Source organism: Gigantopelta aegis, chromosome 10, assembly GCF_016097555.1.
Source record: "Gigantopelta aegis isolate Gae_Host chromosome 10, Gae_host_genome, whole genome shotgun sequence".
Classification (NCBI taxonomy): Eukaryota; Metazoa; Mollusca; class Gastropoda; order Neomphalida; family Peltospiridae; genus Gigantopelta; species Gigantopelta aegis.
This window is the reverse complement of record NC_054708.1, coordinates 61666054-61810232: the sequence shown is the minus strand read 5'-3', so window position 1 is coordinate 61810232 and position 144179 is coordinate 61666054. Positions and strand designations below refer to the sequence as shown.

General features: G+C 37.8%; 4 protein-coding genes across 5 annotated transcripts; 1 reads left to right on the top strand and 3 right to left on the bottom strand.

Moving 5' to 3' along the window:
- Positions 1-10749: 10749 nt before the first annotated feature.
- Positions 10750-11694, bottom strand: LOC121383735. The gene has a single exon (XM_041513832.1). The coding sequence runs from the start codon at positions 11692-11694 to the stop codon at positions 10750-10752; it is 945 nt and encodes a 314-aa protein (XP_041369766.1).
- Positions 11695-36052: 24358 nt separating this feature from the next.
- On the bottom strand, positions 36053-53355 carry LOC121384343 (tetratricopeptide repeat protein 1-like). 2 transcript variants are annotated; one of them, XM_041514697.1, is made up of 6 exons: positions 53133-53355; positions 50937-51537; positions 48059-48232; positions 47061-47246; positions 36992-37046; positions 36053-36561 (listed from the first exon to the last, which is right to left on the bottom strand). In XM_041514697.1, exons 2-6 carry the CDS (start codon positions 51489-51491, stop codon positions 36443-36445), a joined length of 1089 nt encoding a protein of 362 aa, XP_041370631.1. In that variant the 5' UTR covers positions 51492-51537; positions 53133-53355; the 3' UTR covers positions 36053-36442. The 2 variants fall into 2 exon arrangements, with proteins under 2 accessions (XP_041370631.1, XP_041370632.1); XM_041514698.1 differs by lacking the exon at positions 53133-53355 and adding an exon at positions 52936-53079.
- A 2748-nt stretch (positions 53356-56103) lies between these two features.
- LOC121384512 (U5 small nuclear ribonucleoprotein 200 kDa helicase-like) lies at positions 56104-112255 on the top strand. Its single transcript, XM_041514925.1, has 46 exons — positions 56104-56118; positions 61729-61803; positions 64862-65025; positions 65968-66139; positions 66852-67041; positions 67952-68010; positions 68711-68809; positions 69872-70021; positions 70345-70444; positions 72343-72560; positions 74235-74352; positions 74809-74864; positions 75382-75519; positions 75938-76093; positions 77059-77229; positions 77803-77861; positions 78350-78608; positions 79165-79314; positions 80255-80316; positions 80688-80868; positions 81327-81431; positions 81749-81851; positions 82106-82284; positions 82655-82807; positions 83536-83616; positions 84822-85012; positions 85478-85769; positions 86528-86598; positions 87114-87214; positions 89145-89318; positions 90140-90300; positions 91450-91548; positions 91955-92083; positions 94963-95154; positions 95472-95729; positions 96321-96523; positions 96917-96990; positions 97865-98089; positions 98913-98989; positions 99374-99461; positions 99931-100052; positions 100868-101011; positions 101586-101762; positions 102469-102629; positions 103907-103988; positions 110751-112255. Exons 2-46 carry the CDS (start codon positions 61759-61761, stop codon positions 110994-110996), a joined length of 6435 nt encoding a protein of 2144 aa, XP_041370859.1. The 5' UTR covers positions 56104-56118; positions 61729-61758; the 3' UTR covers positions 110997-112255.
- Positions 112256-116786: 4531 nt separating this feature from the next.
- On the bottom strand, positions 116787-142065 carry LOC121384554 (cytochrome P450 26A1-like). Its single transcript, XM_041514995.1, has 5 exons — positions 141251-142065; positions 120847-121081; positions 119956-120456; positions 119166-119588; positions 116787-118036 (listed from the first exon to the last, which is right to left on the bottom strand). Exons 1-5 carry the CDS (start codon positions 141274-141276, stop codon positions 117683-117685), a joined length of 1539 nt encoding a protein of 512 aa, XP_041370929.1. The 5' UTR covers positions 141277-142065; the 3' UTR covers positions 116787-117682.
- Between the last annotated feature and the right edge of the window lie 2114 nt (positions 142066-144179).

Sequence of the window (144179 nt, the reverse complement as noted above, 5' to 3'; positions counted from 1 at the left end):
AAGTGCTTCCATCTCTGGTCGGCGAGGATGGTTATGACACTCCGGTAGTCGTTGCCGAAAAGGGCCTTGACGATCCTGTGGATGGTGTGGCTATCCATCTCTCTAACCAGGACCGCTTGTCGGTAGACGCCTTCTCGGCGCTGAGTTAGTACCAATCCCGTCTTGCCGGCTGTAGATTTGATGGTTTGTAGCTCGTAAGCGCTTCCATCAGGCAGTTGTTTTAGCTCTGGTTTCACTAGTCCGCCGATCAGTGATGCTGGATCCGAGGTGTCCCCCTGCACGAACTTAAAGAAGCCGGACCTGATTTTCCTGATCTGAAATTTCCAGACGGCTTCCGAGTCGGAGGAGGACGGTATGGGTTTTGGAGGAGGCCGGGTTTTGGAGGAGGCCGGGTTTTGGAGGAGGCCGGGCCTTGTCAGGTTGGTCGCTCGGCTGAGTGACGGCCTTCCTCTTTCCAACGGCGGCTGATCGGGCCGGTGGCTTGACGACTGGCAGTACCGGGGATACCGGCCACGTAGTAGTCGGCGATGGAGGGCCTTTACGGGGCGTCTCACACACCGCGGTGTTGAGTTTGTCCCTCTCGGTGGTCGACGGTTCCGGCGTAGCTGGTTTCCTCGTCTCAGGCTGGGCTGGGGGCGGCGTCGCAGAAGGGACCGCCGCTGGCGGTTGAGCCGCCATTTTTGGTTAGCCCCCCCCCCTCTCCGTGCCGTTCCTGGCGCGCTTTTCCTCTTCCTCCATCTCCTCCTCTTCTGTACGATCGCGTCGCCGTACACCAGTCACGGAAGCATATGTTAGATTAGCCACTCACGCGGCCTGTCTCTCTTTTAAGCCCGTGACCCGGTGTACGTGACGCCATACTCAAGAAGTTTCCTGTAACTCAGTAAGAGTCCCCCCAGGTGGCGGGGGGGGGGGGGGGTAACTCGAGAGTACATGGCGAGTGCAGTGATTTGAAAACATTCGGGATTATGCCGAGGGTATACAAAATAATTCGGGTGAATTACGATATTTTTAGAATTTCTATGGTCCCGAATAACATAAAAGGCGAAGTGTAATTGGTCGATATTTAAATTGTTAACTTCTCAACTCCAAGCCAAGGGAGTCGTCCCTTTCCACTTCGGGTGTTACTCGGGTCCCAGTCATGCATACAAGACACACATCTGGACCTGCTCCCCCCCCCCCCCCCCCCCCCCCCCCAACCCCCATACCAGACCAAATAATCCTAATGTTAGGGGCGCCTATACAAATACCTCACCCCCACTGATGAAAAATAGAAATATAACCGGTCCAGACCAACCGATTACGGCTGTGCAGTTAATGCGCATCCTGACCGGTTTGTTTCTGGACGGTTCTTTGGGGGCAACCGTTAAAGGGAGTATTAATGAGGAGGATGTTAGATTAGCCACTCACGCGGCCTGTCTCTCTTTTAAACAACATCTTGGAGTCTCAATTAGCGAACCAAGTGTACTTCCTAACAATTTAACCTGGTACACTAATAGAATGACCAAACCGATTTCTGTCTCTACTCCTAGCTACCATAATGTGGATTAATAATTTTTCAATTAAGTAAAACTAGTATTGCTTCAAACCAATTATGGGAAACAAGAGAAACAAAATACCCACCCCCAGTAATAATAATATTAAAACTAATGTTTATACTCAAAATTTAACTAATAATAATAAAAAGATTGAATTATTTAAAGGCTTGGTCATTCTACAATGGAACGCTAGGGGCCTGAAATCCAATGGACATGGAGACGAGCTTAAACATTATATTAAAAATGCGAAACCAGTAACAGACATTATTTGTATACAAGAAACCTGGCTTGCTGATAATGATTTAAATAAAATTAAAAGGAAAAAATATTTTACTTCATTTAATATCCCAGGCTATTTTGTTTTTTTTTCCACAATACAAGTGGCACCTATAGGGGAGGAATAGCTACTTATGTAAGAAATGACCTGTCTTACTCCCGCATCCCTCTGAAGGTCACGCACACTAACATAGAGGTCATGGGTGTGACAGTGTATGGTCGATCGGAAAATATTTATGTGTATAACTTTTATATTCATCCAGGTAGCCTCCACTTTAACTTAACTTTAGAAAATTATTTAGAAACTATTTCAAAAGACCATAATAATAAAATGTTTATTATTGGAGATTTTAACTGCCGTAATACTCTTTGGGGCTCCAACAATACGTGTAAACAAGGGACTATCATGGAAAAATATATGGAGGAAATTCAAACTTCTTGTATCAGTGATGGTACCCCCACCTTCTATTCCGATTCCTATCACTGCTGGACCTGTCCAGATGGGATGGCTTCCAAGTGTGAGTGGCAGGTCATGAATGACTTTAATAGCGACCACTTCCCAATAATTACTCATTACAATCTGGATGGGGCATGGAGGGAACCAATTAAAGCAAAAGATAAATGGAATTTTACTAAAGCTGACTGGCCAGGTTTCTTTCATTTATGTTCTAAACAAAAATTAGACGACATTAAAGATAAAAATATTGATAATTTTAATTAAAAAAACTTACAGGTTGTATAATTAATATTGCTAATAAAACCATTCCAATTTCTAATTGTAAAGTTAAATATAACTCTGTACCTTGGTGGAATGATGAATTGGCTAATTTAACTAAACATAGAAATAAAATGAGGAAAATAAGGATAATTTTAATAATTTTAAAGAAAGTAAATATAAAGTAACTCAAGCAGTATTAAAAGCTAAAAAGGAATCTTGGACTAATTTTTGTTCAACACTCAACAATAAAAGTAATAGTAAGGATGTTTGGTCAAAGATTAAACGCATCCAGGGAAAGGCCCTACCTAAATCATCCTTTTTAAGTCATAATAAAATGTATACTAATAATCAATAGTACTAATAATTTTCCTAATAAATTTGTTAAAAATAAAGACCACATTGAAAATTCCTTTAAAATACCCCAATCATCTTTTTACTATCCAAGAAATGGTTGAGGCCTTTACCCATAGGAAGGGGATCTCCCCAGGCCCAGATAAATCTTCTCTTTTTTTTCTTTTTTAAAAAAAGCTTTTGACTCGTTTTTAGAGTGGCTTTAGAAAAAACCCACTCTACAACTGACCACTTATTTAGGCTTCAATCTGAAATTTCTAATGCTTTTAGTTTTGGTGAAAATGTGGTCGGTATTTTTGTTGACCTGGAAAAAGCCTACGACATGGTTTGGCGTCATGGACTGCTAATTAAAGTGTATAACATAGGTATCAGGGGACCCATGTTTACATTTATAGAGCGTTTTATAGCTAATAGAACTTTTTCTGTAAACGTAGCAGAATCCTTTTTTGACGTTCTGGTACTGGAAAATGGTATCCCACAGGGCTCAATTATAGCCCCAACACTTTTCAGTATTTTTATTAATGATCTAGCTACTGCTTTAACTAACTCGTCGAGAAAAGACACTAAGCTCAGCATAGGTCTTTTCGCCAATGATACAGCTTTTTGACGGTCTGGAAAGTGTTTTAAAAAAGTTAAAGAAGATATTCAAAAAGATATAGATAAACTTCAAAATTGGGCTGATACCTGGGGTGTTAAAATTTCCAAATCCAAAACAAATGCTATGTTGTTCACCGCTAATTTTAAACTTAGAACTCACAAATTAAATCTTAATCTTGATAACACCCCCATCCCCCAAGTCTCTACTGCTAAATTTTTGGGAATAACCTTTGACCAATCACTTTTCTTTATAAAACATATTACTGATGTAGTCAATATATGTAATAATTATATTAATTTAATTAGAGTTCTGTCTGCCACCACAGACAGACATACTCTTTTAATGATATTTGAGGCTCTTATAGTCTCCAGGCTCCAATATGGTGCTCAGGACTTCTGCTGTGCTTCCCCAACTCAGTTGGATAGATTAGAAACAGTCTATAATAAAGCGCTGAGGATCATAGCAAAGGTATTTCCTGGTACTCCAAATAACAGTCTGCGTGTTGAACTTAATATCCTCCCATTGAATGTTAGGCGCACCAAACAGTGTCTTAGACAATGGTTTAAAGCCAAAAATCTAACGCCTAAAAACCCAATTGCCGTGATGAAGCCAAATAATAATTATTATTTAGATATAAAATATTAACTCAGCTATTAACTTTAATAATAGAATGGATTCCAACTTAGAACTCTTGGATTTCAACTCTGATGTTACAACTGGTACTATGGAGTCACCTTGGTTAATTAAACCACCTAATATCTCATTTCTTTTAGGAAATGAGACACTTAAAACTGAATTTAACCCATTTAAAAACATTATTTTTAGAGCTTCCCTAAATGATCTATACCCTAAATATACACATAATTTTACAGATGGCTCCAAAGATCCTGTCTCTGGCAGAACAGGCATGGCATTTTATGCTATACCTGACCTGCCAACTAAACCCATCTCTTGTCAGGCCAGAGTTACCGATCATGTTTCTGTTTTCACCACAGAGCTGGTCGCTAGCTCTTCGGCCCTCAAGTGGATATTATCCAACACTAATAAATTTAACTCTCCCCAAAAATTCTTAATACTGTCAGACTGTCTGAGTTCTTTAAAAGCTCTTCAGAATCTTAAATTCAAGAGTTCTTACTTAATTAAACAAATTATCAACTTAATTAATTATATTAATAATAAAGGCTACTATATTGTATTAGAATGGGTTCCTGCTCATGTTGGCATCTCTGGCAACGAGCACGCTTATTTTTTTGCTAAAAAAGCATTGTTACATGACAAAATTGATATCAAAATTAAAGTTAATTTTTATGAAATTATGGCCATAGCGCATAGAAATTTAATTAACTTTTGGCAACAAGAGTGGGACAATAAAACAAGACTATGGCAATATTTAATCAAACCCAAAGTTAATTCTAAAAACCCCACTTATTTAGACCCTAAAACTTTAAAAAAAAAACTATTACTAGACTCCGTTTGGGAGTAGTCATGGACTTGAACGACAGCAAATATAGAATAAAAAAAGAGCCCTAGCTCTACATGTATGGCATGCAATAAACTTGATAATGTTAGACACTATTTATTTTATTGTAATAAATATAAAGAGGAGCGTATCACTCTAAAAAAAAGGTAATTACTGACTTGAATATTAAATTTAATCCTATAAGCCTTATTTAACCCACCCTTTAGATATAAACATTTATCTCGCCTTCATGTAAAATTCTTTAATCTCATTGGTTGTTTGCTGTTGGACAAATCCCTTATACTCCTGTGGGCGGAGCAAAATTCTCTTCTCCCGTCTGTAATTTCCAACAGTTTTTAGCCACCCCAGTTAATGCTAAAGCAATAATTAGATTATAAATAACATTGATAATCAATCAAGTATACATAATTAATTTTAATTTTACTATAAAATACACTATTTCAATACTTTTAAAAGCTGCAATGTTGAACTCGGCCACCTAATTACGGTCGTGGTGTTATTGTATTAATGCGCGATTAGCAACAGTTTTGTTTTTTTGTTTTTTATTTTTAATATTATAATTTTTTCACTACATACATTTCTGATTAAAAAAAAATGTGTTTTATTTTATTTATTGATATCTATTTCAGATAATTTCGTATTACAAACATTTGAAGTTAAAAACTCGTTTATCGATGGAACTATTTTTCGTCACTGGCAAGTGGTTTCGTTCGCGTCCGCGTGGTACGGCTCCGTTAATAAATTGTTAACAATTATTGTCTGGCGTTATTTTAATTATTTGGCTAGATGGTTTAACATGTCGGCAAGATAAATTCGTTGTAAAAGCATCTCTCGGGGTATATGGCTTTTTATGTACCCTCTGTGTGCTTTTTTAAAAGAACACACGGGGTACACAAAAAGCTATATACCCCGAGAGATGCTTCTACAACTTATAATAGTGGAGCAAGCTATAATGTCTTTTGTAGACAGTACTAAAATTATAATTTAATTTATTATCTTATTTAACATTTAAGATCCCCTGTTTCTCAAGGCAAATAATAGTTCTACTATGAGAGTAGTAGAGTTCTACTGTAGACAATGGGAGATCATATTATATACTGACTATACATACCAGTACTGCTACATCTAACTATATATATATATATATATATATATATATATATATATATATATATATATATATATACATACATATATACATATATATATATACATACATACATATACATACATATACATACACATATACATACATATATATATATATATATATATATATATATATATATATATATATATATATATATATATATATATATACACATACACATACACACATATATATCGGGTAGTTCGACCGAACCATTCGGTCAACATCGGACATTTCCGTAACATCAGTTAGAAAGATGAATTAAATACAAATTGAATGAATGAATGAATGAATGTTTAACGACACCCTAGCAAAAAAATACACATCGGCTATTGGGTGTCACAAATGGTAAGTATGTGAAAATATTATTTATATATATATATTTATGTAAAACCACAGTGTAAGGAGCTGTGGGTCAAAAGTATAATACAATACATAAAATCAAGGTAAGTATATTTTAAAACTTTGCATAGAAGTCAAAGTGTTTTAAAAAATTTATAATTAATTCTGGATGGAATTTAAAAGATTCCAAGACATTTCTGTTGCCAAATATATCATTTCTCGTCGGTTTGAGATGATCACACTCCACCAAAATGTGGCGCACAGTCAGTGTACACTGACAATGTTCACACTGAGGGGGAGGGTCCTTCTTTAAAATAAATGAATGCGTCAAATATGTATGGCCGATACGGGCACGGCACAAGACTACTTCATCCTTCCTGCATCGCCTGTAGGATGACTACCACTCTCCCAAGACTGCCTTGACAGAATGAAGCTTGTTCGCAACCGCACCGTCCCAATCGTCTTGCCAAGTCGAAAAGATATATTGATTAATATTAAATTTAAAATCACTGTAGGGGACACCAACATGGACACGGGGCAAGTTCAAAGCAGACTTGGCAGCAACATCTGCCTTTTCGTTACCCTTAATGCCAACATGGCTGGGTACCCAACAAAATATAACATCTTTATTGGCAATTGATAAAAAGACACTTTCGTATTACCATTCCAACTAACGAGTGCTCCAATTTCATGTACTTTAGAGCTTGGAGACACGAAAGTGAGTCTGTAAAAATAATATATTTGGATGCACATAAATCCTTAATCTGTTCCAGGGCTTTAATGATTGCTCAGGTTTCAGCAGTAAAGACTGATGCTGAATCGGGCAATCTCATGGAAATTATTGCGTCTGATGGAAAAACTGTAGCACAAGCCACATAATTCCCTTCCCGTGATTTGTCTGTGTAAATAGGAATGTAATCACTGTACCTCTCTTGGATTTCCATGAAATGTTGTTTATAAATAACTGCATCTGTGCGATCCTTTTTTAGATGCACACGATCGAATACAATTTTTGGTGGTTTGATAAATCAATGTTGGAAACTGATAAAAACTGCTTAATGCGAAGACCAAATGTTCGAATCGCATTCGGTTTCGCATCAAAGAACTTCATATATTTGTTATTAAACACCGTATTGTGTGCAGGATGTTTTGGCATTGATTTAATCTTTGAGGAATACTGCAGAGAAAGCTTTGCACGTCTAGCACCCAAACTAGGTTCGTATGCATCGACGTACAAGCTCTCCACAGGAGATGTTTTGAAAGCACCAAGACAAAGCCTAAGTCCCTGGTTGTGTATAGGATCTAGCATTTGCAAGTAAGACTTACGTGCTGACCCATACACAATGCACCCATAATCAAGTTTAGACCAAACTAAAGATCTATAAAGTCGGAGCATAACCTTTCGATCTGCTCCCCATTCAGTCTTGCCAATAACCTTTAAGATATTGAGGGCCTTTATGCCCCTCTTTTTCACATGCTGTAAATGAGGAACAAAAGATAGCCTCCTGTCAAAAATAACCCCCAGAAATTTGGTCTCCTCCACAACTGGAACCGGAGTTTTGTCCAGAAACAGCTGAGGGTCTAAATGGTGACCTCTTTTCTGGCAGATATGCATACAGACGGTTTTTGACTTTGAGAATCGAAATCCATTGTCAGTTGCCCATTGTTGAAGTTTATTCAAACAAAGCTGCAACTGACGTTCAATGATGCTCATACTGGACGACCTGTAGCAAATCTGAAAATTGTCGACATATAACGAGCTATCAACGCCAGGTTTTAAACACTGGGTGATGCTGTTAATTTTCACGGAAAATAAAGTTACTGACAGGATGCTACCTTGTGGCACACCCATCTCTTGGGAGTGGGAATCGGATAACGTAGATCCCATTCGTACCTTGAAATACCTATTCTGTAAGAAATTTGAGATAAAGTCAGGCATACGGCCTTTTAGGCCCATGGCATGGATGTCTTTCAAAATCCCATACTTCCACGTGGTATCATAAGCTTTCTCGATGTAAATAAAGACCGATACCAAATGCTGGTTATGGATAAAAGCATCCCTACAAAACGTTTCAAATCTAACAAGATGATCAACTGTGCTACGTCTAAGCCTGAATCCCACATTGCACGTTAGTAAGCAATTTGTGGGACTCGAGATACCAGACAAGTCTACGGTTGATCATTCTTTCCATGGTTTTACAAATGCAATTTGTCAAAGCAATAGGGCGATAACTGGTAGGATTTGTTGGATCCTTACCAGGCTTAGGAATAGGAATGACAATGGTTTTTCTCCAATCAGAAGGAAAGTCACCAGAAATCTAGATTTTGTTAAAGATATTTAACAGAACCATTAAGGATGATTCAGGTAAGTGTTTTAAGAGTTGATAATATATTTCATCTGGTCCTACTGAAGTATCATGGGCTCTACGTAGAGCGTCCTGCAACTCCTCAAAAGAGAATGAATGAATGAATGAATGAATGTTTAACGACACCCCAGCACGAAAAATACATCGGCTATTGGGTGTCAAACTATGGTAATGCAAATAAAGTGATGATCAACATCAATATAAAAATTCAAGGTTTAAACAAAAACAGTGTAAAGAACTGTGCCAAAAATACAAATACAAATATCACAGAATTTTACGGACACCGAATTTTACTTCTAAACTTCAATTTGTGCTGTATTGGCCATTCTCAAAGAGAATATTACACCCCTGCACCACGGTGAGGTTACAGCACGCGCAGGGGTCCTCAAAAGAGAAGTGCCTGTTGTATACTTCAGCATTTTCAGATGAAAAGTTAATAATTTGCTTTTCAGCTTTATTTCTGACTGATGTAAAAGCATCTGTACTGAAAGAAGAAGAAGAGTTATGAGAGAAATTGTCTGCCACGGCATTGGCAATGTCACGATGAGACGTCACATCCGTGTCATTGACAGACAAATGGTGAACTGTATTATTGGATTCGTTTCCCTTGATTTTACGTATCCTATTCCAGACAGATTTCACAGATGTTTGAGAACTCAACTTGGATGATTTCTTACTCTGTCTGATAGCTTTACGAGCCTTTGCACGAGAAATACGATAACTATTCAGGTTACCTGTCGAGAGTTCTGTTTCGCTATTTGATTGCATCTTTGCATGTTTCATTGAACCATGGTTTATTGAAACGCTTCGGTACTGCCGAAGTCGTAGGAATAGTTTCCTCTGCAATATCTTTCAAGATGGAGGTGAACAAAGACATGGGATCATCGGCACCAGTCAATTCAGTTTGTTGCAATCGAGTGCTGCATAGATGCCAAAATTTATCCCAGTTTGTCCCTGTCAACTTCCATCTCTGAACCCTTTCAAGTGATGGAGGCCCATCATTCTCCCAAATAATTGGAAAGTGGTCACTACCACAAGGGTCTGGACAAACTTTCCAGGAGAAATCAAGACAAAGTGACAGACTACAAAGGGATAAATCAATGGATGTGAAAGAACCACTTGCAGGATAAAAGTATGTATGACCGTTATCATTAAGTAATATTAAGTAATTTTTGAGAATTAAGTCTTCTAATTGTTTACCTCTAGTATTTATGTCATCGCATCCCCACAAATAGTGTGAGCATTAAAATCTCCCATGATAATAAAGGGAGTAGGGAGTTGATCAAGAAGACCTTGAGAGTCCCTGGTGTTAAAATTGTACATTGTGTAATTGTTTCGAGGGGGTAAATAAACTGAACAGAGAGTAATAGTTTTGAGCCGTGACCTTTACAGCCACAGTTTTTAAATTTGACTTTAATACGACTTCACTCTGGGGAATGTTTTCATTTACAATAATGGAAACGCCCCCAGACGCTCTATTTATCAGTTTCTTGACATTTATGGTAGAGATTAAATCCTCTGATGTTAATACTGTCAGTATCCTTCAGGAAGGTTTCCTGAAGACACACTGCAAGAGGATTATACTTTTGAATTAGAAGACTTAATTAATCAAAATTGGGCCTAAGCCCACGACAGTTCCACGGGATAACTTTATTTTCCATCGGGAGGAAGTATGGGTTTTATCTTTGGCTTTGCTGGTGGTCTTTGTGATCGGAAATGATCTGGAGATGAAATCTCCATATCATCATCACCGATATCAGCCAAAGTTTCGTAGATATTGCTGATCGGAACTGAACGTAGTTCAATCTTTTTCAGCCTACCAGACAGTATTTCTATGGCTTTCTTTGAAGATTTCTTTGTGTTATTGCCTGTCTTATGGAAACTAGTGATCGACCTATTTGGTGGATTTTAAAAATCCATTGACACTTGTGTTTCAATTTCCTTTTGCTGGGGTGTAATTTTTAGTTTTTGTGCTGCTTTTTGCACCTGTTTTTTGCGCCTTCTCAATATCGGACAGTTTCTTGTACTTGGCTTCATCACAATGCCAGGTGAGGTCTGTGTTGACTGCAATGCTTTTAGTGGCGACTTTGGCAGCAGCTGCAGCTGCAGTTGCATATGACTTGTCACCGACTGTAGGTGTTGCTGTCTCTACCAACCTCCTGGCATCTGTGAAGGACAGTTTATTTTGTACCTTCACCTGTTGAACTCTTTTTTCCAGCTTCCACCGCGGACACTCTCGCGAATATGCACAGTGGTTGCCTTTGCAGTTGAGACAAAGTATATCGTTCTTACAGGTCTTGCTGCCATGGTCAAACAGACCACAACGAGCACATGTAAGTTTTTCACGACATGTGTTCTGACCATGGCCAAACCTCTGGCATTTGAAGCAAACCAAGGGGTTTGGAATAATGGGTTCAACAGGAATATTAAGGTAACCAGCTTTGACAGATTGGGGAAGGGTGGGGACGTTAAAGGTGAGGATACAAGTATTCGTCCGTAACAAGTCATTGTTTCGACGAACCTTTATCCTCCTCACAGCAGTAACACCCTGAGAACTTAAATTTTGGCATATTTCTTCTTCACTAACACCTTCCAAATCTCTGCATCTGATAACTCCCTTTGACGAATTGAGGGAGGTATGCGCAGTCACCTTAATTGGTACATTACAAAAAACTGTCGATTTGAGGAGGCACGTAGAATGTCTTTCGGTTAAACATTCTACCAACAGCCCATTCTTGATTTTTTTTTTTACTGATTTTGGCTCACCAGCCAAGCCAACAGTTGCCTTTTGAATGGCAAACAGGGATAATTTGTTCAAGGCCCCATCATCAGTAGAACTGATGACAAGAAACCTTGGCCAATTTTGTGAAGAAATCATTTTGGATTTCTTCACAGTGTTCTTTGATTTCATGGACTCCTCGTCCGAAGACAAGAAGTCCGAAACTTCGGTGTGGACCCTTTTCAGGGTCCCATCAGAATTTGGAATTAAATTGTTTTTTTGTTAAATCCATATTTAATGAATAAAAGGTTCATCAACCATGCCCCCCACCCACCACCGAGTCCAACAAGGGAACATGGTGCTGCGGATAACCAGCAGACAGCCATACCAGGGATACATGCTTGATATACTTGGGCATTAAGAAAACAAAATCACCGAATTGACCCTAGCCACCGCCCCAAGAGCAACAAATACATATGATATATAAAACAATGTTTGCTCTTGACTAATGTAAACAAAACAAAGAGTGTAAGCTCTCGAGCTTGGCGTGACCAGCCGATTGATCAGGTCGGGCCTACCTGACCGCCCGTCTATTTGAACTCCGGGCCACAATACAAATTGTGTAATACATGTAAATGCACTGAAATCAAATAAATAAATGGCAAATTCTTAATCTATATTTACATGAATTTATTACTAAACAATTTGAATATTTCAACAATAAAAAAACGCAGCACTGTCCACTTTCCATAAATGTAGTCGTTTTCAAAGTAACGCTTTACGCTGAGGCCCGTTTGTGCAATAATTGTTTGATTGGTATCACGGTTCATCTAACATTAGCTGTACTTGAAAGATCATTACCGATAGTCGCTTAACAGCCAACATGACAAGTGTGGTGAGTGTCACGTGACAAGATGGTGGAAGGTTGAAGAAAATTAGCTCCGGTGTTTTAAATCTTTTTATCTCTTTCTGTGTGTGTTTAATACAATTATGGTGTAAATTAATTGTATATACGTGGTATCTGACAAGATATTCTCATGCCTCATGCCAGTAACGAAACAAGGGAATAAGAAGCAGAGGGAGAAGCAGAAAGAAAATAACGACGCGCCGAAGCAAACAAAGGACAACATGGCGCCAGCTTCTCAGACCAGCTCATCCAACACACAGTCGCAAGGTTTGTTTAATCTTCGTTGACTCTCTCACCAGAATATGGTAACCCAGCTTACCAAGTTCAGCCTGTGTTACAGGGACAAGCGTTACAACAGCACCCCCAGGACTAATCAGGTATTTCAGAAACTTAACGAAATATCGAATACACTTCTTGTCATCTCACAAAAGACAGACAAAATAGAAGGCATTGAGCAACGGTTACAAGCTATTGAACTTAATGTCAGTGATTTTAAAACTCATTTGCATGACAGTAACAAGAAAATATCGGAGTTAGAAACATCGATAAACTTTGTAAATGCTAGCTTTGAGGAAGCCCGTACGGAAAGAAAGAAAATGGCAGATGTTGTTGATATTATGAAGGAAGAGGTAAGCCAGGTTCGGAAAAGTTTTGACGATATGGGCAGCTTTCGCCATGACTGTGAAGAGTTGTATGAGAGTGTGTTAGACATTCAGACACGATCGATCAGAGACAATCTGATTTTTAATGGGATTGAAGAAAAAGACGACGAGGATACAGAGCAGGTGTTGCATAAATGTCTCAAGGATCAGATGAAACATGAAAATACTTTTCAGATTGATCGTGTGCACCGTCTCGGTAGGAAAACAACAAACCCAGCTAGGCCGTGACCCATTGTTGCCAAATTTGAACGATATAAAGACCGAGAAACCGTTAGAAGAAGCTCTAAAGTTTTGAAAGGGACTCATTTTGGCGTCAGTGAACAATTTCCTCGCGAGATCGTCGAACGCAGAAAGTGTTTGTGGCCTAAGTTTAGTGAGGCTAAACGAAGAGGACTCCGTGCGTCACTAGTGGCTGATAAACTTTTCATCGAAGGCAGGCGATAGTACCCATACAGTGAACCACGAGATGGACACAACATTTCGAACACTCGCAGCCCTCCACCTGTCAATCCTAACAATCCCAACAAGCGAGCTCGCAACTACTCCTCCCCGAGGGAACAGCGTGCCTAGGACAGCCAGGGGATCGACACTGGCGATGACCAAACTGCATCGAGTGAGGAATCAAAACTACGTCGTGACACAAATATGGTGAACATTTGTGACTGTGTAAATATTGTTTATTTAAATGTTTGTGGTTTAAAAACTAGATTGTATATACCAGAATTTTAAAACTTTATTAACCACTATGATATTTTATGTTTAGTTGAAACCAAACTCGATGATACTGATAATATATATATATATATATATATATATATATATATATATATATATATATATATATATATATATATATATACCTGGTTACACGGTATATACAAATAACAGAAAACTAAAATCATGTGTAAAATCCGGTGGTATATGCATAGCTGTTAGAAATAATTTAACTACGCATGTACATGTTCATCAAAATACATCTGAGTATGTATTATGGTTTGATATTAAACACACCATATTATCTAGAAATTCATCTAATATCATTATAGGTGTTGTATATATACCGCCTGAACGATCTCCTTATTTTAATAACGATACCTTTAATGTTTTACATGGTGAACTTATCTAATGAAAACAATAGTCTTCTCATTGGCGATTTTAATGCCAGAACGTAGTCACTCCCAGATTATGTAGTTTGTGACACTGAAACAAATAACACAGTAGAATTTTCAACTGAATTATCTGATTTTTTGAATGAACCCAACAACTTGTTTAACATAGGAATTTCCTTAGAAAGAAAAAATCAAGATAATTGTAGACCAAATAGTCATGGGTATAAACTTATTGAAGTTTGCAAAAATAATAATATGTCCATTGTTAATGGAAGAATTGGTGATGATAAATATACTGGTAAAACTACTTTTAAGGGAGCCAGTGTTGTTGATTATGCTATAGCCTCATGTGTATTAGAGAAAATTATAAACTTTAAAGTTCTTGATTTTGAATCATTATATTCGGACATTCACAGCCCACTAATTATTTCATTGGATGTTTCAATAACTGGCCAACAAGAAGACGATCTTGAAGAAACTGAACTAAAGTCACGAAAATGGAATAATCGTTTAGCTGAAAACTACAGTGAAAACGTAAACAGAGAAACTATCAGAACTATCATCTCGGACCTAGATCAGCTAAGTGAACACTTTTCAAAGGAACAGCTTAACGTCACAGTGGACACTATCGGTAATTTATTCAAGGATACGGCAGTGAACACCTTTGGCTACAAACGAAGTAGTATTAAAACCAAGCGCGGGAGTAACAAGGCATGGTTCGGCAATCAATGTAGATTACTTAGAAGAAAATACATGGAGTCCAGAACAGCTTACAAGAACTCGAACAAACAACGTCTTTTAAATGCCAGTAACGATACAAGAATGTAATATTAAAACATTTAAGAAGACATAACTGGAAAACAGAACAAAAACTCACAGATCTCAACCGTCACGATACGCGAGCTTTTTGGAAACCTTTAAAAGAAAAACAAAGTGACTGTAATTTGCCACCATCAGAAACACTTTATCAATACTTTAAAGAAGTAAACGGCAATGTTGACACAACTCTCGAACCAGACTTTATTAAAGATCTAGAAAGTAATTCTATCTTAGATAGCCCTATATTACAAGAAGAAATACTTACAGTTGTTAAAAAACTTAAGAATAACAAAGCTTAGGGTCTCGACAACATAATTAATGAATGTATTAAGCAAACTATTGACTGTATGATTCCTATATATGTCAGACTTTTTAATTTAGTATTTGAAAACGGTATCTTCCCTGACTCATGGTTAGTTGGTATAATTAAGCCAATTTATAAAAGTGGAGATAAAGATAATCCTGAAATTATAGACCTATTACACTACTCAATTGTCTTGGAAAACTGTTTACTGCCGTGTTAAATAATAGACTAAAAGTGTATCTAGAAACGAATGATATATTATCTGAAGTTCAAGCAGGATTCAGGAAAGATTATTCAACAAATGATCATGTCTTTACATTATATGGATTAATAGAACTGATGAAAGCACGGAAGAAAACACTTTTTTGTACTTTTATAGCTTTCAACAAAGCTTTTGATTCATTTTGGAGAATTGGACTTTGGGATAAATTACTTTAAAATGGTGTAAATGGTAAATGTTTTCAAGTAATTTATAATATGTACCAGAATATAAAATCTTGTGTTAGCGCACATAATTCTATGACAGATTATTTTCCCTGCTGTGTTGGTGTAAGACAAGGTGAAAATTTATCCCCTTTGTTATTTTCTTTGTTTCTTAATGATATTGAAGATACATTTAAAATGAATGACTGCCATGGTATAGGCATAGGCGAATTATTCAGTGATTCTTTAATCCATTCATCAATTGTTCTTTTTGTTTTACTCTATGCTGATGACACTGTACTCTTTGCAGATAATTACCAAGATATGCAAAACTCTCTGAATATATTTGATTCATATTGCACGAAATGGAAACTAACAGTAAATTGTAACAAGACAAAGGTCTTAATCTTTAGTGGGAACAAGAAAGATTACAAAAAGGTGATAACGTAGAAAGTTATAAATATCTTGGTATTATATTTCACAAATCAAATAGATTTACTAATGCAAGAAACATGTTATAGCACAACAGGCTATGTTCTTTATTCTACGACAAGGCAGATGTCATAATATTTCTATCCAGTGCCAACTAAAATTATTTGCCTGCATGGTTTTACCAGTCCTATTATATGGCAGCGAAATATGGGGTTTTGAAAATTTGTCATTAACTGAAAAATTATGTAACCAGTTTATAAAATTGTTATTACCTGTAAGAAAATCTACACCATTGTATATATTATATGGAGAACTTGGACGTTACCCGGTATATATTACCGTAAAAATAAGAATGATCATTTTCTGGTATCGACTAATTACTGGAAAACAGTCCAAGTTGTCATTATTGGTGTACACATTATTACTGAATGATGTTAATAATAACTTATATATGGTTATCTATATGGTTATCACAATGCAATGCTATTACTAGTGCTTCCATGTTGAAAACGTATATTAATACAAAGTTTACGGATCAATACTTACAATCATGGTATACTTATATTGATAACTCATCCAAAGCTTCAAATTATAAATTATTTTAAAATACTGTTGAATTTGAGAAATACATCACAATTATAGAGAGAAAACATTGGTGTCCATTATTACGCTTCAGATTATCAAACCATAATCTTCCAATTGAAACGGGCAAATGGAAAAATGTACCACTACAAAATAGAATATGTCCATTGTGTAATAATTACGATATCGGAGATGAGTTTCATTATATATTTACATGTTTGTTTTTTAAGAATGAAAGAAAGCGTTACTTACCATCTTTCTGTCAGTTTAAACCAAATATATATAAATTTTATAAATTATTCAACTCTAAGAAAGCTGGTGTCCTTAGAAAACTTTCTATATTTTGTAATCTAATTATGAATACTTTCAAATCCTCTGGCTGATATTCTATGTATTTTTGTGTATTTATGTACATTAATGTACACCCACCATCTTGTTAAAATTATATTGACTGCTGTATGTATATATATCCTCATATGCCGTATATGGTTTAACATGTCTGCAAGATAAATTCGTTGTAGAAGCAACTCTCGGGGTATATGGCTTTTTATGTACCCTCTGTGTGCTCTTTTACCCCCTCGCCTTCGGCTCGGGGTAAAAGAACACACAGAGGGTACATAAAAAGCCATATACCCCTCGTGATGCTTCTACAACTTATACTGTAAATAATTGTTCCATCTCCACAACAAATTAAAAAACCCAGTAATTGCATTTACTGCCATAATTATACAAACTGGAAAATGTGCAGAGGATCACAACTAACATGATAAATGTGACGTCACATTTGAGGAAACCACTTTTGCATTCAATGGCAGCACTTTACTATTTTGAAATTTTCTAGTAAATTTTACAGAGATTATGTGTAGAATCAATAAATATAAAGTTACTTATCACAAATAAATGCAAAAATATTAAAATATATCTCTTACACCTTGTTCAGGTTCCTAGCGACGGGGGGAGGGGGGGGGGTCACAGCCACAGTTACCCCATCTTATATGTTTTTAGTTTTAGAATAATGAAACTTTTCTGTGGTGCTGTCATCTCATAGTCATACATGTAGCTAGTGGCAATTTTTCTTGTGTCACTTGTCATTTGTACATGTAAACTAGTCACAAGGTGGCCACCTTGCCCCCCACCCCCCCCCCCCCCCCCCACTCCACCCTATGAAGTCATGGATGTTACCTTGAATTTTTTAATGGTGTTTATCTTTGCACTAAACTAGTAAAGTTTATGACTAATATTTAAGGTTTCTTTCAAAACAAACAAAACTGCTTTAAAGAAAACATATGGCCAAGAGGGGGGTTCATCCCCACCCCCTGAACCCCCCTTATGTGATGCACCTGGTAATGGTTTTCACTTTCTTCAAAGAAAAATAATAAATCCTAGCTCAAACTGTGCTTTTTCATCTTGTTTATCAATTATAATGACCGTTTTTCAAAACTTGTACAGTTGTATTTCACACATCTTCATAAATCAAGGCTAATATTCGTTCCTCGTATTCAGCCTTGATACATGTCGTCAAGAAATCGTGCCACAAAATGCTTAAATTTCATTGGATGCGATGAGATCTGATTGCAACGAATCGCAACGCTCCTTATAGATTCCCTTGTTATTGTAAACAAAGATAGCAGCGTCAGCGTCCGTGAAAACGTGTCGTGTTTGTCACGATATGTTAAAGGGACATACCCTAGTTTCAACCCATGAAAATTAACACTAAGTTTAGTTAATCTACAAACCTACAATACATTTGGATAAAGTTACAATTGAGTGAAACATGAGTCTGTGACTTTGAAATGGTGAAACACCCTCTAAAAATAGACTAAACGTCGACACCATAACTGTTACTTCTCAGACGCACGTGCGTTTTTAAAAATATGAGAAATGCATTTTGTGATATTAAAAACACCAGGATGTCCAAAAACACTTCGAATGTACGGAAATTGATAATCTAAACAGTGAAATCTAAGTAAAGTATGATTTAAGTTACCAAAAACGGTTATAACAGTCAAAAATATTGGTTAGTGTTTAAAAACTAGGGTATGTCCCTTTAAAAAAAAAGGTTTCGGCGGTTAATTTTTTATATTGCTTTCAAGATTGTCACATGTTACCGATGCTGTGATTGGTCAGCGATGTCATCATGTAAGGGACATAATCGGTGTTACAAATTTTCTTCCAATAGAGGGCGCTAGTAGTGGATATCAGTAATCTTGACTACATGTATCAAGGCTGAATACGAGGAACGAATATTAGCGTTGATTTATGAAGATGTATTTCACACGAATATGTCCGATACAAAAAACATGTACGTCCGACACCAAGCATGTTTATCTCTATTGTTTTAGTATGTGATTAAAACACAGCTTTTACATCTGATATACAGATAAACATCTACCCTATATGAATAGGACACAATATTTCTAATATGCCATCACACATCACAAAGAATTGGCCATAACCACGTGTGGGTGAAAAACTGCAGTTTGTGTGCATATGTCTGACACCATGCATATTTTCCCCTGTACACCTAAAGCGACATAAGGATGGAATAAAGTTTATATATAACAATGGTGCCCTAGTTGGTTCTTACAATGTATAACAATAAAAAGTTGTGGAGCTTTTCGTACATATATGTAATGCTTGGCTGGAGTGTCTGGAATGTACGTCCGACACACGGAATTGCCCATTTGATATTTGATGGATCACCAGTTCGAGGGAAATATAGCTATTAACATAGATGGGATGGACAATTTAGTTTGAGCGAAGGCTTATAGTCGACCCTGGACGTGTTCGACCCTTCAGCAGTTAATATAAAGGTTTACCGGACAAAAAACTCGGAACTTCGTTTTTGGTTCGAGCGTTGCGGTGTGATCGACCCTTCCGAGGTCGAGCCAACGAGATTCTGCTGTATATATACAGTAAAATCTCGTTGGCTCGACCTCGGAAGGGTCGAAAACACCGCAAAGCTCAAACCAAAAACGAAGTCCTGTGTTTTTTGTTCGGTAAACCCTTATATTAACTGATGATGGGTCGAATACGTCCAGAGTCGACTATAAGCCTTCGCTCGAACTAAATCGGTCCCGTCTGTGTTATTAGCTATATTTCCCTCGAACTGGTGATACATCAAATATCAAATGGAAAACCACCGAAAAGGACCAACAATTGCCGCGCTTGCGCAGTTGGTTATTACAACCTTTGGATTATAATAATTTAGGCGGAACGAGTTATAGATGGATTGGGGAATCGCGACAATAGTCAAGCAATCCTTTCTTTGCCATATCTGTCATGTTGTGTGTTCAGCTAGCAGCTATCGGTAAAAGTCTTTCAAGTACAGCCAATCTAATTAAAATTAGCTCCACTATTGCATGTAGACCTCACAGCAGCCCGTTGTATCTCATGTTCAGTTGACCTTTCATTCGACCAATCAAAACCTTACTTGCAAAATCATGCCAGTGATTTGATTTTTTTTTTTAAACATTCGGGATTATGCCGAGGGTATACGAAATGATTCGGGTGAATTACGAAGTATGCCGGAAACTAATTGCAATATAAAATTTTATATAAAATTCGTTTCAAGGCGAAAAAAAAAAACCGTGATGGTATAGCCATAAACTCTGTTTATACTAGTATACAATCCAGAATTTATTACTGCACTTTTCCCCCTGTTTTTCATTGTTGAAATAGACCAACAAGTTTGCCTATTGCATAAATAGTCTCGACCGATATTTTTAGAATTTGTATGCTCCCGAATAACGTTATAAAAGGCGAAGTGTAATTGGTCGATATTTAAATTGTTATTTATAGATGAAATGTCACCTGGACATGGGAGTCCATGCAATGCTGTTAGATCTACTGGTGAGACCAGACCAGTTTTCAATGAAACCAGGGGCGAGGTACTCAGCTGTCATCACTTCAGGAATCACACATTGAATTAATACCGCATCACACAATCGGAGTAATTTCTAATAAATCCTTTCACTCTGATATTTTCTTATATAACACATTGATGAAATTTTTAAGTTTGCAGTTACCAAAATAATATGATAACAGGTCGTTTCGCCCTTGTTACTAGTTCACCAGAGTCGTTTTGAACAGGGTTGATTCGTACCTCCAACCGAGTCGTTTCGCCCCATGTTTCGATTCGCACTAATTTTTATTTTGCTAATAAAGTACATTTAATGTACATAATATGTATCTAATGCTTTCGAGACGTTTCGCCCCCGTTACATATTCGGCCCCATAACCCTAGTCGTTTCGGCCCCGATTATTCTTGTTTTATAAATTAAATTATTCAGTCACTTGTGTTTCGTTATTAAATTTTATCGTAAGTATTGTAATTTCTTTCTCTCATTCTCTTTCTTTCTTCCTTTCTCTCTTTTTGTGATTATTACTTAAAAAAAATTAATTGAACATAATATCCGAGTGTTAAAGAATAAATAAGAGCCAACCAACCAAAACTGTATTTAGCTTTGATAATCCAAAAATGAAAATGAACTGATTTTCTTGTTTGTGTAAATATAATTTAATAAATTGCAATAAATTGTTTTGCGTTTGTTCTACTTAATTATATTTCCATATAGACCCTTCCCATAATACGGGCGCTTTACATGTGGCTAGAATTGGAACCACTGATCTTTGACGTCAGTAGGGGTTACATGTGTACACAAATTAAGTACGATCACAAAGAATGTTTTCCATGCAGAGCACTCACTCAGGGTTTGGAGTCAGTATCTGGATTAAAAATCCAATGCCTCGACTGGGATCCGAACCCAGTACCCACCAGCCTGGAGACCGATGGCTTAACAACTGCGCCACCGAGGCCGGTAGGTAAATTGAAAGAAGCATCATTATGACATGTTCTAGTTCAGTTCAGTTCAACTTTATTTTCGTGCTTATATCCCATTAAAGTTCAACCAAGCTATCCTGGGCACACATCTCAGTGTTCTAGCATTTAAAAGAAACAGCAAAAACACATATGGATGTATAATTCCTGAACTTAGTCTGAGTTGTTTGTGATGGCATAGTGGGTTAGGTAAGTTCTGTCTTGTATCACTCTCTACCGCTTGAATCGTTAGTGAAACAATGTTAAAACGTAATGTACAAACATGAAAGTCTAAACATACTAAACGTAAGTTTCGCTTCCTTATCACCATATCATTTATCAGTGATATTCTACATGAACGCGATGACGTACATGTTTATGTGTGTATGTGTGTGCGTGTCACGGTGTATAATATGTATGTAGGCCTATTGTATGTATGCGTGTGTGTGTGTGTGTGTGCGTGCGCGCGCGCGCAATGAATGTCATTCGACAAATTAATGTTACAAATTTGTATTTTATTTATATTATTACCGGTGTATGTGACCATCTAAAGTGTTACTATACCAATTACAGCATATATCTGTATACACGAACACTAGATCGCCGTATATTGCATTAGGGACTGAAACGGTTTGGGGCCGAACATGTACTGGGGCCGAAACATCCTGACACCTATCTAATTCAACTTTGTAACTGATATTACAAAAATATCCGATGTTTACCGAATGGTTCGGTAGAACCACCCGATGGGTCGAACACTATCTCGAGCACCGACAGGGTTCGTGCCAACGAGATTCAACTGTGTATATATACGTGTGTGTGTGCGTGCGTGACCCCCCCCCCCCCCCCCCACACACACACACACACACACACTTTTGGCACCTTCCTACGTCTGTGTTATATCCTTTGTTATAGGGTACTCACGAATTATCTGACTGGATTATACAGTTGTGTTTATATATTCAACGTATGCATTTACATACAAATGTTATACATTGTGAAAAATACATTTTTAAAATGTTACATGTCAGTATACACATGTACACAATTTAACAGTATTTGTCATGATGAATTTCAGTTGTATAATTCTGGAAATCTAGTTTGTTGTTGATGCTTTTTATTTTTGTTTATTCTTATTTGTGTGTGTGTGTGTGTGTGTGTGTGTGTGTTAAATTTAAGGATACCTTAAATTAGGTGCTGAATTTATTTCTTGCACAAAATAAAGCACTAAAACACGGTGTATTTGAAATGGGGGGGGGGGGGGGGGGCAGACTGTTAGCGAGATGGTTTGCGTGACGAATATTTGAGGACCTAAAAGGGTCTGAACATATAAGGGGTTGGGGATGGTTCTCCCGAGATTATTTTGAATTTTAAGTATTCAAATATAGAACAATAACTAGAAAAAGTGTGCGGATTGTGGAGGGGAGGGGGGAAGAGGCATGGCAACTGCACCCCACCCCCTTATTCTGCAGCCTCTGTTTCCACTTGGTGGGATTCAGTAAGTCAGTTGTAAGTGTCAGTGCAAAGTGATGAATCACGTTAGAAAACTGGATTCAACTAGATGTAACTGAACCCATGAACTAAACCACTTAACCATTTCAGTTCACTGGCTTCTTTACTAAATAATTTATGAGCTGTACTTATGTGACATGTTATCAAATTGGCTGGGCTGCGTGACATGCATAATGCTGTTATTTTATTCCTTAGTCTCGTTATCATCTGTGGCGGGACGTAGCCCAATGGTAAGACGCTCGCTCGATGTGGGATCGAACCCCGTCTGTGGGCCCATTGGGCTATTTCTCGCAAGCCAGTGCACCACATCTAGTATATCAAAGGCCGTGGTATATACTACCCTGTCTGTGGGATGGTGCATAAAGAGATCCCTTGCTGCTAATCAAAAAGAATAGCCCATAAAGTGGCAACAGCGGGCTTCCTCTCTCAATATCTGTGTGGTCCTTAACCATATGTCTGACGTCATATAACCGTAAATAAGATGTGTTGAGTGCGTCGTTAAATAAAACATTTCTTTCTTTCGTTATCATCTATAGTCCGTCCCACAGGGAACACCTTTTTTTTTCTTCATACTATGGAATTTACTAAAAGTTATTTATTTCTGAACCGATGGATTTCTAAATTACACACAAAAACAGTATTTTTTTTCTTATTTCAAAAACACGTTTACGTTTCTTCTTACATCAAACCAAACTGAAGTTATTTACAAAAAACATTTTTATAGAATGATAGGACGGACTATAGTGTAAGTGTTGGATATTCAGGTCCTGGTAGAGTTTGAGACTCGAGTGATAGAAAACCATATAGACCGTGGGCCAACTATAACCCCCCCCCCCCCCCCCCCCCCCCCCCGGGATTTTTCAAGATGAGTATATCTTTGAAGCCTATCCATAGACATATTCAAATCAGCTTGTCTGCAGGCAGTCTGTTTGTGGGTGTGCCTGTAGGGCATGTTTGAGTGTAGGCACCCTATTTATTTTTAACAGGCAAATTTCTGATCAAGGTGAATGTTCCACATAATTTTCAAAAATATTTGAAAATAATTCTGGACTATATCACTGCTTTTACTTTAAAGCTGGGTTACTGGTGAATGTATTCCACCAAAAAATAATACATTTTTGGCATCTGACTAAGCATAGTGAGTCAATGAATTTAAAATGTCCTGAGTATTACAAACATAGTATATGAAAAAACTGCATGGCAATGTTCAAGTTAACATCCAGACATATTTTGAACAAGTTTAAGACCAAATTATGAATGCTATTCATGCTAAATTACACGTTCATAACAACAAACCACAAAGCAATGCAATATATGTGGTATGGATATAGTACCGGGGGTATACTCACCAGCAAAAGTTACACAGTTCCCAATATACGCAATTCTCTATGTACATGTGTATATATACATACCGTACCTAAAACATTCTGATCCTTTTATTATTGTATTGTATTTAATATCTGAAGGCAGCATTACTTAAATATGGTGCAGTACATGCTGTCTAAACCATTTACATGGATATTTTGAATATTTTTATATTACACACAAGTCTTACAAACATAAAAAGTGAATTTACATACCATTCTAGGCAAGTCTGCATTACATATACAATGTATCTGTCTCACAACAGTTCATCTTACAATAGCTAGGTTTTTTGTTGCTTTTTGTAATATTTTAGAATTGCAGTTCTATTTATATTATGCTTAACTTAAGTTTTGGTGTATATATTTGATATCTACATAGAATATTGTCATCAGGCAAATATCTAGCACTATAAAAATCTAACTTTCATTCCCATTCTCAATCATTTTATGTGACCCAAATATGATATATGTGAAGTTTACAATTTTCTATTTCTACATCCTTCCTTTTATTCTAATAAGTAGATGTTAATAACAATTACAAAACAATATAATATGAGGTATGAATAATTATATACTTCTCAAAATAAGTTACTAGTATGCAATGCCAGAAATGTATTAATTTCTATGTATACACATACTTAGGATTGCCTGAAGCTTTTATTATTAAAAAAACAAATTGACCTGGATTTTTTCTATAACATATTGAGGCTTCATTATTCAAATATGGTTACGGTAAGTATATGGAGTTTATATACTATGTTCACAAATTATGAAGATGTCCCTCTGTTCTTAGTACCAACCAATTATAAGTACCTTTCCTCGGCATGTGTGTTAAAACATTTACAATTCATCTATCTCACAGAAGCTTGTACTATTTTTAAAAACATATTTGTATTTAAATTGTGCTTAATTTATGCTTAGGTTTATATAATTGACATCAGATATAGTCATCAGGCATATCTAGTACTTGACTTTCTTTCCTATTTCAGTCTTATCATCTGACTCAAATATAATGTTTATTATGTTCACAATATCTGTAATTTCTTATTTTGTCCTCTGGGCCTTTGCTCTTGTTCCTCCCTCAGTATGTCAACAGCTCTTGTTATCAGATCACAAACCATCCAATTCAGCTTCAGTATTTCTTTGGACATTTCTCAGCCATTTCTATGTGGTTGGGGAATACCCTGGACTTTGTGATATGACTAATACCATATGAGACCATGGCAATTTGCTCTCTTCCAATCTGCTCTATAGGTACAGCATATTTTCAGGGAATATCTACTGGATGGAAAGTTTGCAACTAATCCACAGTAGCATAATAACAGCATTCGTGGTTTGGCACTAAATTTCTCATGTGAAAGGGGTTCTTCCAAGCCACACTTGATCTAAGGTATGTCTACAAAGGTCTTAAGAGACTGGAAGACCATTTAAATGAAAAAAAGAAAACTCTGCCCTCAGCTTCTTGGGAAGAGGGTTCTATTTGTGAGACAAAGTACATGTTTCAAATGCAAACCATGTCTGAGGGTGTTGTAAAGTGCACAAGAAGATGCAGAAACAAAGATTATACTTCAGTGTCTGTACATTGCTGCCAGTTCACCATCCCAGATACGGACATTTGTATACACTCAATTTGGCAACAAGAGGCATCTTATAGATGTGCACAGCATCATTAAGGATACAGGGAAGACACCAACTAGCAATTCCAGCTGTGCTTGCCATTACTGGCTATGATACCAACAGTGCTTTTATGCAGAATGGAAAACTGGAGGTTTTGAATATTCTCGAGCAACTTCCTTGAAATGTTGTTAGCTCATGGAAGTTCAGCAAAAATTGATGTTCATATATTTAAGAAGCAGATCATTTCATATACCTTCTCTATTGGAGTGCAGGTGCGAATAACATACAAAAACATCATGACTTGAGAAATATCTGGAAATGTTTGTTGCCAAACCAAGGATGATAATATTGAACCACAGTAGAGTATAAATTAGCCTTCTCCACTCTACATGTATGTATTCACTGAGAATGCTCTAAGAATGCACATAAAGAGAACAAATTGCCAAGTTGTCATTTGGTATCAGTCATGCCAGGCATACCAGGCTATTCCCCAACCAAACTGTCATATGACTGAGAAATTTTAGAAGGCACACTAGAGATGAAATACAGGGCACAATATTTCACGAGAACCGCCGTTCTGTTCGCGTGTCGGTTACACAAAATTAAATTTACGCGAACCGCAAATTGGTTACGTCATGACCTGTAAACGTTCAGAAATTAAAACTTACAAACTTCACGATTACAGGATGTTTATTCATCCAGACATACTACTACTAGTACTAGTATTCCGACAAATGTTTTAGGCTGAATTTTAGATACTTGATGCGCAGCAAACCAGTAAACAACATTATTTTGCAACAGTTGTAACATGCGACCAGTCTAAACTTTTTAAAATGTTTTAAATAAATGTGCCCAGATCGCTATGGACGGCTAAATTATCTACTGCTATTTTATCTCTTAAAGGTATATATGTAGATATAATATTGGATTGGCTATAATTTTGCATATGTCAAAAACAGTTTTAACGTAAACAGGAATCTTTCTGGCAAAAACACTGAATGATTATGTATATATTTCAAAGGCGTAGCGCCCATTACGCACAGTACGCATGTGCGTAATGCAAAAACAAAATCCGGGAATAGGTCGAGGCTGTCTGTAATTGTTCTATAAAATATCCTCTTAAAATTGACTCGAAAAATATATTTGATTTTTTTTTTTTTAAATGCCTCCGAAAAGGCTCAGATTGCATCTACAGGCGTCCTGATTTTCAAAATTTTCACAGGGGGAGCCACACACACACACTCCGAATATCCCTGCTCGGTCACGCCTTTGGCGTGCCTAATGCTAAGAAACTTTCTGGCTACGCCCCTGTATTTTGTTTCAGTACTGGGGACTGATATTCAGTTCTTTTATAATATTGTTAACTTTAGTAAGCATTAGACATTTTTTTTTTTTTTTTAATGTTTTCTTTTGTATGTTTTAACTTTATGTTTCAGCTAAAAACTATATATTTAAAATATAATTTCAACGTAATTCTGAGGTAACCGATCAGGTAACCCACGGGTTTCGCAAATATAATTGACGTAACCGAACAATTGGTTACCTGGGTAAAAACCACGTGAACCGATTTCCGGTTCCCTCATATTTCGAAATAGAAACTAATTATATACACTTGAGCATAAGTTAAGCACAATGTAAATATAAAGGCAAATCTAAAAATATTACAAACACAGACTAGTATAAGATGAACTTCTGTGAAATAGATGACTTGTACATGTAATGCAAAAGAAATTATGGTAGGTACACAAAACTGATGCTTTAAATTTTTAACACTGGTGTTTAGTAAAGAGGGACATATTCATAATATTAATGCACATACATGTATACTCAACAAAATTAATTAAGGGCTAGTAAACTTTCTTATATTATAATATAATTCTTTGTTACTGTCATATTATTTTAGCATGTTTTGGTCATATATATGGCTTCTATACATTGTTTCAGTAAACTTTTACTGGTTATACATGAAAAAAACACTGGATATTTCACATACTTGCTGCCACAATATATTAAATACAATGCAATTTTTAATAGTAAAAGGTTCAAGCAGCCCAAAATATGTGTAAATATAGAAAATAGTGCATTTCAGGCATTGTTTAACTTTTGCCGATGAGTATATCATTATTCATACCACATCTTGCATTGTTATTTGGTTTGTTACTATTAACATCTAGTATAGGATAAATATCATTCATTTTGGCCTTATATCTGTTAAAAATTTATATGGATGACAAATTTATCACTATATTTAATTTTTCAATATAGTGTTTTTGGAACACAAAATGTGCAACGGTACCCCCATTCAAATGGCGATATTTTTTTAATCCACCAACATTTTTGCTGCAGACAAGCAGATATTAAATTCATATATAATGAGGTATCTAAAAATACTTGTCTCCAAAAATCCCGGGGGGGTTCGATATCTGGCCCATGGACTAATATCTATATTAATGAATATTTTACTGGTATGATTCAGTTATGTGAAGTTTTTGCAATGGGATGGATGAACAGTTTGTTTTGGACCAACCACCATCCCAAGTTGTTCCTACACGAGGTTTGATAGTCCTGTATGCATGTGTATGCAACATATGGTCCGGACACGGATTTACTGGTATGTGCAGTAAACCATGAAAAGTAGGTCACAGTGACCTAGTAACAGAACGTGATACACTGCCATCCCAAGTTGTTCCTACATGGAGGGAGGGAAACTCTATTAACGTGCCCATATCCTTACGGTTCAGGCCCGCCCGCCGTGGATTCATGTGCTGACATCGCCAGCCCACGACTCCACGGCCGGAGGGTTGTTCCTACATGTGAAGTTTGATGGTCTTGTAAGCATATGTATGCAAGATATGGTCCGGACAAGGATTTACTTTTATGTGCAGTAGACCGTGAAAAGTAGTTCAGTGACCTAGTAATAGTACGCGACACACAACCATCCCAAGTTGTTCCTACATGTTAGGTTTGATGATGCCTCGACCAGAAGCGGTCAGGCCCTTTATAAGGGCCCTATGGGCAACCTAGGGAGACACCACAGCATCGTAGAGGTCTAAAATTAACAAGCTACTCTCGATTCACTAATATCAAAACCTGTATTAGCTCGGCCATTTACCTTTCGACCGACCGTTCAAAATTGCGCCAAATTCCCTCAATCAAAATTGCGCACCCTTTTCTCTTTGGCATTTAACTGCTCCATTCAAATTCCATAGCACCACCACCACCCACCTGCTACCGATTTGATCGGGCTGCTGGTGCTCCCTTGCACCTGCCAGTGCAGGTGGTCCCTCCTCTCCCCTCCCCCCACCTTTCCTGTCATGGACGGAGGAGCCGGTCAAGGCCAGCTCTTGTGCCCACGACAGGCGTGCACTACAACAGCTTGTTCTGAATGTGCACGTAAAACCCTATCACATGACATGACATACGGTTTGATGATCCTGTAAGAATATGCTTACAAGATATGGTCCAGACAACAATTTACTGTTATGTGCAGTAGACCGTTAAAAGTAGGTCACAGTGACCTAGTAATAGTACGCGACACACCGCTATCCCTAGTTGTTCCTACTTTGAGGTTTGATGGTCCTGTATACATCTGTATGCAAGATATGGTCCAGACAAGAAAACGTTAACAGATGGACGGACGGACAACGCCATACCATAATACGACCCATAGATGGGCATATAAAAAGAAGTAAAAAAAGATTTTTATAAAATAATAATAAATAGAGATTCGAGAATACTACATGAGCGGTCATTAGATACCGTTCATCTTACAATGAATTGTTTAAAAACGTATTCAACAAGCGAAAGTAATGTACTTTGTAGCTTAAACTGTTACAAAGTGATTTTTGGAAAATCTACATTTTTTTTACAACTGTGGACAAAACAATATTGACTTTAACAAAGTCCAGATTTGTTTGATAGTTTTGAACTATTCCTCAGTGATTTTTTAATTGTTAAGTGATAGTAATGCAGTGTATTGTTTTAAGATTACCTATATATTTATTTTCTTTGAAAAAGGGAGGATGTCATATACCATTATCTGACTGGAAATAGGTCAATGTCTTTGAATAAACACTCATCACGTTTAAAGGCATTCAAGAAATTAGGCTTTTATTTGTAAATAAGTTGTTAATTCTAAGCAGCACAAATACATAATTTTCATTGTATATTTAGGAGATAAACATCATCTGACGTAAGATTGGAGGTAGTTTATCGTGCATTTAACACCGCTAAATGACATTTCAAACGCGTTCGGTTTGAAATGTCATTTAGCGCTGTTAAATGTACGATAAGCTACCTCCAATTTGACGTCAGATGTTTATCTCCATTCTGCCATGGCTAAAAACGTGTTCAGTGTTTCGGGTCTCCACGAGTACTCGGGCACGAGCCGAGTCTAGCAACTCAAGTCCGTTCACAGGACTCGAGTACCCGTGAAAAGAAGGGCACTCTCATTTAATTATATTTTGTACGTCATTTTGCCATATTATGCTTGCCGCCAATTACATAATATAACTATGAGACATGGAGGGAAAAGAAAAACCGAATGTCACAGTGTGGAATGCAATATAATGGGCCAGTGTATCAATGTCATGATTTGGCATCCATGTTCAGCGCTGGAATTAAGATCCATAATGTTATTTTATTTTATTCCTTAGTCACAGTATTATCTAGTGTCGGGTACTCGGGTCCGAGTCGAGTTTGACTATTTTCTGTCACGGTCAGCTGATGTTTTTGTCCTACAATTCGATCGTCTGCTACTGTTCTGTACATTCTGCATTAGGTCGACAACAGTCACGTTTTGGACCCTTGTTTTGGCTTCGTACACAATAAATAAAACATATACCAATGGTAATTTTTTGGTATAATATATTTAACAAAAGGTACTTTTTATTTCTTTCATCTTTTAAAACTTAAAGTTAAACTTACAGTCTCTGGTTACCATATTATAACATCATGTAAAAATATGAAATACAAGCTCAAATGCACTTTTAAAAAACTCGTGTGTGTTCGCTATGAACAGAGATCGTCAAAAGTATACGCTTGATTCATCGCCTGTGCTGCCATAGCTCGGTAAAGCACAAACAACAGCCTGTTGTCAGTTTCAATTAACACGTGCGTTTGCCGATTTCAAATTGTAGGGTTCGTCTCAAAAAATTAAAAGAAATCTTGCGCTGTATGAAGAACGTTCGGTTGAGGATACGGTACTAGTCTTTCGTTAAAACCGGTTTGATCTTGACAACATATTATCGACAATCGTACCTTCCTATTTCAGTATTAATATTTTATTAAGTGTTAGTAGAACTTTCAAAGTTTAGTTTCTATACTAGTAACACATTAACCATGTATATATTTTTAAAATAAAAATACTAAAGTCGACAATGAACGTTTTCACTTCTTAATTTAAAATCGACAAATTCAAATAAATATTCTTTCGTTTGGAAAGGGTAAAGTTGGGGGGGGGGGGGGGTTGTTTAACGACATCAAAGTTAGAGCAGATTGATTTAGTAATCATCCGACGCCATACAACCGTAAATAAAATGTGTTGAGTGTGTCGTTAAATAAAACATATCCTATCTTTCCTTTCATCTGCTGTTGGATGTCTAACATTTGGTAATTTTGACATATAATCTTAGAGAGGAATCGGGTTCATGTGCAGGGGGAGGGTATTGGAGGTCGAAACCCTTACTTGCCCAAGCTTTAAAAAATTTTGAAATGTATTTTTTGAGGGAGCATGGCCCCATATAAACTTCGCTCAACAGTCTATAACCCCAAGCCCGCTGAAATCTCTGCACACACGCCTTGGAAACCCGCTACATTTGTTTTTAGCAAGGGATCGTTTATATGTACCATCTCACAGACAGGATATCACATACCATGGTCTTTTATATACCCGCCGATGGGGATCGATCCTAGACTGACCACGCATTTAAAAAAACCACCTTTTTAGGTCTAAGTAATGAATAAAAATAACATAGTCTTGAAAAATGTTACGCAAATCGAACACAGTACCCTCTTTCTCTACCCATAGAACCCCTGCGCGTGCTGTAACCTCACCGTGGTGCAGGGGTGTAACATTTTCTTTGAGAATGGCCAATACAGCACTAAATTGAAGTTTTTAATAAAATTCAGTATCTATCTGTGATATTTGTGTTTTTGTAGTTCTTTACACTGTTTTTGTTTAAATCTTGAATTTTTATATTGATGTTGATCATCACTTTATTTATTTGCATTACAATAGTTTGACACCCAATAGCCGATGTATTTTTTCGTGCTGGAGTGTCGTTAAACATTCATTCATTCATTCATTCATTCTACCCCTAGAGCGTTACGTAATTAGTAACACCCCCTTACATGTAACACGTATGCCAACAGCTGGCCACTGTAAAAAAATTTAAAGGCAAATCCCCCACCCGCCGACCCCTGGAAAGGCGTTGTATCATACCTCTATGGATATAAATATTTTGGAAATATGAGACGACCCCTCAATCAAGACAGTTAAATTTGTTAAAAAATTGCGAAATCTCACGTGATCTCGTTGGGGAAATCCACTTGTGATAAGCCAGTGAAAACCGAGATCGGTAGGAGCCCGTCAAAAATGTCCCACTTTTGAAATATTGGCTTTGTTTTTGACCTGGATAAGCCAGAGTATGGAAACCAATGCGGAGTGCGGCGTCATATATGCACCAAACGTAATTGGATTTTTTTTTCTATATGCTTAAATAATAAAAATATTCCGGCTACTGCCACTTTAATATTTTGTCAGAATTATGCAAAATAAAAAAATGCCAACCTGTAACCAGTGTTGTCTACTTGTTATAGAAATTTGACAGGGGTCAAGGTTAGTAGACCAGTTTTTATTTTAATGTGGCGAAGCATTGTAATAATGCACCTGCATGTTTGAAGAAAATCTTGTCGTTAATTTTTTTTACCTTTTACCAAATATGGATTTCAAGTGAAATTACGGTAATATTTATGTACAAAGCCAAAACAAGGGTGCGAAAAGTGACTGTCGTCGACCTTAGTTACTGTTAGTCTTGTAAAATATACAATCTGTGTATTAGCTTTCTTTCCGTTCTTCGCTTGTTCCACTGTGTTCCCCGTCACTGGGTTCCATGTCGTCATCGAACCATTCAGGATTTACTTCTCTTTCTGGATTAAAAATATCCACCAGCGTTCCCATGTCAAACGTAGCTGTCATTTTGTATTTTTTGTTGATAAGCACCTATTCATATTCCTATGCGAGTAAAGCGGCCTAATTAAATTGGAGGTGGTTATCGTAAATTTATCACCTCTAATTTAAGGTGTGTAGCCAATCAAAATCGAGTATTTTCCAGTCATGGTAGAATGGTTTATAAAGTTGCATCGACATGATTGACAAATTTTTATAGCTGTAGACAGAGATTTAGAAAATACTCATCTTGCACAGGTGAATTGATGTTGTCCTTACCGAGCCTTTGGCAAGATAAACGGTATTGTCGATTAGAGTTGGGTATTCTGTTTATCTTTGGCAGTCAGCTTTATTTACAGAAAATGGTGAATAACTTTAAGGACTGTAGTGCGTGGTGAATTCTGGTTAGCTATTACCATGTTGTCAGGAACCATGTCTTCGAAATATACTCTTCAAAAGAAGAAACGCAAAACCACATTGTCGTAACATTTAGAGAATTGATTTAATTATTGAATGGTGAGTCCGATAATTACCAAATGTTGCAGGATTGTTCACAATTCACTCTAGTCCATTGTGAGTAAGTGATAGGACACACCACCAAGGTCAAGGTCATCTGGAGTCAATACCGGGTGTGGCCTCCACGTGTGTTGACAACTGCCTGGCACCGCCTGCCCATTGAAGCAACCAGAGTACGGATGACGTCCCGGGGGATGGTGGCCCACTCGGCCTGCAAGGCTGCTGCCAGCTCGGGCAGGGTCTGGGGCTGTGGTTGTCGCTGTCGGAGGCGTCGGTCCAACTCGTCCCATAGATGCTCAATTGGGTTCAAATCCGGTGATATCGATGGCCAAGGAAGGACATTAATGTTGTTGTTCTGTAGGAAAGCCGTTGTGAGACGTGCTGTGTGAGGCCTGGCGTTGTCATGTTGGAACACCGCGTTGGCGTTGGCCATAACTGGAACGATGTGTGGCCGGAGGATCTGGTCAATGTAGCCCTGTGCATTCAGGTTGCCCTGCACGTGGACCAGGTCAGTTCTGCCAGTGTGTGAGATGGCTGCCCACACCATGACACTACCCCCGCCGAATCTGTCCACTTCCTGCACGCAGTTTGCCGCATAACGTTCACCACGACGCCTATACACGCGACATCTTCCATCATGACGTCGGAGCAGAAATCGGGACTCGTCACTGAACCACACCTGTCTCCATCGCAGTTGAGGCCATTGTCGATGAATCTGGCACCACTGCAGTCGGAGTCGACGGTGTTGTGGTGTTAAGATGACACCTCGAACTGGACGTCTGGCACGAATTCCTACCTCACGTAGGCGGTTCCGTACGGTCTGGTCGGATATCCTGCGCAAACCTGGTATTGCTGCGGCTGTGGAGGTGGCAGTAGTCAATCGTTCCCGAAGGTGGCGTACCCGGATGTAGTGGTCCTGCCCGGGGGTAGTGACCCGTGGTCGACCGGATCTAGGGAGGTCACGTGTTGATCCATGTTGCTGGTAACGGTCCCACAGTCTGGAGATGGTGCTTGGGGACACATGGAATGCCCTGGCAACGGCCGTTCTGGATTCGCCTGCGTCTAGTCGGCCGATGGCATTGTTTCTCTGCGGTTCACTGAGACGTGGCATGTCCTGGATTGTCAACTGTCGGCCAGATACAGAGGCCAGGCAAGCGAACACCCTGCACTTTTATACTGTTGGTGTTCATGTTGCACGTGCAGACAACGCACGTGCAGTGGTGACATGGTTTGCACGTGGCTGCGTTTTTGCGAATATTCACATTTTGGAACTTTATTGTACAGTAGCTGCGTTTTATCGAATGTAACCGTGGGAATGTGTTTGGGACATGCAATGACCTTATATTCACAAAGCATGAACCGGTAGGAAACATAAAATCGGAGTTATAACCCATTTGTACCCTTTTGCGTTTCTTTTTTTGAAGAGTATAGTTACTCCCAATTTCACCTTGGATTATTCAGTCTTTTCATTTAACATGTTTAGTCGTACCTAACAGACCCCTTATAATATGGTGAAGTAAGGAAGGAAGGAAGGAAGGAAATGTTTTATTTAACGACAAACTAAACGCATTCTATTTACGGTTATATGGTGTCAGACATATGGTCAAGAACCACACAGATATTGAGCGAGGAAGAAAGGAAATGGTTTATTTAACGATGCACTCAACACATTTTATTTACGGTTATATGGCATCAGACATATGGTCAAGGACCACACAGATATTGAGAGAGGAAACTTGCTGTCGCCACTTTATGGGCTACTCTTTTCGATTAGCAGCAAGAGATCTTTTTATATGCACCATCTCACACACAGGGTCGTACATACGACGGCCTTTGATATGCCAGTTGTGGTGCACTGGCTGAAACGAGAAATAGCCCAATGGGCCTACAGACTGGGATCAATCCCAGACCGACCACACATCGAGCAATGGTGAAGTAAGATTATACCACTTTAAAGCGACTATCTTGATTTTTTTGCACTGTAAGATGTTTGCAATTAATAAAATCTTTTAATGACTAAAATTAAACATTAAATATATTTTCATGTTTAGAATATTAGTGTTTGTATTTTCAATATTTTTCTGATCGTCCTAATATTTGCAAGTAGCCTAAACTGGATTTGGTCTACCAATAATTTCATAGATACAACAAAAATTGGTATTAGGATATAAAATGTAGTTTGATCTAATACATTGTACAAACACTAGGTTGATCAGAAACACAGTTAATATACAGCTGCTAATATTTTACGCAATTTTTTTTTTAAATTAATAAATAATTACAGCCATTAAAAAGTCTTTATTAGCCGACAACATCTTAATAATTGCAGCAACCTCACAACAGTCCTTTAGGTTCTAGATGTGGATTAATGTAGGCTAGTGTCTCGATCACAATACACGGCAAGGAGGAAACAATTCATCAAGTTGATACATCAACATCTTGTATGTCATCTGTATGACAACTTCATATGTGAAACCAAACACAGGAATGAATCACAAGCACATAAAAATATTTATAATTTCATATTTATCAGTATCTGACAGTGCCACTGGGTCAATGTCTGTGAAATTACTTGTCACTCACCATATAGAGAATGAGTCACTGGAACCCAAAAACTTTAATAATAAATACACGAGGTACACAGAAACAAAAACATGCATCTGAAGAATAGCACTAGTTTGGTTTGTACTGCACAGAATAGGAACCACTGTTTGGGTCTTGTTGAAGCTGAAAATTCTCTGTAGACATTCCAAATGGTCGGAGAATCATGTTTCCCAAATCCTTTAGTTTACCTGGAATGATAAAATATCAACATTTCAATTAATAACAAAACTATAACTGTTAATATTTTCACAACCATACAAAGATTACTCCCTCCTCGTCCTAAAGGTAGGTAGGTAGGTAGGTAGGTAACTAGTTTTATGTGCTCATATACCACTGGGGTTTCGAAAACACCTATCCCCGAGTCCAACCTCCGATAAGATCGGGGGCCCGACTCAGGACAGGACTTCCTAAAAATATCCATCTACAACTTGTAAATATATTGACATTTTATTTGTTTTGAAAGAGTATACCCTTAATAAAAACAAAACAATATTTTCCTGTTTTACATAACATGACAATTATGTCTTATTCTTTTTTTCTTGTCGTCAAATATTTTTGGAAACTTAAGTCAGTTCTTACAAAACAAAAATATTTTTAGAAACTTAAGTCAGTTCTTACCTAACATTTCTTCTTTCATCTTTTCATTTCGATCCTTGATTTGTTCAGCTAATTTCTGAAACAGAATTAAAAATACCATATAATATAGTTGGTTAGATTTTCAAATAATTTTGTCAGTAGTAGATAATTCATTAATTTGTAAGGACCAAATAATGTTAAATTTTTATTTAAATGTTTTAAAATTTAATACAAATTCCAAAATATCTCTATTAATTTGTGAAGACTGCCCCCCAAGAATACTTAATACTATGTTTCAGAACTATTCAATCAAAACTAGAAGAATATTATAGATTTTTATTTTTTAATGTTAAATTAGGAGATAACCATATGGAATTTTTACATTTGTGGGTGTTATTGTCCATTTGATCAAGCAAATGTTATTTTTGACTGAAGGTGTAAGCCTGGGGTTAAAAATGAAACATTTGCGGGCATCAAATAGACAATAACACTCACAAATCTAAAAACTCCATATGGTTATGTCCATTGTAAACTAAACTGTTTTTCTACGAAACTAACTGTATATTTGGTATTTCATGAAAAAAATACCTGGCTACAATCTAACTGTAGACCCTTGAAACATCAATTTGGCCTGTTCTAATTGCTAATGACGTCACTTTGTAATGACATTATTCCAGGTGTTATTTTCATTTGATCCCGGAAAAATAATGTAATTAACCAATCACCATACAGAACACACTTGCCATCAGTTTACAATATCTATTTAAAATGTTTAATATACATTCAATAAAAATTCTACATTTCCTAAATATCTGTCTATTAGTTTGTGCAGGGTGCCCTAGAGGATCAGTGTACCAAGTTTCGGAACAATTCAATCAAAACTGTAGGAGAAGATAGACTTTGATAGACTTCAAACGAAAAGTTGACAGTCAGACGCCGGACATATCAGTTTAGAAAGTCATAGCCATGCTAAACAAATTGGCTTAAGTTTTCACATTTGAGCCCTGACATCAGACCCCTGCAAAGGTTAGAATAACAAATTCATAAATTTGTTTCTTCATGTGCCAAGGAACCTTCCCCAAATTTGTTTGGAAATTGTCAAGTAGTTTTGGAGAAGAAGATGAAAATGTGAACTGTTTATACAGGACAGACGATAGACACATATGGATCGCAATAGTACATTTGAATGTTTAATTCGGTTGCACTAAAAACAGCGGAACACAATATTCAGCCTGTGTCATTTGACACATTCGAAGTGGAACTAACTAAAATTTATTGTCCAAATTTAAAAAAAATCAAACTACATCATGCATGTTGCAAGTACATAACAAAATTCAATCAAATATCTAGTGCATGAAGGACATTATTAAAATTAAATTCAGTTTGTAAAGCATAAACTACATCATGCATGTTGCAAGTACATAACAAAATTCAATAAAATATCTAGTGCATGGAGAACATTATTAAAACTACATTCCCTGGAATATTTTTATTATTTAAGCATATAGAACAGAAAATCCAATTACGTTTGGTGCATATATGACGCTGCACTCCGCATTGGTTTCACTACGCTGGCTTATCCAGATCAAAAACAAAGCCAGTATTTTAAAAGTGGGACACTTTTGACGGGCTCGTACCGATCTCGGTTTTCATTGGCTTATCACAAGTATAGAATTCCCCAACAAGAGATCACGTGAGATTTCACAATTTTTGAATAAATTTAACTGTCTTGAACTATCTCCAAAACATATTTATATCCATAGAGGTATGGTACAACGCCTTTCCAGGGGTCAGTGAGAGGGGGATTTGCCTTGAAATTTTGACAGTGGCCCGCTGTTGCCATACGAGTTACATGTAAAGGGGTGTTACTAATTATGTAACACTCTAGGGGTAGAGGAAGACGGTACTGTGTTCGATTTACGTAACATTTTTCAAGACTATATGTTATTTTTATTCATTACTTAGACCTAACAAGGTGGGTTTTTTAAATGTGCAGTCAGTCTAGGATCGATCCCCATTGGCGGGTATATAAAATACCAGGGTATGTGATATCCTGTCTGTGGGATGGTACATATAAACGATCCCTTGCTAAAAAAAACACAGGTAGCAGGGTTTCCAAGGCACGTGTGCAGGGACTTCAGCGGGCTTGGGGTTATAGACTGTGTTTAGCGAAGTTTATATGGGGCCATGCTCCCCCCAAAAATACATTTCAAATTTTTTTAAGCTTGGGCAAGTAAGGGTTTTGACCTCCAATATCCTCCGCCTGCACATGCACCCGATTCCTTTCTAAGATTATATGTCAAAATTACCAAATGTTAGACATCCAACAGCAGATGGAAGGAAGGATAGGATATGTTTTATTTAACGATGCACTCAACACATTTATTTACGGTTGTATGGGGTCGGATGATTATTAAATCAGTCTTATAATGTCGTTAAACCCCCCCCCCCCCCCAACTTTACCCTTTCCAAACGAAATAATATTTATTTGAATTTGTCGATTTTAACACGTAAAATTAAGAAGTGAAAACGTTCATTGCCTACTTTAGTATATTTTACTTTTAAAATATATACATGATTAATGTGTTACTATACAAACTAAACGTTGAAAGTTCTGGTAACACTTTATAAAATATCAATTCTGAAATAGGAAGGTACGACTGTTGATAATACGTTGTCAAGATCAAACCGGTTTTAACTAAAGACTCTAGTACCATATCCTCAACCGAACGTTCTTCGTACAGCACAAGATTTCTCTTTTAATTTTTTGAGACGGACCCTACAATTTGAAATCGGCAAACGCACTGTTAACTGAAACTGACAACAGGCTGTCGTTTGTGCTTTGCCGAGTTATGGCGGCACAGGCGACGAATCAAGTGTATACGTTTGACGATACACTGATGCAGACAATTTGATTTTTTAATTTCAGTATGTACTATTCAGATAATTTGATGCACACAAATATAGATACCTTTTCAGTGTTAGATGGTTTGATCAATGTGCAGCTAAAAGTGTAGGAAATGAGGAATTAACTTGTCTTGAATTTCATTATTATATACAATGAACATGATTAGGATAGTTGGGATAGGAAAAACACACTGGTTCTAAGGAGGTGGTTCAGTTAGAACTATGACCCAAGCAGCTCAGGTATGCACTACTGACTGAATTAGTCCAGAGGGACGTAGTAAGTAGTTTTGACTTAACATGCCCGTGCACTACTGACTGAATTAGATCTCTCATATTATTATTTTTATGTTTTAAATAACTTGTTAAACGTAGGCATACAATTAGTTCAATTGACAGTGTTGGTTGGGGCATTGACATTCACATGGCATTTTTAATACAACAATTATGCAATCAGTCTCCCTCCCTCAACATTTTGTAACATGTCATTTGACTTGCATGGATACTACCGTTCACATCACATTTTTTAGTTTTCTGGTATTATTAAAAGGGTCTTTCTATCAGTTACATAAGGTAGATAGGGGCAACTAATATTATACAAAATTATTTTACGTGTGCTGTTTGTTGAGTGTAATATGCGTTATTTTTTAAACTCGCCAGATTGAAATTATGTGTGCTGTACAAGCGCGATCACACTTGCGCACCTTAAAAGACGAGGTCTGGTGAGTTGATGATTTGTTATCAGCTTAAAGGCGCTCAATCACGGATGGTTGACCTAATTATTGACCCAACAAAGTATTATATGACAATATATACATTTGATTTGTACCTAAAAGTACTTTATTGAACCATCTACATAACCAGCATATTCCACTTATTATTGATATTTTATAAAAATAATTGAATTATGTTGACGGTCCATAATTTAGAGAAAAATAACGGCTATTTGGAGAGCAGAGGTGTGACGTATTATTTTGAGTCACGTGACAGACATCCCCCGAATAACCACATTGCCAAAACGATTTACCAAGCTCATGTAACAAGAACGCTTGACCATCCTCTGCGACGTAGGGTAAATAGAAGAAAACAACAATGAAAATAAGTTATTAACATTAATAAAAACATGTACTGAATGTTAATAAGCTTATACATTAATTTATTTTAGTAACAGAAGCATGTTAAACGTCTACAATCCCGACTAGTTCGGCATTTGCATCTATAGGTAAATGTATCGTTAGTCGTACGCAAAAAACTCTAACATCTGGATCACAAACACCCAGCTGCAAACACCTTCATTTTCCACTGTGTCAAATTCATGTTGTGCAAAATATGCCATAACAGCTGACTTGGGATAGGAATTGTTACATCTTAAAAGAATACTCTAAACTAGATGGTGTTTATATACAATGTGACTATATATACAACGGCCGTGTATATAGCCTCCGCTAACTAGGGCTGGCTATATTCACAGCAAAAATATATATAGGCGGGGGGAGGTATATGAATCTAGCAGACCCTTTTGTGTACGTTTTCTAGACATATGAATGGCGTAATATTGCACTTACAGTACTCACAAAAAATTAATAATAAATAAATAAAAATAAAAATTACAAATTATCAGCTGCTGAGGTAGATTATCTGAAAGAGAAACTAACTTCAGACAGTACACAAACTAACAACAGGGCTTAAACTTAATAATTTTTCACCGATTACAATTTTGAGGCTCCTTACGTAAAAAAATTAAAAAGTTAATTTTACCGCAAATAAATATGACTAAAAGGTTATTTTGTATTATTATTATTATTATTAGCCTACTATTACCTTTTTGGGGTGGAGGGGCAGTGTTTTATCGGGGGGGGGGGGGGGGCTATAAAAATGCAAGATTAACATGAGTACACACACTCACAAATGGCAGGCTGAACTTGTCTCTGCACGTAGAACTGGATTCAACTGGGTTAAGTAACAATTAAGCCAACCTTTGGACAGCAAAACATGTGACAGTAGGCCGTTTTTGTTTTGTTTTTTTTGTTTGTTTGTTTTGGGTTTTTTTTTACTCTGTACATTAAACCAAATGACCACTTTGCGAATCAGTCAAAATAATTTGCAAACGTTTAACGAAAGATGACTGGCTGGTCATATGCCATATTTGTGACTCTGGAAAACATGTTATCTGTTTTCAAACCAAGCACTATAGCATTGTAAACATCTAGACTCTCTGCCCTGCTAAATTCCATGCCCACACACCTGATAATAATAATAATAATAATAATAATAATAATAATAAATGGTGAGTTCATGTTCCAACTTTATTATTTTATTTCAGCATATTCGCAGTTATTTTCGTCATGAAATAATATATATATATATATTTTATTATTTTATTATATAGCCGGCCCTCATCTGCCAAGTCTCTATACACGGCGCTCGTTTATATAAAATTCTAAAATACATTATACAGTCAGTTGTCATCACTACGAGTCTGTTTTGTCGTATTTTTTATGACTTTTCAAAAGAAGAGTTCCAAATCCATATAAAAATAAATATAATGTATTCAAATATCAACAGCTTTAGACACATAATAATGGAAAAGCTTAATAATAAACTGTGAGATATTTACATTTTGAACACTTATTTATTTTCCAGGTAGGATATAGTTTGGTCTTTGTGTTAAACTTTTACTCTGATCCAGCCACCATGTTGGATTTTTTAATTTTGGACTTTGGTATTGGTTGCTGTGTTGACATCGCTCTCGGAATGTCGTTTGAGAAACCCCATGGTACGCTAGGTAAAAACAACTATGGGCTGGACTGCAAAATAACCCAGAAGGAACGCATCTGGGGTTCAGTGTCAACCAGGATATACTAGTACCTCAGTTTAGGGAAGATCCATCTAGAGGGGAGTAGGTCATCCCATATTCCCACCACAGGTCAGGTCAGGTCAGAGTTTTATGTGCACATTCAGAGTAAGCTATTGTAGCGCATGCCTGTCATGGGCACAGGTGCCAGCCTCTCCCTCCAGGATAGGACAGACAAGGTTGGGTGGGTGGGGGGGGGATTTATCATTTTGGTGCTATGGAATCTGGAATGTCCCATAGGATTAATGTCAAAGGGAAAAAGGTGTGCAATTTCAATAAAGAAATTGGGTGCATTTTTTAATGGTCTGCCAAAATAAAAAGGGAGCTACATGTTTTTGAACTTAGTATTCCGAGAGTAGCTCGTTACTGGGACCTAGTTGGTGCTAAGGTTTTTCTGGGTTGCCCATAGGGTGATCTGTTCAGATCGTATTCCCACCACAGTTGACCCCACATTATATTGGATATGAGGCTAGAGATTCTAGGCTGTGAGGGACATGGTTCCTGCAGGCCTCAGGTAGTCTAGTTGCTGGAGGGAAGCTCTGATCATCACCCACAGGGGCTACCCCATTTAGAGGCAGTTTTGGTCATCACCCGGAGGTTTGGTCCCCAGTTTTGGTCATCACCCGGAGGTTAGGTCCCAGTTTTGGTCATCACCCAGAGGTTAGGTCCCAGTTTTGGTCATCACCCGGAGGTTAGGTCCCCAGTTTTGGCCATCACTCAGAGGTTAGATCCCCAATTTTGATGATCACCTGGAGGTTAGGTCCTCAGTTTGATGATCAGTGGAGGTTAGGTCCCCATTTTTGATGATCACCCGGTTAGGTCCCCAGTTTTTATTATCACCTGGAGGTTAGATCCTCAGTTTTATGATGACCGGAGATTAGGTCCCCAATTTTGATGATCACCCGGAGGTTAGGTCCCCAGTTTTGATGATCACCTGAAGGTTAGATCCTCAGTTTTATGATGACCGGAGATTAGGTCCCCAATTTTGTGATCACCCGGGGGTTAGGTCCCCAGTTTTGTGATCACCCGGGGGTTAGGTCCCCAGTTTTGATGATCACCCGGGGGTTAGGTCCCTAGTTTTGATGATCACCCAGCTGAAGGCCTTATCTGCCACTGCCTTGTTTGGAGGTATGATAACGCTTTTGTCATTCAGATTCAGTATATGGACAAATGTGCAAAAAAGGAACACACAGAGGTTCAAGAACACTGGTTCTCTTTACAAGGTAAAGCCAGCAAGTATTACATGCTACTATTAGCACCACAGATCCCGTGCTATGCCCCACTCCACACATTATATATGAAAATAGGGAAATAATTTGGTCTAATGATATGTTGAACTCAGCATGAATGGAATTCTTTGCATGTTGGCCAAAAAAAAAGAAAAAGTTAAAGTTTGTTTTGTTTAACGAGACCACTAGAGCACATTCATTCATTAATTATCAGCTACTGGATGTCAAATGTTTGGTAATTCTGACACATAATCATTAGAGGAAACCCACTACATTTATCCTAATGGAGAAAGGGGTCTTTTATATGCTCTTTCCCACAGACAGAAAAGCACATACCACTTTTGTAATGGGAAACATCAGTTATCACAAATAACCACAGTACCACAAGTAACATCTGAACAATTATCTTTATCACCATCAATCTCATCTGGCTGCATCACATATCTCCATCAATATGCAAGGGAGATCACTCGTAACATACTTTGCACTAAGTTAACATATTAACAAGACTATACATGTATATACTACTAATAGTCATAATACTGATTCAATTTACTACAACCACGGCTTTTGACCAGTTGTGGTGCACTGGTTGGAATGAGGAAAAATCCAATCGGTTGAATAGATCCACCGAGGTGATTCTATCCTCCGATGCAAGCACCTCAACCGAACACTCAACCGACTGAGGTAAATACCCACCCCTGCATGTTGGCAAATGCAAGGGAAACATTGGGCAATTGGGCAGATTGGGTGGTTAACCTGGCTAACAGGACATTTCAAGGCCTATACGGTCACAATCCAGTTCAGTCAAGGATTATATGATGTGGCTGTGACCTGTCATATCTGCAATGCCAGTCCATGAATGTGTTGTTTCTATGGTGCATTAAGTCCTTGGTTAATCCCTCAGGAATGGATTCGTTTTACACAGTTACGTTTGTTCATCTTACAAATGCTGTTTTCAGAAATGGCTATAATACACTGGTCAGCTTGCTAGATTTTCAAACAAGATTTTAAAGAATAAAATGACTAAGATAAGTAATGTAAATGGTTTATACAATCAGCATTGGCAGAGCTAGCCTGGGTAAACAGAAAATTTTGCCAAATCATCAATTTAAATGTCAATAATTTCAAAAACCTGGTTATTTTGTAATAAATTAACAAGATTTACATGTAATTTATTCGCCAAATGAAACTAAAATTCATTAATTGTTTTGAAAATTCACAACTAGCAAATTTGGCAAGTGCAAGAGCTAGTCCTGATTAGAAACTTTATTTCCTCAGTAAAAGGCAAGCAGTAATTTTCGTGACATACCGATGCATGTTGTGAGACAAATGGAGAAAAGAAAGAAACAGGAAAGATGCAGGTCATAACAAATAAAATATTATAGTCAACCATATTTCTTTTTAATATTTTACTAACATAAGGGGGACAACTCTGTACAGACACAAAATGAAATCGACACTCTGGTACATGCTAGCTTTGGTGATTAAAAAATGGTTTTGTTTAACACCACCACTAGAGCACACTGATTTATTAATCATCGGCTCAGAGAGGAAACCCACTACATTTTTCCATTAGTAGCAAGGGATCTTTTATATGCACTATCCCACAGACAGGATTGCACATACCACGGCCTTTGACATACCAGTTGTGGTGCACTGGCCGGAACAAGAAATAGCCCAATAGGCCCACCAACGGAATCGATACCAAACCGACTGCTCATCAAGCGAGTGCTTTACCACTGGACTGCATCTCACCCCTAGCTTTGGTGACGGTTGAATGTCAAACTCACTATATGTTGAGAGAAGATTGCACAGTCTAGGCGAAATTTTTGAACAGGTGGACATTTTATCCTATCCTGTTCAAAATTAAAGACAGCAATCGGAATAGGCACTGTTAATATATTACATTTTACTTTTAATGTTTTCAGCGGGGGGAGGGGGGATACACTATCTTCAGAGTTGGTGCCTCCTGCAACCATCCACCCCAACTTCTAAGGCCTATGACATTAAATCAATAAAACATACAGAAATATGGGGGGGGGGGGGGGGGGGGGGATGTTTATGGATGGTGTTGTTTTTCTTTCATTTCTTCATCATTTTTTTAAAAATAAAATTTGAGAGCCAAAACTTTTTTTGATTAGAACTCATTATTTCTTTAAAATAGCATTCTTTATGTTGGTTTGAATTGGGGGTTTTCTCTTTTTTTTTTATATAAAGTAACCCATTAATTCCCCCACCCCCAACAATTTTGCAATTTGTACTATGTTGTTGTTTCCGCTTGTAAAATACATAGGCTAAGACTGCTGACTTCACATGTTATTACAACTATTCCATTTACGTCAGATGTTTTTGATAAAAGGCTAATAAAATTGAAATGTACGGTCATTTAAAACCCAGCTAACTTATGTGATGTCACATCACAGTCTAACAAATATATTTTATCTAACAATTGTTATGATTATTGTAAGCTAATTTTATTCAGTGTATGTTTAACCGCAATTTATATAAATACTGCATATTCATTTCCCGTGATGGTGATCTGCACACGTGCTCTCGACCATGAGTGCAAAATTAACAAAGACAAAGGAAATAAATGAAACTGCAGTTACGTATTCATTGATGCGAACAACTATTGTTTTTTACAAATATACATCAAGATTTACTTGCGTGTAATCTTAATGTTTAATGTCTGCAACAATGTCTCTTGACACGTGCAGTCTCAGCTGACTGAAGCGTGTAATTTTTCTATTAGTAGCAAGGGATCTTTTATATGCACTATCCCACAGACAGGATAGCACATACCACAGCCTTTGATACACCAGTCATGGTGCACTGGTCGGAATGAGAAATAGCCCAATAGGCCCACTGACAGGGATTGATCCCAAATCGACTGTGCATCAAGCGAACACTTTACTACTGGGCTCATCTTGTCCCCAGCTTTGGTGAAGTTTGAATGTGAAACTCATTATATATCAAGGGAGGAGTTTGCAGTCTAGGCAAAATTTTTGAACAGGTGGACATTTTATTCTATTTGCTGTAGTCAATATGCTTTTAAACCAGTAACTTTTGCAACAAGATAAATAAATCAAGCGACATAAAAAAAGCAGTCAGTGATACAAACCAAACAGGAAGCCCTGGCTGCATACTGGGATGGATCCAATTCCACAACCTTCTGAAAGTCGGCCAGAGCTTCGTCCAGCTTCTCCTTCTTGTCATACAGCTCCGCCCTCCTCAGCAGAGCTTTCAGGTACTGAGGATGCAGCTCAATAGCTTTAGAACAGTCACTGATGGCATCATCGTAATTCTCCTGTTGATCAATACAACACATTTAGTCATGTAAATAATAATAGCTATAAAATAATAAACTTTGATGTAATTAATCAAACAAGTATACATATTGCACTTCAAGAGGCATAAAAAAAAAAAAGTGTCAGGTTACCACACAATAGAGGCCTGGGGCCTAATTTACAAAGGCCTCTTAGGCTCTGCTAGACAACAAAGCATCCTCTTTGTAAGTCTTTTAGCATTGCACTGCGAGATCGCAAAGTTGGGAGAGTTTAGTGAATTTGGTCCCTGTTAACCTATGGGTTATGACACATTTATCAAGTTTACAATGCCCATTATTATTATGTATTATAAAATCCCAAAGTAGATACATTAATACTCTGATATTAATTTCAGTTTTCATTGTACTGTTATTTGTATGCATATCTAATAAAAACCACAATTTGTCAAAAGTTGAGGGTGAAGTTTTTGTTTAAGTAACATTTTGTGAAGAACGAAGTACCATCCTTGACTGTCTTGACATGTGATAACCTCCCAGTAAGCCGAACAATCATTCTGCGTCAATGTATTTATTTCGGTTAACATAACAAATTCAGGGCTAGCTCCGACAGTTGCGTAATTCGCCAACTGCGAATTTTAAAAACAATTGACGAATTTTATTTTAAGTTGGCAAAATAATTTTACTACATTTTATTAGAAAATAACTGGTTTTCTGCCATTTTTGAAGTTTAATAAATAATTTCGTGAAATTTTGTGTTCACCCAGAGCTAGCCCTGATATTGATGTATAGTAATTCTGGTAAAGTGCCCCAAAAACCCATCAAACGACACTCACCTGTTTGAGTTTGCACGCAGCTCGGTTTGAAAACATGATGGACCTCTCTTTAGTAAATGATAGAGGACAAATCTCAATTGATTCACAATAACAGACGATAGCCTCATCGTAATTTCCTTCTCGGAACAGTTTGTTGCCATTGTTCTTCAACTCCTGTGCTCGTTCTTTTCTCTCCTAAATGAAATGGAGATAATGTAATTCTTTTTACATATGATAATCAAACAGAAACAATGTATAAATTTTACATTTGATCATGAAACAAATACAAAGTACACATTTTACTTTATATCAGTAAAAAACAAAATGTGAAATTTTTTACATTTGATCATCAAAAAAAAAATGTATAATGATAATCAAACAAAAACAATAAATTTTAGTACATCTGATGATAAAATACAAACAATGTACCAATTTGACATATATATACTCTTCAAAAGAAGAAATGCAAAACCACATTGTCGTAACATTTGGAGAATTGATTTAATTATTGAATGGTGAGTCCGATAATTACCAAATGTTGCAGGATTGTTCACAATTCACTCTAGTCCATTGTGAGTAAGTGATAGGACACACCACCAAGGTCAAGGTCATCTGGAGTCAATACCGGGTGTGGCCTCCGCGTGTGTTGACAACTGCCTGGCACCGCCTGCCCATTGAAGCAACCAGAGTACGGATGACGTCCCAGGGGATGGTGGCCCACTCGGCCTGCAAGGCCTGGCGTTGTCATGTTGGAACACTGCGTTGGCGTTGGCCATAACTGGAACGATGTGTGGCCGGAGGATCTGGTCAATGTAGCCCTGTGCATTCAGGTTGCCCTGCACGTGGACCAGGTCAGTTCTGCCAGTGTGTGAGATGGCTGCCCACACCATGACACTACCCCCGCCGAATCTGTCCACTTCCTGCACGCAGTTTGCCTCATAACGTTCACCACGACGCCTATACACGCGACATCTTCCATCATGACGTCGGGACTCGTCACTGAACCACACCTGTCTCCATCGCAGTTGAGGCCATTGTCGATGAATCTGGCACCACTGCAGTCGGAGTCGACGGTGTTGTGGTGTTAAGATGACACCTCGAACTGGACGTCTGGCACGAATTCCTACCTCACGTAGGCGGTTCCGTACGGTCTGGTCGGATATCCTGCGCAAACCTGGTATTGCTGCGGCTGTGGAGGTGGCAGTAGTCAATCGTTCCCGAAGGTGGCGTACCCGGATGTAGCGGTCCTGCCCGGGGGTAGTGATCCGTGGTCGACCGGATCTAGGGAGGTCACGTGTTGATCCATGTTGCTGGTAACGGTCCCACAGTCTGGAGATGGTGCTTGGGGACACATGGAATGCCCTGGCAACAGCCGTTCTGGATTCGCCTGCGTCTAGTCGGCCGATGGCATTGTTTCTCTGCGGTTCACTGAGACGTGGCATGTCCTGGATTGTCAACTGTCGGCCAGATACAGAGGCCAGGCAAGCGAACACCCTGCACTTTTATACTGTTGGTGTTCATGTTGCACGTGCAGACAACGCACGTGCAGTGGTGACATGGTTTGCACGTGGCTGCGTTTTTGCGAATATTCACATTTTGGAACTTTATTGTACAGTAGCTGCGTTTTATCGAATGTAACCGTGGGAATGTGTTTGGGACACGCAATGACCTTATATTCACAAAGCATGAACCGGTAGGAAACATAAAATCGGAGTTATAACCCATTTGTACCCTTTTGCGTTTCTTTTTTTGAAGAGTATATATTTGGTCAGCTGAACTACAAGGTGTGATCAAAAAGTTCCGACACTGTTCCTGTTGCGAACGAACGGAGCATGACATGGTCATGCACATGCAGTAGAAGCGAGCAGTGACTTTCGTTATTCAGTATGCTATGTGATGTCGCGCGTTCAACATTGGGATCTGTATTACTTGCATTTTTGTGACCACGTGTACTTGCTTATCTGAGATTTGACTATGGACCTAAAACTTGAGCAGAGAGCAAACATCAAATTCTGTGTCAAACTCGGGAAATCAGCAACGGAGACCCTCGAAATGCTTAAGCAAGCCTACGGCAACGAAGCAATGAGCCGGGCAAGATGTTTTGAGTGGCATTCTCGCTTTAAGAGGGGTAGAACGTCACTGGATGATGACGAGAGGTCAGGGCAACCCTCCATGAGCACAACCCCCGAAAATGTCTAAGAAATTGAACGAATTGTGCGTCAGGATTGTCAGATCACCATCAAGGAAGTTGCTTTAGTATCTGAGGACATCTGGCGCAAACAACCTCAACTGTGGCACGATGGCAATTGGGTGCTCTATCATGACAACACCCCCCCCCCCCCCCTGCGTTGAAAACATGCAGGGTTTTTTGTCCAGACCAACATGATCGTCGCTTCTCACCCACCCCACTACTCAGCGGATTTGGCTCCCTGCGACTTCTTTCTCTTCCCCAAGATGAAGTTCAATCTGAAGGGTCGCCGTTTTGACACCGTGGAGGCGATCCAGTGCGAATTGCAAATGGTTCTTGACTCGCTTAAAGAACATGACTTCCAGGGGGCATTCCAAGTTTGGCAGAAGCGCTGGGAGCGGTGTATCACTGCACAAGGTGGCTACTTCGAAGGAGATGGTGGCCAAAATTAGATCAGGCACGGTTTTTGCTGTTTTAGAGGCGTAGTATCGGAAATTTTTGATCGCACCTCGTATCTGTAGTAACCAGTAATATCAAAGATAAGATACTTGACATTAAGTAACTTAAATTTCAAAAAAAAAAAAGTTTGCTTGCATCAACACAAGTAAGAAAGCAATAGGTAAATATTTAACACAAATTGATTTATTTAGGGCTTTTTCTTTGTTGATTAATCATTCTTCAAATAACCATAGAATACCGATTTATACTTACAAGCTTCTCATCATCGGACAAACTTTCTTCAATGGTTTTTCTGTACTCTTCATCATCAATGATTTCCTTCTTATTAGATTTATCATCATCATCGTCATTATCATCATCAGCACCATCATGACTGTTATTGTTATCTCCATCATCTGCTGAATGATATTCTTCGTCACTGGTATCAGACGACTTCTTTACCCCATCACTACACTGTGTCGAACTTCCAAATGGCTTTTTCTGAAAGGTTTCACCAGAAGCACAGACAGACGTGTGTGTGCATTGTTCTGTACACGGACTACTGACACCGACATGTTCACTTTTAAAATCAACTGAATGTCCACAGTTAGTAGACTGGTTTTCTGAACAAACCACTGTTTGACTGGCATCACCTGTTTCTTCAACCGGTGTGGAAAGTCTTTCACTGCATTGAGCAGGTGAATCGGAGTGAAGATCAATAAATTCTGTTTCACTGTCGGAGTCATCATCATCATCGTTATTTTCAAAATCATTTGAAAGATTGAGGTCATCCAACTTCTGTAAACAAGTTTCTTTATCTTCTTCCATGTTAAAATATTTTGAGAATAGTCAACATTCAACAACTGCAGATCTCCTAATGCAATAAATAAAACAAATATCATCTCAGTAAAGATTGATATGCAGAACTTTAGATCTCACTAATTTGGGCACAACAGGTGGGTTTTTGTTGTTGTTGTCTATTCAGAACACAGCAAGGTATTTTTAGTAAACCTGCTAAAGATTTGTGGATGTTCAGAAAGGCACTTCAAGTTATTTTAATCTAACAAAAGATTAATATTTCAGTGGTTTTGAGGTGAAATCTTTTGAGATCAGAATGTTTGTATTTAATTTGGGTACAATTATTTTGAGCACAAGTCTTTTGGGCACAACATTTATCGTCTTGACTTTGGTGCAATCTATAAATCCCTGGACCCATATTTTCAAAGCTATCTTAGTGATCTGATAAATTGTAAAACCATTATAAGCTATGATGTTACTATGGCATGTGATGTAGTGACGTCATAGCCTATGATGGTTTTATGATATTGTAGCGCTAAGCTAGCTTCGGAAATCTTTAGCCTGGATATGTAATTGTAAACAAGTTTCATTTTCTTTGTCGGTATCACATGATAAAAATATTCACCACTGATAACACTTGCAGATCTAATGTATTAATAAAAATCAGTATTAGTATTATTATATTATAAATGTAAAATCATTACAGATGTCACTGGTAAAACAGTGTTGCTACTGCTAGGTCGAGACTGTAAGGTGAAGTCACTTATCCCTCTAACTTTGAATGAGAAAAGTGAAGTCACTTATCCCTCTAACTTTGAGTGAGAAAAGTTTTCAACAGGAAGAAAACTTAATTTATAAAATACAAGTTGATTGTCAAACAGACTTGGATGAGTTCAGTTGAGATGAAAAGTTTGTAATGTAATTCAAGCAGATGCAGATTTTGCCAGCAAGTCTGCTGTTTTCATGCAGGAGTGGGACGTAGCCCAGTGGTACAACGTTCGCTTGATGCGCGGTCGGTGTGGAATCGATTCCTGTCGGTGGGCCCCATTGAGCTATTTCTCATTCCAGCTAGTGCACCACGACTGGTATATCAAAGGCTGTGGTATGTACTACCCTGTCTGTGGGATGGTGCATATAAAAGATCCCTTGCTGCAAATCGGAAAGAGTAGCCTGTGAAGTGGCAACAGATAATTTCCTCTCAATATCTGTGTGGTCCTTAACCATATGTCTCACGTCATATTACCGTAAATAAAATGTGCTGAGTGTGTTGTTAAATGAAACATGTCTTTCTTTTTTCTATTTCATTTGTTTTCATGCAACTCATAAATTTGTCTTTGACACCGACAGCACCTTCAACTTACATGGCACATCTCAGCTCGTAATAATTTCAGTATATTCGATTGGTTCATTGGTTGTTATTTATTTCAATTAAATAAAAAAATTAATATTGCTAAAAAAATTAATTATATTACACCTTTAATTGAATCAAATCGATTGTGAGGAAGTGATTAGCACTTGCTGGTTCCTCGTTTTGGATGCATGATGATAACAGCAGCACAATTGTAAATTATTTCTGTGGTCACTTGTACTGTACCCAATTAAAGACATTTTAATACATTTAAACAAGGACTTCAGTATTTCATGACCATACACTTGAGGTTTTAAACTCACCAGACAAAAACTATTCCTTTTGCGTTTCTCATTAGATTTTCAGTCGGAAATCCTCGCGTCTTTCCGCTAATTTTGTTATACGGACATGTGTATGCCAATCGGAACACCTCGTCACATTCCGCTACGCTATATTTCGTAGAAATGTACGAGGAGTTCCGATTGATGTGTATGCCAGACAACTCGGCCCCGAGAACAACTCGGCCCACGTCGAGACAACTCAGCCCAGAGTTCTGAGAAACCCGGCCCAGAGTCCAGAGACAACTCAGCACAGGGACAATCTTGTCTATCGTTGGACAAGTGTTGTTTTTTAAATTAAAGTATTCTCACTGAAATAAAAGAATGTGTTTTTGTTAGTATTGAATTAGTCCCACCTTAACCTAAACGTCCCGAAACGAAGTGTCATGTCGGATTGATAAATTGCTGATCCATTTATCTTTGAAGATAGTTTCCGCTGTTCGAATAATTTGTTTTTGTTCTACAGTCGGTGACCTAAATATTGGAGTTGATCCCAGAAAAAATGTGCAAAAGTTCTTTATCGTATTTTATCGTAGTAACAACACTCGCGGATATAGCCTCCTGACTTGTTGTGGTTTCTAGACGTTTCGTACCCAAACCCGTTCGTACCATACCATTTCGTAACCACTAGCATACCAGTCCGTAACCAATTAAATAATGTCATACATTACACCTAACATTAATATATTTTTTAAATACACAATTATAATGTTATATTACAAACATATTGTAACATTTAGCAAAAAATGTGTTGTAATAATCACTCAGTATCTTTTATAACCATTAAATGAGCAATTATGTGCTGTGCATCACTGAAGCATGCCGTTTCGTAACCAAAAAGCATACCTTTTCGTAACCAAAAAGCATACCTTTTCGTAGCCAAAGAGCAATTCTGTTGTCATAAACCCATTTAATATTTGATTGTATTAACCCGTGTAATAACGGTATGCAAATTTCATGTCATATGCAAATTTAAAAGTTCATAATGCTACTTTCACCTGTCAATAATTGAAGGACTCGGTGCTAAATAGAGAATAAGTCACATTTTGAAAGTTTTGAGAAATATACCAACATATAAGTTTTTATTAATTTCACATTTACCTTTACCATAAATACAATTGTATGAATGTACTGGGTTTCAATATCTCTATATATAATTATATAATTATGTTAATATTACTTTATTTGTGTGATAGTGTTTGTATATAGTTTTAATTGTTTTGACATGTAGTAAGTCTAGGTATTGTCATCTATAATAATTATTTTGACATGTAGTAAGTCTAGATATCGATTACTCGGGTATTGAGATACAGATGTGCACTTCTTGCATGTGCGACTGTAGGCACGTGCGTTGCGCCTTCTATTGTTCTCTTGGCTATATAAACTCTGGTTTGTAGGATGTTTGACTACGATATAATGCTCGGTTGGATTCGCTGCTGGAAGAGAGGAAATATTCGGTTCGTGTAAGTTTGCATTTAACTTTAATGTGATTTATGTAGTACTTGTAGAATATTGTAGAGGTCTTTACAGATGTCTTTATATTAAATTGTGAAGTTTATACTAATACATACTGTGACGGTACATGCTCTTAATTTGTTTTCGCCTGTGGCGATTTTACTTGTTAGAGGGCCGTGTGCAGTTTAATTGCACTTAAGCCCAGATGGGCAACTTGTTACGTAATACTTCGCGCGATCGGACATTCCAATATGCACTTAGTCCAGCTGTGGAGGCCATGTGGCGAGTAGTTACGTAATACCTCTGCGAGTGCGGGTTTTACAACCGTGATTTGGCGACGATGGCGTCAGTAAGTCTGACGATCAGAGAGAAATAATACCGACTCTAGTAGAGTTGGGATATGAGATGATACGTGAGGTACCGCCTTTTACCCCCAGGCAAAATCCTGATTTATAATAAATAGCTAGTGTTTTAGAGATATCGAGGAGAACGAGAAAAGGACGGCTCCCAGGGAACGTTAGTCCGTTTGGACTTTGGTAAATATTATTTCTGCTCTGTGTATAACCTTGATGTGATTGATGTGACTTTAAATATTTTGATACTGTATTATACCAATATTCTTTAGACAGTGTCTTCGGTCATCTGACGAAGTAAATCGTAGACTTTTAGTTCTAACATTATATGAGTATTTGGTAATATAAAGCTTAGCCAGTCATCCTAGACGACCTAGGTACACTGTAGGTTATTGTCTTTATTGTGATCGGTACCAATATTAATTCTGTGTCACAGGTTACTGAACGAGTAGTAAGGGTTAATTAAAAATTAACCAGTTAGGAATGGTGTTGTAATTCCTTTATTAATTAACTTCTCCTGGAAGCGTTTCTCAGTTATCACACGTGTGGGTGTGGTGTAACGGTGAAGTGATTCGCATATTGTGTAACTAGACACCTAGAGATTAACTAATTAAGTGATCAGTTCTGGGTTGTTATTATTGCTGTTATTAATTAACTACTACGGCTGTACATGTGTCAGCGTAGATTAATACAGATTCCAAAGTGTATTGTGTTTTTGTTGTTTCTAGAGAACTAACGTGCTATATTAATATATACTTTATATAAGATCGTATCTCTGATCATACCTAGAGACGAGCCATACTAGGGTTTAACAGCCTGTTACAGAGAGATCTAACTGTATATACAGATATACAGTTAGGAGAGATATTTTGATAATCGTGTTTTATTCAGTTACGGGTATTATAGAATCCCCGTGACACATACGCTTAGGTAAGGGAGTGTGAATATATTGGACGGGTTGGAATGTCTGTATTCTCATGTAGACATGTATTGAAGAATATTATATTTATTACATGTATTTGAAACTGGTCCGTTTATACCTGATTATTAAGTTATAATTGCATAGTTGTACGATGATTTATTTCTAATTCAGATTCGTCGTTTGTGCACGTGATGATGTAACGGATTACTTCGTTACTGGGACAGCTTGGTCCACATACTTGGTATGTTTATGAATAAATTCTGCTATAATTAAATGGTTTGTGTAGATTATGAAGGTACAATAGTTCATATTATGTGGGTAGATATTTTGTATATTATGATTTTATATTTGACGTTTGTTACGAGGTTATTGTTAATATTATATGTATTATATGTAATATTAGGATTATAATTTAATATTGTGTAATGTGTGTTTTGGCATGTATATGAAGTAATTTGTATGTGTATATCATACCATTGGATTAACATATTTTATTGGTGTATTTACAGTGATGTTGGTCATAATTAATGGATGAAATTATTTGTAATATTTTCAGAGCTATAAAGAATGAGAAAATAATAAACCTGAGTAACATTCCACCTCGCTGTCGTCTGTCGTCTATTTGAACCCATTATGATGCTGCTACATTTGTAAATATTATTGTGTGTACATAAAATGTTTTTGTCATGTGAAAAGAAATGTTTGAAATATACTACTCAAAAGAATTTAAGGGTCAGACAATATTTTCGACATTATTTTCTGAATGTCAATTATATTAGCTAGACCATAATGTCACGCATGGTATTGTTCCATTTTGACGAAAGTGGGTCTAAGCAACCCATAAATAATTAAAATCCACTGTCACTGACACTGTCGACTAGTTCTAATGGCGAAAACATGCTTACATTTGCACGAAAATTAGGGCGAAAGCGAAAGGTCTGCTAAGTGCCCATAACTTGCTTTTTCACAAAGCGCTTCATTTGCACGCTTTGCACGTGTATTCCATGTTCCCAATGCTGAATTTCCGTATAATTGCAGCTTGCGTTCGTGTCGGTGCACACTCCAAATTCGACAATGGTACGACTTCAACTGACTATCGAAGATCGAGGAAGGGCTATTGCTTGGCTTCAGGATGGCAATACGCAAAGAAATGTTGCTCTGAGACTTGGTGTCAGTCAGAGTGTCGTTGGCCGACTGTGGCAACGGTACCAAGCAACGAATTCTGTTCGAAATCGTCCACGTTCGGGAAGACCCCGAAGCACTACAAATAGAGAGGACCGCTACATCACCAATATGGCTCTACGTCAACGCACAACCACTGCACGTCGATTGCACGTCGATTACGTGACGATTACGTGACAATCTGCGGACTGCGACTGGAACTCAGTGTCTGATCAAACCATACGCAATCGTCTGAGAGCCAATAATCTACGCTGCCGTCGCCAGGCTGTTCGACCACCACTCCTACCACGTCACAGAACGGCCAGACGTCACTGGTGCACGCTTCATCTGCGGTGGCAACGTGTTCAGTGGGGTCGAGTGATGTTCACGGAGTCCAGGTTCAGTCTCCTGTTCAACGACGGTCGGGTTCGTGTCTACAGACGTCCTGGGGAGCGCTTCGCTGACGTTAACGTTAGACAACGTCGCCGGTTCGGTGGTGGCAGCGTCATGATGTGGGGCGGCATCTCTATCCACCACAAGACCCCCCTCTATGTGGTGGATGGCAATCTGAATGGAATCCGCTATCTGAATGAGATTATCCGGCCGTTGGTTCTCCCAGGCCTTCAGCAGATTGGCGGCGGGGCAGTTCTGCAGGATGACAATGCCAGACCCCACCGCACCAGGGTGGTAACGGACTTTCTCAGACAACAAGGTATCGCCAGGATGGATTGGCCAGCATATTCGCCTGACTTGGCCCCAATAGAGAACGCCTAGGACGAATTAGGCAGGAGAGTTCGGGATAACCATGCCCCTCCGGCCAACCTTCATGATCTGGGTCAACTTCTTATGGCAGAGTGGCAGGCCATTCCCCAAGAGTTCTTCAGACGTCTGATCAACAGTATGAGGCGTCTGATCAACAGCATGAGGCAACGATGTGTCGAGTGTATTCGCGCCAGGGGTGGATTCACACACTATTAAACGAATGTTCTAATGTGTAAAATCCATGTTTGACAACCTTCAACTTTGACAGCATGTCATGTGACTTTCTTGTATACAGTGACGTTTATTTGTGGGTTTTTGTAAATATGGAACAATAAATTAAATTTTTGGTGTAGTTTACATCATCAATCTAATACACTCTGAAACTTATTTGGTTATAAATTTTTGACCCTTAAATTCTTTTGAGTAGTATATATCAACAAATAAGCTGACTTCGCTTGACATGATTCTTCGTGACAATTTCTAATCGCTAATTATTAAAATGCAGTTGGCTTGGATTTTTGTTTTGTTTTTCATTAAATAACATGTACAAATGTGGGTACGAACTGGTATGCCGATGTTCCTCTGGTTACGAACTGGTATGCCGATGTTCCTCTGGTTACGAACTGGTATGCCTTTGGGTACGAACTGGTATGACTTTGGGTACGAACTGGTATGGTACGAAACGGTATGGTTACGAAACGACCTGATACCGTTGTGGTTGTATGAAGTATTTTCCTCCCTAGTTGTGACTCAGATTCCACTTCGCCTCTTCGACACAAAGAGCAAGCAAATGATATCGCGTACGACATGCACATTCTTAATGGTGACCATATAGTTAGCGGTATCTATCAGTATAATGCATTATTACTATAGTACATACTACGACATGGCCAACTATCATACTTAACACTCATACTTAACACGCATATAATGTGTCACAGCATAACACGCATATAATGTGTCACAGCATGCCCCGTCTATTAACTCGGCCTCGTAGTATCGGCCGAATGGTTGCGTCAGGTCAGGTCATGTCATAGGGTTTTACGTGCACATTCAGAACAAGCTGTTGTAGCGCACGCCTGTCGTGGGCACTCCTCTGTCCATGACAGGAAAGGTGGGGGGAGGCAAGGAGGGACCGCCTACGCTGGCAGGTGCAAGGGGGCACCAGCAGCCCGATTGAATCGGTAGCAGGCGGGAGGGGTGGTGGTGGTGCTATGGAATTTGAATGGAGCTGTTGATGCCAAAGAGAAACGGTGCGCATTTTGAGAATTTGGCGCAACTTTGAACGGTCGGTCGAAAGGTAAATGTGCGAGCTAGTATAGGTTTTGAATCGAGAATAGCTCGTTAGTGGGTCGAGAGTAGCTCGTTAATTATAGACCTTCGTGATGCTGGTTGTCTCCCTAGGTTGTCCGTAGGGTCCTTATAAGGACCTGACCTCTTCTGGTCGTGGCATGACAACCCAGAGGAGACTCGTGCAATTGTGTAGACACTGGTAGGCAAGGCGTTTTGTTCCGGGGTGGTCGACGTGCTGATGTTGGCATGGTCCTCCGCTTCCTCCTAGTGACACCAAGTACAAGTTTCCAGCAGCAAGTATTTGGGGATTGGGTGGCGGAGGCTGATATTCTTTTGTTCGGCCTCCCCCGGGTGCATTGCAATTGTGTACTCGGAACCGGTATTCTTTTGTCCGGTTCCTTATTAGAGCACGTGCTGGGCCATTAATGTGGGGCGGATGCATCGTTATCATTAGTCAATGCATCCTGTGTACTGATGCTGTGAGCGTGTAGTCTGTATGTAGTCCTAGTTTGGTGTTAAGGTTGTACTTACTGTCTTACGTCCCTACTCTAGTGATTCCAACGGTCTTCACGACCACCCCTCCCCCTCCGTCTTTGTGTAGCATTTAACACAATGGCGGAGGGGGAATTAGACTAATCTAGGTATCTAATTTAAATGGCAAGCCCTTATAGTGTATGTATTGGTTAAAAAGCCTATTGCTTGCATAGTTATTTTATTATCAATGAACAATCTTTCCGCATTCACACATTCAAACGACACACCCAGTTTAGTTAGGTAAAATAACTTTGAGCGACCCCCGCCCCCTGAATTACTTTATAAAAATGATTAATTGATGAATTAACTAATATCTATGTTGGTAATCGTTATTAGTAAAGGGTAGTTAGTTGGGCTTGATTTCTTATTGGTTTGCTTGTCTTACTTGATTTGTCTTCTGTTCTCTGGAGTTCGGTTGTTCTTCTGGGCTCTGGGTGGGTGACTTACCGTGGTCTGCTATTTGTTCATTAATAATAAGTACATGGTGCGAGTACATAATTTGTGCGATATATACATGTGGTTTTCCAGGATCATGGTTGACTGGTTTGGGTGAATAAGCGTGCTGTAAAAAGTGAAAGTGATAATTAGAGTTCCTATCCTGGTTGACTTGTTTGGTTATTCAATGTTATTCTTAAGTTATTCGCTACCGACCCACCTTTGGCCACCTGCATTAGAGTGCATCGGGTCCGAGTTCAATATTGGTAGCAGCTTTTATGTAGGGGCTTACAAGTGGGTGGTTTTGAGTAGTTCCTATAAATTACTTTGTTAGTACTATAGTAGGTCTTATTTTACCTGTTCACCTTTGGCCCACAGGTTGGAAAGCATCGAGTTGAGTTCGAAATTGGTTGCAGTTCCTTCTTGGGGCGTACTAGTGAAAGGTTATGAGTGCCTGTTGGTCTATTTATAGCTTTGGTTTGGTGGACTGGACGAATATATATACTGCTTTGAAGGTTTTATGTTTTAGTTATTTATCCGGGTTTAGTAGGAAGTTAGGCGTTATTTTTTTTATTATGGTTGACTTCGGTTATTGATTCTATCATTAGTTGTCTCTGAGTGGTTGCGTGTACATCCGAGGTTTTCCAAGTGGATCAAAATAAATTCGAATGATACTTAGAAAGCAACCAGTCATAATATATTCTAACGGAAGGAAGGAAATGTTTTATTTAACGACGCAGTGAACACATTTTATTTACGGTTATATGGCGTCAGACATATGGTTAAGGACCACACAGATATCGAAGGAAAAAAACTCGCTGTCGATATTCTAACGATGACGCATAGATTGAGTGCGCCACTAAAATTTTAATAGTGACACTTCTTCAGGGTAAAGGTTCGTGTTAGTTTTATTGCCGTTAAACTTATATAACAAAGACTTTTATTTAGGGGGGGGGGGGTGGAAGTCAAACCTCCCCTGCGCCAAAAATAAATTATTTTTAAATTTTATTTTCTGGAGTGCAAGACGCAAATTCGTCTCCCTGTATGTATCAGTAGTAGTAATATGTGGCAATAAAACTGTATTCTGTCTTAAATAGCTTGCTGGATGGTTGGGATATTAGAGTAGAGGTTATGTATTTATTTAACATCTAAAGAGGACACACAGATTTATAGTTCGTCCTGGGCGGGCACCTACAAAACAATGTGCTTTGTAAATAATTTCAGTTTGGTATGACGTAAGAAGAAAAGTAAAAGTTTTTGGAAAGAACAAACAAATATTATTTTTGTGACCAATTTAGATACCATTAACAATCGGCTCAGAAAGAAATAACTTGTAGTAATATAAAGGCGTTCCCTGTGGGACGGATTATAATTCAGCCATATTTGGTTTTAAAACGTTTTATTCGCTTTAATGTGTTATGCCAAATACATATATATTTTTCTTTGATAAGTGTTTCATTACAAATGCAAATTCATATTATTCGTGAATGTTAGTGTAACATCCAAAATTAAGCAATGGTGTATCAAGAGACTTGTGTATAGAAAATATTACAGGAAACGGAAGTTAATTTATTTGCACGCGAGAAGAGAAACGATTTATTCGTTCACAAAACGTTGTTTTTGTGCGTTTTATACTTGCTTGACATTCTAATTTCTACTTTTACAGAAATCTTGTAAAAAGCTTTAATCAGCAGCCATGGCGGATGCAGCTGCCAGATCCCTGCAGTACGAATACAAAGCTGTAAGTGGTGCATTTAAACATCGAATAAACTCTCCTATTGATTCTAAACCGGCATTGTGACTGCCCGGTAGTGCAGTATTTTATTTTGTGGGCTATTATTGGAAAGACTATCGTATCCCCCTCCCACCCCCATTTGGGGTATTGAATTAGCCATATCAACTGGGTATTGCATTAAACATTACAAACGACGTAATGCTAGTGTTAGCAGGGGAATCCATGACGTTTTGCCCCCAGTCAGTTCGTCCCCAATTTGATCCTGTTCGGCCCCAACTGTTTGCTTGTTCAACCCCAACTATTTGTCAGTTCACCCCCAGCTCCCAATTATTTATTACTTTTAACCAATTATTGTATTGTTTCTTTAGGGGCATGTTAAACTCGGTGTGTGTGTGTGTATGTTTCTTTTCTTAGAGGGGAGGGATTGTCATCTTTCCACGATTTGGACGGTTCATGACTCAGTCCGGGCACATTTGATATACTCTCCAGTTTAATTAATTAATTAATATAGATATATATAAAGAATACTTTTACTCACATAAACCACATCATCAACATTTATTAAAACATCCATTCCTGCCAGAGATAGGATATGTTTTAGGAATAAAGAAATAATTTGAGTAAAAAGACATCTACAAACTATCACAAATAAAACGATAAACTTCCACCGTATTTGATTTTAAAACGGTGGTTAATTAGCTGTACATAACCTGATTATGCATCTTCGGCTAACACCTAAGAGGGCTTTGAACCGCAATGCCAATTCGATATGGCCTCTTCTGTTGCGCGTTATTCTAATTGAGGGATTATATTTATGGGGGCGAACTGGTACCTTTGTGGGGACAAACTGGTACTTTTGTGGGGGCAAACTGGTTAAGCACACGGGGGCAAACTAACATCAGATTTGGGGTGAACAGACCTGGGGGCGAAACGTCGGATACCCTTAGTGGGGCTAGCTCTGGGTGAACAAAACAATTATACAAATTGTCTATTAAACTTTAAAATTTGCAGAAATTGTCACTTATTTTCTAAAAAATGTCAATTATTACATGAAATTATTTCGCCAAACTAAAAAAAAAAAAATTTGCCAACTGCTTTCAAAATTCGCAATTGGCGAATTTGGCGAGTGCCAGAGCTAGCCTTGGTTAGGCCTGGATTCAAACTCCAGACCATCGGGACTATAGTGTAGTCAAGTACTCTAACCACTCAACCACGCAGTGGATGAACAAGTGAAACTGTATTTTAATACTTATAAATCTCATAGGGTTTATTTTGACGGAATGAACCAAACATCTACGGAATAAAACAAAGATTTAGTCCCATAATGCCTCATTCTGTCTTCTGTGCTATATTTCTTTTAAAAGCACCGTTATGGAGGAAATTTTACACAGAATAGTCAAAATGTCTAATTTTTCATAGGCAAAACAGTGATACAGGATTACGAAATATAAACATTATGTTGGTTTTATAGAACAGATTGTTTTAAAAGGTATTGTATAACCCTAACCTTGAACTAATTCTAACAAATATTTCTTAAAAATTGTTAAGTGGGGTGGGGGGGGGGGGGATTATTTTTTCAATGGTTTGTTGGTCTTTTTTCTTTTCTTTTTTTCTTGTAAGTTTAGGTAGAATAAAATTGAAAAATTTTAACACTTCAAGCAGGGTTTAACATAGTCCAAAGGGACATAGAAAGTGTGGTTTTTTCTATGTCCAAATATTGTTACATACCCAATATACTGCTGGTATTAAAAACATGTGGCACCATTTCTCAACCGAAATAGTGTAACAAATGGACACACAAACCAAAAATGTATAACGTAACATACTCACTAAATCCTGATTGAAGTACTTGCATCATTATTAACAAAATAAATCTTCCAACAACATAAAATATGTCCCTGCCATTTAAAATTTGCTAAATAGAGGGAAGCAACTTGCCCTGAACATTAAGGAAAGTATTCACTAGGTTTAACAATGAAATCACACAACAGACGTCAAGACCATGACTTGTTTTTGTCATAGCTCACATGTATGTTAGACAGTGTTTTTACTTTATTGCCAGACTGTATCGTCGAATAATTATGAACCAGCCTGTCAACAGGAAATAGTTTACGTGCATTGTAATCTGTGATTGATTTGATGAAATACAGTTTTACCTTTTTCAATTTGTTATGAAAATCAACCAACAAATGTTAACACTCGTGCCAGTTTCTGTTGTGAAGAGATTAAATACATGTCGTAGTCTAATGTTGACATTCTTCAGATACACCCATAAACCGGGCTATTGTTTTTCAAAGTGACGCTTGTCACCCCATGTGCTCTGACCAGTCAAGCGTGGTTAATCCTCGGCCACATTTATTTCAGTAATGCTAGAAAATACTAATTAATACTTCAATTTTAACATTGTTAAATACTTAATAATATCTATACTTAACAGAACTGATTGTAAAATTTAGATTTTTTTTCGATTGAACACAGGAACTGATGAAATGTACAAGTAAATGTTCACTTTGCCTATTTTGTATTAAACTTCTCCCCTTTTTTCTGGGAAGGGAGAAGTAACTTCTCCTACTTTTTCAATTCTAGATTAGGGCCTGGTTTAAGCTGTCATTCACCAAGTCACCAAATCATTGCAAATGCAATATTAAGTTGAATTTGGCAAATATATGTCATTACCAATTCTCCAAGAAGCTAATTCGATAACTGTATGATTTCTATGTGTATAGTTATTAATAAAAATCATTCAGTTTAAAAATAGATGAATTTGGCTACATATTATCGGATCAAATTTGCCAAATTTTTATTAATTTGTGTCGTCCACTTCAGTTAAAACCCAAGAATGGAAGAAGTTATGGGGAGAAATTTTATTAACTAAATACGACTTGACTGGTCAACAGCAGACGGGGCAACTCATATTGATGTAGACTCGTATCAAATTAAACCAATGGACTGACATGGTGTGAAATGAGATATGACACTAACTTTCTTCTTTTTTTATTTTGTGAATCTATTTAAAATTTAGTGATGAGATTTTTTTCAAATAATGTGATTTTGTGTTTACTAGAACTCCAACCTTGTGCTGCAAGTGGACAGGTCTTTGATTGATAGACGAGCTCGTGATGAAGCAACAGGAGAGGTTATGTCCCTTGTTGGGAAGATTACAGGAACAAGAATGGGAGACAAGGCACAAAAGTCTAAGCCACCTCTTATGGAGGAAAGAAAAAACAAGTATGTTTTTGTTGAAGTAAAAGCACCATATACATGTACTAATGTTTTGTGTCTGCTATAAAAAGTCTTAAAATGTAATCAGGGTTGCAGGACTCGCCCTGTCCATTGCCAAATTGGCCATTTGCTAATTTGTATACAAAGTAACTACAACATTCAGTATTTGGCTAATAAAATATTCCTTAAATAATCCACATTTTAATAATTTTTCAAGGAATTACTTTACATTATATCTGAATATTGGCTAAACCATAACTTATTCCAGTGTGAGCCCTGGGATTGACTGACTGTTTGTCTTAGGCTCGAAATAAGAATTGAAATATGGCCTGCTGTTTTATTTTCAAATGAACTTTGTCATGCTAAGAAAATATATGGCCAGCTGGAAAAAAAACCCAGCATGGGGTTGGGAATAGACTTTTATTATTTTTATGTATTATAGTGTGCCAAAAAAAATTGGGGACCTCTGAGATGAATAAGCTAAATATCAGGTCTAAATCTAGTCTCTTGACAAATGAACCAATATTTTTTGTTGGTTTGAGGAGGTGAATTTGTATTTTACCTAACTGGTTACTATTTCGAGCCCTGAGGTAGAAGAGCTCTCGCCTGAGGTGTGCTGTTCTGTAGGATTGATCACCCTCAATGGACTTGTGTTGTATCTCCCATCCCAGTCAGAGTCCCACAACTCACACATCAATGACCATGTTACGTATTATCGTGGATTGTGCATGTAAAAGTTCTCTTGCTGCTTCCTGATAGTCATAGCTCTATGTGGAAGCAGTAGGTTTTCATTATCTTAACCAAGTATCGAAATAATATGTTTGAGCAAGTAGTCCTAGTTTTAAATGTGCTGAGATGTTGTTAAAAAAAATTTTCTTGGCTTTTATCAGACGTGGTCATCACATTTATCCGAGTTGAAATTGAGATTTAGTTTTATTTGTTCATCAGGCGTCGGAAGCGAGACGAAGCACAGCGAGACATGATCAAGATGAAAGGGACTACCTTGCTGTCCGAAGGTATTGATGAAATGGTTGGAATTCTTTACCGCCCCAAGACAACAGAAACACGACAGACTTACGAAGTTTTGCTCAGTTTCATCCAGGCTGCTATTGGAGATCAGGTATGTCCATCATATTGACAGAATCGTAAAATTACCACATTAGTGAAGACTGACAATATTATGGATATGATTCCCTTGTCAATCTGTCGACACAGATTTTGTGTTACACATCAGAAAAACGTGAAATATGTTGTGCATAAATATATATTTGGTACCACTTAGAAAATGTTTCCATCTCTTAAAATAAAAATTGTTTCTTGCCATCATCACTGATATTTCTAATGACTACCTAAAAATATTTGTATAGTTTTTGTTTTCTTGCATTAACGTGCAATTGTTCAATAAAAACATTTCGAAGCTGGTAACACGTGTAAAGATATTTCTCAAGTATAACAGCACTAATACTTATAGAGATGGATGATGAAAAATTGTAATGTATTTTTAATGCTATGAATTGAACAGTAATTTTAGGAGCAGTAGCTATTCACAATTTGCTTTTTATTCCATGTGTATCTATATTTATCCAGTCTTTGCATGGAAAGGTGAGTGATCACTCCCTCTCCCGTCCACGCTTGTCTGGAAACTTTTAGGAGAGCTGAAAATTGATTACCTCACAATAAAATGTTTAATGAATTGCATTTGAAACGTCATGTGATTGCTCTCCTGGCATCATTTAAGGAGAGTGCTCTTCAACTTGTCGTGATTTTGCTCATGTCAAAGACTGTTTATCAGAAGTGGGTATGATTTCTGTTATTGTTTTATTGCCTGTTAGCCCCGGGACGTGCTGTGTGGAGCTGCAGACGAGGTGCTGGCCGTCCTAAAGAACGACCGAATGAAAGACAAGGAGCGTAAAAGAGAGGTTGACAATCTTCTTGGTGGTATTGCTGATGAGCGGTTTGCTCTGCTCGTCAATCTGGGAAAGAAAATCACTGACTGGGGAAAAGAGGAAAAGATGCAGACATGTGAGCATGTGATAAAAAATTTTCGTTGCATACCTATTCAATCTTACTATAGTGATAAATTTATCTTGTATTACACATAGGTACGATCTGAACGGGAACTTGTAAATAAGGAATTCCCTTTTTATTTTTATTGGAGTTAGTGCCTTTTTATTACTGACATCATGTCTGACTTACAAATTGCGTCACATCGTATTTGAAACATTACACAAGATTGTGCAGAGTATGAATTTAATGTTAAGTAAATCCATGAAAGGAGGATTGAGTAATAGATTTAAGAAAGTGTAGTTATAAATACAGAACTTCACATATGTTATTTTCGCTTCCTATTTCTAACACTTGTTTATTTTGCACAAGAACATAACACCTGACCACTACATGGTCTCATGGTATATATTCTTATGCAAAATTACTTTGTGCAGTAAATAGGAAGCGAAAGCAATATATGTGAGGTTCTGTCTATATAGATAACTGTTGTCCTGGATCTCTATCAAGGCTTTTTTTTCTGGTCACAGATCATATAAAATGTTGATTTTCATCCCATTTCTTTAAAATATAATAATACATAACACTATGAGTGCATACATTTTATTGACTATTAACTATATCAGATTATTCATGTATGGCTATCATCTATAATGACAATTATCTTGCATTTTTCTAAAGATTTGATTGATATTTGTCCTGATGAATTGTCATCTAACAGTGATCTTATTTTATTGCCGTGATGCTACATTTATTTTTGGTAGTTATTGCCGATTGGAGTTTACCCATAGCCTGTTATTCATCTATTGACAAAAACTAATGTCCCATTGTCTATTGAATCACCTTATACTTAGTATGGCATGATTCATTAATATTGTGGTTGGATATAGATATTTCCATTGTAGCCTAAGCTTGTGTTTATTTGCAGCTGAAAATATTGATGAAACATATGGAGTTAATGTACAGTTTGAAGAATCGGAGGACGAGGTTAGTAGATACAGCCAAGAGTTGTAGAAATGTTTTCAATAATTAATTAACAGTCACCAGTTCAAAACTATAATATACAATAAAGTAAATAGGTAAATAATTTTGTGTCTCACCTTTACCAACTTAAAAGACTAGATACAGGTGTTACTTTTGTGCTGTTGTTGTCAAGTTTTGGGAATTAACATTTCACGTTTAGATCTCTTTCTCTAGAAGTCCAAGATCAGTGAAACTTAGTTTATTGATGCACCTATGGGGCATTGAAAACATTTGTGGTAGGCTGCAGAATTCTCGTGGTTTTTTTCAATATTACTTTTTGGTAGGTGTGTTGTGTATGTGGTGGCTGTGCACATCCTCATTCTGTAGTCCAACGCCATATAACCATAAATAAAATGTGTTGAGTGTCGTTAAATAAAACATTTCCTTCCTCATTCTCTAGAACATGAGTTGAAATAATCATGTTTGACACCAAATAACTAGTTTATAAATGTGTTGAGGTGTCATTAAACATTATTTTTTTATATTATTAAATGTAATAATAATTCGAAATTTAACCATAATTTTTATTTCTCCCTTATTATGTGTTTTACATTTTGTAATTTTATAAATATTTTACATTTTGTCCTTTATACCACTTGTTTACCTGTGCCACTGCTACAGGTGTAATGATTGAAATCTTGACATTGTCTTGTCTATTGTTTAGGATACTGGTGATGTTTATGGTGAGGTCCAGGAGGGTGACGACGATGACGAAAACGAAGGTGAAGAAGCTGAGTATGATGGAAGACTGCACGCCACAGGGGTAAGATACTGGGACAGAGATTTCATTTATTTGAGTGGTTGCTGCTGTAATGTAACAGTCCACTGGTTATTTCAGTCTTCATATTGTGTCCAAATATTGCATAAAGAAAAACAGAACCAAAAATATTGTGTTTAAAAATTCCCTTAAGTTGACTTTCTGTATGTCTGGTCTTGTAAGGATTATATGTCCCACTGAACCTGGTTTAACTTGGAAATATTATGTATTAAACATATCCTACATTTTGTCATCAACATTCGATATGTTCTTAGTCTCCGTCTTTGCCATGAGTTGAAGATCACTCTCTTGAAATGGTGCCTGGTGAGCAATCACATTGTTCTTTAAATGAAATACATTAAAACAAATATATTGCAAGGCGATCAGTTTGCAGCTCCCCTAAAATATTTGAGCAGAATGTGGAAGGGAGCAGAAGTGATCACTCGCCTAGCCTATCCTGGTGGAGACAGTGATCAATATGGTCTGGCCTGGTGGTTATAAAACCTTTAGAGTCTAAGACTCGAGACTCTAATAGTCTGGGCGGGACGTAGCCCAGTGGTACAGCGCTGGCTCGATGCGCGGTTGGTCTGGAATCGATCCCTGTCGGTGGGTCCATTGGACAATTTCTTGTTTAGGCCAGTGCACCACAACTGGTATATCAAAGACCGTGGTATGTACTACCCTGTCTGTGGGATGGCACATATAAAAGATCCCTTGCTGCTAATTGAAAAGAGTAGCCCATGAAGTGGTGATAGCAAGTTTTCTCTCTCAATATCTGTGTGGTCCTTAACCATATGTCTGACACCATATAATCGTAAATAAAATGTGTTGAGTGCGTCTTTTAACTAAAACATGTCCTTCCTTCCTAATAGAGTCGGAGATGTGAAAGTCATGACAGGGCCATACAAACTATGCATGCGACATCATTAGAGATTGAGTCTGGAATCTAAAAGTGTTATAAGCACGTGCCCTGATACTAGCCATATGTTTACAGCAAAATAATTGTTGGAATATGTAACTTACATGCTGCTACATGAATGTGTTCTATTCTGTGATTGCGTTTGACAGATTTCTGAAGACAAAGGAAGCAAAGCTGATGGAGGACTTCATCCTCGTGACATTGACGCCTTCTGGATCCAAAGAAAACTGAGCAAGCACTACCCTGATGATCCCAATATGGCACAGACGAAGGCCAAAGAAGTCGTGGAAATTTTAAAGGTTTGTTAACTATAGTTTAATGAAAATAACTAGTTAAAGAGAATGTTAAACATCACAGAACGTCACTCATATCAACAGTTTTCAATTTATGTTTGGTGTATAACATTATCATGTGTAATTACAGATTAATGTGGAGTTTCATGGGGTTTGCCCATTTTTGACAGATTTATGGTCCTTGAACTTAGGTGATAAGAAATTATTTGGGGCCCAGTATGGAACATGTATTGCTTTAGCAGTACTCCCAGAATGCTAGTTTAAAAAATATTTGATGAGATCTGTTGGTGAAAAAGATTGTTTTCATAAGATGTTGTTATTTTTTCCAGAGTTCTGGTGATGACCGTGAATGTGAGACGCAGCTAGTTCTTTTGCTTGGTGTTAATCAGTTTGATTTCATTCGAATACTGCGACAACACAGACAAATGAGTATGTGGGGGTTTTCTTTACAAATTGTAGAAATAAAGAAGCAGTTGGGATTAAAGCTATTTAAAGTTACATTCTCTGGTTACCATATTATAACATCATGTACAAATGTGAAATACAAGCTCAAATGCACTTTTTAAAAAGTCGTGTGTGTTCACTATGAATGGATATCGTCAAACGTATACGCTTGATTCGTCGCCTGTGCCGCCATAGCTCGGCAAAAGCACAAACGACAGCCTGTTGTCATTTTCAGTTAACACATGTGTTTGCCGATTTCAAATTGTAGGGTTCGTCTCAAAAAATTAAAAGAGAAATCTTGCACTGTACAAAGAACGTTCGGTTTGAGGATACGGGACTAGAGTCTTTAGTTAAAACCAGTTTGATCTTGACAGCGTATTATCAACAGTCGTACCTTCCTATTTCAGAATTGATATTTTATCAAGTGTTAGTAGAACTTTCAAAGTTTAGTTTGTATACTAGTAACACATTAATCATGTATATATTTTTAAAATAAAATATACTAAAGTAGACAATGAACGTTTTCACTTAATTTTACGTGTTAAAATTGACAAATTCAAATAAATATTATTTCGTTTGGAAAGGGTAAAGTTAGGGGGGGGGTGTGTGTTTAACGACATCAAAGATAAAGCATATTGATTTAATAATTATCCGACCCCATACAACCATAAATAAAATGTGTTGAGTGCGTCGTTAAATAAAACATATCCTATCCTTCCTTCCATCTGCTGTTGGATGTCTAACATTTGGTAATTTTGACATATAATCTTAGAAAGGAATCGGGTGTATGTGCAGGGGGAAGGTATTGGAAGTCGAAACCCTTACTTGCCCAAGCTTAAAAAAAATTAAAATGTATTTTTTGGGGGAGCATGGCCCCATATAAACTTCGCTAAACACAGTCTATAACCCCAAGCCCGCTGAAATCCCTGCACACGTGCCTTGGAAACCCCGCTACCTGTTGTTTTTTTAGCAAGGGATCGTTTATATGTACCATCCCACAGACAGGATATCACATACCATGGTATTTTATATACCCGCCAATGGGGATCGATCCTAGACTGACTGCGCATTTTAAAAAGCCACCTTGTTAGGTCTAAGTAATGAATAAAAATAACATATAGTCTTGAAAAATGTTACGTAAATCGAACACAGTACCGTCTTCCTCTACCCCTAGAGCATTGCGTAATTAGTAACACACCCTTACATGTAACGCGTATGCCAACAGCTGGCCACTGTCAAAATTTCAAGGCAAATCCCCGACCCACCGACCCCTGGAAAGGCGTTGTACCATACCTCTATGGATATAAATATGTTTTGGAGATATGACACGACCCCTCAATCAAGACAGTTAAATTTGTTCAAAAATTGCGAAATCTCACGTGATCTCTTGTTGGGGAATTCTATAATATCATAAGCCAATGAAAACCCAGATTGGTACGAGCCCGTCAAAAGTGTCCCACTTTCAAAATACTGGCTTTGTTTTTGACCTGGATAAGCCAGCGGAGTGCGACGTCATATATGCACCAAATGTAATTGGATTTTCTGTTCTATATGCTTAAATAATAAAAATATTCCGGATATTGCCGCTTTAAAGAATGGATAAATAATAAAAACATTATAAAAGTAATTTCAGTGTATGATTAACCTATGCCAAATGATTTTATTGTCTCACCTTGACAACGACAAAAATTTGTAGCAGGCAAGACAAAATGCCATGGTATTCTAGTAAATTTATTAATTTACTAAAAAGGGATAAAATATATCATGTTTTAAGCTAAATCAAGACAGCAAACAAGGAAAATTTATTTGCGATTTAAACTCATTCTGTAGCATACTGCTGATACATGGGATTGTAATTTTCACTTTCCACTTTTTCATTTTAGTTCTCTACTGTACGCTGTTGGCATCAGCTCAGAGTGATAACGAGAAAGGGAAGATTGAAGATAGGATGCAGCAGGATCCGGAACTTAACCGCATTCTCCTGGCTTTACAGACCACAGACCGCGATGACATAGTCAGCGAGGAACGGGCACGCCGTCAACAGGCAAGACAGAGCCGAGTTGCCGCCGATATTGAGGCCATGGACTTCGAAGAATATCAAGTACTTGGGTTTTTCTTTTTGTAGGTTTATGGATACACAGCATCGGGAATATTAGGTTTTATAAGCCTATGTGGACAAATTAATAAGCTTTACCTTTGATTTATATTCAATAGCCAATGTATTGTTTGTACCTGGTTGCCATTACATATTCATTCATTTGAATTACTGAATAGTATACCGGGTTATGGACCAGTAATTTTTAAAATATCTCCTAATTAATTAACCCCTTGTTTGTTTAATAATAAGTGAGACTGTTTTTTTGTTAAATATACTAATTATAACTTATTCAGTCCTCTAACCCACTTAACTTATTATTAATATTTGGGTACACAGAAGTATCAATGGATTAATTTAATATTAACTTTTGTTTAATGACATCTCATTATATTTTAAACTGTAGCTGTTTGCTGTCTCTCATACAGTTAAATTGACATAATATGGAGGGTGAGATTGAGATGACGTGCATGGCTTGCACTAATGGCCTTCGAAAAGTAGTGCATTTTTTGGACATGGCAGATGAAATAAAAATTCACCTGCTAAAATCACAGGCCATTTTGTAAACAACAGATGATGTACAATTATCTCATCTGCAATTTAGCTTGTGATTCTGTTACATTTTAATTCCATAATGCTCTAAAATACATCTTTGAGGTCCTAATTTTCCACACACTGTCCCAAATTCCCCCTTCACCCTGTGCTGTCTTAATTCCAGCAGGCTATATTTTGTTTCTGGCAGGACATTTCTTTTGGCCTACTATTTAAAAAAATTAACAGCAAATCATATTTTACTTCCTATTTCGAGCCCTGGAGAGAGAGATTGGAGAAAGTGAGAGAAATTAGATGGGGGAAGAGACAGAGAGATGGGGGGGGGGGGGAAATTGGATGGTGAAAGAGAGTGGGAATGGAAAGATAGAGATAAGAGAGAGGGTGGATGGAGAGAGAAAAAGATTGTGGGAAGGGAAAGAGGGACAGAGATTGGATGGAGAGTGAGAGAGAGATTGTGGGAAAGGAAAGATAAAGATAAGAGAGAGATTGGAAAGAGAGGGACAGAGAGATTGTGGGAAAGGAAAGATAAGAGAGAGATTGGAAAGAGAGGGACAGAGATTGGATGGAGAGTGAGAGAGAGATTGTGGGAAAGGAAAGATAAAGATAAGAGAGAGATTGGAGAGAGAGAGGGACAGAGATTGGATGGAGAGTGAGAGAGAGATTGTGGGAAAGGAAAGATAAAGATAAGAGATAGATTGGAGAGAGAGGGACAGAGATTGGATGGAGAGTGAGAGAGAGATTGTGGGAAAGAAAAAATAAAGATAAGAGAGAGATTGGATGGAGAGTGAGAGAGAGATTGTGGGAAAGGAAAGATAAAGATAAGAGAGATTGGATGAAGAATGAGACAGATTGTGGGAAGGGAGGGAGAGAAATTGGATGGAGAGAGAGATTGTGGGAAAGGAAAGATAAAGATAAGATTGGAGAGAGAGGGACAGAGATTGGATGGAGAGGGAGAGAGAGATTGTGGGAAAGGAAAGACAAAGATAAAGAGAGATTGGATGGAGAATGAGACAGATTGTGGGAAGGGAGGGAGAGAAATTGGATGGAGAGAGAGATTGTGGGAAGGGAAAGATAGTGTGACTGACTAAACCAATTGACAGGATCTGATGTTTTAATACTTACTTTCAGGATGTTGGTGCAGCAGAACAGCTGAATCTTGCAGATCTGGTCTTCAGTCAGGGCAGCCATCTTATGGCCAACAAGCGGTGTCAGCTGCCTGACGGGTCATACAGAAAACAGAGGAAGGGTTTGTCACTATTTAGTCTTTATAAATCTATAACAACATCATGGAGATCATTAGCCATTTTATAGTAATCTTTTTGAAAAAAATTGGTAGAATTGGAGCATGGTTGAATTAAGGAATTTGTATTCATAGAGTGGATGATTTCCTGTGATCACAGGACAATGTATGACATCATGCAATTCAGTGGCTGTACAGTATATTTTATTTTAGTTTTAGTAGACTAATACTTTTGTGCCTTAGGATATTTTGGACAGTTTCACATTATTTTGGTAAAATATTGAATGACCCAAAATGAAAACTTTTTTGTTAATCCCAGTTTTTGTCAAAATTGGAAATAAAAATTCTTCTTTATTTTATTCACAAATTGCACTTATTGCTATTCTGTAATAAAAATAATAAATCATATAATGTATTTTCATTAATCATATGTTATGGCTAATAGGATTTTTAATTTTTCAGGATATGAAGAAGTTCATGTGCCAGCTTTGAAACCCAAACCGTTCGACACTGATGAGGTTAGGGCATTTTTAATATGACATTGCAGTTGACACTATTTAATTGCTTCAACATTTATAATGCAAATAATTTATCATTGCTTCTAAATAGAATTTATGTGGTTCTTTTACTATTAATTGATGAGGTAGGACATTTTGAATATGACAATACAGTGACAATATTTATTTGCTTCAACATTTGTGTGTGGGGCGGGACATAGCTCAGTGGTACAGCGCTCGCCTGATACGTGATCAACCTACGATCAGTCGCCATCGGTGGGCCCATTGGGTTATTTCTCGTTCCAGCCAATGCTCCACAACTGGTTTAACAAAGCTGTGGTATGTACTGTCCTGTCTGTGGGATGGTGCATATAAAAGATCCCTTGCTGCTAATCGAAAAGAGTAGTCTATGAAGTGGTGACAGCAGGATTCCTCTCTATATATCTGTGTGGTCCTTAACTATATGTCCAGCGCCATATGACCGTAAATAAAATGTGTTGAGTACGTCGTTAAATGAAACATTTCCTTCTTTCTTCAGTCACTGGTTCCAATAGATCGACTCCCAAAATATGCACAACCAGCTTTTGATGGCTTCAAGAGTTTAAACCGAATACAGAGTCGTCTTTGCAAGGTTGCCATGGAATCTGATCAAAACATTTTACTCTGTGCCCCAACAGTAAGTAACACTCAATAGCATGTTTGCTTGTTGACAGCATGGTATTTACAGGTTTTAAACTGAAAATATATTTTTACTTTTGTGCATATTTGTTTGATAATGAATAGCCAGATAAACTGTGATAAAATAAATTTACAACCAAATGATGCATGTTTTTCCAATTCATTTTCAGTTTATATTTGGTCAGTTGACGAAATAAAAGAATATTATCAAATGTTCTTTCTATGTAATATAGGATATCAAAGATTTGCATAATAAGTGATTTGTTTAACTTTGTACAAACAGTAAATATGACTAACAACAAATAATTGTCATATCTGCGTCTACTCTTTTTGCTATATTTCTTTCGGTTTGCAAATAAATATTTTCAATCACATTCAAATATTCAGTGTTTTAATTTTGTATATTTGTTTTGTAGGGAGCAGGCAAAACCAATGTGGCACTGCTGACTATTTTAAAGGAAATAGGTCGACATGTGAATGCTGACGGCACTATAAACACTGAAGATTTCAAAATAGTGTATGTTGCTCCCATGAGATCTCTCGTCCAGGAGATGGTGGGAAACTTCTCTGAGGTGTGTGATAATTGGTGTTTAATTGGATTAATATAATAGTATCTTATTGCCCTTTAATTATTGGTAGTGTACCATACTGAAAATATGTGTTAGCAGCTGTATTTTTTTTTTCCTCCAGATAAATTTTGTTTTCGAACATTTTGTAAAACAACACTGAAACCTCAGTGACCTAAGTGATAAATTTTATTTTTTGTTAGAGAGTCCAGTATATAAAATAATAAACATCACTGGCACTGTTACGTTTTCATTAGTACCCCTGCTGTTCCATCTGGAGGGGGACTGCATTTTATCTTTGTCCTTTTTTTTCATTTGTCTGTCCCGCATATATTTTTGTGGACAATCGTTTTTGCAATGCTTCAAGATATTGAGCTGAAATTTTGTGTATAGCTTTATTATCTACTGTTACAGATCAAGTTTGACATTCACTTTTCATGGGGATTTAACTTCTCTTTTTGACAGAATTATGGCTCTTTGATATATGGAAAAAAAATGTCCAGGCTTTTTTGGGGGGGGGGGCAAATATTGAGCTGACATTTTGTGTATAGCTTTATCATGTACTGTTAAACTTCTGAACTTGGGACACATAAAAATGTATTGGGGCCCTGTAGGAGACATGTATTACTTAGTAATACTATCAGAATGCTTGTTTTCTGTAAAGTGTAAAATAGGTCATGTTAACTATGTTTGGGGGTTATTGTTGGGGAGGGGGTTGGTGGAAAGGTCAGTCGACGCAAATACCCACGAATTTGAGCAATATACCGGATATTATAAGGAAGCAGATACTAATACTATTACTACTATAACATTAGTTACAAGTAAATATATTTTAGAATTTGATGGCATAAATTATATTTGTTGTCATGTTATATTTCTATGACCCAGTTCTTACATTAAGGTATTCTGGTAGCTGTATGTAAATTTGTATTTATTTTATTGGTGTAATTATTTCATCTTGTCTGTTTCAGCGACTGAAGTCGTACAACATTAAAGTATCCGAGTTGACTGGTGACCACCAGCTGACCCGAGAACAGATTCACCTGACACAGATCATCGTTTGCACCCCAGAGAAGTGGGACATTATCACACGCAAGGGAGGCGAACGCACATACACTCAGCTTGTCAGACTTATGATATTCGTACGTTACTTTAAAGTGTTTTTACTTCGTAAAGGAGAGATATAGATATTACTTTTCCAACGGTGTCAACTTTCGCATTCAATTTTAACATTAAAATTTCACAGTTAGATTAGTTTCTCACTACAAGTCCTAGGTCATTGAATCTGGGTTTATAGTTGCACCTATGGATCACAGTGTAAAACCAAAATTGTTTTATAATACTTGAGACTTTTAATTCCGCTGAATTCTTGTTTGTCTTTACGTCTGTTCAACTTTCATTAAAGAGAATATATAAATATGCATTGTTGACCTTCCCAATATTTTAATATTTCTACTTCTTTCAGACTTATTGGCAATTTCAAAGTCACTTTAAAGATTAAAAGGAAAGGCATAGATCATTTGTTTAATAACATCTTGACAATTTTGTATCTCACACATGCTTATTTTGACACATGGTTTTAGTTTTAATGTTTAAAATGTGCGAAATAAATTAAAGTTTGTTTTTAGTTCGAGAAATATTTTGTGGAGTGTTTATTAATTGTAATGAATTTTATAGCACGGCATGATTTTCAAATAGCTGTCTTTGTTTTACAGGATGAAATCCATTTGTTGCATGATGATCGAGGTCCAGTTTTAGAAGCTTTGGTTGCGAGGTGAGGATCAGTCACATTTAGTATTACAGATTACATTTACACCGCCTTGTGTATCAAATCAGCAAGGCTCACCCTGTCCATTGCTAAAGTAGCCAATTGCTCAATTTTATTTCAAAGTAGCTACAACATTTAGTCTATAGATAATAAAATTTCCCCTAAATCAACCACATTTTAATAAAATTCAAGGAAATACTCTACATATCTGAAAATTGGCTAAACCAACATTTGTTCCAGTGTGAGCTCTATATCTGATGTCGTTAAACTATTTTGAAAAAACTAAATAGTCGGTAGATAGAAACAAACTTTTGATTCTTTTGCTTTTTGTTGGTTCCTTAATTGTTGCATAAATTATTATCATAAGTCAGTCTTCTTTTCCCCATAACGTGTGGGTTTTTTGGGGGGGGTTTCTTTTCATGTGTTTACTTTCTAAGTTTGAATTTAGGGGAAGGTAAATAACATTATAATGAAGTACTGTTTTATTTTTACAGAACAATTCGAAATATCGAGACAACACAAGAAGATGTTCGATTGGTCGGTCTCAGTGCCACTCTGCCAAACTTTGAAGACGTGGCAACCTTCCTTCGTGTTGACCCAAAGGAAGGCTTGTTTTTCTTTGATAACAGCTTCCGTCCAGTTCCTTTGGAGCAGCAGTTTATTGGTATCACTGAGAAAAAAGCTGTCAAACGATTTCAGCTCATGAATGACATTGTGTACGAAAAAGTTATGGAACATGCTGGAAAAAATCAGGTGCGTTAATTAGGGGAATGGGGTCTTTGCGGAAAACAGACTTAAAATGAATGGTAGATTATACCCTGGATTTCACATCAAAGTTTAAGTTGAAGTATGTTTTACAGTTAGCAGTTAAACCTGTCATATATGTGTGTTTATCATAGATTTCACACAGAAAAGATGATATAATGGAAGACTGAAGATGGAAAGAAATTGTTTAATGATATTTTGTGAAATTAATTCCTATTTTCCTGCTTGTAATCTTATAATAGATAGCACAAATTACTATTTTCAAGTTAGCTTTCTTTTGTCACTGCTGGGGTGTGACCATAAACTGTTTTAAAGATAGGTGAAAATATTTCTGTAATAAATATTAAATAATTAATGAACATACATACCATTACAACACTAACATTGGCTGGTCAGTTATATTAATGCCAAAGGTTTCATTTTTAGATTTGTCGCATTTGTAAGTCATACCTGGTCACAACTTAACTCAACTGAATTGCAATAAATCTAATCTGTGAGTTACTCCTGGTCTATATGTAACTTGATGGATTGATTAATGTTTCAGTTACTGGTGTTTGTTCACTCCCGAAAGGAGACCGGGAAGACTGCCCGAGCTATCCGAGACCTGTGTCTGGAAAAGGATTCTCTTGGTATTTTCCTCAAAGAGGGTTCTGCCTCCACAGAGATCCTTCGATCAGAAGCTGAACAAGTGAAGGTGAGATGTTTGGTTGAAATATTTTTAATGTCTTCAATGTAAGGTGCATATTTGCCATTTTCAGTTGGTTTTCATCACAAAGATCACTACACAGTAACAGCTATTGTCTTTTCAGAGTTTTCATTAGTAGATGGGAAAACTGATTTTTGGTGGCTACTGCTGATGCAGCTGCCACCTACTTTTCATGCTTACAGTTGTACACATCAGTGCGCTCAGTAGATAAGCTGTGTGCTTTCCAACATAAGGAGCACCATTTGTCTTGATATTTTGACATACCCTTTTTCAAGTTTATGTTGTGAGGTTTTAAAACAAATCTGGTTATTTTTCTGTAATACAGGCTTCATTGTTGAATAATTAAATTTCTGTTATATTCATTGCAATATAACATCATCTCATTGGTTCCAGCTGTAGCAACGCCAGTTTGTTCATATGTCATTGATCATAAAAATTACGTCGTCAGGGAACGTTATATCTGATGTCTCTCTATATTGGTATTTTGTCTTACTGAGTGTTATTGTTTTAGAACCAAACAATTATTCAAAATAGAATCTGAGACTTTTAGCCTTATTATTAAGTATGTTTTATATTTAATTAAAAGCATTGTCTGTTGTTTCTTTTACGTTCATGGATTTTGGTTAATAAAGTATTCAGAAATTGCGATTTAAAAAAAAAAGTAAAGTACAGTAACATTTGACAATACTCCAGAACATTTTAAAATATGGCTACTTGGTGTCTAATCGATTGTGACAGAGAGACAGGAAAAAGCTGTTGTGAACACAGTGGCTACTCTTGCCATTTAGCATCAATGGTGTTTATATATGTACTTAGTGCAAAGTAGAACATTTCATTTATAGTTTTTTGAGCACTCATTTTATGGCGGGGGGGGGGAGATGGTGGATAATAATTTTATTTTGTATTCATCATTTTTGTTTTATTTTAGAACCATGAATTGAGAGATCTTCTTCCGTATGGTTTTGCAATCCATCATGCTGGAATGAACCGGTAAATTGCTGAAAGAAATACATTTAAAATAATGAATATATACAGAGCAGATACCCAATAGTTATATGTACTATATTTCCAGAGTAGATCGTACTTTGATTGAGGTTTGTTTTTAAAAATTAAGTATATGAATTTTCTTTAAAAAAAAAAAGTATTTACAGAATTAATCACACCCTGGTAGAAGATTAGTTTTTAAGAAACCATATGAATATCAAAAATAAATATATTTATAGAGTTGGTTGTGCCTTTTTAAAAAAACTGAATTTAAAAAAAAAAAAAATTAATTAATATTTACGTTTTGATCATGCCTTGGTAGAGCATTTGCTTTTAAAAAACTATGAATTAAAAAACCCAAACGTTAATATTTACAGAGTTGATCGAGCCCTGGTAGAGGATTTGTTTGCTGACCGTCACATTCAGGTTCTTGTATCGACGTCCACTCTTGCCTGGGGAGTGAATCTTCCCGCACACACGGTTATCATCAAGGGTACGCAGATCTACAACCCTGAAAAGGGACGATGGGTGGAACTCAGTGCTCTCGATGTCATGCAGGTTGGTCTTAACAATGGGTTTTCTAAACACATTTAATCAAAATATCTTACTTCTTCTTTCACTGTGTGATATTAAATCAAATGATTAAGTTTATGTAATTTTTTCTGTGATATATGGGTATTAATAAAATAAAAGATGAAAAAAAGAAGATATACATCAATTGTTATTTTGTCTTGCCAAATAAAAAGGGTATATATAGGAATTACTTTTCCGATGGTGGCAACAGCATTGTAGTCGACATTTGCTTTAAATTTTTTGTTAGATCAATTTCTCACAAACTATAACTCCTAAATCGATGAAACTTGGTTTATAGTTACATTTGTGGATGTTATCACTGTGCACCTGAAAAGTTTATGATAGACAAGACATTTAATTCTGTAGAATTCTAGTTAAATATTTCAAAGATACTGGACTCGTTAGTTAAGACTGTACCGTTAATTGTGTGTGACATGTTTCAGATGCTGGGTCGAGCTGGCCGCCCTCAGTATGACACAAAGGGCGAGGGAATCATGATAACCAACCACAGTGAACTCCAGTACTACCTTTCTCTGATGAACCAGCAGGTGTGTGCAGTTTTTCACTCACATTATGTAGATAAATAAGTACCATAATAATTGATGGTTGTGTTGTCAGTAAATGGTAGTTGCAGAACATCAATTATATAAGCTTGGTTAATAAAAAATTGAAATATGACATAGGAAAACTGCCCCTCAAAAGTTGCAGTTATTTTTGCAGTTATTAAAATCATTTAGCTTGGCATAGCATGAAGGTTACTGTATTATTTCAAGATAAATAATTTTAAATAATTTAGAGGAGCAAGAATGTTTTTTTAGTTCTTTCACTAATGTTATTTTCATTATGTTTAACTATTTTGTTTTAGCTGCCCATTGAGAGTCAGTTCATCAACAAACTGGCTGACAATCTGAATGCTGAGATTGTGTTGGGAACTGTTCAGAATATGAAAGAGGCAATTGACTGGTTAGGTGAGTGGATGAATATTGCTGCTGTCAATGCTGATGTTACATTTGTTAGCACTGTATCTGTTTCTTTTAGAATGCTTGAGTTACATTTGTTAATAAATCAATTTAAAATTTAGTTATCAGGGAGACATTTTAGTTTTTAAAATATTTATTTTTCTGTTTGCTTTTTACTCATTTGCTTTGGTTTTTCTGTATATGATGCTTCAAAGTTAGCAGTACATAATAATCCATGACTGACAGTGTTTCATTATTTCCAGGATACACATACTTGTACATCAGGATGTTGAGAAATCCCACGTTGTACGGGATATCACATGACCAGCTGAAGGAGGACCCGTTGCTTCAGCAACGGAGGAAAGATCTCATTCACACAGCTGCAATACAGCTAGACCGACACAACTTGTGTAAATACGACCGCAAAACAGGAAACTTCCAGGTATAATTTATATACGTTTTTAAAATCTAGCTCAGTCAGTAGAAGTGCTCACCTGACGTAATTTGAGCATAGAATCAACACACATACCCTCAGTTGACCCATTTTCTGACTGTTTTTTGTTCCCTCATCCCAATAAGTGCCCCATAACTGGTATGTGTTGTCCTGTCTGTGGGGTAGCACACAAATGAACCTTTGATGCTAATGAAAAACTGTTTTGGGTTTCCTGTAAAATTATATATAAGAATTATCAAATGTGTCAAATCCAATAGCCAATGAATAATAAATAATTGTGCTCTAGTGGTGGTGTTAAACAAAACAAATTTTGTTAATCGTTCTGTGCCCTTTTGTAATGCTATACTATGATTTGCAGGTGACTGAGCTTGGTCGTATTGCCAGTCATTACTACTGTACTAATGAGACGATTGCCACATACAACCAGCTGTTGAAACCAACACTCAGCGAGATTGAACTCTTCAGAGTCTTCTCCCTTTCCGGGGAATTCCGTAATCTCACTGTGCGAGAGGTAAGTAAATTGCACCAGTTCCAGTCTCAATTTTTTTTTAAATCATACAGAGTTAGTAATAGCAATAATAGCAGTACTGTTCAAATTCCTATCACGGAATTTACACAATTTGTTTTCTAAAAATGGCATAATTTAAACAGTACAATATTCTCTCGGGGACCAAACATTAGGCAAGAAAGACTTTAGATTTCTTATAGTTTGGGCTAGAATTTTTCTATTTATCTATATGTCCATTTATTGAAACCTGACACAAGTAACTATAGAATGACTAGCAGTTGAATTAATCACAATACTAAATACTGCACTACCTGTATAGTGAGTCCGGTTGTAGCAAATAAAGAAAACAAATGTAATCCTTTTTATTTAAGAATAATTTATATAAATAAATTACTTACATGAGTAATGGGCAAATGAAATGAATACTTCACTACCTGTATAGTAAGTCGGGTTTTAGCCCCAAAACATTTATGTCACCCATTTTATTTTAGTCCATTACACCATTGTAAAGGATGTCCTCAACATAATGCATAACATTTTATGAAAAATGGCTTACACAAAAATGAAGTGATGTGCAAATGAAACGAACAATCATGTATTTTTGTTTTATGCCAGAATGAGTTACAATAAAACACTAATGATAATAGTTTGGAGAAAGCTTATAAAACAGCTAACATTGTGTTGTAATAGTTTACCGTCTTGTAATAGTGATGTTAAATTTGCTGTTCTAGGAAGAGAAACTGGAACTGCTGAAACTTCTTGAGAGAGTTCCTATTCCAATCAAAGAAAGCATTGAGGAACCAAGTGCTAAGGTTTGTTCCACATCACATGATAATTGTATGGAATTTGACTTTTTTCTATAGACAAACTGAAATTGTAACAAAATAACTAGATTCCACTGTATGCTATAATACAGTCCAAGTACTTTCCCTGAAATATTGGAATTCACAAAAAGCAGAAGTTAAAAAAGAAAGCATATATTGTAAGTATCAAGCTAGGTAAGTTGAAGAGGAAGTGTGTGCTAGCCTCTGTGTATACTTGGTCATCATTGTCATATGCATCAAGCATATGTTTGGGTTTTTTTTTATTTGCCCTTGTGAAGTAAAAAGGTGAGAGATGGGTATTACTTTTCCGACAACTTTTTCGTTAAAAGTTTTGAGTTTAGATCAGTTTCTCACAAACTACAAGTCCTGGGTCAGTGAAACTTGGTTTATAGATGCGCCTACGGATGTCATCACAATGCACCCAAACATTTTGATAGTAGGCAGGACATTTAATTCCATGGAATTCTTTTTAAAACCTTTTTTTTTTCAGTACCATACTTCGTGCTATATTGTAGTGGTTTTAAAAACTCCACAAATTGTAGAAATTAAAAAAAAACCTCAACTTTCTCGAGTTGGCCTATAGTCCTTCCATCAGATGTCGCCTTTTTTCATTTTTCATACTATGAAATTTACCACAAGTTATTTATTTCTGAGACGATTGTTTTGTAAATTGCACACACAAAGAGTAGTTTTTTGTTATTTCCAAAACACTTATTTTCTTCTTACGTCAAACCAAACTGACATCAAAATTACCAAATGTTTGGCATCCAATAGCCGATGATTAATAAATCAATGTGCTCTAGTGGTGTCATTAAACAAAACAAGCTTTTAACTTTTCACACTAAACTGAAATTATTTACAAAAAACATTTTTGTATGAGGATGTGACTGACTATAACACACAATAGAGTTGTAATAATGTTTTATGTGAGGATGTGACTGACTATAACACACAATAGAGTTGTAATAATTTTTGGTATGAGGATGTGACCGACTATAACACATAATAGAGTTGTAATAATGTTTTATGTGAGGATGTGACTGACTATAACACACAATAGAGTTGTAATATTGTTTTATGTGAGGATGTGACTGACTATAACACACAATAGAGTTGTAATAATGTTTTATGTGAGGATGTGACTGACTATAACACACAATAGTTATAATAAACTGAAGAGGTTTGTGTTTCAGGTGAACGTGTTGCTGCAGGCGTACATCTCTCAGTTGAAGCTGGAGGGCTTCGCTCTGATGTCCGACATGGTGTACATCACACAGTCGGCAGGACGGCTCATCCGCGCCATCTTCGAGATCGTGCTGCACCGTGGCTGGGCACAGCTAGCCGACAAGTGCCTCGCTCTCTGCAAGATGTGCAACAAAAGAATGTAAGCTTTAATTTTTGTGTCACATTTTTACAAAGTTCAAAATGCTAGATATAGGTATTAATTTCTCTGGCGACAGTGGCATCAACTCTTGCATTAAAGTGTCAAGTTTTAGATTTGTGTGTAACAAACTATAAGTTGTTGATCAATGAATCTTGGTTTATAGTTGCACCTATGGATGTTTCATATCTGTTTTATATCTGTTGTGAACTAAAATTTATTGGCACTCACTAAGGCTTATCACAAATGAAAATTATTTCATTCTGGACATAAAGATGATACAAAATGGAACCTCATTTATTAGAATAATTTATTATCAAGAGGTAGTGGACTTCAAAGAAAAAGAATAGGCAATAAAAATAATGTTTATATTTTATCATTTCTGTTTAACCTTAATGTACAATTTAATTTATAAATATAAAAACTGACCTAATACTTTCTGAATTCTGTTCTTTGTTGTTGATCCAGGTGGCAGTCAATGTCTCCACTTCGACAGTTCAAGAAAATTCCCGAAGAAGCCATCAAGAAGATTGAGAAGAAGAACTTTTCCTTTGAGCGACTGTATGACCTAAACCACAATGAGATTGGGGAGCTGATCCGCATGCCGAAGATGGGCAAGCTGATAAGCAAGCACATCCACCAGTTCCCCAAGCTAGAGCTGTCTGTTCACATCCAGCCTATCACACGCTCCACACTCCGCGTCGAGCTCACCATCACGCCCGACTTCCAGTGGGAAGAGAAAATACACGGAAATTCAGAAGTAAGGAAACCTTTTAAATTCAGTTTATTTATTCATGGTTATATCCAATTAAGATTCAAGGACCCTGTCCTTGGCGCACACTACAGCTATCTGGGTAAAGTTACAGATAAAGCTTGACTGGCCTATTTTTATGGCAGTATAGCCCTTGAACATAGGTGATATGAAAAAGGTTAATGCCAAAGAAGTCTTAAATACTGATTTTCTGTTGATTTTCATGTCATTGTAATTGGCTAGTTTGTTAACTGTATAGTTTGTATAAAGTATTGTTCATTAGTGAAGTTTTTGAGGCTCAGTTATTGTTATTATAATGTTTTTGTTGACTAAATTTACTGAGACATACACTTGACATTATTAAGTCCTACTGAGACATTTGTAATACATTTTGAAAGATCTCAGAATGTTTATGTAAAAATAGTTCAGGCCTCAAACGTAAGAATTTGTCTCCCATGGCAATTTAAAAAAGAATTGCCATGGGTGAAATAGTCCACCGATTTTTTAAAATGTGACATTTGCAGCAAATAAACATAACTGAAAGGTTATTTTGCTGTATGTAGACATATTTTTAATTGTGCAAGTGGTAAATATTGGCAGATAATGTATACCAGTTGTATACATATTGCCATTATTGAGGAGCTTTACCGACGTCAATTTATATCTCAATGAGGGCAATTGCCGCCAGTGCCTTCGTTAAGTTCGAGCCCTGTAGTTTACTTATTTATATAAGTTTGTGTTCATGATAGTTTCTTTGATATCATCAGGCTTTCTGGATTCTGGTTGAGGATGTCGACAGTGAAGTCATTCTACATCATGAATACTTCCTGCTGAAAAGGTCGGTGAAAACAAACTTTCCTGCCGTCAACACAAAGTTACATGCTTTTATTCAATGTTTGTCACACCACTATGATATCTTCATATCATTATTTTTAAAATTTTATTCTAACTCTTGTTATAGATATCTTTAGAGATGAACGTTTTCAAGATTTATTCGGAATTCTGGATTTTTAATAGTTTATGCAGTGTTTCCAAGTTTTCCATCCATGTTCGGTATTCTCCATTCAGACTTACAATCTGGTTAGGCTGATCCTTGGCATACATTCTGAATGGGGGCCTCCAATTTAAGTCATTGTGCAACTCTAACCTTAGGACCAGTATCAGTACACGACTACCAACATTAAAGTTTCCAGATTTTTTTTAAACTTTAATTTCTGATTTCTTGCAAACATTACTATTTAAATTATAAGATAAGTGGCATTTTAAAAGTCTGAAGGGAAAGAGTAGATTGTAGGCCCATGAATTTGCTTGATTTTATTCTGTATGTTAATATTGTTTGTGTAATGTTTGCAGCAAGTTTGTTCAGGATGAACATTCAGTGAAGTTCTTTGTACCAGTGTTCGAGCCGCTTCCACCTCAGTACTTCATCCGAGTCTTGTCAGACAAGTGGATTGGTTAGTACTCGTTTGTCGACTTGAATATAGATATACTGAAACAAAAAAGAAACTTGACTTGGAATACATATAGGACAGGGATAAATTAATAGAAGTTTAAGAACAAGGGTTGTCGATGATAGTATCCTTTGAGTATAAACGACACAACAACAAAACCGTGCGAGTGTCCATTACTTTATTTAAGCAGTAAGCATCATGACGTCATGGGGGTATTAATTTTCAAAATAACAAGTGACGGATTAGTAAGTCGATTACAGTCAGTAACGTGTGTGACCACCTCGAGCTTCTACTACAGCTCTGCAACATCTTCTCATAGACCGTAGAAGTTTGTGTAAACATCGGCACCGGAATTAGCAAAGGTGTGGTGGTCACATGACATTATGTACGTGAATTTCATGCTTTTCACAAAACAGACCGTGCATGTGCAACATCTCGCATGACTAGTATGTGTATGTGAAATGTCAGGTCAACAGCTGGGCACAGCATAATATAACAATTAAGTTACCTCAGGTTGCAGTGTGTTGTTGTAGGGCATTTTATAATAAAATCAAGTTTCTATTTTTGTTTCAGTATATATATATATATATATATATAGGGGTATGATGATATACAGGGACCAAGTAAAAAGTCTGGTTTTAAGAGGTATCCGGTTTAGAGAGGTTCTTTTCTGCACAGATATTTAAAAAGGGACTATAAAAAACATAGTTTTGATGGAATTCCAGTTTACAGAGGGTCCGGTTTTGAGAAGTTTCACTGTAATGACAAACTTTCCGCTGTTATACAATTTACTCTATTCTGATTGGATGATGTCGCCCCAAAAAATGAATGTTATCCTTCGATAAACTTCGGAAAATCACATTGCATCAAATGGGATGTTAGAAACTGATTTATTTTTATTTTTATTTTGAACCAAACAAGTTGTGTTGTATGTGGACATGGTATGCAATTTTATACAATTTGTGACTTATACATCAATAAATAAAGTATAAAAGAGAAACAGTTCTTATAAACATATGTGCTAGTGGCCCTTGTGATATGGTAATAAAACTAATTTCCATGAGACCAATACAAGAATTAACTACAACCCCCAAAATAACATACTAGCCCAAACCAAAAAGCCACTAGCTCCCACCCCCTGCCCCCAAAACATCAACTAGCCTAAGCAAAGAATTTACCTGCCCAATAAATATATCTACTATCACAAACTAGGAATTCACTAGCCCAATCAGAAAACTGTCCACTAACATGTACCAGCTATTACTAGATGGGGAAAATGACTTGTGAATGTGGTTCAGTTTAATTTTGGAAGATGAATACTCAAGCTTTTTGACATAAAAGTAAATAAAGAGTTTTAACTTTTATTAGAGCTCTATTTGTTTGATTCAGTTGCCATGTAAACATTTTACATAATAATTTCCAACACTCCCTGGAATCTGAAACAAGAAGGGGCAGGGTGTAGACCAGTGGTAAAGCTTTCGCTTGATGTGTGATCAGTCTAGGATTGATCCCTGTTGGTTGACCCATTGGGCTATTTTTCATTCCAGCCAGTGTTCACAACTGGTGTAACAAAGGCTGTGGTATGTACCATCCTGTCTCTGGGATGGTGCATGTAAAAGATCCCTTGCTGTTAATCGAAAAGAGTAGCCCATACAGTGGTGACAGCAGATTTCCTCTCAATATCTGTGTGGTCCTCAACCATATGTATGATGCCATATAACCGTAAATAAAATGTGTTGAGTGCATCATTAAATAAAAAAAAATTCCTTCCTTCTGAAACAAGAAATTGCTTTGATATGACTTTGTATGACTTGATACCTAGAGAGTAAAAGATGCTTAAATTACTCATAAATCAATGTGCTCTAGTAGTGTCGTTAAACAAAGCAAACTTGTTAATTTTAAACTACTCACCTTTCAAATGTTATCCCATCAGGTGCAGAGACTCAGCTTCCAGTTTCATTCCGTCACTTGATCCTCCCTGAAAAATACCCCCCACCCACCGAGTTGCTCGATCTTCAGCCGTTGCCCGTGTCTGCCCTGAGAAACTCGACATTTGAAACGCTCTACGTGGACAAGTTTCCGTTTTTCAATCCCATTCAGACACAGGGTAAGTAAGCCTCATCCTCTCTTATAACTTACTTTCTCCAGGTTATTGTTTTTTTATTCACGAATGACAATCACATGTCTGGAAGTGTGTGTATATATTTTAAAGCCTAGTTCTTTGTACTAAAGGATACAGACTGTCTTGGTCATTCAACTTTTTTTTAAACAAAATTTCTTTTATATTTTTTTAATTACCTTTTTGCATACTTGTAGTTTAGGGCTTTGGGTGTCACTAATTTGGACAGATCAGGCATCTTGTCTGTTCTGAGCAACAGAGATCTTTTTAGTGCAGTAATGTTATTAACAGCTAGTAAAGAGTTGTAAATATTAAGAATTGCATTTCAAATTATTTTAATAAAATTGCAGCTTAACGTTTCACTGTTTTTGATGTGAATGTTTTTAGGTTAGCGTGGTTGTACTTAATGTGAGCTTGCTTATTTGGGGCACTCCTGTTATCACCTCAACTCTGGTGCAATCTAAACTTATGGGGGGCGTGATGTAGCTGAGTGGTAAAGCGTTCGCTTGATGCACGGTTGGTCTAGGATCGATCCCTGTCGGTGGACCCATTGTGTTATTTCTCATTCCAGCCAGTGCTCCACAACTGGTGTAATAAAGGCCGTGTTATGTACTATCCTGTCTGTGGGATGGTGCATATAAAAGATTCCTTGCTGCTAATCGGAGAGAGTAGCCCATGAAGTGGCGACAGCGGGTTTCCTCCCTCAATATCTTTGTGCTCCTTAACTATATGTCTGAGGCCATATAACCATAAATAAAATGTGTTGAGTGCGTTGTTAAATAAAGCATTTCTTTCTTTGTTTATTTCAGTGTTCAATGCCATCTACAACAGTGTTGACAATGTGTTCGTAGGAGCCCCGACGGGAAGTGGTAAGACAATCTGTGGCGAGTTTGGAATTCTCCGAATGTTCTCCCAACACACTGAGGGACGCTGTGTCTATGTGGCTCCTCTCGAGGCCTTGGCGCAACAGGTACTAGATCACATTCTCAAGTTTGAATGTATACTTAATTATTTTAAAAGACTGTTAAGTATTTCTTTGTTCAAAAGTGTGTCTGTGTGGCTTCACTAAAGGTTTGGCACAACAGGTACAAGATCACATTCTCAAGTTTGAATCTAGACTTAATTATTTTTAAAAGACTGCAATAAAGTACCTATATTTCTTTGTTCAAAAGTGTCTGTGTGGCTCCTCTCAGAACCTTGGCACAACAGATACAAGATTACATTCTTAAGTTTGAATCTAGACTAATTATATTTTTAAAAGTTTACTCTAAAATCTTTAACTTAGGCCATAAAGTGCATACATTTCTTTGTTCAGAAGGGTATTTTTAAGAACATAAAAGTTAAGATTAGTTGATTCTGGCATAAATTATGTTGACCAAGTACTAGTACATCTCTTGTCATATTATGACCATGAAGCTAACAGCTGATGCCCAATAATAAATTCAAAATTAGAAAACAAAATACAATTTTTTACAGTTTCCGTAATAATTGTGTTAATCAAAAGCAATTTATATTAACTCAAAAATGGAATAACATTTTTGACGGGATTTTTTGCTACTTTGTTAAAATTTTGATTATATTATTCTTTTAAATTGTTTTAAAGTGTTTTCTTTCTCTAGTATTCTCATTTTGTTGTAAGATTAAATTGAGTGTACTGCTCAATGGATTTTTTTTAGTGAGCTGTTTGGGGCTGAATGTAGCTCAGTGGTAGAGTGCATTCCTGAGGTACGATGAGTCTTGAGATAGATCACCCTCAGTGGACTCGGACTGTTTTCATGTCAAAATCAGTGCCTCACAACTGGTACATCAAAAGCCGTGCTTTGTACTATCTTGTCTGTGGAAAAGTGCATATAAAAGATCCCTGCTGCTTTATCATTAGAAACCTATGTAGTGACAGTGGGTTTCATCTCTTTCTCTCAAGCAGGTTGACATCCAATAGCCGATGATGATTAATAAATCAATGTACTCTAGTGGTTTCGTTAAAGAAAATAGCCCAAAACATTCTCTAGAGCAAAGATTGAAATAAACTGACCAAGTTGCTATAGTTTAAAATGTGCTGAGGTGTCTTCAGACAAACATTCCTTTCCTTTCTATTCTAGTGAGGTATTTCTTATTGCAGGTTTATGCTGACTGGCACAATAAGTTTGGTGTTCAGCTTGGAAAGAAAGTAGTACTTCTGACAGGGGAGACAAGCACAGATCTTAAACTTCTTGCAAAGGTGAGTTACTTCCACTGGATGAATGTTAATATGAAATACTTATATCAGATATTTAAAACCCCCAACCAAAAACTGGTTATCTACATATATTAGTAGCATGAAATATAAATAGAATTTGAAACATGTTTAATCAATATGGGGACATCAGGGGTGGATTATGGGGGGTTTCCCAGTTGCACGAAACCCCCACCCCACCCCGCTAAAAAAACCCAACAACCCCACCATGTAGATCTAAATTGATGTCCACGTAAAATTTATAGTTAAAAATTATAAAGATTTACATATTGTTTCGGAAAACCCCTCCCTTACTTAAAGCATAATCTGCCCCTGGACATGTGTTGCTTTAATAATACTCTCAGAATGCTCGTCGACTTAGCACTTCAAATTTCTTTTTATTCATCTGTAGGGCAACATCATTATCAGCACTCCAGAGAAGTGGGATGTGTTGTCTCGCCGATGGAAACAGCGAAAAAATGTGCAGAATGTCAACCTGTTCATTGTGGATGAGCTGCATCTGATTGGAGGAGAAATTGGAGTGAGTTTAATTAACTGTGGCATCATGTACCAACAGAAACAAGTTTAGCAGTTTGGCACTGCTGGTACATTGTAACAAAGGTCGTGGTATGTACTATCCTGTCTGTGGGATGGTGCAAATCGGAAAGAGTAGTCCATGAAGTGGCGACAGCAGGTTTCCCCTCTCAGTATCTGTGTGGTCCTTAGCCATATGTCTGACGCCATATAACCATAAATAAAATTTGTGCTCAAAATCTCATTTTACTTTTACTGGGTGTATACTACCAAATCAAATCCCATAGATGACAGTAGTAACATATGTGGCTAAAACTCCTACCTGCATTCAACATAAACACCACGGATATAAATACTACACCCCTCACTCTTAAAGTGAATCCAGAGTTCGACAAATCCGCTAGCCCGACGCCCATGGCTAGTGGTTTTTAAGTTCGGGCTAGTGAGAAACGCAAAACCAGTAGCCCCTGCGGGCTAGTGGTTTCCCCCCTCCTCTCGTCATCGCTCGATCGTGGTTTTTTTTCTTTCTTTCTTTCTTTTTCTCTCGGCTGAAATTTCGTTTAATAAATTTGATTGTGACGTTTGTCATCGAATAATATCAACAACGCAATCAGTATATAATAATAATCCACTTGAGCTAGGTCTGCAAACTGCAGTAACATGCTATCTCTACATCGTCAGTTACAGCATGCATTGTTTACCTTTCCCTTTCAAGTTTCTGGCACAGGAAATAAAGTCTAATGACATGCGTGTTTTGATTGGTTAGACACGTCACGTGGTAGTTAATCTCGCACATATATGTTTTAGGCTAAGAACTTGGAAATCGCCAATCGCGACGACAGGTTAATCTCAATCAAATAAACCCCAGCCATGCTTTGAATTTCAGTGTTTGTCTTGTTTACCTATTGTTTTTTAATTTAACATTTCGCTAACGTGGTTATCGGCAATCAGGAAAACAATTTACTTTAATGGTAACCGCATATGCAATGACTCGGCTTGGCCTATTACGTGTAGCAGTTTGGATAATACGTCACAGCTGCCGATACAAGATAATACCTTTTTTGTTCATCAATTAACAACGGATTAGATGTCGCCGTTATATTCTTTTGATATCGGTCTGATACGGAATAATGCCCTGTATTTGGCATCACCGTTCCTGGCGACATAAATAGTAGGCCCTAAATATATAACCAACTAGGCCTACCAAACCCGCCCCGGAGTCGGTCACTGGCGAAGTCGGAGGCTGAATCCGGGGCGGGCGTGCCTGAACCCTTGTGGATAGGGGCATGTTAATAGAGTTTCCCAGTTCCCAGGCCTACCAAATACACTGATCCATCTATTACTGTGTGTCACACTGTCGTATCCTCATTTAAATTTAATTATTTTGATAGTGTGTTTAGATACCAACCAAGAGTTTGCTCAATTATTTTTCCCCGGGGGAAGGGCAAAAACGAAAACGGGACAATGACGATGGATCACACTTGACAAAAGACAAAACGTACAACACGACAAAAAACTGAAAGTTACAACATGATTTAAGTGTTTGTTTTATTTTACTGTTATACTCGTAAATGTGTGATGTTACAAAAATTATATAAAAATCCAGTTATAATTGATCAGGAATTTGGGCTAGTGCTTTATTTTGGTGGGCTAGTGGTTTTCACAAACCCACTAGCCCTGTGGCTAGTGACTTTTCAAAATATTTGTCATACTCTGGTGAATCGGAAACAATTGGGGGTCATGCTGCTCATTTCAGAGATAACAGGTAGCGTCTATGACTACCCTAGTTCTGCACAAAATTTGAGTACTTGTTTTACAGGTACCCCATACATGTTTCAAGCACAAGGCTACTTGACACAGTGGTACTAGATGAAATCAAATTGCATACATGTTTTGTCCAGATGAAACTTTTTTTTTACAATCAACACACTCGCATTTATCACCAGGACTTGTGATGTTAATTTCTCTATCAATCGTTAGGTGCATCTCATACTTTGACCTAGCTGGAAGTTATTTGGTTTAGTCCTACCTATAGACAAATGAATCAATTAAATCCAATGTCTAATTTCACTTTGAAAAGTCACAAGTTTTCTTTTTATTATTAAAAGTTTTGTTTGTTTTAGGTTAGATGGTATTATTTGACATGGTGGTAGTCATGTTATGTAAATTAATACTGATCACAATCATGTTTGTAAGTTTGTTTCCACCCAACCTTCTTTTTAATTTATACATTTCTTAAAAGGAACAGTAAGGAACATATCTAAGACTAATTTTATTGTCTTTCCATTAAAAAAATTTCACTTGGCCTATTATTAATTTTTTTTATCAAACTCAAAGTTTTTCAGTAGTAAATTAAAGCCTGCATTGGGTTCCCAAGTTAATTTGTTTTTTTGGGTTTTTTTACTCATCAGAGCTCTATTTGTAGTTATATTAATAGTAAAATGGTTACATTGTTATAACTGGGATGGGTCATGGAGGAAATGTTACCACTTCGCCTCCTTACAACCTGGGGCAGTATGTAGCCCACTGGTAAAGTGCTTGCTCGATGTGTGGTCGGTTTGGGTTCGATCCCCATCAGTGAGCTCATTGGGCTATATCTCATTCCAGTCAGTGCATCACGACTGGTATATCAAAGGCCGTGGTATTTACTACCCTGTCTGTGGGATGGTGCATATAAAAGATCCCTTGCTGCTAATCGAAAAGAGTAGCCCATGAAGTGGCGACAGCGGGTTTCCTCTCTCAATATCTGTGTGGTCATTAACCATATGTCTGACGCCATATAACTGTGAATAAAATGTTTTGAGTGAGTCGTTAAATAAAACATCTCTTTCTTTCCTTACAACCTGTTTTAATAATGTTCTTTGAGTAATGTATCTTTGCTTGCAGCCTGTACTGGAGGTGATCTGCTCTCGAATGCGTTACATCTCATCCCAGCTGGAGAGGAACATTAGGATCATTGCCCTCAGCTCATCTCTGTCCAACGCCAAGGATGTAGCTCAGTGGCTTGGTTGTGGAACCACGTCGTTTTTCAACTTCCACCCCAACGTGCGACCAGTGCCACTCGAGTTACACATTCAGGTTTGTACATTTTACTGTCGGAGAGATTCTCCTGCTCACAGTGCTGTTGTTTCTTCTTTCTCTAATGGAATGGAAATGGTATGTTCTTCAGGTTTTGTTCAATTTTTAAATGAAAATTTAAATAAATATTTTATTATAACTTTTTTTTTTAACCTTTAAAATATATGTTGGCCTAATTGACATGATTTCTGTTTATATATATTTTTAGATAAAAAAAAATATATACATTATTTAAATGTTTTTGAGAATATGAATTCAGTTTAAATAATAAAATTTTAGCAACCTATTTGAAGAAATACAGTGATATTCATTTGCAGGGTTTCAATATCTCTCACAATACATCACGTATCATCGCCATGGCGAAGCCAGCATATCAGTGTATTTTGAGACACTCGCCCAAGAAACCTGTCATCATGTTTGTGCCGTCCAGGAAACAGACTCGACTCACGGCCATAGACGTTCTGACGTTCACAGCTGCTGAAATGTCCACCGGTCCCGACGATAAACCAACAAGTCGTTTCCTTCATGTTACTGAGCAGGATTTGGAACCATTCCTGGAAAAAATTACTGACAAAGTGAGTCTTTATTTTAGTCTTGTAATTCCGTGCTTCGTTTGATACCCAATAGTGAATGTGCATTTTTATGCTGAGGTGTTGTTAAACATACATTTGTACATTCATTCATTCAATAATTCATTCATTCATTCATTCATTTATTCATTTATTCCATTATGCTAATTGTCAAACTGATAACAACCATTACACGACCTTGTAAGTTATAAAATGCAAGAATTGCAAATGCATGAAGCATTAATTTTTACATCTTAGCCTCAACTTCTTGGAAGAATATATAACAACCATTACACGACCTTGTAAGTTATAAAATGCAAGAATTGCAAATGCATGAAGCATTAATTTTTACATCTTAGCCTCAACTTCTTGGAAGAACTTAAGTTTGTCAGTGGGAAGATTTAACCAGATATCTAAATCAGTTACACCTGGTGGTTTTTGTAGCTATCTGTATTACTGTATTTCCTTTTTTGCCAGCTGATGTTAATAACTGAGTTTTACAGTATTTTTAATTGTTCAGTTAATTAAGTAGGACATTTTATTACATATGTTTGTCTTGAGTTTGAGTGGTAAAATTTTGCTTGTTTGATTTTTCAGACGTTGAAGGAAACCCTAACAAATGGTGTTGCTTACATGCATGAAGGTCTGAACGAGATGGAGAGGAAGGTCGTGGAACAGCTGTTCACCAGTGGAGCGATACAGGTCATCGTGGCCTCGCGGAATCTCACCTGGGGCATGAACATGGCTGCACACTTGGTCATTGTCATGGATACACAGTACTATGATGGCAAAACTCACTCGTAAGTTGAATTTATCACATTCGTAAGTGTATTTCATGACATTCATATGCACTAAAACTCCTGCATATTATATTAATCAAATTCCTGCATATAAGTGTATTTTATTCTGACCGAAAGTCGTAATTCAGTACATGTAGAAGTGTATTTTTGTTGTAGGTGTGGGTTTGTTTTTGGTGGTGTATTTTATTTGTTTCTTTAGTTAAAGTACATTAAAATCCAAATCATCTGTTTTCAACCTCAGATATATACAAGTAGGCATATGCTGGCTGATAAAATTTGTATCTTATTAACCACAGGTTTGATTGAGATAAAAGTATTTTTAATGGTATTTTTTTTTCAGAATAGTTTAGAAAAATTAAAATTAAAACATGAAATAATTTCTTATTTTCTTAGCTATGAAGACTATCCTGTGACTGACGTCCTTCAGATGATAGGCCGAGCTAACCGAACACTGATAGACAAGGAAGGTGAGTCGCTGCTTAATATCTGACCTTTTTTTCTTTTTTTTCTTTTTTTAACGACACCACTAGAGCACTAGATTTATTAATCATCGGCTGTTGGATGTCAAACATATGGTCATTTTGACACAGTCATAGAGAGGAAACCCGCTACATTTTTTCCAATAGTAGCAAGGGATCTTTTATATGCACCATATCACAGATGGGATAGCACATACCACACCAGTCGTGGTGCACTGGACAGAACGAGAAATAGCCCAATGGGCCCACCGACAGGGATCGATCCCAAAGCGACTGTGCATCAAGTGAGCACTTTACCACTGGACTATGTCCCGCCCCTAATAATATGTGACCAGTTCTTAGGAAATTAATCATTAGCATTGATTAGCTCCAAAATGTTCAATAAATATGTTAAAATACATTTTAATCACCCCACCTCACTTCAGCTTTCGCATTCATTCGGATAGAATGACATAGTTTTAAATGTTGACTAATATTGAAATTTGAATTTTATGTATGCAGGATTTTTGCCAGAGGGTACGAAAGGTAAAATTATGTACCATAAAATCTTGGAATTTATTCGAATCATTTTTTAAATTTTATTAAAAGTATAGTAAAAGAACAGCTGTTTAAAAATTGTGAAATTCAGTGTCCAATTTCAAAATATTTTTAACCCATAACAACATATAATACAGATAGTTAGATTTTTTTATTTTTTTAAAAATTTAATTACACTCAAATTATTTTCTAGGTAAAAGCCTGCTATGCATTAAAAAACACCCATCTTGACTTCTCTTTTGTTTTCTTCTAATGTTTAGTATATTTGTGTACATAATTTTTCATTGTTTACGGTAAAACTGTTTCCGTTATTTGATTGCTGCAGGTAAGGCTGTAATCTTGTGTCAGAGTTCTAAGAAGGAATTCTTCAAGAAGTTCTTGTATGAGCCCCTGCCCGTCGAGAGTCATCTGGACCATTGTCTCCACGACCACTTCAACGCCGAGATCGTTACCAAGACCATGGAGAACAAGCAGGACGCGGTCGACTATCTCACGTGGACGTTCATCTATCGCCGCATGACACAGAACCCAAATTACTACAATCTGCAAGGTTCGTCTGATTTCCGTCTTTAATAGGGAATCTGACGCCATATAACCGTAAATAAAATGTGTTGAGTGTGTCGTTAAATAAACCATTTCCTTCCATAATAGGGAAAGCAGGGATGTGATTTTTCAGTGTTTTATCTGATTAAAGCTTTGGATAAAATATTTTTTTTACAAAGTAGATAGATTTGAAAGGAGATGCTGAAAAATCACCTCCATTTAAGAATGGTTTTAAATTAGGTTTTTTTTTAGCTCTTTAAAACAATTTTCAGCTGTTGTTTTTAAATGGGTATCAGATGCCTGGTTAAAGGGATTAGAACAGGCTGTCAACTGTATTTTAAAAATATTTCAATTTTAGACAGTACTGGCATTAGTGGTGTGTAGTGGTTAAGCCATCAGACATAAGGCTGTTAGGTACTGGGTTTGCATCCAGGTAGTGCCTCCCACTTATTGGGAAGGTCTTTGTTGCTAACCACTGGCCACTAACAACTAACCAATAACAGACTATCCAGATAACTGAAGGGTGATCCCAGGACAGGGTGCTTGAACGTTTAATTGGATATAAGCACAGAAATAAGTAGAAATTAAATGAAATGAAGGTTAGACTAATGAATATATGACCCCTATTCAGGCCGAGACAGCATTCAGTTTGACCAGTCTTTTCTTTTCAAACAGTGAAAGGAACTGAGTGCATAACTAACCCCAGGCATCAGTCCAGGTTATTAAACATTTATAAATAAGATGCCAGACATTTGAAGCATTATAAACATTTGAAATATATTATTGATTTATGAGGTTATCTACAAGGTATGTTTTTGTTGTTTTTTCAGGTGTGTCTCATCGTCACTTGTCCGATCATCTGTCTGAAATTGTGGAGAACACAATCAATGATCTGGAGCAGTCAAAGGTAACCAATATTATACGAGTACAGGCTGGGTTGGGGGGGGGGGGGTGTTTCAGATTTTTTCAAATTTTTTTTTTAATGTAATCTTTGTAACATTTCAGTCAAAGATAAAAACTTTAATTTTTTCATAATGTCATAGTTATTAAGTAATGTAAAATATTTGTTTGCTATTTTTAACGTTTTGCAGTTAAATTACACATTGCTTATAACTTCTTGTTTAAATTATCAGTAATGGCAAATCTTAAGCATTGAAGTATCAGGGCCAAATTTACAAAACATATTCTAGTCTTTACAGGTGTGTAACTACATATATTCACATTGCTTAAAGCACCTGTGTCTAAGAAAACCAGGCTTTGTACATTTTATGATTGATTGTTCTTGTTTCAGTGCATCAGTGTGGAGGAAGATATGGATGTGGCTCCACTCAACCTCGGTATGATCGCTGCCTACTACTACATCAACTACACAACTATTGGTGAGTACTTGTGTTCTACAGCTTTTGTTCCATTGTACGTTGTACACATATGCAAATAAACTGAAAAGCGGTAATATTTGAAATATTTAGTTGTTATGAAAACAGTATTTTAGATGTTTAGTTGATGTGAAAAAAGTATTTCAGATGTTTAATTGGTGTGAAAACATTTCAGATGTTTAGTTTATGTGAAAACATTATTTCAGATGTTTAGTTGTGTGAAAACATTATTTCAGATGTTTAGTTGATATGAAAATAGTATTTCAGATGTTTAATGATGTGAAAACAGTATTACAGATGTTTAGTTGATGTGAAAACATTATTTCAGATGTTTAGTTGATGTGAAAACATTTCAGATGTTTAGTTGATATGAAAACAGTATTTCAGATGTTTAGTTGATGTGAAAACAGTATCTCAGATGTTTAGTTGATGTAAAAAACAGTATTTCAGATGTTTTTGAATGTTGTTTCAGAATTGTTCAGCATGTCTCTCAACAACAAGACGAAGATAAAAGGTCTGATAGAGATTATCTCGAGTGCGGCAGAGTATGAAAACATTCCAATCCGACATGGGGAAGATTCCATCCTCAGACAGGTCAGTGTGTCAGACAGTTTGGCTTTTGTGTGTTGATTTGTGTTGGGGCGGGACGTAGCCCAGTGATAAAGTGCACGGTTGGTCTAGGATCGATCCCTGTCAGTGGGCCCATTAGGCTGTTTCTCGTTCCAGCCAGTTTACCATGACTGGTATATCAAAGGCTGTGGGATGGTGCATATAAAAGATCCTTTGCTACTAATGGAAAAATGTAGCAGGTTTCCTCTCTAAGACTATGTCAAAATGACTAAATGTTTGACATCCAATAGCCGATTAATAAATCAATGTGCTCCAGTGGTGGTGTTAAACAAAACAAATGTTAGATTTTTGTGGTACAAAATTAAAGGGATTGTCCCGAGTTGGTCATTGTAAGCTATTTCCAGCTAACAGTATTCATGTGGAGTTGTTTTTTAAAGGAAAGAAATAACGATGTAGTGAATAGGAAGGAAGGAAGGAAGGAAGGAAATGTTTTATTTAACGACGCACTCAACACATTTTATTTACGGATATATGGTTAAGGACCACACAGATATTGAGGGAGGAAACCTGCTGTCGCCACTTCATGGGTTACTCTTTTCGATTAACAGCAAGGGATCTTTTATATGCACCATCCTATAGACAGGATAGCACATACCATGGCCTTTGATGTACCAGTCGTGGTGCACTGGCTGGAGCGAGGATGTAGTGAATAGATGAAATTTTTGAAAATATACTATTTTCCAACATTCACTTTTACTTATACTGAAAGTCAAATAATAAAACTTTATTTCTACTTGTCATTTTTAGAATGTGTTAACAAAGAGTGTTTTCTGTTTCAGCTGTCGGCTCGTCTGCCCAACAAGTTGTTGAACCCGAAGTTTAACGACCCTCACCTGAAGACGAATCTCCTGCTGCAGGCCCATCTGTCGCGCATGCAGCTCTCTGCCGAACTGCAGTCAGACACAGAAGACATTCTTAACAAGGTAACATGTACAGCATGTAGAATGTAAAACTAATGATGGCATTTATTTATACACAAAATCTTAAGTGAGGAATATACCTTATCTTAGTAACTGCATGCCTTACTCCTTGTTTATACTTTTACCATTAATAGATACCATAATAAACTGGTTTTCTGAAAATTTTCTGTGTTCTGTGTTGCATACGTTTCTCCACAATTCAGCTTTAAAAATGGGATGTTTTTTATCTTTTAATTGTGCTGGGTTATTTTTCACTCTAATAAGATTTAATGGATATTTCAGATTTGTACAAAGCTTGGGTGTTTTTTTCTTCTTTTAATTCTACATTTATGTAAATCTTTCAGCACAGGCTGTTCAGTAAATTCAATCATGTGAAAATAACACTGAATCGGATCTGTTACAATATATTAATTGGTTACATTTCCTTCTTTTAATCCTTTATTTTTGTTCGCCTGAAGGATGTGCTATAAATCCAGAGACATGGAAATAATATTGAATAGATATTAAAAAAAATATATAAGTTTACCTATTACATTTCCATCTTTTAATCCTGTATTTATTTGTTTGTTCTGTGCAGGCTGTGCGTCTAATCCAGGCATGTGTGGATGTGTTGAGTAGTAACGGCTGGCTGAGTCCGGCGCTGGCTGCGATGGAGCTGGCACAGATGACCACACAGGCCATGTGGAGCAAGGATTCTTACCTCAAACAGCTGCCGCACTTCACGCCCGAGATCGTGAAAAAACTCCAGGAAAAGGTAGGCCTCCTTGACAGTTCATCATAACTTACAGACATAAATCTTTCACAAGTGCTGAGGGGCGGGATGTAGCCCAGTGGTAAAGTGCTTGTTCGATGCACAGTCAGTGTGGGATCGATCCCTGTCGGTGGGTTAATCATTTTAAAATCAGGCTTGGAGTGTCCCATAAAAACTACGGGTTTCTATGTAGTCTTTGAAAAGTGGTTGAATTTATTTAAAAACAAAAAAGAACTAAAAATATTAATAAAATTTAAATATTAAATGCTACAAAAATTATATTTTCAATTGGAATTACAGTTTTGGAAATTAGAACTTGCTATACTTAGATTTTGTTTAATAACACACATGGAAATTAAACGTAAGTGATGGTGTCACACTTTCTTTAGAAAACTCGTTCACTGAATATTTCATGTCCTAATAAAATCCCAAAATGTGCTGAGGAAAATCCTGGAAATATCCTGAAATTTTATTGTCCTCTTAAGTGTAAGAACCTAAGTATTATCATATCAAAAAGAAAAAAATTAAATAGAAAATGACCAGAGTTTATTTAGTTGTAAATAAATTTGTGAAATTTTGAAAGTCTTTTTGAAAAAAAAAAAATTCAAAATCTTTATTTTTTCCAATATCTCACATACAAACACATCCCATGCAGGTAGGATGTTCAATACAGTAATATACATATAAGCAATCTATATTTTCTTGTTAGGGTCATGAGACGATCTTTGACGTCATGGAAATGGAGGATGAGGAGAGGAACGCGATCCTCCAGCTGTCTGAATCTGAAATGGCTGACGTTGCTCGGTTCTGTAACCGATATCCCAACATCGAGCTCACCTACGAGGTGCAGGAAAAGGAGAACATTCACAGGTCAGTAGTTAATACGTACTGGCAATATGCAGCAATATTTATTTGTTTTATGTATTAGCTAGCATATCCAGTGTAATCAAAGTATGTGATATTTTTCAGATCACATACTTTCAGAATTTGATAACTTTGCAAATTAGATGTAAATTAATCAAGGTCACTGCACTACATTTATTGACATATAAGAAAATGTACTAGGGTGACATTCCATAATTGATGTATGCATTCACAGTCATCATTCAAAAACATTTCAATAGCAACTTTAGACTTCAACATTATGAAAACAAAAAATGTAAAGCACTAGTTTATATTTATATAAGGATTATGATATCAAAAATGATGTCATTCAAGTTTGACATCATTTTCATTCAAAAAGACACTTCGTCACATATTTTTACGTCATTTGAATATCTAGTAATGGCAGACTGGAATTAAAGTTGCGTATACAGTTTACAAAAAACATGTTGTATTAAGCATGAGATTATATGATAAAGAGATTATTACAATCTTGTGTTTCGGTATAGTCAATATCGTATATTAGGAATAAAAATAATGTATTATGCTAACATAAAAACAATTTTCATTCCTAATATATGATACTGACGATACAGAAATACACTCTGGTAATAACCTCTATATATCCAGGGGCAAGACGTAGCCCAGTGATAAAAAGTCTGCCTGATGCGCAGTTGTTTTGGGATTGGTCAGTCGGTGGGCTCATTGGGCTATTTCTCATTCCAGCCAGTTCACCACGACTGATATATCAAAGGCTGTGGTATGTGCTATCCTGTCTGAGATGGTGCATATAAAAGATCTCTTGCTACTAATGGAAAAATGTAGCAGGTTCCGACATCCAATAGCCAGTGATTAATAAATCAATTGCTCCAGTGGTGTCGTTAAACAAAACAAACTTAAAATTATTTCCATAGTGCCATCTAATTTTCGACTCGATAAAATGTCAACTGAAGAACATGAAGTGATGTTTTGTCATAATTATTTTATGAAATAAAGATGGTAAAAGTAAAATGACTTCTGTGATTTAGGATATAAGTTACTAGAACATAGAAACTCTGTAAAATTAAGAATGGAATGTAGCTTTTAGATGTTCAGTTAAGAGAGCCATTTGAACTAAAGACATTGTTATTGTCACAAGCTACAGTAACATCAGTAATAGATTTCCACAGCATGTTACAGTTTTCATCTTAAATACTATATATTGAATATCAGTACTTTTTGTTAGGAACATGAATGTTTTTATTTGTGGGTTTTTTATATTTCAGTGGTTCGACTGTCAATGTTGTTATAACACTGGAGAGAGAAGACGAGGTTTCAGGACCAGTTATTGCACCATTTTTCCCACAGGTTTGTAATCATAACAGTTTTAATTTAAAGGGACATTCCTGATTTCTATAGACATTACCTGTCCTCAAACAAGTGCACCTCCCCCCCACGCAAGTGGTCTGGTCCGAACATCCCAACAGCCAATGGGATGGCCTAAATTCTTCTACTGCATACTGCTCTCTAGTTCCGGTCACATGACTGTAACTTCCTTCTTTTTCTCTTCGCTAAAGGGTCTGGACGTCCTTTTGCTTGGCTCTGTTTGGAGTCAACTTTTATAAGACCTTTGGTTTTGTATTAGTGTTTGGGTGAAATGTTTTTCACCTTCGTTTTCATTAGCTTTCGTATGTTCTTTTCGCGTATTTCACTTGACTTCCAAGCGTTTAATTACATGAAATGTTGTTTATATTGCCGGTTGTCGTGTCGGACGCCATTTGCAAAATGGCGTCTGTGTTGACTGGCTTTGTGTTTGGGTGAAATGTTTTTCACCTTAATTTTCGTTAGCTTTCGTTAGCTTTCATATGTCTTTCGCGTATTTCGCTTGACTTGCCAAGTGTTAATTACATGAAATGTTGTTATATCGCCGGTTGTCGTGTCGGACGCCATTTGCAAAATGGCGTCTTTATTTACCGGCTTTGTATTTGTGTTATGGTTGGTTTTTCTTTTTTTCACAGATTGAAAAATTACTATTATCATATCTGATAATGTTCAGGCGACTAGTTCGAGCGTGTTACGCTGGAAGAAGTTAGCCGGCGGCGACCCAGGTTGTCGTGTTCGTGTGGCCTCACTTCTAGATGCGACCTTTGTGCGGGCTTGTCTGATGTCGAGTTCGCGGCTTACCTGAAGGTGGTGTCAGCGAGGACCAAGAAGGTGGAATCTTCGAGGACCAAGAAGGTGGAATCTTCGCCTTCGATTGCTGACTCCGTGGCGGAAGAGTTACGTTCAATTCTACCGACCATGCTGGAAGAAACAATGGCGTCAATGGCGACCTTACCTAAATCGGCGAGTTCGGGGTCAGGTCCGGTTCCAGTCCCCTCTTCAGGGGGTGCGGCTTCTTCAGCTCCACCGTTACTTAAGACTTCGGATGACAGGCCTGCGGTCTCTACGCAGCCCTCTAAGAAGCCGGCTCATTCAGATAGACGCTCCACGGATTCCAAGGCTCACCGATCTTCGGCGGGGAAGTCCCCTTCGGCGCATCGGAGCCGGGACCGTAGCCGTTCCACATGACCTGTATGGCTCCCTACGGGTTCCATAGATCGTCAGCGCCAACCTTCAGTTGATGTGGCTTCCAAGGCCTCCGAGGGCTAGACGGGACCATCCACGGTCCGGTTTAACCAGCGGCTTCCATTACGGTACATCGATTGGCCTGTGCTCGAGTTCTACGAGACTTTGGTGATGAAGCGCCTGCGGCATCTGTCATTGAAGAGCCCGACTCTACGGACCATATGACTATGAGGGATTGCTTGGCGGCTGTCTACGACATGTTGCCGTCCTTGCCACATCCAACGACGATGTGGTCATCCGTTCCTTGGTATCCACACGGGACCGCCCACGGTCCGGTTCTCCGGTATCTCCATCGGGCCATGACCAGAGCGACTGGCCTGTTCACGGGTGCTACGTGACTTTCTGATGATGTATCGGTTCATGCGGTGCTGGAAGATCTGGATGCGGCGGACCACTTGTCACTGAGGGATTGTCTGGCTGTCATATCTGATATGCTACCGCCGCTGGCCCATCCACCGGTTTCAGCCAAGAAGGGTCCGGGTTCGATGATCGCCACGGAGGTTCCACCGGCAGATATCGGCATTCGATCGTTGGCTGCCACAGGCCCCCGTCGGTTTACACGGCTACCAGTAACTGGCCCGTGCGTATCGTTGTTCCAGCAAGCAGACGGAGCCCTGTAACGAATTGGAAAATTGCGTCATCGGCTCACCGTTCGGTACCGTCGTCCCGTGATCGATCGAAGTGGTGCAGTGTCCAGGGTTCCACCGGCTCCTGCCGGTCCGTGTACATCGTACCGTCCACACCAGTCGGCAGCTGATTCGGCGTTCAGGGTTACACCGGCTCCTGACGGGACCGTCCACGGTCCGTGTTTCCGATGCAGCCAGTACATTGGATCGAAGTGCCTGTGCCAGGTTACTGACCGATTTTCCAGATGATGCGTCGGCACCTTCCGTTATAGAAGATCCGGACGCAGTGACCCACATGGCTGTGACTGTTTGTCTCGCTGCGGTGTATATGCTTTCGTCACTTCACAGTCCACTCGCACCATTCTAGAAGGTTTCCGTTTGAGGACTGATCCGATGTCGGTTTACTTGAGTAGACTTCGTTTGTGCCGTTCCCCATTCGTCACAACGAACGTATCCCGTCTTCAACCTATCCTTCAACGGTGTGACGCCGGCCTTGGATGACGCTGTTTCCGGCGGGACCAGACGTCTTCCTAGAACTTACAGATTGGCACGTCCTGTCGATGGCTTCAGTTCAGCGTACATGTTGTACATGGCGACCATAACTCCTCATGTGCAGGATGCCAGAGGATATGCCTTGTTCTAGCCGTCGACTTTGATGTTGGTCTACCTTATATCTTCCGTGACGTCGATGTGCACTACGATTGCACACTATCGTCAACCGACTTGCCTGAAGCGATCCATTCTTGACTTTCAGCACAAGCCGGTAATCTTGGCAGACCTGTGGTCTACATACGGCTCTTTGCCGTGAAGGGGTCGACGTTACAAGCGTTCCGGGTTGGTGACGAAGAAAGTCTACTGGTCCGGTCACTTGTGTTGAGATCCCGTGCACCGATATTCTCTTGTTCGAGGAAGGTTCAGCGACATTCGGCAGATCGTTCTCTATATCCGGTGGCGATGCAAGACAGTCGCTACTTCCGCTGGTTCCGGAAGTTATCCAGTTGCCATCACGTGGTACGGGGGTTTTACCGTCACCGTTTTCCTATGGTTCATTGCGGCTTATCAACTCACTGACGTTTACTGTTGTTACCGCCAGAGTTCGTGACCGATGCTGTCTAGATGGTCTCTGCTGCTGTTTCGCACCGGGTGGTGTGACGGCCGTGGATTTTAGCCGGTTGCTGTTTTGCGTTGCTTCACTTCCAGGTATATCGGGCATGTAGCGTAGCGAGTTGCTACGCTGTCTTGGCTCTTGCCTGTATCACGGGGTCGCTGTTTCCGATGTCTTGATTCCTGAATCACTCTATTACTGTTTCATGAAGTATCATTGCAAGAGTAATTTTGACGTCGGCGCAACATTTTATGCTTAGAGGTCGCGGTATCCAGTTTGTTTCTGAATCCATGCATTCAGTACAATAACGCAGATTTGCTGATCCGGTTACCAGTCGCCTTGCAGTCCAGTCCCTGTTGGTGGCTGTGGTTTCCAGATGAAGCCGATCTACACATCAACCTGTTGGAGATGTTGTCAGTTACGTCATCTTTCATTGGCGAGAGATGCTGTCAGGCGCCTCTCTCATGGTAGCCACAGACAGTACTACCGCGGTGGCTTATATCAACCGTCAGGGCGGAACCCACTCCAGCAGTCTGCTGCAGTTGACTTATCGTCTCTACAAGCTGGTTGACGAGATTCCGTTGCAACTTCGGGCTCGCCATATTCCAGGGGTTTCCAATGTACTAGTCGACACACTGTCTCGGCCGTCGTCTCCACAGCCGACGGAATGGATGCTCCATCCCGAAGCGTTTCGATGGGTGTGCGACAGACTTTGGACACCAAACATCGATCTCTTCGCCACACGATTCAACCATCAGCTGAGGGTTTACGTGTCTCCGGTGCTGGATCCCGAAGCTCTGGATCTCGACGCCTTGGCCATCAGCTGGGAACAGATGGACGCGTACGCTTTTCCTCCACGAATCCTCCTTCCAAGGGTGCTTCAGAGGTTTCAGCTGTACCATTGTCGCCTGTTACTCATTGCTCCAATGTGGCCATCCAGGATGTGGTATCCAGATCTAATACGTCTTGCCGATCCACATCCTTTACCGCTGCCAGACTGGGATCATCTGTTGCTGCATCCCACGTCAAGACTATACCATCCACGTCCGCAGTTGTTCCAACTGCACGCGTGGACTTTATCGCCAAGAGTTTGAGAAAGAAAGGTTTTTCTTCACAGTCTACGGCGGCCATTTTGAAAGCGCACAGATCATCTACTACTAACGTCAGATGGCTTTGCTTTCACCGAGGGTGTTTCCGGCAAAACCTCAAACCTCAGACGATCCAGATACTTCGTCTTGCTGGGTTTTTTGGCTGTATCTGCGGACCACTTTACGATTAAAGGGGTCTACCATCGCTGGGTACGTTTCGGTCATCGCTACTGTTCGTGATGTCGCTACTGGAACGAAGTTATCGGGTATTCCTGAGATCCATAAGATGATCAAAGGGTTTCGCCTTGATGATCAAGTACACCGGTTTCGGCCACCAAGATGGGACCTGAATCTGGTGTTACGAGCGTTATCGACCGCACCTTATGAGCCGATCGAATCCTCTTCCCTGCAAGACTTGATGCGGAAGACGGTGTTTTTACTCGGTTTTGCCACGGCTGCCCGTGTCTCAGAACTCCATGCTCTTGATGTAGACTTGGTACGTTTTCACCAAGATCGGCGTGCAGTCAACTTGGGGTTACTCATGAACTTTGTTGCAAAGAATCAGTTACCAGACCAAGCGCCTCGTTCGTATGTTGTGCAGGCCCTCTCCTCTATCGTTGGTCCGGCGGACGTTGAGGACTTGGCGTTGTGCCCTGTCAGAGCCCTGCACCAGTACATCGAGAGGACCAGATCTTTTCGACAACATCGCAAAAGACTTTTCCTTTCCTGTAACCAGAGTCGGTTGAGGGACCTTACCAAGAACACGGTGGCCACCTGGATCCGGTCTTCTATCCTGACCGCCTATCAGAAGGAGGGTTTACCTGCTCCGTCTGCTTCTAATCCGCATGAACTCCGTGCCTTGGCTGCCACGATGTCCCTGCACTGCAACACACCCATTCAGCACATTATCACTGGTTGGTTCTGGGCTACGGACTCCATCTTCGCCAACTATTATCTGAGGGATGTCACCACAGAAGACGTTGAGGGGTTCCATCATCTGGGTCCGGTTGTTGCTGCACAGACTCTGTTGAATACAAGCCGTCCTCGTCGCCGTTGATGTCTGTCTGATTCTGGGCTGCATACCGAGATGTCCATCGAATAGACAGATGAGGATTGCTTAGACTTTTGTTCTTTTGCACAGTTCACGTACTGGTGCCGGAACTTTTGTCTCGATAACCTTTACCCTGCACTGCATGTGGTTATTGGTTGTCGTTATTGAACTAACAGATCTTTGGTGTACTAGACAGAAAACACTCGGGGGTCTTGTTTTGTTCAATGTTCTGACGGATGCACCTCATTAGGTTGTCGCTTGTTATTGAAAAACTATAACACTTCAATACGTGAGGGTTACCTAACACCTGCATCCCTGGTGGCTACGTCTTCCCACCCTGTCAGAACCAGCATGAGATGTGGCTTCCGCCTCCTGGTCCATGTGTTCTAGGAGCCGTACCTGCCACTGCTGACGGATGCCACCATTCTGGTTGTTGTTACTAACATCACCTGCATTGGTCTGTGACGGGCATCCCTAGGATGAGGGCTTACCAAGGTTGGCCTTATTCTTCCACTAGTCAGCCTCTTTCCGGTTGGGGAGTTATCACAAGCATCTACGGATCTCGGCACCCACCACCATCTGTTGAATGCTGCACTTGTTTGAGGACAGGTAATGTCTATAGAAATGGAGAAAACTTGAGTGTTTTCTCTTTTATAGATACATTACCTGTCCTCAAGATTCATCCCGCCCGGGCCTCCCCGCTTCCTGTTCTCCGTGCGATGCGCTCAGGGAAAAAGAAGGAAGTTACAGTCATGTGACCGGAACTAGAGAGCAGTATGCAGTAGAAGAATTAGGCCATCCCATTGGCTGTTGGGATGTTCGGACCAGACCACTTGCGTGGGGGGGAGGTGCACTTGTTTGAGGACAGGTAATGTATCTATAAAAGAGAAAACACTCAAGTTTTCTCCAGTTTGCTACATTATAAGATGTTTCCGACTAATAAAATATTTCTACGATTACTCTTACATATTAAATATATTTTCTTGTTTAGAATATCAGTGTCTGTATATTCAGTGTGTTTCTGGTCGTCTTAATATTTGTAAGAAGCCCAAACTGGATTTTGTCTTCAAATAATTTCGTACGTACAAATTTTTTTATTTTAGGAAATAAAATGAAATTTAACCTGAACAATCTGAAATACGTTTACTATACAGCCACTAATATTTTATGCAGAAACATATATTTAATATGTAATTACAATCGCTAAAAAGTCTCCGTTAGTCGAGATAACATCTTAAAAATTGCAGCAAACTCAGGAATGTCCCTTTAACATAATTTTTATCTCTTTAACCTTCAGACTACTGCAGGCAGGATATGGATAGCTTATTGCGACAGCTAATTTGATAATAAATATGACCATTTTACCAACAAATGAAAATAATAAATTTTTGGATAGAAATCGTAGTTGTTAAGTAAATGTAACTTTATTTATTTTTTGTGAAATTTTAACGACATTTAACTGCTAAAAAAATTTCATAAAATTAGAAAAACCTATGAAAATAATACTTATCCTTTATTTTAAAATTATGTGAGGTTAAGTTAAAAAAAATTTTACCCACTCAGTATAAATAACATTATATATATTATGTACTATTATTTTTATTATTAATTTGTTGAAATTTGGTGTTTCAGAAACGTGAAGAGGGCTGGTGGGTGGTGATTGGCGATCCCAAGAACAACTCCCTCCTGTCTATCAAGAGACTCACCTTGCAGCAGAAGGCCAAGGTGAAACTGGACTTCGTCGCACCGGCCATGGGTCACTACGGTTACACAATATTCTTCATGAGTGACGCATACATGGGCTGTGACCAGGAATACAAGTTTACGATCGATGTCACAGAGGGAGGGACCGGTAGTGAAGATAGCGATAGTAACTGAGATGGATTTAATGATGATCACATTTCTGTCTTTGTGATAAACACATGCGATGTAAAACAAATCCAGCAGTTACTTATAAAAACAGATATTTGGTGCATTTTCAACACACTTTAACATCTGACATATTTTTTTTATCACAAATGGATGTTTATTGAATTTCTGAAGAACTTTAACATCTAGCAGTTTCTATTGGAAAGAGATGCTTAGTGCATTCTGAATGAGTTGATTTAAAACATCATTGTTTCCCTTTGTGTGTAAAGTTACAACTACTGTTGTTCATAGCATACATTATTGTAAATAAAGTAAAACAATTTAACATGTATCATGATTTTACTGGATGTGTTTGTGATTAGAACAAATTGACAACATCAGTGTATCTCAGATGAAACTATTTGCTCTTTTTCTGTTTACTTCTCAGATGTATGTGCATTTTTAGAAGGTTAGAAAATGCATTTTGTTGTTTTACAAACAACCGTATGATCAGAAACACTTTTGATGTACGGAAATGTATAATCTATACAATAAAATGCAAGTAATGTATAAATTCAGTTATCAACAAAATGACTCTATAGCAGGCGCGTGTGCAGGTGGGGTGTTTTGGGGGGGTCGAAACACCCCCACCTCCCACCCCTGCTCAAGGCGATTTTTAAAATTCCTGTGAAAGCAACTCGGCTAGCCAGCAGAAAACACCTCAGAATAGCCCTAGAAGGGGTCAATTTTTCAAAATTTTAGGTGGGAGGGCCCCCCAGCCCCCCCCCCCACCCCACCACGGGCTTCGCCAGACACCTGGATCCCCCCACTGCAAAATTTCCTGCGCACGCCCCTGTATAGTGAACAATATGTGAGTGCTGGGGTCTTGTGAAGCGTTCATTCATTCATTCATAAAATGGTGTAATATAAGATTTTATTTCAACCAAAAATCTTGGATTCTTGGAAACATGCAATCCTTCTAAATTTGCATCCTGCATAGACAGATCATAATGTAAATTGCTTCATGTTGCATACACAGATTATTGTGTAAATTGTTTCATGGTATATCATACTGTTACGAATTCTTGAAAAAATTAGTTGGGATGATGATAAAAAAAATGTAATGGTTTTATAAAAATCTGTTTTTCTCAGATATTTCTTACATATGTGATGGTTTCACATACATCCCTTTATTCTGGATACTGTTTGATTACAAAAGTGATGTTATCTTCTAATACAATTGACTGTACAAACAAGTATTTCTTAATAATAAAACAAATCTAAATCCTTTTGAATAAGTTTCAGTCTGTTCTGTAGACATTTGTATTATTGTATTATCTAATACTTTGTGAGCTAAAGCATTTTGTTTTACTGGCCCACAATTAATGACATTGTATGAAGATTAGTACACTGAACAGTCGTGAAGGGAAGAATATAAGACTCCATCATATGTGGTCATGTGGGATAGAAAAAGTACAACCGAGGTGGTGGAAATTTCTGCTCATACAGCTTAAAATGTCGACAGCATAATACCTCAAGTAAGGTAGCGTATGCCGGTCATTAAGAAGATGGAGGTCGGCTTTTCATGCCTTTCTTATTTAACCACAAATTATAAAAAAACAAACACCCATATAATATGTCATAATCACATATCACCTTGAAAATGTTCACCTAGTCTTCCCATTGGAATATCGACGTGTGAGTAATGGGCTAAAAAGTACCGCGACCTGCAGAAACATACAGGACCTTGTGTTCCTGACAAACAAATAGAAGTTAAAAAATAGCCATCATTTGTCAATAATTTAAAGAAAAGGAATGTTTAATGACAGTTCAGGACTTTTCAATTTTTATTTTGTATGTTTTATTTTTTGTATAAGACACAGCCAGAGAGAGGGAGGGGAGAAACCCAATGTCGCCACATTATACTTTTGAAAAGCTGCATCGGATATAGGGATTCACTCCCATACAGTCTGCATAACTTACAAGGCCCAAAACACACCAAAGCTGGGGCTGGGGCTGGCGAGTGTGGCAAACACGTTATGTCCGGTGTATTTTGACGTCAGAGTCTGTAACGTCTTATATATCGATGCGTTCATATCTTTTGATAATTTACTTTTATAAACATCAACAATAAGTATTAAAAATCCACATTGATTAATATATACCTTTCCTGTTTATTAAGGAAAATGAATGAGTAAGATTCTATGTCGTCTGTTGCCAGATGTGTAGTTAGCGCCAGCACAGACTTGTTTTATTACATTCGATTCAGTGCGTTTTATTTTCGACCGGTACCATACTTGCCAGAGCCAGACCTGGTGTGGTTTTGGGCCTTATTCGGGTACACGCACTAACTACAAACATCGCTTGCTTTGACGTTTATGGAATGCGAATACGTACTTTCCTTGATTCCAGATCTCGTCTGTGAGAGTGTCTCCAAACAGTTTTGGGGCGAGACGTAGCTCAGTGATACAGCGCTCGCCTGATGCGCGATCGATCCCGTCGGTGTGCCCACTGGGCTATTTCTCTCGTTCCAGCCAGTGCTCCACAACTGGTGTAACAAAGGCCATGGTATGTACTACCCTGTCTGTGGGATGTTGCATATAAAAGATCCCTTGCTGCTAATCGAAAAGAGTAGCCTATAGAGTGGCGACAGCGGGTTTCCTCTCAATATCTGTGTGGTCCTTAACCATATTTCAGACGCCATATAACCGTAAATAAAATGTGCTGAGTGCGTTGTTAAATAAAACATTTCCTTCCTTCCAACCAGCTTGAGTTGATTGTTAAGATTTGATCGTTTGTGACTGGGATGGATCCCCGTTGGTGGGCCCATAGGGCTATCTCTCGTTCCAGCCAGTGCACCACGACTGGTATATCAAAGGCCGTGGTATGTGTTATCCTGTCTGGGATTGTGCATATAAAAGATCCTTTGCTACTAATGAAAAAATGTAGCGAGTTTCCTCTCTAAGACTACAGGTCAAAATTATCAAATGCTTGACATCCAATAGTCGATGATTAATAAATCAATGTGCTCTAGTGATGTCGTTAAACAAAACTCTTTTTTTTCCGTCAGTCTAGACTACCCCCCTCCCTGCATAATATCCTGCACTCGTCCCTAGCTATAACGATCATGACTTGTGATTGATAACGAATTTTATATTGAGACGGCCTCATCTACGTCATCTGCCAGAGTCATCCGTGCTACTTATACCGTCAAATACCGTCTCTGACACTGCTGTACCGTCTTTTACGACATTTTGCACAAAAGAAAATCATGGTACAATATAGATATAAATAACATTAAAAACAAAACGAAACAAATTATGCAAATGATGGATGCAAAGTTGGTTTAAGGATCCGCGGGGCCTGTAGCACAAATAACAGCGGGTCCCCCTTCCAAGGATATATATTTTGGAACCCCTCGGAGGGGGGGGGGGGGGGGGGGACTAAATGTACATATCACCGCGGCATGTGCTACATGTGGTACTAGGATAAACCGGCTCTGGATGGATAGCAATTTACGCTTGCGTTTGCGTCTCGTAGCTGTCTCTAAACGTAGCTGTGTTGTTTGTATGTATGGTGATTCACAAATGGTATCCATTTTTTAGGAGTGTCTTCACTGATATAAGTGAAGAACACACGCGAAAACTTACTAAATTAAAGTTGCACATGCGTGGTCCTTGGCAAAATCAGGTTTGCTTATCCCAGACATGAAATCCTTTCCTTGCAGCGTTTAAGACATTACAAAAGTGATTGTATCTTCTATTACAATTGACTGTAGCAGTGTACCCATACAATGGTTGCAATAAAGATTGTATTGTATTGTAATGTAATGTAATGTATTGTATTGTATTGTATTGTACTGTATTGTATTGTACTGTATTGTATTGTTTACATTACTGGGACTGGTGACGGGTTTTCTTTTTTCTTTTTACATACCAGAACTTGAATATATTCTATATCCCTTTGGTTGACTCTTATGTATAATGCAAAAACAACGACAACTTCGATGGTTATTTTATTTTGGCGCCGATACAAAGAAACGCGGGCATATGGACTCTCAGTTTTGTAGGGGGGGGGGGGGGGGGGGGGGGCAGGCTCATGTTTGCCCGAATTTAAACAAAAATGCCCGAATCTGTACAACAACATTTATTCATATTAATATTACTGCCAAACAGTTATATAGTGTTATAAACAAAGCACTACACATTTCTACATGACGTACAACTAATGTTGGTAGAATGATGGAAATACATGGTGAAATGATTTCAGGTCAGCTCATTTTGGCTGAATATTTCTATCGTGTTTGCCCGAATTTGAAGATTTGATAACGAATTTTATATTGAGACGGCCTCATCTACGTCATCTGCCAGAGTCATCCGTGCTACTTATACCGTCAAATACCGTCTCTGACACTGCTGTACCGTCTTTTACGACATTTTGCACAAAAGAAAATCATGGTACAATATAGATATAAATAACATTAAAAACAAAACGAAACAAATTATGCAAATGATGGATGCAAAGTTGGTTTAAGGATCCGCGGGGCCTGTAGCACAAATAACAGCGGGTCCCCCTTCCAAGGATATATATTTTGGAACCCCTCGGAGGGGGGGGGGGGGGGGGGGGGGACTAAATGTACATATCACCGCGGCATGTGCTACATGTGGTACTAGGATAAACCGGCTCTGGATGGATAGCAATTTACGCTTGCGTTTGCGTCTCGTAGCTGTCTCTAAACGTAGCTGTGTTGTTTGTATGTATGGTGATTCACAAATGGTATCCATTTTTTAGGAGTGTCTTCACTGATATAAGTGAAGAACACACGCGAAAACTTACTAAATTAAAGTTGCACATGCGTGGTCCTTGGCAAAATCAGGTTTGCTTATCCCAGACATGAAATCCTTTCCTTGCAGCGTTTAAGACATTACAAAAGTGATTGTATCTTCTATTACAATTGACTGTAGCAGTGTACCCATACAATGGTTGCAATAAAGATTGTATTGTATTGTAATGTAATGTATTGTATTGTATTGTATTGTACTGTATTGTACTGTACTGTATTGTATTGTTTACATTACTGGGACTGGTGACGGGTTTTCTTTTTTCTTTTTACATACCAGAACTTGAATATATTCTATATCCCTTTGGTTGACTCTTATGTATAATGCAAAAACAACGACAACTTCGATGGTTATTTTATTTTGGCGCCGATACAAAGAAACGCGGGCATATGGACTCAGTTTTGTAGGGGGGGGGGGGGGGGGGGGGGTAGGCAGGCTCATGTTTGCCCGAATTTAAACAAAAATGCCCGAATCTGTACAACAACATTTATTCATATTAGTATTACTGCCAAACAGTTATATAGTGTTATAAACAAAGCACTACACATTTCTACATGACGTACAACTAATGTTGGTAGAATGATGGAAATACATGGTGAAATGATTTCAGGTCAGCTCATTTTGGCTGAATATTTCTATCGTGTTTGCCCGAATTTGAAGATTTTCTACAGCACGTAGTTATCAGAGGAAGCCCGCTACATTCTTCTCAATGCAGCAATGGATTTAATTTAATTAACAGGAGATTGTCAATACAAAATGTAATGGGTAAATCGCGTCATTGAAGGAAGGCAGGGAATGTTTTATTCAACGACGCACTCAATACATTTTATTTTCGGTTATATGGCGTCAGACATATGGTTAAGGACTACACAATATAGAGAGGAAACCCGCTGTTGCCACTTCATGGGCTACTCTTTTCGATTAGCAGCAAGGGATCTTTTATATGTACCATCCCACTGACCGGATAGTATATGCCATGGCCTTTGTTACACCAGTTATGAATCACTGACTGGAACGAGAAATAGCCCAATGGGGCCACCGACGGGGATCGATCCTAAATTGACCGCGCATCAAGCGAGCGCTTTACCACTGGGCTATGTCCCGGCCGGCCCGCGTCATTGAATGTAGTACGAGAGTTAAAGTACTATGTATTAGAACCAAATTGCTAAACGTTTTTGTTACAGTATATATAGCTAAAAACTCACCCGCCCCTACACATTCCCCTATGGTTGATCAGCATTACTAATGCTACGCCTGTCAGTACGTAGGCAATTCCCTGCACAACAGTGGTCCTTGTAGTCATAACACGTGCCAAAAAAATACACGTGACAAATATAAAAGCTATATACATGTACCAAGCATAATATTGTGTTAACACTTGCACCATACAAACTGAATACACGTTATGCCTAGCTAATTAGAATAGTGCCATATGATTTATTGCACTTTATAAGCGTGAATCAATAACCAAAATAAGCACGTCTTAGCACTGAACATGTTGTTCGTCGACATTTCGTGACTTGTTATGTGTTACTATTAAAATGAAACCAACAAATACTTTATAATCATTTCAAAGTTATCATCTGATGGTGCTATTAGTTCATATTGTGAAGCCGTTTCCTTTTCATGGTTACATCGTAGCACTGACATTTTATGACTTTTGTTATGTGTGACTATTAAAATGAAACCCACAAACACTTTATAACCATTTCAAAATCATCATCTGATGATGATATTACTTGATGTGATGGGGCCGTTTCCTTTTCATGGTTACATCGTAGCACTGACATTTTATGACTTTTGTTATGTGTGACTATTAAAATGAAACACATAAACATTTTATAACCATTTCAAAGTCGTCATCTGATGATGATATTACTTCATGTGATGAGGCACTTTCCTTGAAAAGGACACTGGGAGTTTATCCACCGGGTGTGTGCTTGGCAGGTACCGCATGCTTGGGTTTTTATTTCGCAATGTCCAGTTATAGTAACCAACAACTTCTATCAAGAATAGTTTCAAAACCAGATTTGCAAACTTTTCACCAAGACACCTTCTAGCTCCTGCGCTGAAGGGGATGTAGTTGAATCTTTGTGAAAGATCTTGATCTATATCAACATGTTGCCAACGTTCAGGCCGGAAGTCTTGTGGGTCTGTAAACAGATCCGTTGTTTGATGAGTGTCTCTTATGCTGTAAATCACTGTCCATCCTTTGGGAATCTGATACCCCTACAAATATAACAACGTGTTAATTATTCATCTTTTGTTATAAATAACACACACACACACACACACACACACACACACACACACACACACACACACAGAGAGAGAGAGAGAGAGACACACACACACACACACAGAGAGAGAGAGAGAGAACATGACATGTCGCTTGTGCGACAAACAATAAATAATGTGGTAAACTATTGTCTAGTTTTCCTTGCCATGGTGTTAAAAATAATTACATGTTTACCAAACAAGTAATTAAATAGACTTATGTTTATGTAGCTGAAAAGACAAAGGTATTTTACATTTGTACCAGCAAACAATTGGTCTACAAATCAGCACATCATGGTTAATTAGTGGAATGTGACCTAGAAGTCACGCGTTTTTATTACATTTGGTGGCAAGGAGGGTGTTATTCTGTTGTGTGTAATAATTAAGAAAAATAACTGACACAATCTTGCAAATATCTATTAACTATTAAATACTATTTTCTAGATAACAAGAAAGTTGCCCAATTAAAAAAAAAACCCGTTTCTTGAGAAAATGAAGGTCATGTTTCGCCTGTCCCATACTCCTCTCATGACCTTCGATGATCCTTTATTGGTAGACTAAAACTGGTATAAAAAGCGTTTGAAATCCATACCAACTCGCACAGAAAAATAAATCTTGGCCAAAATAATTCTGTATAAATAACGATTTTTTAAAAACAAATTACCACCAAACTGACTAGGTTAAATCTCCCGTCTTGGTGTAGGGATGAGGACAACTAAATGCACAGCCAAAGTAAGGCAATGATAATTGCCTGCACAGTTCTGTCTTTAGTCTACCGAAAAGCTTACTAGAAACAATTAAGGTGAAACTACATACTTTGTTAAGATACTTTTTTTAAAAGAACGAAGAAATGTTTTGTAAATAAAAATGTTATTACAGTTGGTATGGGTTACAAATTAATAATTTTATTTATATGAGGTTTAGCATTATCTAATATATAGTTATATGCCAATGCATCTGTTCCCTGGAACAAAAGCAAAAGGTCGATATCAGAAATTAGACATAATGCAGGTAAACTAAATATCTACTACTTTAATTGTACCGCAAAGGTATATAATATGAAAATCTATGATAAACGTACCCCTACTTCTATTGTGGACTTGGTCTGACGAAATCCGCCGCCTGCTGGTGGATACAACCTCAACACTTCTTTCACCACGTTGGACGTGTAAATTAACTGGTTGATGCCATTATACGTAAGATCGACGTCCTCGTCGCTGCCAATAAGATGATGCCTTTCCAGTTCCATCTCTATATTGTTTCTAACGCCGTCATCCCTCCCCACGCACAGGATGAGAGAGCAGGCGGCGCTGGACTGTGTGAGATGCCCAGCAAGCCACATCTCCAGTAGAGAGTCGGCTAGATCGTCTGCCGTGCTGGAATCGTCCTCGGTGTCCAGAGATCTCAACACGTCTGTCATAGAGACATCTTCTGACTGAGATGATGCTTCTTTCTGCAGTCTCTGTTTGATATCCTTGACCAGAATAGCTCTTGACTTCATGGCCTAAAAATTAGCAGATGTCACTGTTTAATTCGTCTGTATTGTTTTGTGAAAAGGTAAAAGTGCTACTACTTAGAAATTCTAACTCCCGAAACATAGCAGCACCTGTTTCTATAGATATATATGACAACTCGAAAATTATGGGGGTTTGCTAATCATACTTATTATGAAACTAAAACTTATAAATATAATAATAATAATAATAATAATAATTTCTTTAAGCTTCTTTCTATAATACTTGCATACATGGCGTATCCTAAGACCACATTCGCACAATAGATCTATATCTTTGTGCTGAAATTTTGTTGATCGGGTATTACTTCAAACATATTAACCAAACATAAACTATACTATAGAGTGCATTGTTTACCTTTGCAAAGCTTGTTCCAGGAATTTGCCATGGAAATGTAAAAACCGCATTGGTGATGTTTTCAAATTGCGTCATTAGTTCTTCTATTCTCCCGACGTCTTCCATGTTGAAACCAAGCAGGACTTCAGCCGATATCGTTGTCATCAAAACCTTACATCTTTCAAATCCAAGAACTTCTCCTTCGTTGCACAAATCTTCACACCATTTCCTTACAAGACGACGAATATTCGGTATACATGATGACAGAAATTCAGGGTTGAACGCCTTTTGAAGACTCTTCTTTCTTAGGCGATGATGGTCTCCAGATGAATTGACTATTGCGCCAGATCCGAACAAGAGGCTCGCCGACCGTGGAATCTTCATGTCGACTATGATGTGTTCCCCAAGAAGAATTTTACGGACATTCTCAGATCCTATCACTCTGACTGTGGGAGAACCTAGAAGATGGGTTTTAAATACTCTTCCGTATTTTGCAATCCGTCTGTTATAGAAGTCGGCACCCTGTCGGAATAAATTTAAATGAACTGCAAAATAAAGCAATGGGTTATATAATTAAAATACTTGCTCAATTATGTGTGAAATTATATGAATGTATATCTAGTAACAAGAAAATGTAAACACAGCGTAAAAGAGAATATAATACGATTTTAGGTAAAATGATATTCTGGTATCATAATGTTTGGTTTGTTATATTCATTTAAAAGTTGCATATACTAATTGTTTTCTATTTGGTCATTTACTTAAGTCAGTTACTTAAATTTGTTTAATTGGAACTATTGTATATTGTACAAATGTATACATTTAAATGCTTTAATTACACCATTTAATTTTCTTTTATTATTTTTTTTTTTTTATAATCATTTTTTTTCCTTAAGGAGTTATTGATCATACCTGTCGAAAGAATTGGAGCGTTTCACCAATTATGGGATAACCCATTTCCCCAGGAGGTAGCGGTAGAGCGCTATCAACGTCACGCATGCGAAGAAAGTACATCCGCCACAGGTACTTTGTCAAACACCACATCAGCCATGACAGGAACAGTTGGAAAATGAGTGAACATGTTTTGTAGAAACAACACCACTGAAGCCAGTCTGACGATATGTTGTCAAGATGATCAAACTGAGAACTGAAAACAGCAAAAACTTAATTTTTAATGATAGTCAGTTTGACGCTTGGTCATGGGCAAACCCTTCTAAAGATTCTCTCAAAGACCTTGGTCATTATTATTATTATAATTATTTTTATTATTTATTTATTTAAAAAAAAATTATGTGGCAGGTGCATGGCCATAATAAAATTAAGTATATTAGCATAAAAAGAATGAACAATATTTTTTATTACAAGTGTCTAAATATGAAGCTATAGGCCCTATACACTCATGCCAAATGACCTCGTAAATCCCAATCCACTCTTTGACGTTGGATATTGTGATCACATTGTGAACCTAAAGCAAGCTTTATTTGAAAAATGGCCAATTAAATATACTTTTGGATATGGATGTACACACATTTATAATCTTATGGACTGTATTATATTTATTTTATGGATTTTTGCCCGAATTAATCAAAAGTGCCCGAATCTGGATTACGTTTATTCATATTAGCATTATTGTCAGACAGCAATATATGGTTGCAAACGAATTACAACTAATATTGTGGGTAGAATGATGAAAATACATGGTGAAAAGTGTTTGCTCGAATTAATATATTGTTTTTGCTCGAATTTATATATAATTTTTGCTCGAATTTGAGGATTTTCTCCAGGACCTCTGCTCACCCCCCCCCCCCCCCCCCCCCCCCCCCGTCTCATACACTTATGCGCACTCCATTCTCCACCTTGTAGGTATACTAAGACAAACACGTTCATCAATTTAGTAAATGCTTAAATAAATAAAACTCGTGAAATCACATATTGCATTTAACTAATGAATCATTCGTCAGTATAAGTAAAACCGGCCTCGGTGGCGTCGTGGTTAGGCCATCGGTCTACAGGCTGGTAGGTACTGGGTTCGGATCCAAGTCGAGGCATGGGATTTTTAATCCAGATACCGACTCCAAACCCTGAGTGAGTGCTCCGCAAGGCTCAATGGGTAGGTGTAAGCCACTTGCACCGACCAGTGATCCATAACTGGTTCAACAAAGGCCATGGTTTGTGCTATCCTGCCTGTGGGAAGCGCAAATAAAAGATCCCTTGCTGCCTGTCGTAAAAGAGTAGCCTATGTGGCGGCAGCGGGTTTCCTCTAAAAAAACAGTGTCAGAATGACCATATGTTTGACGCACAATAGCTGATGATAAGATAAAAACTCAATGTGCTCTAGTGGCGTCGTTAAATAAAACAAACTTTACTTTTACTTTTACAGTATAAGTAACAGGCGATTTTCAAAAGGCCTACACAATGAAATGCGTAAGTGAATGTAGCTTACTTTTAAAGCACAGTGTAGTAGGACCAAAATGTGTCTAACTATAAATATATATATCTGGTATACGATAAGCCGTAATGTATGCTGTCCTGTTTGTGGGAAAGTGCACACAAAAAAAAAAGTCATTTGTTGCTTTCGGTAACGTGTTTCCGTTCTCTCATTCCCTCGACTAAGTGTTTAAATACCTATGTTCGACACCAAACAGCCGAAAGTTAAAATGTGCTGAGGTGTCGTTAAACGAACGCGCGCGCGTGTGTGTGCGTGCGCGTGTGTGTGTCTGTGTTGTATGTGTGTGTGTGTGTGTGGAGGGGTGTCCGTGTGTGTGTATGTGTGTCTGTGTTTATGTGTGTGTGTGTGTATGTCTGTGTGTGTGTGTGTCTGTGTGTGTGTGTGTGTCTGTGTTGTATGTGTGTGTGTGTGTGTGTCTGGAGGGGTGTCCGTGTGTGTGTATGTGTGTCTGTATTTATGTGCGTGTGTGTATGTGTCTGTGTTTATGTGTGTGTGTGTGTGTGTGTGTATGTCTCTGTGTGTGTGTGTGTGTGTGTGTCTGTGTGTGTACGTGTTCTCTTTTTTCTACTGAGTACAGGAAGTCTATGTCATCTCTGTTCTCAATGCCAGACAGATAAGGCATCATGTTAAGTGTTTTGGCAACGTTGCGTGGCATTTTATTAAATACGTGTATGAACAATTGCATATTTCTGGTTCCCTATGACGTGATGTGACATGTTGTCATAACAGTGAATAACACATTTTCAAAACACCCGTGTGAAACTGTGACGCTGTGAGTTCATTAATTTCAACTTATTTTCGTGCTTATATCCAATTAAGGTTCAAGCACGCTGTCATGGGTACACACATCTCAGCTATCTGGGCTGTCTATTCAGGACAGTGGGTTAGTTTTTAACTGTTAGTAGTTTTTTTTCATTTCAACTTATTTTCATGCTTATATCCAATTAAGGTTCAAGCACGCTGTCCTGGACACACGCCTCCGCTATCTGTCCATGACAGTGAATGAATTGTTAGTAGTTAGTAAGAGATAAGAGGGTGCAGTGTCTGGGAGGAAGCCGGTACCGGGCTGCGAACCCAGTACCTACCAGTCTTACGTCCGATGGCTTAACCACGACGCCACCGAGGCCGCTATGAGTTGAAAGCGCATGTTAATTAATGACAGTAGATATATTTGGTAGGTTAGAAATCCTCCCCCTCCCCAAAAAACGCTTCCCCTTCCCCAATGGTAGGAGAATGCTATTCACCACAGGTTAAAAAGTGAGGCTCGAGTGAGGCTCGATTGAGGCACGTGAGGCTTGTTTGTTCTCCCCACAGGTTAAAAAGAGTGAGGCTCGAGTGAGGCTCGTGAGGCTCATTTGCTATCCCTACCCCCTATAAAAGTGAGGCTCGAGTGAGGCTCGTCGTGTTGAGGCTTGTTTTTAGTTCTCAAAGTATTGCAATTGTTATACGTCAACGTTCAATTCTAAAAATAATAGTAATCATTTTATAAAATAGTTGAACGACACATTTTATTTTAGTCTTGTACAAGTAAGTTATAAGAAATATTATACATTTTTGTTTTTGCGGCGAGTAGGTCAAACCCCAGCCGTTGTCGTTATCTCAATTGGATAGCACTCACGTTAAGAGAAGACGGGCCATATGTGTTGTGAAATGCAAACATAGATGTTGACGCATGGGCGTACATGGGGGGTGGGGGGGGGGGGTGGGGGGTGGGGGTGGGGGGTGGGGGTGGGGTGGGGGGGTTCGATGGGTTTGACCGAACCCCCCCCCCCGAAATCGCTTTTTTTATAATTTAATATATCTGACATTGATATCTGACATTATTATATTTACTCAACATAGAAATATATGCCCAATATCTCTGCAATCTATTTTAGAACCCCCCTTTTCAAAATCCTATGTACGCCCATGTGACGGTACGTGTTATCGATAAGAAATACAAACTAAACAGAGTATTCAGATCAAACGATGTTTGCTTTCTTGAATGTGGAAAAATCCCTTTGTACGACATAACGCTCGACTAACATTGTTAGCCATTCCGTTTTGGGTGTCTTGTTCACCACAAAGTCCCATACGGATCAGACAAGAACAGACGTGTGAAAAGTATTTTGGTAGAAGTCTACACTTCAACAAATGTGTTTTTAGGAACTCATATTATTTCACTACAAGATAGAGTGTAATTTTAATTTTGTTTTATTGATAGATGATTAGGGTTATATATCAATGCTGTTGTTATGTAGAAATGTTTATTTTTATTGATGGATGTTGTATACATTTCATGGTTATATACATATGGAAATTAATTAAGCAGCACCCATATTTGCTCAGACTGAGCAACTTTAATGAACTGGTGCATGAAATTAGTCCAAGATTTCCATACCTTAAGAAATTTTCAGTGAACAGAAAGGGATGAGGAGAAACATAGCCAATAATACCATGACATAATGTGGTTTATTTCAAGATGGTACAGATTTGGAAAATGACTTCATTTCATTCAAAAACATTACGAATTTCACTGTTGTTGCACAGACTTAACTGTCAGTACCATGCACACATTTGGTTCATGAAATTGAACAATAATGTCTGTCAAGTCCAAATATTGACTTTCCATCAGTATCTCGTGTAACCTCCCTGCACACGAACAACTGCTTCAAGACACCTCCTCATTCCTTGGATCAATCTCTGGATTTGATTTTGAGGAATCCTGTTCCAATTATCATGCAAAGCAGCAGTCAATTCATTTGAGAGTCTGGACAGATGGGTCTCTCTGTCAAACACGACGGCCTAAAATGCCCCACAGATGCTCAATGGGATTGAGATCTGGACTCATGGCTGGCGATGGAATGGTCTCAACAGCATTCTGTTGCAAGAACTGGGTGACAGCGTGTGCTCTGTGAGGCCTGGCATTGTCATGCATGAAGATGGGTCTTGTGGCTAGAGGATGATTATCAAAATGGGGGACAACAGCTCTCTCAAGGATCTCCTGTTGACACTGAGGCCCATTAAGGTTACCACGAATGGTGATGAGGTCCATCTTGCAACCCAAGGAAATGCGCCCGCATACCATGACTGACCCTCCCCCAAAGGGAACCGTCTCCTGGATATTGTGGGGAACCATGGCTGTGTTCATTTGTCTCCAGACACGTGTACGACCATCCACCATATGTAATGAGAAACGACTCTCATCGGAAAAGTGAACCCTCCGCCATGATGCAATGTTCCAGCGAACATGTTGATTACACCAGGCAAGTCGTGCTGCTTTGTGAGCTGGAGACAGTTTTATACGCTTGATGGGTCTTCTGGCCCTGTATCAGCTGATTCCTGATGGTCCTGTAGGAAATGGCTCTCCCTGGTAACCACTGTTGTTTTAAAGATGTGCTTGAGTCCCATGAATGATGCCTAACAAGTCTCAACAATGCTCTATCCTCTCTTATTGTTGTCTTACGGGGTCTGCCAGGTCTTGGACAATCTTTAACATCATTGGTAGCCCTGTGTTTGTTCAACAGTCTTGAAATGATGGAAATATTGCGCCCAAGTTAAGGTCCAATTTGTCTGAGGGACATTCCTGCATTTCTCATGCCAGTAATTTGCCACCTTGTAGCCTCTGACAATTTACGACGTGCCATGACAATTATGGTACTGAATATTCAATGCAAATTGACAGGAAAGAGTGTGACATGTAATCATTACAAACTTGATTTCAACACTGTTAAGGGTATGATATTTCACGTGCATTGTTCGTCGTTGCACATGCATTGAATATCTCCACTAAAGTCATGCTATTCAGCAAGATGCCACATGTCAATATATCATTCAGGAAAATGCTCTGTTTTCTTAATTCACAGAATTATAGGTCTATAAACTGGGTGTTGCTTAATTTATTTCCATATGTATATATCAATTTTATTGTCTTGTAGTAATTGTAGGAAAATAAAACTAAACGATTTTAGTATTAAATGCCCCGCCTTGATTAAGGGATATTAATTAATTATAACACTATACACAATAATGATGGACATATTGTATACTTATAAACTATCTACATCCACTTATTAACAGGTATGTAGGCCTGATGTGTGTATTTTAATGTGATGTTATAACTATAGGTATTCATAAAATCTATATAGTCATAAACATTGTAAAATATGTGATGATTTGATTTCAGAATCTGTACAGATGCCGACTTGTTAGAATCAAAATAAATAAATAAAATATAATACAATGCCTTAAATCAATTTTTGGCATAAATCAATTTTTTATTTATTATATCATGTTAGGTTAAAGTGGCATAATCAGTCAAACAATGTTCCCTTGTGAGGTTTGTCAAAAAAACTTTAGACATAAATGTAGCTTAAAGCGTCATGTAAAAAACTGTGGTATCTTTCAACAAACTTTTAGCTGTGACAGTTGTTCTAAAGTGTTTAAACGAGAAGACAATTTGGAGCGTCACTTAAAAAAATGTCATAAAGATGAGCATAGAAATTTAACTGGTCTCACATGTCAGTCTAAATTCTCAAAGTATTGTATTTATAGAAAACACATTTCTATCTGTAGCTCACCCTCAACCTGTATATCAAATGTTAATTGTCGAGCCTGTGACACGTCTTTACCCACTACAAAAAAACTCGCAATTCATACCAAAGCAAAACATTTAAAACGACCTTCCACCTCCTTCTACTCCTCCTGTTCTACTAGTCAACAACATGTTGATGGTGGGAGTGGTCCAAAACGTCCAAAAAAACCCATTTACATGCAAAATATGTGCTAAAGATTTTACACGGGACATCAGTTTACAAAGACACATTCGTGAACAGCACACCAATGATGTATCCAAGTTAACTTCCCTTACATGTTCAACTCGGCCTTCTAATTATTTTTCTGTCTTCAATGCCATAAGTCGTTTTCTTCTAACAAAACGTTAGCGACCCACTCTAAAATCAAACATTCGAAATTCCCTCCCACTAGTCAACAGATTGGTGCTCCCGCGTTCACCTGCTTTAGGAGAAAATATTCATTAAACAGACACATCAAGAACTGTAGTATTTTTAAAACAACATTTACATGGAACATATATATATACTACTCAAAAGAATTTAAGGGTCAAAAATTTATAACTAAATAAGTTTCAGAGTGTATTAGTTTGATGATGTAAACTACACCAAAAATATTTATTTATTGTTCCATATTTACAAAAAACCACAAATAAACGTCACTGTATACAAGAAAGTCACATGACATGCTGTCAAAGTTGAAGATTGTCAAACATGCATTTTACACATTAGAACATTCGTTTAATAGTGTGTGAATCCACCCCTGGCGCGAATACACTCGACACATCGTTGCCTCATACTGTTGATCAGACGTCTGGAGAACTCTTGGGGAATGGCCTGCCACTCTGCCATAAGAAGTTGACCCAGATCATGAAGGTTGGCCGGAGGGGCATGGTTATCCCGAACTCTCCTGCCTAATTCGTCCCAGGCGTTCTCTATTGGGGCCAAGTCAGGCGAATATGCTGGCCAATCCATCCTGGCGATACCTTGTTGTCTGAGAAAGTCCGTTACCACCCTGGCGCGGTGGGGTCTGGCATTGTCATCCTGCAGAACTGCCCCGCCGCCAATCTGCTGAAGGCCTGGGAGAACCAACGGCCGGATAATCTCATTCAGATAGCGGATTCCATTCAGATTGCCATCCACCACATAGAGGGGGGTCCTGTGGTGGATAGAGATGCCGCCCCACACCATGACGCTGCCACCACCGAACCGGTGACGTTGTCTAACGTTAACGTCAGCGAAGCGCTCCCCAGGACGTCTGTAGACACGAACCCGACCGTCGTTGAACTGGAGACTAACCCTGGACTCATCAGTGAACATCACTCGACCCCACTGAACATGTTGCCACCGCAGATGAAGCGTGCACCAGTGACGTCTGGCCATTCTGTGACGTGGTAGGAGTGGTGGTCGAACAGCCTGGCGACGGCAGCGTAGATTATTGGCTCTCAGACGATTGCGTATGGTTTGATCAGACACTCGAGTTCCAGTCGCAGTCCGCAGATTGTCACGTAATCGGCGTGCAGTGGTTGTGCGTTGACGTAGAGCCATATTGGTGATGTAGCGGTCCTCTCTATTTGTAGTGCTTCGGGGTCTTCCCAAACGTGGACGATTTCGAACAGAATTCGTTGCTTGGTACCGTTGCCACAGTCGGCCAACGACACTCTGACTGACACCAAGTCTCAGAGCAACATTTCTTTGCGTATTGCCATCCTGAAGCCAAGCAATAGCCCTTCCTCGATCTTCGATAGTCAGTTGACGTCGTACCATTGTCGAATTTGGAGTGTGCACCGTACACGAACGCAAGCTCCAATTATACGGAAATTCAGCATTGGGAACATGGAATACACATGCAAAGCGTGCAAATGAAGCGCTTTGTGAAAAAGTAAGTTATGGGCACTTAGCAGACCTTTCGCTTTCGCCCTAATTTACGTGCAAATGTAAGCATGTTTTCGCCATTAGAACTAGTCGACAGTGTCAATGACAGTGGAATTTAATTCATTTATGGGTTGCTTAGACCCACTTTCGTCAAAATGGAACAATACCATGCGTGACATTATGGTCTAGCTAATATAATTGACATTCAGAAAATAATGTCGAAAATATCGTCTGACCCTTAAATTCTTTTGAGAAGTATATATATATAATATGTGCTAAAGAATTTACACGGGACACTAATTTACAAAGACACATTCGTGAACAGCACACCAATGGTGTATCCAATTTGACTTCTCTTACGTGTCGAACCTTACTGCCGGATCACCTATCTTATCGCGGACATGTTGCTATTCAATGCCAGAAGGCGTTCCCTTCTAACAAAACGTTAGCGACCCACACTAAAACAAAACATTCCAAACGGCCTTTCACTAGTCAACAGAGTGGTGGGGGAGAACCTGCTAAGCGTGCCAAAGCCAGTGCTGGCGGTAATGGCAATGGGTGCTCTCGACAGGCAAACAATGGTAACGTTCGTGAGTAGGAGTATATCCCTAAAAATCAAGAAGAAGGCTCAGATCTTTTTTTTTATATTGTCAAAATTCGACCCGAGGTGTTGGAGGTGTTAAAAACTGAATTGGATGACAAGAAATCCATCAAGTTTGGGTTGTGTGTGCAGTTCGAATTTAGTAAGATTTCGACGGATGATCGCAAGACGTTTGTTGCACCTTATTTTCGGACTAAAATGACACCAGTGACTCGATCGTCCGACTTGGTTGAATCCTATGCAGAAGCCATGCGCAAAATTCTGAAAGACATGGATAATTACCAGGGTGAATCATCCAGTTTAAATTTTGAGAAAGTGTTAAGAGTTCAGTTGTCGGTGGTCAAACACCAACCGTTTCGAGGTACCTCCTACATGGACCTCCCAGATGGACTGATCAAACAGAGGAGTATTTTAAACATTAGGAACATGGATGACGAACTCTGTTTCGTGTATTCTGTGTTGGCTCATCTCTTTCCGGTCTCAGTCGATATAGTCAAGGAGAATGTGGCCGAGTATACACTGCACATGGATCAATTGGATTTGGATGGGTTTGACTTTCCCATGTCTCTTTAAAGACATCAAGCGGTTCGAGCAAGTGAATAACTTGTCCATTAATGTATATGGTTACGAGGAAGAGACACTGTTCCCACTCCATGTCAGTGATAATGTTGATATTCCCAAAGAAAGACACGTAGACCTTTTGTTGATCACATCAGAAGTCGAGGAAGAGGGTGAGCCAGACATTTCTCACTACTGCCTTATTACCAGCCTATCAGCTGTGGTATGTAAGCATAGTGACAGAGAACATTTTAAACATATCTGCCGAAAATGCCTCTGGTCCTTCAGAACAGTACAATGTTTAGAAAAGCACAAACATTACTGTCATTACAATGCGCAGACCATTAAAATGCCAGATCCCGACAAAGCTGTACGCCATTTTGGACTACGTCAAATATCCAAAACGCAAAGAGTCAGTTATGTCATTTATGCCGACTTTGAAAGTGTCCTGGCTCCACTCGAATTGTAATTCCCAACTCCAGATCCAACCTGCTTATTTGAATGAACAACATTCTTTCCACGTTTATCAAAATACTTTAACCTTTTATTCACATCAGGCACGTAAAGTTTTCGATTCATGGTAATTTACTCCAGAAATGGATAACGTCTCAACAGTAGTGTTACACTCGTCGTCTCTTTGATGAATGAGGCTGAAGTGCCCGAAGCCAATTTTATACAAATATCAATGTAATCACTGTCCTTCACAACAACGGGTATGTTCCAGTGTGTTAAATTCGTATCGAGGACCGTCTCTTAAATCCACATGTCTCGGCAGTGGCACGAAACCTTCGCCCACTAAGCTACTGTCACACAAATTACACAACACGTCTACTTGTAAGTCATTTATGCCATGTATGTCGATTTCCCCAAAGTTCAACTCCGCAAGAGACACTATCCAAACACCTTCAAACGTTAATCTCCGGTTTAACTTTACTCGGAAATGATATGGGTTGTTGTTCGAAAAAAATGTTTTAGAATCCATGCTGTTCAATATGATATATTTCTCCATTGTTAGATGTCTTTTACTTGACTTTCCTCGATGTATGAATCAAAGGATGCAGGCCATCCAAGCCACCGGACAAGAAAGTAGGTTTCCCACCTTGTCTTTTCTTCTTTAGTATTTTCTCCACTTTCCACAACACGTCTTGGTCTTTGTTGATTTTCTGTAGCTCATTGGTATAGAAACTACCTATAATTATTTCATCATGAACGTCTTTCAGATAATAAATAGGTATTCTTTGACTTGTGCGCGAGGCTACTTTAAATAGTTCCTCTGTCCAAAGCAGGTCTAGATCTTTACTGAACGATTTCCTTAGATATGACATTCTAACCAGATCACTCACGTTAAATAGAAACTTTTGTATTGGTTTCTTTGCTTTTACTCGATCCATCATGGGTTTTACATACAGATGTTTCCACACTTTAACCTCGTTATCGCGATTCACATCTGCTGGAGCCCATTTACCTAAGGACGAGTGTTGAGTGTGATTGTAATTGTGAATCAGATCTTGCAAGTTATCAATGTATCGCTTCGTGTTATTATGCGTCATGAATCTTGTCAAGAGAGACTTTAAAGTTCTGTTAAATCTTTCGACATAATTGACTTAATGTTTTCATTGTGTGTAATGATGAGTTTTATATTTTTATTTTCTATATAAGTTTTAAAAGCACCTTTGAATTCAGATCCTCCATCCACCCGTACCTTCTTAGGGACACGCCCCTCTTGTAGGATCGACTTAAAACCTTCCAAAATTGTTTCAGGCTTTTTATTGGTTAATGTCACGGCCCATGCATATATAGATAGTATATCAATAACCACGAGCATATAGCGTATGCCATCATTCCACTTGGTGTAACGAGACATGTCAGCCAAATCGACATCAAACATTTCATTCACTGAATTCACCCTGACTTTGAGACGACGAAATCTGTGTCTCACTGGTTTGTGAAGACTGTATGCTTCGTGATCACTTAAAAACTCTTTTACATTGTTGAGTTTAATATTAAATAACCCGCGTCTCTTCAAAGACTTTTGAAATTTAGATGGACCGTAAAATGCCACAGGTGTACGAGGGTTAAAATAATACTGTTCTAAATCATTCTTATCGTCCACCTTGACGGACTGTTTCTTATCGCTATCCATGATAATAAATGATTTTCAAATAAAATTGAGTCTATATAAATACAATAACAAACGAGAATCAATTTATACAACATTTATTCACAATACTCTAATACGATCACTGTCCCCTATTAAAATGCTGCTACAACAGGACACCCTGTATAATATAACAAAAACGTCGATGTTTTTTAACAGGGGAATAGACGTTCAAGTTGCACATATTTTAAAACTTGTGATTTTAAAGTCTCGAACCAGTTGGCTGTCTTAAAACAGCCATCTAAGTAATCTCGACACTGATAACGATGCAACACGCTTGCATGTACTCGGTCCTGTCTTTTGGGGTCGTTGCGTAATACACTGATCCGTTGTGTAGTAGTGATCAACTTTTTCTTTATCAGTCATGTCGAGACATGTGTGAACTGCTTCCTCGTCAAACATGCACCCAAAACACAGTTCTTTGGTCAATCGCTTGATATGTTTTGCTATTTCCATGCTGTAGCACAATGACGGAAGAGATTCGATGTAAAGTTTCATATCGATGGAGTCTACTTCGTCTATGCAATACGTGGGTATTGTTTTTTTTAATAATCGCACGTTTAGACTGCTTTAACTCATCCTGGTAGCTGGTTTTGGCATCTTGTACACATTCAGTTCGATCTTTAATCCACAAAGGACATTCTCTGGTGGTATTTTCCAATAAATGGTCTGATGATTTCTGTACGTATTTCCATTTAAAATAACACTGCTTCTCCGTCATTAAAAGTGCACTGCGACGATCAAGACCCAACTGGTTAAAAAGTCAATTAACATTTGTTTTTAAAATATAACAATAACGACATTGCTATAATTAAAAGGTTAATGATTGGTTAAAACAATGATTGGTTAAAAGAAAACAAATAATAACGCTGATAGGTTGAATATAGACCATTGTTTATTTTGCTGTGTGTATCACACAAACAATGACTCTGACTACAACCATTGTCTATTTACATTGTTCACATCTTAAAAAAATATTTAAAAAAATAAATTATAAAAATATGTGTTGCTTTAAAATTTGTGACAAAAATAATTCTGACCAGGTACATTTCTAAAAATAATTTTTAAAACCGTGTTAATATATAAAATTTTATGTTAATTTGTTTTACACTATTAACCAAAACGTAGTTTTTTTGTATCAAAAAGTGATGACATCTACAATTGTTCACAAAAATATAAAACTCGATATATTTTTCACCAAACAAAATACATGGATTAGTCTATTGTTTATCAAAACAAGGGGGGATGATGACGGACGAGTCTACCACAAATAAAAGCATTATTATTATTGCATGGCGATTCTGCATCAAAATGAGCATAAATTATGAGTGTAAGACATTTCCTCTGTTCTTTTAGCGTTTGAACATATTTCCAAGCATAAAAACACTGCTTCTCCATAATGATATCTACTATTAATGACAATGCTAAGTTGACAAAGTTTGTTTTATAGTATAAAATAATATCATACTATTCACTGTATGGGTGTGATATGTTTAACAAACAAACAAAAAAATCAATCAATATTCTGATCTTATTCGTGCGAGCACGTTATAAATACGCTGCAAACATATGTGTAAAAAGCCTTCTAATGGCTACAAAAGAACCTTCAACCAAAAAACAAAAAAACCCCAACAACTTATAATTATAATAATACTGATTGGGTAAAATTTAAATTGTTAATACCCTTCATTCACGTATCATATTTGACGCAAAACTTTATGTCGCACTAAAATTTTTAACCAAAATTTACTTTGTCTAGGTATAAAAAAAACCTGTTTTCGACATATCAAAACTGATGCTAAACAATTTAATATCATTAACAAACACATACATTTTATCACCAACTAATGACAAGACTCACTTCATTCTAAACTAATATTCAGACGATTCTATAATACATCCAAACGAAGGTTGTAAACGGGTGAGTCTAACATGAATGAAGCTTTCCACTATATAATACACCAATGATGTCATAATTAAACACTTGATCATTATATAAACCAGAAACAGTATTTCTAATATTATAAACGAATCACATGGGTTTTTTTAACGATTTCTTGAGCCATTTTTATATACAACAATCACGGATTCACATCTTAGCAATAAATAATCCATTAGTGTCAAAAAATACGTGCATTGCAACAATGCTTGTAATAAGAACATAATAATTACAATGTACAAAAAATTGATATTATACACACTAGAATGTATTATTATTATTATAATTATTATCAGCCTATTGGCATGCTAGCAGTTACTACTCAACCAGTCTGCCACATCTATAGCAGTATTCGGAACTGCTCTCATCTGGAATACATTGGTGAGGATGGTCGTCGAGGGACATACTGCATATCTCACAAAATGCGGAGTACGGTGCTCGTCATCCTCATCACACTTGCAATAAAGGTCTTCAGTATTGTTTTCTGCGGTGGCATGGGCATCAGAAGAATCGTCTGCAGTGTCATCGGCAGCTGGGGCAGCATCGTCGTCCGCTCTGTTACTGACATCAGCATCGTTTTCCACTTCATAAAACTTTATCTGGTTATACATATTACCAGATTTTGCATCCTTCTTTTGTCCGAGATATACGAGGTGTGTAGCCTCAATAACTTCGGATGAACGTCGTTCTGGTATTATGACTTTATACTTGTCTTCATTGGCACTCGCATTCTCTGGTTCAATACACACTTTGTATAGTTCTTTGTTCTGAATGTTAATGTTAGATTTGTCACGAATGACAAACACACAAAAAATCGGTAACGCACTGACCGGAATTATCTTGTATCTATCTTCTTCAAACGATTTCATTGCCTCATTCTGCATCAGATTTGATAAAGAGATCTTTCTTGCTTTTTTTTTTTTATTGTAGCACTTTCCTTCGCTACTGCTGAAGGCTTCCGTTTCATTACTTGTTGTTTCGGCATGGTGTAAAAAATTGCTCGAGTCCAAAAAAATATCACTCCTGGTTTTTTTTCTCTGGTTGAAGGTTCTTTTGTAGCCACTGGAACGCTTTTCACTCTAATGTTCAACACATATGTTTGCTGCTTATTTATAGAGTGCTTGTACAGATAAGAACAGTTAATAAAATCCATTATGATAAAAATTATTTGTTGATCCTGTTTTTCAACGACGAAAATACCACTTAACTACAATCTTAACTACAATTCTGATGGGTGTTTCCTCTCCAAACTTAATTTCTAAACAAACATTGCCCTGTGACAAATGTGACACTTAACTACTTTTACATGTTTTAATGAACCTACATATTGCTCTTATCAATTCTGATGGGTATTTCCTCTCCAAACTTAATGTCTAAACAAACAACCAAATAGCGGTGTGTGTGTGTGTGTGTGTGTGTGTGTGTGTGTGTGTGTGTGTGTGTGTTAAAAACACTATGGTTTTCTTTATCTAACTGTTGACCTCTTTTCCATCAATATTTTTCAAATACAAAAACATTTTGTGTATTCGATATATTGAGTAGAATTAAATTTCGTCCTAAAAATTAATTGCTGCATTTTAATTAAAAATTATTGCTTTGGACATTTTTTCAATTTCATATTTAGTGCCGCGTACAAATTTCATTTTTGAAACCCCCCCCCAAAAAAAACACACTTTACAAGTCAATTTCCTTCGCCTTCACTTTTTAACCTGTGGTGGATAGAGGTAGAGCAAAGATCCTCAATCGAGCCCCACCACGAGCCTCACTTTTTAATGGGTAGGGGTAGCAAATGAGCCTCACGCGCCTCACTTTTTTAACCTGTGGGGAGAGCAAACGGGCCTCACGTGCCTCACTCGAGCCTCACACGCCTCACTCAAGCCTCACTAGCCTCACTCGAGCCTCACTGTTTAACCTGTGGTGAATAGCATTCTCCTACCATTGGGGAAGGGGAAGCGTTTTTTGGGGAGGGGGAGGATTTCTAACCTACCAAATATATCTACTAATGACGAGTATTAGAACAGATCTTCTTTGCGCGATTATTTTATATGCACTTTTCCACAGACAGAAAAACACATACCACGGCTTTTGTCCAGTTGTGGTTCACAGGTTGGAATGAGAAGGAAAAAACCCACAATCAGCTGAATGGATCCACGGGGGTGGTTCGATCCTGCGACGCAAGCACCTCAACCAACTGAGCTAAATCCCGCCCCTAACCACTAACAAATAACTATTAACCCATATCCAAAAGAGACAGTCCCGACATTTGAGATGTATATCTAGTCCGAGTACTCTGCCGAAAGAGACGTAGACAGACATTTGGACGGTTAATTATATAATGATCTTCGAAAGAAAGCATCATAAATTTTGCCAGAATAATTGATTAATGTATGCCCAGCAGACATAGCCGTTTAATGAGAACTATCACTCGCTCCCCTTCACTCCCCTGAGACTAGTTCAAGGAGAGTTAATGTTTTGCTCCTCTTAGCATGTGAATTTATATTGTATCAATATATCTTAAATATGGTAATATCTTAAATATGATATGAGGATGGGAGGTGCTGAATTCAGTCAGAGGATGGAAGGTGATGGATTCAATCAGAGGATGGAAGGTGGTGGATTCAATCAGAGGATGGGAGGTGCTGGATTCAGTCAGTGGATGGGAGGTGCTGGATTCAATGAGAGAATGGGAAGTGCTGGATTCAATCAGAGGATGGAAGGTGCTGGATTCAATCAGAGGATGAAAGGTGATGGATTCAATCAGAGGATGGGAAGTACTGGATTCAATCAGAGGGTGGGAGGTGCTGGATTCAGTCAGAGGAAGGGAGGTGCTGGATTCAGTCAGTGGATGGGTGGTGCTGGATTCAATCAGAGGATGGAAGGTGGTGGATTCAATCAGAGGATTGGAGGTGCTGGATTCAATCAAATGATGGGAGGTGCTGGATTCAGTCAGAGGATGGGAGGTCCTGGATTCAATCAGAGGATGGGAGGTGGTGGATTCAATCAGAGGATTGGAGGTGCTGGATTCAATCAAATGATGGGAGGTGCTGGATTCAGTCAGAGGATGGGAGGTGCTGGATTCAGTCAGAGGATGGGAGGTCCTGGATTCAATCAGAGGATGGGAGGTACTGGATAGTAAAACTATACCGAACAAGTAAACACCAAAATTTTAATACATATATTTTTCTTGATACAGTTGATTCGATAACAGACCTAAAATGTTGACAAGACTGATAATTTTAAGTTAAAGTTAAAGTTGTTTAACGATACCACTAGAGCACGTTGATTTATTAATCATCGGCTGTTGGATGTCAAACATTTGGTAATTATGACATATTAGTCTTAGAGGAAACCCGCTGCATTTTCCATTAGTAGCAAGGGATCTTTGATATGCACAATCCCAGAGACAGGAAAGGTCCATATTGCAGAACAAAAAACAGACATGGTGAGTGATCAAGATGTTTCTTCATATCGTATATTGCAGTCATTGTGTGATCTGTATACTGGAAAGTACAAGGCTCATATCCCAGTGCTGGCCCCAGCCAACAGTGTACGTGCACTGCCGGGTTTGAATTGCATGGTGTAGGCCATATACACTCGACGGTTGCATCACGGCTGGTATATCAAAGGTCATATTTGCTAAGGATATTAAGTGCTTGCCGTCGTGGTATGCCGTGTTCCCAGGACATTACACTTGAACGTCCAGATTTTAACTACATGTTATCTGTAGCCTACTGGCGAAACTAGTACAGTTCGAATCGTATGGAGTCTTGACTTCAGTTTTATACGCATCTGATGTTAATAAAGGTTAGCACGTAACGGATCATTCCAACGAAATGGCATTTCTGCACAGACAAAATGAATGCCAGCATGGCGGGTATATTTCATCTTCTTGCTTTCATAGACTAAAGGTCCGTTCGCACGGCGCGACTTTCAGTACACAAATGTGCTGTTTTAGAAATCTGCCAGAAAATAGCTCGAGGGTACGTTGAACAGATCACACGTGTCCGTATTAGGTGGTTATGGGTTAGAAATATATTGTCCTGGCCACACACCTCAGCTATCTGAACTGTCTGTCCAGGACAGAGGGTTAGTTGTTAATGGTTAGTGAGAGAAAAGAGAGTGTAGTGGTCTGACACATTGAGTCGTTACAACTCGCTCTGGCTTCGAACTCTGTAGGCTACCTACCAGCCTTATGATGTATGGCTTAACCATGACACCACCGAGGCCAGTTAAAGTGTAGCAAATTATGTCTTAATAAGCACACGAAGCTACCTGTTTTTTGACACCCGTGTCCAGTGTTTTAAATTATGGATGCGAAGTATGTGTTTTTGGGTTGTTGTTTTTTTAACCCGCTCATAATATTGAACATGTGTATATGGATTTTGTAAACGAATTTTGAATGTTAAAAAGGCACACGTAAAATCAGAATAATTAAATATTGGTTAAAACTTCAACAATTAAAAACTTGTATTTTGAAATCATTGTATGAAGATATTTCAGAATATATGAATTCCTTTATAGGGACATTCCTGAGTTTGCTGCACTTTTAAAGATGTTATCGACTAACAGAGACTTTTTAACGATTGTAATTACATAAAAAATATTTTTTTCTGCATAAAATATTAGTGCTGTATATTAAATGTGTTTCTGATCGTTCTAATATTTGTACTAGGTTAAATTTCATTTTATTTCCTAAAATATATTTTTTTCGTACGTACGAAATTATTTGAAGATAAAATCCAGTTTCGGCTTCTTACAAATATTGAGACGATCAGAAACACATTAAATATACAGACACTGATATTCTAAACAAGAAAATATATTTAATATGTAAGTTTAATCTAGAAATATTTTATTAGTCGGAAACATCTTACAATGCAGCAAACTCGGGAATGTCCCTTTAACTGGTTTTATCAGGTTAGATTTCTACTATTATCTCAGGTTTTGGAGATGTTTGGTTTAGTCAATATGTAGATAGTGCTGTTTTGTTTTTTAAATGTTTTAAAAGACGCTTAACTGATCAGTTTATTCAAGAGAAAGATACTACAATAGACTCGAATCTCTTAAATATCACACACGCACGCACGCACGCACGCACACACACACACACACACGACACACACACACACACACACACACACACACATACATATATATATATATATATATATATATATATATATATATATATATAACAGTTGACAGACACTTTTTATTTAAAATATTACATTAGAATATCAATTCATGGCTGTTATACAACACTAATTACAAAATTTAGTGTGTCTTTCCATCAGCTGCTCACTAAACAAGGGAGATGTTATGGCATAGAAATATCAGAAAGAAAAAGTAAATTGTGCAATAAGGACGACACAGACGACGAATATCGTTTTATTTTAACGTGGCCATTGTATATAGGTCTACGATCTCGTTACATTAAGAAATAGTATTGGCTCAAACCATCGGTACATAACATTGTACAGTTATTATCTGATCAAAACAAAGTGATGTCGTTAAACAAAACAAATTGTTCAAAACGAACAAGAACTCTGTAATCTTGGTAAATATATCAAACAGATAAAACATATTTACGTTCTCAACTCATTTGAATGTCTATCCTCCAAATACGCAAGCTCTCGTGTACATGCACATGTATATATTTCTGTTTATGCATCATTGTATATTTTATGCCTATGAGCCGCAAGGCATACTGTCACAGATTAAGGACCTTATTTCTTTAAAAATGGATAATAAATAAAAATTACATTAATTGTTGGAAACCAAATCTAGCTATCGCATCACCTTAACTGAACCCATGATGGAGTAAAATCCATGTCATCCCTCTCGGCAATTTTAATTTTTGAATTATGGACCATTACCATAATTCAATTAATTTTACAAAATGTCATTAATAAATTGAGTATGGTGGTTATGAAGATGGTTGAATAAAGTACATTTAGAGACAAATCAAATTATATTTGTTCAAGTAATACTTTGTTAGATCATTAAATAGGTCACTGATCTGTGACAATATGCCTTTAAGCAAATAAACTATACTATACCATATGCCCCACCCCAACTATAAAGGTAATACATTATCCACCCAGTTGAAAAGCAAATTAATATAGCTTTTTCCCAGCCGCTGCCATCTTTTGACGTCTACGCAGTTAAGACATCAAAGGTCTCCTTTTGACACGCCCTTCACATAATGTTACTTTTATTGTTTATTTTTATTTATGCACATTTAAATATTTTGTTTCTAAAAAAATACAATACTACTAACACTAACAATATCAACAGTGTTGTAATATCAGTAAATTGGCATAGCATCAGTATTTAGAGGATTTGGAGTAAGTTAAATGCGAGAGTGCGGATAAGGAAGTATAACATAGTTGCATTCAATTAAAGAACATACTTGAAAGGGACATTTAGTTTTTATTTTTGACTATTAGAGCCGTTTTGGTCACTGAAATTACACTTAGAATAGTCCAACATTCGAAGTGGGTCTGTGTTTTTAATATCACAAAATACATTTCTCAATTTTAAAATTCTGAGAAGTAACAGTTATGGAGTCGAGTTTTAATGTATTTTTAGAGGTATTTCACCATTTCAAAGTCAACAAACTCATGTTTCACTCAATTGTAACTTTATCCAAATGTGTTACAAGTTTCCGGATTAACTAAACTTAGTGTGCATTTTCATTGGCTGAAACCAGGGTCTGTCCCTTTAAGTTTGAAAAAAACAAGTGCCAAAAATAGAAAAAAGAAAGAAAAGAGAAAACTTTAAAAATGGCCTTCTCTGTAGACAAGAGAGGCGGGACATAGCTTAGTTCTAAAGCGCTCGCAGGATGCGCGGTCGGTCTGGGGTCGATTCCCGTCGGAGGGCCATTTGGGCTATTTCCCCTTCCAACCAGTGCACTATGACTTGTATATCAAAGGCCGTGTAATGTGCTACCTCGTCTAACGGATGGTGCATCTAAAAGATCCCTTGCTACTAATCGAAAAATGTAGCGGGTTCCTCTCGATGTCAAAATTACCAAATGTTTGACATCCAATTGCCGGTGATAAATAAATCATTGTGCTCTAGTGGTCGTAAAACACAATAAACTTTAACTGTTGGCAAGTAACAAAATATAGATGAAATATAGATAAATATAAACATATTTTAACTTTTTAGTTAAAGAACCAACCTTTCAGCATTGAAAGCATCATCCATGTCGTAATAATAATTTTAAATAGGTCCAGGAATCTAACACAACTTGTATTGCAAGGTGTTGTTAAGCGGCCTGCTATGATTTATTCATGAATTTACTTTGAAACATTTTAGCTCGACTGACAGCCAAGGTAACCGCAGATGACCTTATAGAGTGCGCAACTTACGATATGTTTCAATAGGTTTGTGGGTCACGCTAGCTCTTCTATTGATCGACATAGGTGAAATGGGTCAATTGTTATAGGTCCCCAACTAGTGGGGGTGCGAGTGGATATAATAGTATACACCTCCCTTATCGCAACATTATTTGAAAACTCCACAACTCTGAAACAAAATCAGTAATTTCTGTGATATGTACACTTTTTTCAAAGGACTTTTTGGAAAACTTTCTGCAGATGTCTGACCTTCTTGCAAGGTTCGAGGAATGTACATTGTACAAAGAGATGAGAGAACTTAGTGTATATTACATTATTTGCGTAAAGGAATAAGCATTATGAGAGTACTGCTAAAGTAACACATATCCCCTACCGAACTCGAATTTTTTTCATATCTTCTAAATTCAAGGGTCTTACTTCTGTGAAAAGTAGATAAATCACCATAAAAGTTAAACTTGATAAGTAACAGTAGGCCTACATGATAAAGGTGGATACAAAATTTCATATCAATATCTTCAGGTACTGCAAAAGAAGTCTGGAAAAAACTTTTTTTTTATATCTCCTAAGTTCAAGGGTCATAACTAAAATAGGTAAATCGCCATGAAAGTCAAAATTGATCTGTAACAGTACGTGATAAAGCTATAAACAAAATTTAAGCTCAATATCTCAAGGCTTTGTGAAAAATTATTCTGGAAAAACTAATTTTCACATCTCCTAAGTTCAAGGGCCACAACTCCGTCAAAAATGGGTAAATCGCCACGAAAGCCAAATTTTATCTGTAACAATACATGATAAAGCCATACACAAAATTCTAGGTTAATATATAAAGGCCTTATGAATACAAATTCCAGAAAACAAATTTTCACATCTCCTAAGTTCAAGGGCCACAAATCCGTCAAAAATGGGTGAATCGCCATGAAAGTCAAACTTGATCTGTAACAATACATAATAAAAATATACACACAATTTCACCTCAATATATCAAGGCTTTGTGATTTAGGTTGGACCGGTAGGGGACTAATAACAGAAAACTGCATTAGCTGGAGTATTAACGGATTCCTAAATCTGTTATTTACTATTCGTTTTTGTTGTTGTGCTGAATCAGTATTGATGTGAGAAGAGAAAAGGCAAGAATTAAAAAAATATAGCTTTCAAAGTAGGTGGATATTTTAACTCATTAATATACAACATGGTCAATACTAAAAATAGCTCTATCCGAATATATTTGAACCAATTTAATCATTATTCAAGGGGAAAAAAGAAGGAATAAACATTCTGGTGGTGGTGGTGGTGTGTGTGTGTGGGGGGGGGGGTGAAAAGTAAATTTATCAAAACCAACAGAACAGCGTGAACAGTTTAGGTTTACAACTGGAGTAGCAACACGTTCGATGGGGTAGTTTGGGGGCAGAATATCAACTTCAAACAAAGGAAGGTGAAAGGTCGATTTCGTGCAAGGTTGCATTTGTCATTTACACATACCATTTATTCAATAGTTAATACGACTTCCATAAATGACCAACATTCTTTTTCTTTTAACTATACGTCCTTGGCGACCTGACTGAAACACGGTCTTACGGTCCACACCGTCTTAAGAATCTGCGCTAGCAAGATCTTACGTTATCCAACGTACAGATGACCCTCCATATTTCACCAACGCATTCCCAATGAATATTCAAGGCGAAAGATCACCTGGACACAAAAAAGGCATTCACTCACGTTAGTTTCTACAAACAGAAGCCTCCGGCGTCAAATTAACAGAGATCCAATTTAAATCAGACTTCGTTTGGCCATGTGTTTTTTTTAATATTTTGCAAATATTGGTTTTTGGCGTTTGTTTTTGTGTTTAAAAAACAAATGTGTTATTTTGTTTTTCGTTTATGCGTTTATTTTGTGAATATTTTTTGGTTTTTTTTTTTTAATTAATGATTTAAATGTTTTGCATTGTTGATGGTTGCCATACGTATACCTCTGTTTCACACCGGGGGAGTGATCTAGACTGTGGCGACCGAAGTATGTGTGGGGGAGGGTCGAGTGATGCTCCCTCAGAAAGTGTATTGGGGGGAAATGTGCTTGAGCAGAGCTGTGTTCGACTCCTGATCCCCCTCCCCACTTCAGGCCCGTAGCCAGGATTTTGAAGGTCGTTTAGTCTTGTGGTGAGGCACGAAGTGCTTAGGGGGTCCGGGGGCATATCGAAAAAAAAAAAAAAGCCACCTGTATGGGGGGGAGGTCGACCGACCCTCTCCCCCCCCCCCCCCCGACCCACCATTGGCTACGGGCCTGCGCTTCTGCAAAAACACATGTGAGGTTCGTTAAATATTCTTTCATTCAATTATGCGTTTCCAATGTTGTTCTGTATACATATATATGTTTTCTGTAGTACATTACTGCATGGGTCTTACACAAATATGTGGGCCATCTGATGGGCGGTGTGTGATTCCTTTGTTAACTTCAATAGTTCTATAATCCCACACGTCATTCAGACCCTAGTGCCTACCTGTACCTGCCGTTCAGGCCTAATCACATAACATGCATTCACACGTAGACGAATACGAGACGGGAGGGTGGTTTTTGTCTGATTCTAATAATGTGCCCAGGACAGCGTGCCTAACAGCGAACAGGAAGACACAGATAACACATATGCTAAATTACAGCACATTTCCCGCAGTACGTACAATGACCTTTAATATGCCAGATGTGGAGCATTCAATGAAACTGGAAACAAACCATAAAACGTTTGTGAGAATCTGAACA

What these genes read in the sequence shown, in the direction of transcription:
- LOC121383735 (XM_041513832.1), bottom strand. Translation starts at nt 11,694, where the DNA reads ATGATTTCTTCACAAAATTGGCCAAGGTTTCTTGTCATCAGTTCTACT.
- LOC121384343 (XM_041514697.1), bottom strand. Translation starts at nt 51,491, where the DNA reads ATGGAAGAAGATAAAGAAACTTGTTTACAGAAGTTGGATGACCTCAAT. An exon ending in CAGCCAGGGCTTCCTGTTTG is followed by an intron (nt 37,047 to 47,060) that starts GTTTGTATCACT and finishes ATTCTGTTTCAG; the next exon opens with AAATTAGCTGAACAAATCAA. An exon ending in GATGAAAGAAGAAATGTTAG is followed by an intron (nt 36,562 to 36,991) that starts GTAAGAACTGAC and finishes TTATCATTCCAG; the next exon opens with GTAAACTAAAGGATTTGGGA.
- LOC121384512 (XM_041514925.1), top strand. Translation starts at nt 61,759, where the DNA reads ATGGCGGATGCAGCTGCCAGATCCCTGCAGTACGAATACAAAGCT. An exon ending in ATACAGAAAACAGAGGAAGG is followed by an intron (nt 74,353 to 74,808) that starts GTTTGTCACTAT and finishes TTAATTTTTCAG; the next exon opens with GATATGAAGAAGTTCATGTG. An exon ending in AACATGCTGGAAAAAATCAG is followed by an intron (nt 78,609 to 79,164) that starts GTGCGTTAATTA and finishes TTAATGTTTCAG; the next exon opens with TTACTGGTGTTTGTTCACTC.
- LOC121384554 (XM_041514995.1), bottom strand. Translation starts at nt 141,276, where the DNA reads ATGGATGATGCTTTCAATGCTGAAAG. An exon ending in GATGCTTTCAATGCTGAAAG is followed by an intron (nt 121,082 to 141,250) that starts GTTGGTTCTTTA and finishes TGCTGTTTTCAG; the next exon opens with TTCTCAGTTTGATCATCTTG. An exon ending in CGCTCCAATTCTTTCGACAG is followed by an intron (nt 120,457 to 120,846) that starts GTATGATCAATA and finishes TTATTCCGACAG; the next exon opens with GGTGCCGACTTCTATAACAG.